This window comes from Physcomitrium patens, chromosome 8 (assembly GCF_059467195.1).
Source record: "Physcomitrium patens ecotype Gransden chromosome 8, ASM5946719v1, whole genome shotgun sequence".
In the NCBI taxonomy this organism is placed as follows: domain Eukaryota; kingdom Viridiplantae; phylum Streptophyta; class Bryopsida; order Funariales; family Funariaceae; genus Physcomitrium; species Physcomitrium patens.
The window spans coordinates 8,496,612-8,640,790 of record NC_143417.1 but is presented as its reverse complement, the minus strand read 5'-3'; the positions used below and the strand labels follow the sequence as shown (position 1 = coordinate 8,640,790).

General features: G+C 32.6%; 7 protein-coding genes and 1 long non-coding RNA gene across 23 annotated transcripts; 5 read left to right on the top strand and 3 right to left on the bottom strand.

Moving 5' to 3' along the window:
- Positions 1-50,460: 50,460 nt before the first annotated feature.
- On the top strand, positions 50,461-52,565 carry LOC141045710 (uncharacterized). 2 transcript variants are annotated; one of them, XM_073535914.2, is made up of 4 exons: positions 50,461-50,702; positions 51,582-51,731; positions 52,089-52,154; positions 52,346-52,565. In XM_073535914.2, the coding sequence occupies exons 1-4, from the start codon at positions 50,647-50,649 to the stop codon at positions 52,560-52,562; spliced, it is 489 nt and encodes a 162-aa protein (XP_073392015.1). In that variant the 5' UTR covers positions 50,461-50,646; the 3' UTR covers positions 52,563-52,565. The 2 variants fall into 2 exon arrangements, with proteins under 2 accessions (XP_073392015.1, XP_090108592.1); XM_090252466.1 differs by having other exon boundaries at positions 51,520-51,731.
- A 128-nt stretch (positions 52,566-52,693) lies between these two features.
- LOC112286012 (uncharacterized) lies at positions 52,694-55,898 on the top strand. The gene is made up of 7 exons (XM_024527502.2): positions 52,694-52,948; positions 53,204-53,360; positions 53,658-53,880; positions 54,340-54,431; positions 54,621-54,768; positions 55,138-55,469; positions 55,590-55,898. Exons 1-7 carry the CDS (start codon positions 52,694-52,696, stop codon positions 55,841-55,843), a joined length of 1,461 nt encoding a protein of 486 aa, XP_024383270.1. The 3' UTR covers positions 55,844-55,898.
- Positions 55,899-56,570: 672 nt separating this feature from the next.
- LOC112286013 (uncharacterized) lies at positions 56,571-57,502 on the top strand. The gene has a single exon (XM_024527503.3). It carries the CDS (start codon positions 56,933-56,935, stop codon positions 57,203-57,205), a length of 273 nt encoding a protein of 90 aa, XP_024383271.1. The 5' UTR covers positions 56,571-56,932; the 3' UTR covers positions 57,206-57,502.
- Positions 57,503-57,952: 450 nt separating this feature from the next.
- On the bottom strand, positions 57,953-60,514 carry LOC149988451 (uncharacterized). The gene is made up of 5 exons (XR_016504459.1): positions 60,021-60,514; positions 59,671-59,696; positions 59,422-59,503; positions 58,478-58,601; positions 57,953-58,299 (listed from the first exon to the last, which is right to left on the bottom strand). It is a non-coding gene; the product is annotated as an uncharacterized LOC149988451 (long non-coding RNA).
- Positions 60,515-64,786: 4,272 nt separating this feature from the next.
- LOC112286097 (uncharacterized) lies at positions 64,787-67,104 on the top strand. Of its 3 annotated transcripts, none has more exons than XM_024527673.3 (2): positions 64,787-65,482; positions 65,801-67,104. In XM_024527673.3, the coding sequence occupies exon 2, from the start codon at positions 65,804-65,806 to the stop codon at positions 67,037-67,039; it is 1,236 nt and encodes a 411-aa protein (XP_024383441.1). In that variant the 5' UTR covers positions 64,787-65,482; positions 65,801-65,803; the 3' UTR covers positions 67,040-67,104. The 3 variants fall into 3 exon arrangements, with proteins under 3 accessions (XP_024383441.1, XP_024383442.1, XP_024383443.1); XM_024527674.3 differs by having other exon boundaries at positions 64,794-65,482; positions 65,785-67,104; XM_024527675.2 differs by lacking the exon at positions 64,787-65,482 and adding an exon at positions 65,489-65,689.
- An 825-nt stretch (positions 67,105-67,929) lies between these two features.
- LOC112286099 (pathogenesis-related protein A) lies at positions 67,930-69,251 on the top strand. Its single transcript, XM_024527677.3, has 3 exons — positions 67,930-68,231; positions 68,455-68,641; positions 68,757-69,251. The coding sequence occupies exons 2-3, from the start codon at positions 68,464-68,466 to the stop codon at positions 69,041-69,043; spliced, it is 465 nt and encodes a 154-aa protein (XP_024383445.1). The 5' UTR covers positions 67,930-68,231; positions 68,455-68,463; the 3' UTR covers positions 69,044-69,251.
- A 31,042-nt stretch (positions 69,252-100,293) lies between these two features.
- Positions 100,294-102,304, bottom strand: LOC141045708 (uncharacterized). Of its 3 annotated transcripts, XM_073535908.2 has the most exons (3): positions 102,203-102,304; positions 101,473-102,054; positions 100,294-101,377 (listed from the first exon to the last, which is right to left on the bottom strand). In XM_073535908.2, exons 2-3 carry the CDS (start codon positions 102,014-102,016, stop codon positions 101,229-101,231), a joined length of 693 nt encoding a protein of 230 aa, XP_073392009.1. In that variant the 5' UTR covers positions 102,017-102,054; positions 102,203-102,304; the 3' UTR covers positions 100,294-101,228. The 3 variants fall into 3 exon arrangements, with proteins under 3 accessions (XP_073392009.1, XP_073392005.1, XP_073392008.2); XM_073535904.2 differs by having other exon boundaries at positions 100,294-102,054; XM_073535907.2 differs by lacking the exon at positions 102,203-102,304 and having other exon boundaries at positions 100,294-101,374; positions 101,473-102,148.
- On the bottom strand, positions 102,193-107,009 carry LOC112285711 (uncharacterized). Of its 11 annotated transcripts, XR_016504458.1 has the most exons (7): positions 106,825-107,009; positions 105,811-105,924; positions 104,881-104,993; positions 104,387-104,436; positions 102,957-103,969; positions 102,673-102,739; positions 102,193-102,304 (listed from the first exon to the last, which is right to left on the bottom strand). XR_016504458.1 is itself a non-coding variant. In XM_090252463.1 (5 exons), the coding sequence occupies exons 2-5, from the start codon at positions 105,844-105,846 to the stop codon at positions 103,020-103,022; spliced, it is 1,149 nt and encodes a 382-aa protein (XP_090108589.1). In that variant the 5' UTR covers positions 105,847-105,924; positions 106,496-107,009; the 3' UTR covers positions 102,811-103,019. The 11 variants fall into 11 exon arrangements, 4 of the variants coding, with proteins under 4 accessions (XP_090108589.1, XP_073392003.1, XP_090108590.1 ...); XR_002970794.3 differs by lacking the exon at positions 102,193-102,304 and having other exon boundaries at positions 102,518-102,739; positions 106,496-107,009; XR_002970793.3 differs by lacking the exon at positions 102,193-102,304 and having other exon boundaries at positions 102,518-102,739.
- Between the last annotated feature and the right edge of the window lie 37,170 nt (positions 107,010-144,179).

Sequence of the window (144,179 nt, the reverse complement as noted above, 5' to 3'; positions counted from 1 at the left end):
TTTCTAAGATAATTTGCTATAATATTTTGAACTAAGATCTTCTATAATATAATAATTTTTACACTCTTTCACCTATTAGCTATGTTATATTGTGACATCGCTTCCTCTAACCTTCATTAATTGGTAATAAAACCACCTTCTACTGTTCTATTTTAAAGAAGAAGAAACAATCTATTCTCTAATAATTCATCTAGAGCTTATAAAAATAACTTTGATTTCTTCACATCTAGAAGGTGCTTTTCAAATAATAGGAGTTGTCCAAATTGCTTTTCAAACTCTCTTAATAGCTTGTTTGGTATCATATATTTGCTTGGTTTTTGGTCCATCCAATCAAAGAAACATCTCTTATTCATCCTTTGATTTTCTTTATTAAATTATTTATTTCTTAATGTCTCTTTAAATCTAGTTTATATATTTGTATTGATGCTTATATGTAGTTATTTCATCCATTCTCTAATTTCTAAGACAACTACTAAATCAAAGGTCTCAATTATTCTATCTTATGGAACTTCATAGATTTCTATTTTATAAGTACAATTCCTAAAAAACTTAATGATATTCTTCCCATCAAACCTCTCTACCTTGCCAATAACCTCCTTCAATGCTTTGATAACTCTTTACAATGTTCTATTAGCAATTTGTTAATCCATAAATATTTACCTGGCCTTTAAAAATTCATTAGTAAGTTTTTGACTACCTCTATTATTTAAACCTCTTTCCCTTATAGCCTCCATCTTCACTTGTTGAGAAATTAGTGCCTTAAGACTCTCTCAATAGAAGCATCAAATGTCATAATAGAAAGAATTTGCTTCAAAAAAATGTTAGACCTTTGGTTGACACGAATTATTCAAATAAATTGTAAGTTTATAAAATACAAATATTATCTATAGCTTATCTATAAAAAGACAACTACATCAAATATACAAGTCTAGGATGCATAAAAGTACTCAAGATGTGATTAGATATCCTAAAATCACTCTTATTCCTATAGAGATTTCATGTGTATATATAACACTCAATAACTTCCAATCTAATTATTTAGTTGGATTCAAAATTCTCCACAACTTAACTTATCTTTAACTACCTCCATACAAAAATTCAACTATAAATTTTTTATATGACTTTGAATATTACCTAATTGCTAGTAGGTACTAAATATATCAAATTTTAGACACTTATATACTAATTCCATCATATTTCAAAAATCCAATGTTCAAATATCATGAATGTCTTATATAAAACTTCTTAATATAGTTATATATATTTTTAGAAATTTTGAGACAAAATTTCATCCAAAAATTCAAAATATGGCTTAAATCAATACCTCTCTTGAAAACAACTTATTTATAAATTCCTATTTTGAACACTAACTTCCAATAGATTTATTTAAAATTAGAATGTATTTATTTTTTAATATAAAATGTAGCTCTTTAGGTCAGCTTTCTATTTTCACTTTTTGATTCCTAAATGTTTTTTTATAGTTCTCTATATACTTAAAATAATAATAATAGATACCAAATTTATATCCTAACTTCAAACAACCATGTTTCCTTCATTACAACTCTAAATCACATATTTCTTTTATTCAAATTCTAAACCAAAAATTAAACTTTTCAAATCCAACCTTTAAACTTTGAATAGGTTTCCTTGCTTCAAATGGTCTACTTTGTCTTGAATGGATTGTTCTAAAGTAGTCCAAAATTCCAATGTGGTCCTAGATAACATCTTAAAGCTTATTAGGCATGACTTTCAATCAATAGAAATGAAGACCTCTATCACTCACCTTATCCATCTATATGGTTAAAATATTATATTTTTGATACCAAAGTCTATCTAAATTCCTTACCAATAAATCTTATAACTTCTATTTTTAATAACTAAACTTAATCTACAAACTTAAATAAGTTAGATAAATATATTATTTTATCTTTTTTATTTATTATTTTATTTTATTTTATTTTTAATTAAAATTTAAATTTTCATAATATTTTATATTATTTTTATATATTATATTATTTTTTAATACAACATCATCGCAATTCAATTGCCTCAAGATACCAAAGAACACATCAACCTAGCTACTAAGGAGCCAAGATTGAAGGAATCAAGAAGGATTAGTTATGAGTTTATGAAGGAGTTTTTGAGCAAGTTAAAAATTAAAAGGAATGACTTTTTGATCAAAGTGGAGACGAAGAAGTTTTTAGAGATGGTCTTCAAATGTGGTGAGGCTTTTGTCTTTGCATTAAAATAAATTAGTTGTATTGATCCTAACATAGTATCAATTATGGTTATTTTCACAATTTCACATGTATCTTGGGTCTTAAAGCCTATTCCAATATCCAATGCTTTGCTTCTGAAATTGGTGGATTTATTAATTAAAAAGATCAAGATGGGCATCCTTGAACCATCTATTGTACCTTACTTTAAGTAATGGTTCACAATACCAAAGAAGTTTAAAGTATTTAGATTCATTCAAGACATGCAACTAGCAAGAAGATGGATATTAAAGATTTATAAAGAAATATATTGAAGAAGTGGAATGCATTTTGAAGAGACTTAAAGAGATAAATATTAATTTATTCCTTAAAGAATCTACATTTGGATTTAAAGAAATTGTAGTAATTGGGCATTTGTGCAAAAACCAACTATGGAAAGAAACCAAACTTGAATAAAGTAGACACCATAACAAGGATGAAGGCATGTAGGAGCTTTATTGAAATAAGAAGATTTTTAGGAACTTGTATATTTTATCATCTATAGATTCTCTATTATGTTCATATTGTAGAGCCTTTGAATTGACTATTAAAAAAAAAATAGTTTGCATAGAATAAGGAATAAAAATTGGCTACAAAAATATTAAAGATGGTTTTAAAATCACTATTAGTATTAAAGTAAGTAGACTATAATTATAGAAGATTGATAATAGTGAAAATTGACTAAAGTTCTATAACTATTAAATAGGCTATTAAATAAAATGATAAAAAAAAAATAACCAATTTGCAATTAGGTTTGGAATAAAGATTCTTATTAAGATGCAAAGAACTTATTCACAAGTGAAAAGAGAGCTTTAGGGTGTATTTATTATATTAAAGGCTAATAGAAATTATTTAATAGGTACTCATGTAATATTGAAGATGAATTGCTTATTTTTATTTAGAATGATTTTTAATTCTTCTATATTTGATATTATTATTCCTAGGTAGATTAATTTGATTTAATTTTTAAATTTTATTTTGATGCATTTCATGGACAAAAAGGTGTTTTTAATAGATATATTGTTTAAATCTAGATATTCAAGAAAAAAAGAAATACTTGCATAAGAGGAAGATAAAAACTTGGCTCATGGCTTTGTATTTGGTACAAGTAAGAAAGACCAAGGTGATGAGATTCTATTCTTTAAAATTGATTTGTATGAAGGAAGGATAAAAGACATTGGTTTATATTTAATTACAATGAAGAAATAAGAGGGTTGGTTGAAGAAGAACTTTAAGGATATTAGGCATCAATCCTATAATTATCTTTTATATGACGGATTCTTATAAAAGTGGCCAAAGAAGAGAGATGGTGTGCCATTGAGAGTGGTAGATGATTTAGAGACCAAATACAAAATATTAAGTGAATTTCAAATTACATTGGGGGGTAGGCATAGAAGATTTTGGACTATCTACACTAAGTTCAAGAAATGCTATTGGTAAAAGGACTTATATAAGAATATAAAAGAATTTATGAATTCTTGTAAACAATGTCAATTATAATTTAAGATAAGATATAGAGATGGTTTATGCCTTACTTATCTAATAGCCATTCATTTTTAATGGATGATTGATTTAGTTTTTATACCAATGGATCTTTGAGACATGATATATTTAATTTTGGCAAATAAAGAATTCTCCAATTATGTGGAAGAAAGGACATTGAAATCAAAGTCCACTGAGGTGATATGTCAATTTATTTTAGAGGATATTATATATTACTATGAAAGCATTAAAAAAATAAAGCACACTAGAGTGAGCTTTATATAGCAAAGGCATGTAATTTCTTTACAAGATATGAAAATCCAATTAAAATTAATTATCTCCTATAATTCCAAAGCTAATTTTAAGAATGAAAGGAGGCACCCTCCAATCCTTTAAGCTTTGATCAAGATATACAAGGATCAACCAAGCTTGTAGCCTAAGCTTTTGCCATTTGCTTTATAGTCAAATAGAACTATTCATAGTAAAATTATTGGTTATATATTAGTGGAGTTGATATTGGAGCAAAAGCTCTTAATGCCTATAGATGAGTTTATTCTTCTTTGGTTATTTTTGACTTGAAAAGATGGCATTGATAGAAAGAGATTGTTATAACTTTGAATTTGTTAATTAGAGAGAGTGTCCATGGATCATTAAGTTGCTATTGAGAGGCTAGAAGTAGTAAGGTTGAACAACAAAGAGAGGTTTAATAAATCTCATCAATTGAGTCCTAAGCCAATTAAAAAAGGTGATTGGATTTTATTTTATGATAGTAGCTTGATACACTAATATTCTATTCTTTATAAGTTTTTACAACATTGATTTAGATCCTATGTGGTAGTTGAAGTATATGATAATGTAACTCATTTTCTTTAAAAATTAGATAAAAAACCATTGAATGCTAGGATTAAAAAAAAATTAATGAAAATCTTTAAATAGCAAGATGAAATAAATTTTATAGAGGATTTAGAAGCTTTAAAGCCTCAACATTTTTTTAACAGTTCAAAAGTGATATGACTCACAATGACTTTGATTTTAATGATGAAGGTATTGTGGTCTAATTTTTTTGGCACATACTAAAGTTCAAGTAGGTTTAAAGCAAGTAAATGTCTTCATGCACTTAATTTAAGTACATCAAAATTATTTGGAAGGTAAGTAGTTTTATTTATAAAGAGAGGAATATAATGTTAATATATTTATAAATTTAAATAAAATTTAAAGTAGGATTTTATTACTATAAATAGATTATTTAAATTTTAAGAATATTACTTTTTAGGATATATATCTAGCTCTATAGTAATTCAAAGCTGATATTAGAGGAAGGAAGGACTAAGGTTTTGGCATCAAGTGAGCTTCTTTGGACTAATGTAACAAAGAAAGGAGGATTGCTAGAAATCTAGGGCAATGAGATTCAAAATTGATTTGGATTTTTTCATGCCATTTATTATATTTTTATCTTTTTTTTTGAAATTTTAGAAGAAGCTAGATCATGTTATTAGCTTTATAATAAGTCTTTGTAAGTAAGAAAAAGAATTGTGATAAGATATATCCATGAAAATTTGTGTGAGGGAGGTCCTTGAAATTTTTGAGCAACAAGATTTAAGTTTGATTCGGGTTTTTTCATACCATTTATTTTATTTTCATCTTTTCATTTTAAAATTTTGATTGAATCTAGATTCTTTTGTTATTTTTTAAACAAGCTTTTACATAAAAAAGTAAGCTTTAATAAAGGAGATCCAAGGTATTTTGTAGATAGAAATTTTGAGGGCTGTAGCTATGTCAAGGTAACTTTTTCTTTGATTTTGTTTTTAATTTTTAAATTTTATTTATTTTTATCCATTTTATCCATAACTGAATAGATGGAGTAGAAGTAGCTTCTTTGATGCCTTTGACTATGAGGGCTCTAAGTAATTATATTTAAGTAGAAGATTTGGAGCATAGAAATAGAGGCTAAGGTACCACTTCATGGATGTACTTATGAAGTATTTTAATATATGAATTACTACTAACTATTGATTGCTAATTTTTATTTGATTCCTTATATTGAAATGCTAAATCTTAAAAATAAATTAATTTTTAGAATCCATCTTAAGAATCCTCATAAAGATCTTATTGTTAATCTCTATCTTGAGTAGCTTTGGAATGGATCAATTAGTTAATAAACTTTTATTATTAGCTAAAAGAAACAAGTATCATCTTCTTTGATAAAGATATAGTCCATAGTTTGCTAAAGAGTTGTTCAAATAATGACATTAATCTATATAATTAATTATCTTGGTAGTTGTTATATTTGAGATTGACTTGGCAAGTGCAAGAAAGGAAGACCCACTTGACCTAGAAATTCTCCATTTTATATTTGTAGGATATATAAGAGAAATTTATTCTTCTTTTCATGTACTATTATAATAATAGAATGAGCCACTAAAAGTAAATAAGAAAATTTACCATCTATTGCTTATATTTTCATGGCAAGTTGGTTAAGGAAGTCTAAGTTGATTACAATATAATTTGATACCTTGTATTCAATAAATTTAGACTTCATATAAACTTAGTCATATTGGCCTTTTATATGCTCATATTGATATTCCAAAATTGTGTTAACATGGTAAGTAGAAACTATTCCTTTGGTGCCATTTGTCAATTAGATGTAATAGAATAGAGATGTCTTTTGCTTCCATCCATTGTTATCAAGCCTTGTCAAAGTAAAGGCTATCATTTGTGCTTGTAATTTCTATAAAAATTAAGCCATGGTAGATGCAATAGCATCATCCAATTTCTTCTATTAATCTTTCTAGGTGATTTTTTTTCTTGTTCATTATATAAGATTTCTACTACACGGTGTCGTGTTGTAACATGAGTATACCGTGAAAATATAAAGAAAGGGGACTTTTATTAATGTTCAGTTACCTTGAATATTGGGAGCAACGACCAATTCTAGTACAAATACTGAGAGGCCAAGTTCAGTCACCCCGTTACAGACAGCCGGGACATACTGAAATGCTCCGTTCGATTCCAATAACGGGAGTCAGCAGAAAGAAAAAGGACCAATTCAACGACGGGTGAGCCTGGTTCGAAGAGCCAATTGGGTCCAATTTCAAGACATCCAATCCAGATCCTATTACAGGCCTCTTATCCAATATGAGACCTGACTTGGTCGGGCAACCTAATGCGGTCCAATTACGGGAACATCCAGGTCTTACTATGGGCCTCTTAGCCAATATGAGACCTGAATTAGTTGGGTGACTCAATGTGGTTCCGATTACGGGAGTTTCAATTCTGTTTCAGGCTGTCCTGTTCTCTGTGTCATTTGAGAGAACGTTGTTTCAAAAAAAAGAACCTTTTAAAAGGCAAAAAATAGAGGAGAAAGCTCTGAAGGCAGAGCCAATTCCGGATCTAAGACGGAAGATTGAAGAAATTCAGAGGCTAGGTTTTGAAAGAGGGGAGAATTAGGGTTAAAAGAGAGGATAGGTTAAGAAATGGAAGGGGAGAGAATAAGGGTTTTAAGGGTCGGGGAGCTAGCTTCATGCTTCGGGCAGAGAAAAAAGATAGAAAATTGGGATTTTTTTTTCTTCATAGGATTTTTGAAAGACTGAGACAATCGTTACTGAAGTCAGTGTTGTACTAGTGAATCGGGATTTTAATAAAGTGGATGTGATAACTCTTGACTGTTTTGTGAAATCAAAGTTACGTCTGTGATTGAAGGATTAAAAGGGTGTCTATAGGATTGAGTATGCGGAGTGAATGAAAATTTTTGGATTAATCTAACAAGACAGTCAGTGGATACAAGATCATGAGTATAAAGCGGTATCGAAGATTAGCAGATTGGGTTGTTCGGGATTCTCTGTAACATCTAGAGATCTACCGGCTGGGACAAAAAAGGATTTCGACGAGCAGTCGAAGGACATCCGTATAGATTTACGATATATTCTTGCAGTCGTTTATATCCCAACAATCAAAAACCGATAGACTGCTTGAATATTAGCGAATCTCCATACTACCTTCTAAAGCCAGACGCCCGGTGCGTTCTTGAGCAGAAAAGCACGTAATATGACAACGGGCCAAAGTTGAATAATATATCAACTTATAATTAGTCCTAGTATAATATAAAGAAATATTCAAAGTTAAATTTGGTATTAGTAGATAGCAAAACTTTAGTCTTTTATAAATTATCTAATAAGGTACTTATATATCTTATTTGTATTTTATTTTTAATAATATAAATTATAAGATACATCTATAGTTTTTTTTCTTCCTCTTTTAGGTTGTTTTGGAAATTCAAAGTATATTATATATGATTCTTTAGTGAATTGGAGACAATTGAGTATTTAATAGCTAAAAATTACTTCAAAATGTCATAGTTGGGAGATTTAGTTACTTTTCTATGTTTGCCCATAATTTGTCATTTGGTTTATTTTAGAAGGAGTTCAAAGTTTTTATAGCTATTGTATACTTTTTAGAGTCTATAAAGTTGGCTATTAATGGCTTCAAGTTCTAGACTTATTATCCAAGTAATATTAATCCTCTCCTTTATGTTTGAAGATTGATTGGAAATATTAATTAAATTTTTACAAAATATTTTGTTGCTTTTTTATAACTCAATTTTTTCTTGATTTTTGATTTTGATTTTTATATATATAATTTTATTATTATATCTTAATTCTAAATAGTAACTATATTGATAATAAATTCTTTTATATTCTAAGTTGATTTCAATTTCTTCTTAGCTATTAAATATCAAAAGTATAATCAATGATGAAATATTCTTTATATTTTTAAGAGGATAAGCCTCTTTAAGAAAATATGGAATCATTGATTGCAAGTAGATTGCAAGTAGATTGTAAGAAGCATAATGCCATCCAAATGAAGTCAATTATAAAAATGATAGTCCAAAAACTGAGTACAAATTTTAGATTAATTTCTTTCTTGTGCCAAGATGCATCCAATTTCTAGCTTTAATTTCAAACTTAAACCTCTTTTTACTAAATACCTATAATTCATTGATTCATTCGAAGTCAGATTTTGATAACTGCCTTGAACTGGAATCAACATAGCTCTCATAGTTAAAAACTGATCATAATGGCATTCCTCCCAAATCTTGGCTCTATTAAGGGATGCAGACACCGTAACGGGTTGAGCTTCCTTCACAAACATTTTTAACTCTGGTGGTTGCAAACCATTGATTAATATGGATAAGATAAATATCTGTGACATTTGGTGATTTGGCCACTTACTGAGTATATCAGCCACTCGGCCATAATACGATTCCACTGCCTCACCTAGGATCATTTTGCTGTTCATTAACCTCTCTCAAAGATGATCCTCAAAACCTATTGACCAAAAATGGATTAAAAATGCATTCTTCAATACTTTCCAATTCAGAAATTGACCCACTAGTTGGCGGTTGTATTATTCAAATGCCATGTCCTTTAAGGTTGCTAACAACCATCATAACCAAATATCTTTGTTTCTTCCATTATTGGCTACACATGCTGTCAGAAACTAAGACAAATATTGATCGGAATCCGTATCCAAAAAGCCTCTAAAAATAGGTAATGGAGCCATGCTTATTTTGCGATTGCTCACGTCACCTATTTGTACTGCTATTGGAATTGCTGGTCCACCTATTGCCATTGAAGAGGACAATGTGTTGCTTAATCTCTTATTAAAATTACCACTGCCTTTTCCAATTATCTTTTCGAGACTTTCCAACCTCCTCAATTTACTATTATTATTCCAAAATAAGTTTATTAGTTGAATTGGAGGTAAAAACAATGGATTTTGAAATACGTTGAATTGGCCCTTATTGGCAAATAATTTATGCCATTCTACAGAACTAATTTTTACAGAATTGGTAGTTTCTGCTATTGGAAAGGTACCCAATTGAGTACCTAATTCTTCTGTGTTTCTTCCACTTGCAGTTAACGAGCTCAAGAGATATACTGGATTGTTGACAAAATTTCTTGCAAGTGCTCTTGGCAATTTTCTTAACGATATATATATCTGAAATATTAAAAAACGGTCAACTTCTGGATATGCTCGGATATACCGACAAGCATGCAACCATGGCTTAATCTAACTTTGTCGATGCTTCCTTTTTAAGTTGCGTTCTTGCTCGTTTTGCAATGATTTTCTTTCTTGTGCTCTCTCTTGTTTTTCTTTCGACTGGCATGTTTTCTTTACTACAATGTTTTCATTCTTAATAACCATAATCTTTCATTATATACTACTGAATTTGCTTCTTATTTTCTATCTACTCATCTGATAGTTAATTCCTAATACTGAATGTTATTATCAATTCCCGGCAGTGGCGCCAAAAATGTGATTGTCGTTTTACTTATTCTACAATTCCTTCCAGAATAGACCTGTATGGGGGAATTCAAACACAGGAAAAGACTAAGTGCATGAATTTCACTTGTTAAGGTCACACAATTAACTGTATTCTGAACCACTAAAATACTAAGAAATACTACAATGCTTCCTCCCAATAACAATACTCCTTCATCAACTGATAACCACAATGTGTAATCCTACACTCTCAAAAGACCACTCAAAATTCAATAAATTCTATCTAATACCAGGAATAACAGACTTCACTCCAACCAATCTGAATTCATAGAATTCTTGTAATCACAGACTTCCTCTGTCGAAACACACACATATAAATCTCAATAAATAATAATCATAATCTTCCATCTATAATCTATCTTTCAATAACTTCTCATATAATTCAATCACTCAGTACTCCAATTACATAATCGATAACTCATAAATCAATCTCTGATTTATTCTACAGACTCACTTCTCAATATTCAAAAACTATCCATTATTCTTCTACAACAAAGAAAACAAAAGAAACAAAGAAGAAGCACCAAGCTTAACCTTGGCTCATGACTATCACAGTTTGGCCCTCCAACAAACTTCTACAACTCCTATATAATTGCTATTGATTTCTAGATTCTAACCATAATCCTATAATAACCGCTTTTAATAATTGAATCAATCATCCGTCCTTCTAAACTGACTATTCTATAGACTATTAATCTATTTTACTAATATCTTATAAAAACAAACTAATATCTATTCTACAATATATATTTGTGACATTATCTCTTTTTTTAGGGACGAGTTCTATGAGGAGTAATAATTATATATTAAAGAAGTCTAAGATACGACAAATTATATTTTTCATATATTTTGATCTTAGTTCTCTTTGAAGGTAGTTCATAAGTCCTCTCAACCATTGATAATATCTCATTTGAGGGTGGGAAGACCACCTTGTGATTTGATCATTATTGAAACCTTTGTAACTTCTTTCAAACAAAATATTCACAATACCATTAGGAGTTGTATCTACCTCCAATAAAATCACTAAATATTGAAAATCTATTTTTAGATTATAATGTCAAATGCATTGTATCTTGCCATGTATTGAAGAAAGAACATGTCATTCTTAATAGTCTTCATCCCTATTATCTTGTTTTGAAGGCAGTAATAATTATAATGTCTCAATTGATAAGTCAGCAAATAATGGCTCTTAAGTTGAATCCATTGATTATTGATTCTTCATCTCTTTGATGCCACAATTATATAAAAATTATAAATAAAGATAGAATATAGAATACAATCTTTTCTGAATTGTGTTTCATTTATAGCAAAGGTTTGCTATCCTTCATCTTAGTTTTGATGGATGTCATTGATAAAAAGCCTCCACCATCTTTGTAACATTTACAAGATTCTTTTTTGGCTCCCATATGCATTCACTAATATCATATCTATGCCAATGGAGAAGATATTCCAATTTATTTTGGCACCACATTGAGTCTAGAACTTCTTCTACTTTAAATTTTTTATTATTATTTATTTCTATAGAAGGAGGTGGGACTTGTCTTTTTCTTGATATGTTTGTAATCTTATATGATTCAAAAAAGAGACATGTGAAAGATAATATGGATCTTTATAGACTCTCATAGATGTAATCAATAAGCAACTGGATTGATTTGTCCACAAATAGGAAAAGATCAAAGCTTGTGGTAGTCCAACTTATCACAAGAATAAGTAGTCTTGATATTACAATGAAGTAACTATACCTTATCATCTACATTGAATTGTGGTTATTTCTTTTGATAACCATTTGCATTGATCTTTTGTTATTCTTTAGCTTCCTTTAATTGCACCTTCATTGTTGCATGTAGCTCAGATAAACAATTTACCAAATCTTTTGCTATAGGATTATCAATTTTTAAAAAGTCAAAAATATTAAGTTGTGGATAGTAACCGTAATTGGCAAAAAAAAGATGTTTGTTGCATAGAAGAATGTATTGTATTATTATAATTAAACTCTGTCAATGGCAAGATAGTTCTCTAATTGTCTTATTGAGAATTAATGATATATCTTAAGTATTGCTCCAAAACTTGATTTACGTGTTTTATCTGACTATTAGTTTGAGGATGAAAGGCCAAAAAAAGCTTTATGTCAATCTTTAAAATTTTAAAAAGAATTTTCTAAAATCTTGATATAAATTAAATCCTCCTATCCGATATAATATCTTTTGTCAATCCATGATACCAATAGATATTGTTGAAGAAAAGCTTGGGAGTTTCTTCACCTATGATAGATTTTGTGCATGATACAAAATGTGCCATTTTGATAAAAAAAATCTATTATCACAAATATAAAATCATACAAACTTGAGACTAAAAGATTTGTAATAAAATTTATTAAAATAAAAAGACCATAGTTATTTTAGAATAGATTATGGCTGAAGAAGTCCATAAGATTGATGACAAGGAGTTTTTGACCTTGAACAAATGTCACATGATTACACAAAGTTTGTTACAGCCTTCTATATTTGCGGCCACTAAAAATCTCTAGATATTAGTTCCAAAGTCTTATTGTATCCAAAATGTCTTGCCACTGAAAAGTCATGATGTACTTAAAGAACACGTAAACATGCTTCTTCTTTTGAAACATATAGGTGTCTTTTAAAATAAAGTAGGTTGTTCTTGAACTCAAACTTAGAATTATTATAAGATTTAAAAAAAGTATTCTTGATATCATAAATAAGAAGATCAAAAGATATATTTAATTATATTTGACTTAGAAAAATTGAATCAATAGTCAATGTTGATTTCACTTTTCAAAGATGAAATTATTTTGGATTCAATAAAATTACCATTTATTGATAAAAAGTTGTATGTACTTTTTTAAGTACAAGATTAGAATATTTTAGAAAAAACATTACATAAACCTTGTTTTTTTAGTCAATAAGTGATATTGAATTTGAGTCTTAATAATAACATGCTCTAATGAGTTTAGCCATGATTCAAAATATGTACTAATATGAAATAATTGAGGTCCTTGTGATCTATATATATGGTAATTAGACTAAAAGTGCCTTCTAGATAATGATGTCATTCTTAAAAAAAATCCACAATTGCAAGAAATTTTTTGTTGTTGATTTTATAGTTAATCTCAGCTATTGAGAATTTCTTGGAATAAAAAACTATTGAGTGAAGCTTATCATCTTTTCTTATTTTTAATAAAACATCATCAATAGCAAAATCTGATACATCTATTTTAATAAAAATTACTTCAAAAAAATTGATGCAATACAAGATTCGTGTAGAAATAAATGCCAAATTCAAGGTTTCAAAAGATGCTTTAGCTTCTTTGCTCCAATTAAGTTCATCTTTACATGTAAGATGTATAAGAGGAGCCGCAACTTGAAAAAAAATCTTAATGAAGATCTGATAGTAATTAGCAAAGCTCAAAAAGTATTATTTATCTCATACTATTTTTAAAATCTTTCAATCTATAAAAGTTTGAATCTTCTTTGGATCCATCATAAGTCCTTTGTTATAAATTATATAACCTAAGAAGTCAATTTAAATAATGTGAAATACATACTTTTCTAACTGAGCCTATAATCCTTCATTTCTAAGTTTTTATAATACATCACAAATATAAACTTCATACTCTTTTGTGTTTTTAGAATAGATTAAAATATTTTTTAAGTAATAGACAATAAAATCATCTAGAAACTCACAAAAAAAATCATTCATAAGATGTTGGAAAGCAACTAGTGCATTTATGAGTCCAAAAGAAATGACATTATATTCAAACTGTCCATACCTTGTTCAATATATAAACTTCTATTCATTTTTTTTTTAATGTGGACTAAGTTGTACACTCTTTGTAGATCTGTTTTTGTAAAGATCTTAGCTTGATTTAATTGATCAAGAAGTCTCGATATCAAAAATAATGGATACCTATTCTTGATGGTAATTTTGTTGATTCCTCGATAATCTATGCACATTCTCAATGAACTATCTTTTTTTTTTCATAAATAAGATAAGAGCTCTAGTGGAGGATTTGAAATAACATATGAAATTCTTGGCTAAGTTCTTGTCAATGTACTTCTTAAGTTCAACTAACTCATTTTATGTTAAACTGTAGATTGAACCAAATAATAGCTGACTTTCTTCTTTAAGGTCCATTAGGCAATCATATAGACACTGCTCTAAGAGAATATCTATCTTATTCTTCTTAAAAATAACTTAAAAATCTTGATAATGACTTGGAATGCCACATGAAGTCTTTCTATCATTTAAAAAGGATGTAGCATAAATAACAAAGGATAATCTTTTTTTTGTAGCATACAAGAAAGGTTTAGTCCCTACGAGTATGAATATGGCTACACTAGTTTCATGACTTTTTACAAAACTTTTAATAATGCTTTGAGGAAAGTCAAGTTTACAAGAACTCTAATCTATTAGAAGATTATATTTTTTTAATCACAATAAACTTAAAATAATTGAATTAAAGGAAGACCTAATTATAATAAAAATTATGTAACTATTATAACCATTTATTGCTACATCTATAGGAAGTATTTTATGAATAATATCTCTAGAAGATAATGGATGGCCATCTATGACTTCTACATGTACAAGTTTAGTTTTGTGTAGTAATAAGATTTTCTATGGCTTTTAATAAATTCTTCATCTAAGAAACAAGTTCAGGCTCCTGAATCTATTAAAGCAGAGGCTTTGTGATTATTAGGTCCTAAATGCACATCTATTATAAAATATAGAGAGGATTCTAAGGAAAAGATATGACCTTCATTTGTATAAGATTTCAGCCATATGGTCCCTATGATAACTAGACAAATTTATTTTTTGATATTTTTTCATCTTTGATAGTTGTACTCCTCATTTTTTAGTCGTGTCATTTCTTTGGATAATATTAAGCAATATACTTAGCTTTCCTATAATATAAACATAATTTATTTTTACACAATAAGTCTTTTCTTATTCAACAAGAAGTTTAAAATATACCACATTAATTTGTATATCTTTTATTTCTAGATATTTAGATTGAGAGGTCATTGGTATTATCATTGAATTATAATAGCACAAAGGTTCTCTTATGTGATTCTTAGATTGGAACTCAAAAAGCCAATTCTCACACTTCACAATAAAATCAATTGTTTGACTTAATGTCTAAAGATCAAGTAAGTTGAGCATCAATTTCTTTACTTCATATTATAATCCATAGAAAATTTGGATGATAAAGGTAGCATCATCTAACTTGACACCACTTACTAGTTGTGAAAATTATTAAGTATATGATGTCATTGATCAATTGTCTTATAGTAAGATATAAATTTTATTGGTTTCAATAAAAATTGTATCATATTTTCTATATATAGATAAAAAAATCTACTAAAAAATTCTTTATATTATCTAATATTAGATCTTATTATTCAAAAAAAGATGAAAATTATAAAAATATTGAATCTAAAAGAATTATATCAATAAATCTAACTTCTGATTTCATTGTTGGATAGCTTTGGGGATGAAGTTCAATCACAAGTTATACTTGATTATTGAATCCTTAAAACTTGAATCTTGTGCCATCAAACTTCTTGGATAAGGTAACTCTAGATTCTCTAATATTATAAAGATATTCTACTATAAAAAAAGGATATAATTTGATATAGATGTTGAAGCAGCTTCAATCATATTTGTATCTTCACTTCTTGCTATTTTTGTTGCTCCATATAGTAATTAATTGATTTGATATATTATAAGCATCAACTCCTTCAATTACTCTTGTATTTGTGTAATTGCATTCTTCATTTCAAGAAGCTCTACTATGATGACACTTAAAAAAAAATGTCTAATATTGCTCAAGATAAACAAAAGAAAGGACTTGAGAACAAAAAAAATACTAAGAATAATATCAATTTAGAAGAGGATAATCTATAATTTTTAATAAGCTTATGTTTTATTAAAAAAAGATGTAATTTATTCTTAATCAAGAGAAGATAAAACTCTAATATCATAAATATACTCTTATCAATTTGTTAAAAACATGAATTGAAAGAAGATACATAAATCTGATAAATTTGTATTAAAAGAAAAGTGACAAAATAAAAAAAAAGTAGTATATATATTAAAAAGAAACTAGAATGACTAATACTTAAAAACAAGAAAATTAGAGACTCTTGAATATATACTAAAAGTAAGAAAGGAATTGACTAGAGTGAAAAATGCTTCATTCTTGCCTCTATATATACTATCTACCTAGGATCTATGTGGTGATATTCTATAGGATCTCTAAAAACGTGTTGACTTTGCATGATACATATCTTGATTTACAAGGCAAGTTTTTTATATAGTCGCTACATAATTAACTTGTTTTGCAAGCTATCAAGTAGTACATGGATAGCTTGTTGATCAAGTTTCTAACTTATCAATCAACTACAAACATATGTAAGGTCAAAATAATGTCTAAAAAGCTTCTAGAAAACTTTTTTAGAATGTATTATGAAATTAGTCTATTATTATCTAATTCTACCAACTTAGGTAATAATTATAGTAGGTATATATTTGTGACACCTTGAACCATTATAGAACTGGATATCTATCCTAAAAGATAATACCTTCAAAGCTTAAATAATCCATTTAAACTAATAATTTCATATTCTAAATTTCAATTAAATTTATAAATATATTAGCATTATATTCATCTCTTTATACAAATAAAATTAATTACCTTTCAAATATTTTTGATATATTTAAATTAAGTGTATGAAGACACTCACCTCCTTTAATCCTATACATATTTTAGTATAGGCCAAAGAATTAGACCACAACATCTCTATCATCAAAATCATAGTCATTAAGAGCCATGTTACTTTTAAATCATTCATCAAAATATTGAAGTTCAAAAGCCTCTAAATCTTCAATGGTATCTAATCTAACTCTCAAAGAAAATAAATTGTATTAATCTGCATTTCAACCACCACATATGGTCCAAACCAATGCCATATAAACTTAAAAAGAATAGAATGTTGATACATCAAATTACTGTCATAAATCAAAATCCAATCATCTTCTTTAATTGGCTTAGGCTTCAATTAGGGAATTTTATTAAACTTCTCTTTATTGTTCTAGCTTACCATCTTAAGCCTCTCTATAGGAATTTAATGATCATTGAATAATCTCTCTAATTAGTAAATATAAGACTCCAAGAATCTTTCCATATTAATGCCATTACATTTAGAGAGCAACTCCAGAAACTTTTCTATTTTTATCTTAATCAAAAAATCATCCCCTCCAATCTTCAACTTACTTAAAGATACATTTATAAATTTATAATCAATCCTTCTCGACTCACTCAATCCTAGCTCCATAGTAGCTTGTTTGATGTGTTCTTTGGTATCTTGAGGCAATTGGGTTATTACAAACTTTACCTTCTTAACCATAGTCTTATATTTGAAATACACCATAGCTTTTTGTAATATCACATGACTATCAACTACTCCAAGTCTCCTTAAAAACTCCAAAATATCTTTATATAATTTCCTTAAGTGAAGCTCTATAATAACATTAGCTCCACTTCCATCCATATGGAAAGCCAATTCCTCTAAAATCTTCATATAATCATCTTAAAACTATTTTTTTTTAATAATATATAAAATGCTTTGACTACTTGAAATCACTTTTAATCTTTTAATTTTTTTTTTTTATATTTTTTCATCTAATTTTTATATATATAAGTCAAGTCTCTAATCCTTTAAAATTTCAAAATTCCTTAAATTATTAAATCTAAAAATCCACACTTAAAGCTATTTATATTAAATAATATATGAATAGAAGCCTCAATTACACCCTTGTATCTCCATGTTATACAAGTACTCTTTAGAAATCCAAAACCTCTTTATGTCATGGACATACATTGGAAGATTCTTTGAATATTCTTCTAGAATATTCTCTAAAGATTCTCTAAAGATTCCTTTAGAAGGTTCTAGAAGATTCTTAGAATATTCCCTAAAGATTCTCTTAGAAGGTTCTAGAATATTCTGATAGATTCTAAGAAGTTGCTCGAGAAGTTTCCTAATTAGTAGAAGTTATTGGAGAAGCATCCTAGTTAGCGGAAGTAGCTCGAGAAGCTTCCTATTCAGTAGTATATATAGGAGTCGAGGCTGAAGGGTTCTTCAGTCTCGACAACACATCTCTTGGAGTTCTAGCTCACCTTTCTGGTGTTGTTCTTGTACTCATCTGATTAATCCAGTTCTTCTTGAACTTCTTGTCTAGTTTTCTTGTCTGTATTTTGTATCCGTGACAGTTTGTCGAGACTACATTTTCACTGGTATCAGAGCTAGTTCCTTCTTGTTAGAGAGTGGATTACCCTTCTTCTTGAAGGTGTGCTATTGTTTTAGAGGTTGCGGATTACCCTCCTCTAAACTGATATCTCTTCTTTCTCAATATTGGAGCCTTATTCTTCTTGGAGAGAGTGGATTACCCCTCATCTTGGAGTCTTAAGGCGTTTTAGAGGTTGCGGAGTACCCTCCTCTGAACCAATATTGTCCTCTTGTCAAAATTCTTTTTTCTTCTTTCTGAAGGATTAGCCGAAGGTTAAGACGTTAAAATGGCTGAAAGTTTGGAATCCAAACTAGACGCCATCATAAATGCTCTTGCCTCGTTGTCACATAGGACAACAGAGATCGAAGGAGTCATGGTAGGACTCCATAACAATGGAGCATCTGGGATAGCGCCATCTAAAGCATATCAGCCTCAAACTTCTGCACCAGAAGAAGCAGTTCTACCTCCATTTCAACAAGATCGAGTAGTCCTACAACGAAAGGAGCCTCGAGTTAGTCTTCCAGATAAGTTTGATGGAACTCGTTCCAAGTTTCGAGGTTTTGTCAACCAAATCAGGTTGATAACAATTTTACAGCCCGAACGTTATCCGACGGAGGAAGCGCGTGTTGGACTTGTTGGAACCTTGCTTACAGCACAAGCTCTGTCTTGGTTTACTCCTTTGTTTGAGAAGCGATCGCCAATCCTGAGCAACTTTGAAACGTTCTTGGAGGCGTTTGCAGAAGCATTTGGCGAGCATGATAAAGTTCGATGGGCTACAATAAAGATCCGATCGCTATGACAAGGAACACGCTCTGCATCAGTCTATGCCTCGGATTTCAGACAATTGGCAAGTGACATTAATTGGGGTGAAGAGGCGTTGGTGAGTCAGTTTTATTGGTTCTTGAAGGATGATGTGAAGGACTTGCTGTTATCTCTTCCTGATCCTCAAACGCTCAACGAAGCTATTAGCCAAGCTGTAAAGTGTGACAACCGCCTATTCCAGCATCGCCAAGACCAACGTCTAAGACACCAAATGACTCGTTACGACGTGACTATGTCTGCAAATAGCTTAAACTCACATTCGGAGGCAACAGACATGCAAATCGACACGGCGCGTGTCCGATCTCTTACTCCAACAGAGAAGAAACGGCGTATGGAGGAAGGGTTATGTTTGTACTATGGAGAAGAAGGTCACAAGGTTGGAAATTGCCCAAAGAAGCAAAATTGGCACCCTGTCAAGACTAAAAGTGCGATGATTCCAGAAAACGACAATGCCCAGCCATAGTAGGAACCGTGCGGCTGGACAATCTAATATCACGACAACAATCAGGTTCCTCCTTCTCTGTCCAACCTGCCCGTTGTTTTACAATTCCTTTGTTTTTAGGCCCTCAAAAACAAAAAACTTTAGCTTTATTGGATTCGGGGGCATCTACTTGTTTTTTAGATGAAGAGTTTGCTAAACGCCACAAGATCCGTTTAGTACAGAAGTCCAAACCTGTTCACGTAGAGGTGATAGATGGACGACCCTTATTGTCAAGCAACGTTACCCACGAATCAGAACCTATAGAAGTGGTGTTTAAGGACCATAGTAGTCACGTTATTTTTAATATTATTAGAACCCCATCAAGCCCTGTTATCCTTGGTCTTTCTTGGTTAGAAGATCATAATCCGTCCATTGATTGGAGGCTACGAAGGATAACATTTCCTGAAAAAAATAATAATAAACCTGTTGGTAGAACCTACATGAAGAAATCCATGTTTATTGGAGCGAGAGCGTTCCTAAGATCGTCCAAGGAAGGCGCACCATTTGTCATTTATGCAGCTCCAACTAGCGGCAAGAATATCTCAACATCGAATATACCAGAGCAATATAGGGATTTTGAAGACGTGTTTCAGAAGAAAAACGCTGATATACTGCCGGAACATCGACCATATGATTGCGCCATAGACTTAGAGGAAGGAGCGCAACCACCTTTTGGTCCAATATACAACCTATCGCAGACGGAGTTGGCAGAATTGCGGAAGTACATCGATGAGAATCTAGCGAAGAATTTTATTCGACATTCAAAGTCGCCAGCTGGAGCACCAATCCTATTCGTGAAGAAAAAGGATGGCTCAGTGCGGATGTGCGTGGACTACCGAGGACTCAACAAGGTGACCAAGAAAAATCGCTATCCCTTACCTTTGATCTCCGGCCTCTTAGATCAACTTGGACGTGCAAGAATTTTTACAAAGATTGATTTAAGAGGAGCCTACAACCTTGTGCGAATCAAAGAAGGAGATGAATGGAAGACAGCCTTTCGTACAAGGTATGGCCATTTTGAGTACAATGTCATGCCTTTTGGTCTTACCAATGCTCCAGCGGTCTTTCAGCATATGATGAACGACATCTTTCGGGAGTACCTCGATGACTTTGTTGTCATCTATCTGGATGATATTTTGATATTTTTCAAGAATGAAGAAGAACATGAGAAGCACGTTTGTTTGGTTCTTGAAAAACTACGCGAACGAGGACTCTACGCCAAGTTGGAGAAGTGTCAATTTCACCAGAATGAGATGGAATTTTTGGGCTTCATTGCGACTACAGAGGGCTTGAAGATGGATCCAAAAAAGGTAGAAGCAATTATATCTTGGGAAGTTCCGAAGACGGTTAGAGATGTTCAGTGTTTTCTTGGATTTGCTAACTTCTATCGGATCTTCATCAAGAATTATTCTCAAGTTGCTGCACCACTCATGCGTCTAACAAGCAAAGACAAGCTCGAATGGGGATCACAAGCAGCGAGGTACGTACTGCGACCATTGAGGATTCTATAGCTCTTGACATCAAACAACGTGTCGATAATGACAAGTTTAAGGTGGAGGGAGATCTTCTGTATTTTGAGGAGCGGTTGTATATCCCAAAAGGACCAACTCGACTCCGAGTACTTCAATCTCGCCACGACTTTCCAGCTGCGGGACATTTTCGATTCAACAAGACTTTGGAGCTCATTTCACGAGATTTTTGGTGGCCCCAAATATGGAAGGATGTGAAGGAATTTGTCCTTTCTTGTGATGTTTGTTCAAGATCCAAGATCCCTCGACATCGTCCATATGGACTTCTCCAGCCATTGCCTATTCCGCACTGACCATGGTCTTCAGTTTCTATGGACTTCATTACGGACCTACTGCCATCGAATTCATTTGACAGCATCTTTGTTGTGGTGGATCGATTTACAAAGATGGCGCATTTCGTGCCTTGCAAGAAAACATCGTCAAGTGAAGACACCGCAAGACTCTTTCTTGATAACATATATCATTATCATGGCCTACCAGATGATATCGTGTCGGATTGAGGTACTCAGTTTGTATCCAAGTTTTGGAGGTCCCTCTTTGAGATATTGAAGGTGGATATTAAGCTCTCTTCGGCTTTTCATCCTCAAACTGACGGTCAAACGGAGCGGGTGAATCAAGTTTTGGAGTAATATTTACGATGCACCATCAACTATCAACAAGATGATTGGACTGCATATCTACCGCTTGCTGAGTTCGCATACAACAACACTCTTCATGCATCAACTCAACAAACACCATTCTTCTCCAACTACGGATACCACCCCAAGCTCGATTTATTGAGTTCTTCAGCAAATAACAACCCAGCAGCTGAAGGATTTGTGAAGCAACTATCGGAGCTTCAAGCGACGTTGAAGCTTCAATTGCAATCTGCCCAAGAGAGTTACAAGGCATCTGCAGATAAATATCGAAATGAGGCGCCTACTTTTAAAGTTGGAAGTAAAGTATGGCTTCTTCGACGGAATATCAAGACCAAGCGGCCATGTGACAAATTGGACTATCGGAGATTAGGGCCATTTGTTATCGGGAAGCAGATCAATCCGGTGGCATATCGTCTGGAGTTACCAGCTACTATGAAGGTACATCCAGTCTTTCATGTGTCTTTGTTGGAACCTTATCGAGAGTCAGCTTTTCTCCAAAGAGTACAAAGTCCGCCACCAAGTATCGAAATTAGAACCATGAGGAATACGAGGTGGAAAAGGTACTAGATTCACGGCGTAATAGAAGAAAATTGGAGTATTTAGTACATTGGAGTGGATACGACATCAATGAACGAACGTGGGAGCGTGCCGAAAATCTTGCCAATGCGCCAAAAAAGGTACAAGAATTTCATCAACGATATCCTCATAAATCTAAGCCGATTCAACGATAGCTTCTTGCTGAAGCTTGCTCATCAAGTAGCATAAAAAGGGAGGAGGGCACCTCCAAAACCCATGGTTCGATAGTGTAGAACTTTGTTAGCAACTATAGTTTGCTCTCATCATTTTAGCCTTTAGACATGGATAGTCAAGATACTACACTTGTTATGTCATCTCAAGCGACTAGCTCACGAAGACGACCGCGAGATGAAGAACCGCCTGCACCACGACGACGTCGGAGGATACCGAGCAACAGATCGCTAGTAATTGTATTTGAGGTCGAGCTTGCCTACGACGGTCAGCCAGAAGGTGTGTTTGGAGGACAGTTTCACAATGAAGACACAGAAGTCCACGCTTGGTCAGAGGTTGAAGGTGTTGGTCACTACCGTTGGCTCCAAGGACCGATGAATCATTTGCCTCGCGAACAACAATTGGAATTCATAGCGGATGTGATGCGACAGATTTTCATTTTCTTGCGTTGGTATTGACTGATAACAACATTGCTTCTCGGAGACCTCGAAGCTAGAAGAGGAGGTGATGTCATGGACATACATTGGAAGATTCTTTGAATATTCTTCTAGAATATTCTCTAAAGATTCTCTAAAGATTCCTTTAGAAGGTTCTAGAAGATTCTTAGAATATTCCCTAAAGATTCTCTTAGAAGGTTCTAGAATATTCTTAGAAGGTTCTAGAATATTCTGATAGATTCTAGGAAGTTGCTCGAGAAGTTTCCTAATTAGTAGAAGTTGTTGGAGAAGCGTCCTAGTTAGCGGAAGTAGCTCGAGAAGCTTCCTATTCAGTAGTATATATAGGAGTCGAGGCTGAAGGATTCTTCAGTCTCGACAACACATCTCTTGGAGTTCTAGCTCACCTTTCTGGTGTTGTTCTTGTACTCATCTGTTTAATCTAGTTTTGCCACTTCTTCTTGAACTTCTTGTTAGATTTCAAGTCTGTATTTTGTGTCCGTGATACTTTATTGATCCTCAAAAAAACATTCTTTTAATTGGTCTCTATTTTGTTCATGATCAAGTCATATTGCAATGAATTGCACTGACTTTTATCTATCCTAATTTGTAATCCTTGCATAGTAAGAGCCATCATTTAAAACCTTGGTCTCCATCCATATAGATTTGACATAAGGTTGCTTTAAAATCATTGGATAAGTAGAAAAATTTTACACTCTATGATCCTTGCCTCTACTATGGTATTGAGTAGTTACTTCTTTCTTTCTTTCAAGTAGCATCTCCTCAAATCTAGGTATACAAAGTTGAAAAAAAACTTATCCCTTGATCTTCTTTCTCCGTCAAATAGGAATTTAATACCTTCACCATAATTGACTCCTCCATTATTCACTTCATTTTCTCAATGACATTAATGATAAGCTCATAGAAGTTTTTTTTTGCTATGCCAAGTATCTCTCTCAAGGTAAACTCAATTTTTGCATCAAAAATCTTCTCAACTGAAATTTTCTTCATATCAATAGAATTTTTAATATTCAATTGAAGCTTATAGGAAGGACCATTATCTTTAGGCTTTTTTGAACCTTCTTTCTCTTTATCTTTTGCTCCACTCTCTTGAGTTCCAACTCTACTTATCGATTGAAATGAAGGCATTTTATGAGCTTGTAAATGTGAAGGCTCTTTTTTTCTTTGAATGGATTCTTTAATCCTTGGTAGCCTCTTCTTATTGGAAAGCTCTACCACATCTTTTTAAAAGAATCTAATCTTCTTCAATTCCATAATGGCATATTAATCTTCTAAATTCTTATTTCTATTAAAGAAGATTTTGGTACTAATAGCATCATAGGTCATCCCAACCTAATCCCTTCTAATAGATTTGCCTTTTTAACCATAGTCTCTTTCAATGGCCTTAAAGTAACCACTATTGTTGTATTACATGAAGTCTTCTTTGAGAATACACCAAACACCTAGCTATAGAAGGTAGAAAGGAAATTGCAATAATAAGATTCTAAGAACTCTAATAGAATCCTAAATGAAATCTAATTAAATCTTAATAATTCTAATCAAATTCTAATCAAATCCAAAAGAAATCTTAAAGAAATTTTAAAAAAAATATAAAGAAATCATAAAGAAATATTAAGTAGATCTTAAGAAAATCCATAAAAAATCCTAAAGAAATACTAAAAAAACCTTAAATAAATCTTGAAAAAATCCTAATAAATTCTTACTTTAATTCTAATTGAAATCCTAATAGAACTTAATTTAATTTTAGATCAAATTTTAATAAAACTTTAAATCTTAAACCAAATCTTATACAAATGCTAAATCCTAAATCCTAAATCAAACTTGAGACAAATCTTAACTCTTAAACAAATCTTAAATCTTAAAATAAACTCTAAAAAAACTTTAAATCCTAAACCAAGTCGTAGAAAAATCCTAAATCCTAAACTCTAAATTAAATCTTGGACAAATTTTAATCCTAAATTCTAAACCAAATTCTAGGTAAATCTTAAATCTTAAATCAAATCCTAAATAAATTCTTAATCTTAAATCAAATCTTAAACAAATCCTAAATCTTAAGTCAAATCCTTGACAAATCCTAAATCCTAAATCAAATCTCAATTATAACCTAAACGATTCAAATTAATCCTAAGATAGATTAGAATTCTAATATTTTTTTGATTAAATAGTTGATCTTGCTTAAAAATTTACACACCTCTTAACCTCTTTGTTAAAACAAATACAACAAATTTGAAGATAATTTCACTCACTAAATAGAAGAAAAATCTGAAAATTTGCTTGACTATTGATTGGCTTCGTATTCCATTCTGAATGTTGAACTTTCAACACCAATATCTACTTTTTGAACAATTGAATTTCTTCCAAAATTCACTTAAATTGTTGAAAATCAATTATAATCTTTATCTAAAAAAAATCATTTCAATCCAATTGAAAAATTACTAACAATCTTAAAATACTCATTGACCCTCAAACTCCAATTTCTAAGACCTCAACCTACAAAAAGTTTTACACACTTTGATCGAACCATCCAATTGATCTCAAAATTTGTACACATATTTACAATTAACATACTAACATTCTGTCCAAAATTTATCTATATACATACCATAGAATTCAAGAAACTCTCAAATGTGAAAATATAGTTTTATTTCTCAAAATCTAAGCCAATCAATAACATTACTAACTTTGAAAATCTCCCCAAAATTGAATATTAATTTGATTGACATAAAACCAATGTCTAAAAATCTCTTTGTAAGTTTTTTCTCAAATTCCATACTTTGACCTTCCAAAGAATCTCGGAGTCACCGAGGTGTGTTGTTTTATGACTTGGAGTCTGATTTTTACGTAGGTTGATAATTGGTCCTCTTCGGATATCAATTCTTAGTTTCTTGAAGTAAATTTTGCTAAAATCCACTCTTAGTTCTTTCCTACATATATCGTTATATTTTTTTTTTTTTTTTTTTTTTAACCTTATTTTGGTCCTATAAAGTAAATAGAAGCCTATTTCATATAAAGATAGTAATAATATCTTTTAATTTTACTTTCTTTTTGACTATTACTTTTTTTTTAAGATAATTTTTTATAATATTCTGTCATGGCCATAATCATGTAAGCTAATAATTACATATAGAAATAGGTAGAAGTAAGTAAAAGTAGATAAAAGTAAGTTAATTCTATAATATTTAATATAGAAGCTTCTTAGAAACTTCCTAGATGCTACTTTGACTTCATAGGTGTCTTTAATTGACTTTTTGGATTAAAAACGTGGTCAACAAGTTGGCCATGTGCCACACATGTTGTTAGCTTGAAGATCAAGCTAACTATGTGGCCCACACGTAGAAAAACTTGTCTTGTAAGTCAAGGAATGTGTCCTACAAAGTCAACACATATTGGAGGTCCTATAGAACGTCGCCACGTAGCCCCTAGTTAGATAGTATATATAGAGACAAGAGTGAAGGCTTCTTCACTCTTGTCAACTCCTTTCTTGCTTCTAGTCTAGTTTCAAGGGTCTCTAGTTTTCTTGTCTTTTGGCAATAGCCATTCTAGTTTCTCTTTTCAATATACATACTTATTATTCATATTTTGTTACTTTTCTTTGAGTGAAGGCTTACTTGTCTGAACTGTTTTTTCATCGAGTTCTTGTCCTTGACAGATTGACAAGAGTGTATTTACAATATCAGAGCTTTGTTTTTCTTGAGTAAGAGTGGATTATCCCTTTCTCTTGACAAGGCATAAGCGTATTAGAAGTTTGTGGATTACCCATTTCTAAACTGATATTGTTCTTAGTATCTTCTTTGTTATCAAGTCTTTCTTTTCTTTTGTCTTAAGCAGTATCAAACAAATTTTTCTTCTTAGTGTCATTATGGCAGAGCTTGTTGAAATGAAGAGTGCAATGGCACAAATGCAAGAGCAAATGAGGGAGTTAATGCTTGCGATGCATCAACTCAATTAACCAACACATGAAAGAACAAGAATAGCAGAAAGTGGGGATATAGAGATGATCGGAGCTGCTTCAACATCTACAACAAATCACGTTCCTTCTCCAATTGTACAACACCCTATAAGCACTAGAGAACCAAGAATTGCCTTACCCGAGAAATTTGATGGTACGAGATCAAAGTTTCGAGGATTCATCAATCAAGTACAATTAGCAATTGAACTTCAACCGCAAAGCTATCCAACTCCAGGATCACAAGTCAGGTTTATTGGCACTCTACTTTCTGGTTCTGCATTATCGTGGTTTTCGTCTTTTCTTGAACAACGAAATCCAATATTGGACAATTTGGAAGCTTTTTTGGTAGAGTTTCGATCTATGTATGGTGAACACGATGCAACTCATATTGCAACAAATAAGATCCGAATTCTGCAATAAGGAAATTGCTCAATAACAGTATATGCTTCACAATTTCGACAACTTGCAATTGACATCAAGTGAGATGATGCTGCACTCATCAGTCAATTTCTTTATGGATTGCAATACGAAGTAAAGAAATTGATGCTCAACTTACCTGATCCTCAAACTTTGAGTCAAGCAATTGATTTTGCGGTAAAATGTGATAATCGACTTTTCGAATTTCGATCCGAGAATCATTCATGGGAACCTCAACGTTATTACTCAATGGCAACATCAACATCTATGCCAAACGTACATTTGGAAGTAGAAGACATGCAAATTGACGCGGTACGTTTTAAACCCCTAACTGAGCAAGAAAAGATTCGTCGTCGTCAAGAAGGATTATGTTTATATTGCGGAGAACCTAAGCACACTGCTCAACATTGTCCAAAGAAACGACGCAACTATAAAATGAGGGGTACGACGGTCAAAGAAGATAACATGTCAGAAAACGGATTCGTCCAGCTACAATAGGGACCGTGCAGCTGGAACCTTGTACAATTCCTAATGAAGGTCCTATCCTCTCCTCAGAACCCTCTCCTTGTTTTATAATAGACTTATATTTAGGACCTAAGAATTACAAAGCCTCTGCTTTATTAGATTCGGGAGCCTCAGCATGTTTTTTAGATGAACAATTTGTTAAAAGTCGTAAAATACCCTTTGTACAAAAACCTAAACCAGTACATGTAGAAGTCATAGATGGTCGTCCCTTGTCTTCTGGAGATGTCACTCATGAAACTCATCCTATAAAAGTAACAATAGACGGTCATGATAGCTACATAGCTTTTAACATAATTAAATCCCCGTCCAATCTAGTTATTTTAGGTTTATCCTGGCTAGAAAAATATAACCCTCAAATAGATTGGAATTTGCGTAAACTTGACTTTTCCCAGAGCATTATTAATAGTTCTTCCAACCAAGTAAAAAATTATAAGTCTAGTATAATAAAACCCGTACTGATAGGTGCAAAAGTATTTATATACGCAGCAAAAGAAGGATCAACTTTTGCTATTTATGCTGCACCTATTTCTGAAAACATAAAGACTTCAAGTGGCATTCCAAGTCAATATCAGGAGTATCAAGACGTTTTTGAGAAAAAGAATGCAGATATTCTTCCTGAGCATCGCCCATATGATTGTTCAATCGACCTCAAGGAAGGAACTCAGCCACTATTTGGACCAATTTACAGTTTATCGCAAGATGAGATGGCTGAACTCAAGACATATATTGACGAGAATTTAGCGAAGAATTTCATACGCCATTCAAAATCTCCAGCAGGAGCTCCAATTCTATTCGTAAAGAAAAAAGATGGATCTTTACAAATGTGTGTTGATTATCGAGGACTCAACAAGATCACAATCAAGAACAGGTATCCATTACCTTTGATATCAGGACTCCTTGACCAGTTGAATCAAGCTAAGATCTATACAAAAATAGATCTAAGAAGAGCATATAATCTAGTACGGATCAAAGAAGGAGATGAATGGAAGACTGCGTTTCGAACCAGGTATGGACATTTCGAATATAATGTCATGCCCTTTGGACTCACGAATGCACCAGCTGCTTTTCAACATCTCATGAATGATGTATTTCGTGAATTCTTAGACAATTTTGTCGTCTGCTACCTAGACGATATCCTGATCTATTCTAAGAATGTTGAAGAACATGAAATACATGTTCGTCAAGTATTACAAAAACTTAGAGATGCAGGATTGTATGCCAAGATGGAAAAGTGTGTATTTCACACTACTCAAGTTGACTTTTTAGGATACATCATTTCAAATGATGGTCTCATGATGGATTCTAAGAAAGTCCAAACAATCATGGATTGGAAGATTCCAAGGACAGTAAGAGATGTCCAATGTTTCTTGGGATTTACCAATTACTATCGGATCTTCATCAAAGATTTCTCACGAGTTGCAGCTCCACTTACACGCTTGACTAGTAAAGATAAATTCCAATGGAATCAAGAAGCGGAAGCAGCATTTGAAGCCTTGAAGACATCGTTTGTCTCTGCACCAATCTTATATCGTGTTGACTTTTCCAAGGCATTTTTTATGGAAACAAATGCATCAGATTTTGCCTTGGGTGCAGTTTTATCACAAATGGGAACAGATGACAAACTTCATCTGATAGCTTTTCATTCAAGAAAATTCTCAGCAGTCGAGATCAATTATGAGATCCACGATAAAGAACTTCTTGCAATCGTGGATTCCTTTCAAGAATGGCGTCATTATCTAGAAGGCGCTTCTAGTCCAGTCACTGTGTATACAGATCACAAGAACTTCGAGTATTTCATGTCAACACGCGTGTTGAATCGTCGTCAAGCTCGTTGGAGTATGTCTTTGTCAAGATTCGAGTTCATTATCACTTATCGGCCAGGAAAACAACAAGGTTTGTCTGATGCCCTATCTAGACGTTCTTATTTTGCACCAAAAGAAGGAGATGCAGCTTTTGAGCAACAAAGAACGGTCCTCTTGAAACCGGAGCAAATTCATCTCCGAGCAGTGAAATCAACATTGACTGTTGATTCAACTTTTCTCAAGCAAATCCAGTCCAGTATGTCCTCAGACCCTCTTGTTTATGATATCGAGAATAATTCTTCCAAGTCTCATGATCCTTCTAAGTTTGAATTCAAGAATAATCTATTATATTTTGAAGGACGCCTATATGTTCCAGAAGGAGAAGCACGTTTATGTGTTCTTCAAGCACGTCATGACTTTCCAACAGCAGGGCACTTTGGATATAATAAGACTTTGGAACTCATATTAAGAGATTTTTGGTGGCCACAAATGTGGAAGTCAGTCAAAGACTTTGTACAATCATGTGATATTTGTTCAAGATCAAAAATTCCTCGTCATCGACCTTACGGACTTCTTCAGCCATTACCTATACCAGAACAACCATGGTCTTCTGTTTCTATGGATTTCATCACAAATCTTCCAAGCTCAAGATCTTATGATTCTATATTTGTGATAGTAGATCGTTTCACCAAGATGGCACATTTTGTGCCATATACAAAATCTATCACAGGTGAAGAAACAGCTAAGCTTTTCATTGATAATATCTATCGCTATCATGGATTACCTAAAGATATCATATCAGATAGGGGAACTCAATTTGTGTCAAGATTTTGGAGGACCCTTTTCAAGATTTTAAAAGTGGACATAAAACTATCTTCGACTTTCCATCCTCAAACTGATGGACAAACAGAGCGCGTAAACCAAGTCTTGGAGCAATATTTAAGGTGTACTATCAACTATCAATAAGATGATTGGACAACCCTTCTGCCATTGGCAGAGTTTGCTTATAATAATACGGTACATTCTTCCACGCAATAAACACCTTTCTTTGCCAATTATGGCTATCATCCACGACTCGATACTTTTGATTTTTCAAAAGTTGATAATCCTGCAGCAGAAGATATGGCAAATCGGTTGTCAGAGTTACATGCAATAATGAAGATGCAATTGAAGGAAGCTCAAGAACGACAAAAGATAAACACAGATCTATATCGTAAGGAGCAACCACAAGTCAACGTGGGTGATAAGGTATGGCTACTTCATCGCAATATCAAGACTACTCGACCTTGTGATAAGTTGGACTATCGTAGGCTTGGCCCCTTTTCTGTTTCTGAATAGATCAACCCAGTTGCATATCGGTTACATCTACCGGAGTCAATGAAGATCCATCCTGTATTCCACGTGTCTCTTCTTGAACCATATAAGACAGTGGATATACAAGGAAGAAGACAAATGCCACCGCCTCCTATAGAAGTAGATAATAATGAAGAATTTGAGGTGGAAGAGATATTAGACTCAAGGCGGCGCCAAAATAAGCTGGAATATCTTGTTCATTGGCGAGGATTTGATATTAGTGAACGCACATGGGAGCCATCCAGGAATCTAGCAAATGCATCAGCTAAAGTTCAAGTTTTTCATCAACGACATCCATCAAAACCAAGATGAAAATCTCTCTTATAAAAGAGACAAGATTGAGGCAAGATAACATTCAATTTCCTATCCTTGTTTGTAACTTCTTTGCATTTGTGACACTAATTAGATGGAGAGCCAACAACCAGCAGATTCAACTCAAGAACCTTCATTTGCTGACCTGCCGAACGAGACATTACGATTGTCACAATCTTCAAGACGATGCAATCGAGATGCAGATCTTCAAGAACGACATGTTCTTCCTCGAATAGATGGTGAGATACAACGCGTTTGGTATCACGATTTGGGAAGGAACTCTCAATGTTTGGTGATTTTACTAGAGGTAGGAACAACTCCTGATGGTATTCCGAATATTCTATTCGAAGGAAGTTACAAAGGCCTCAACAATGATCAAATAACTGGGTGGTCTTCCCGCCCTGGTATGGGACACTACCAATGGTTGAGAGGCCCTATCAATCATCTTCAAAGAAAACAGAGATCAGAGTATGTGGCGAATACAATTCGTCGCTTCATAGATTTCCTCAACATATGATGACCGCTCCTCGTGGAACTCGTCTCTAGAAAAGGGGGTAATGTCACGGCCATAATCATGTAAGCTAATAATTACATATAGAAATAGGTAGAAGTAAGTAAAAGTAGATAAAAGTAAGTTAATTCTATAATATTTAATATAGAAGCTTCCTAGAAACTTCCTAGACGCTGCTTTGACTTCATAGGTGTCTTTAATTGACTTTTTGGATTAGAAACGTGGTCAACAAGTTGGCCATGTGCCACACATGTTGTTAGTTTGAAGATCAAGCTAACTATGTGGCCCACACGTAGAAAAACTTGCCTTGTAAGTCAAGGCATGTGTCCTACAAAGTCAACACATATTGGAGGTCCTATAGAACGTCGCCACGTAGCCCCTAGTTAGATAGTATATATAGAGACAAGAGTGAAGGCTTCTTCACTCTTGTCAACTCCTTTCTTGCTTCTAGTCTAGTTTCAAGGGTCTCTAGTTTTCTTGTCTTTTGGCAATAGCCATTCTAGTTTCTCTTTTCAATATACATACTTATTATTCATATTTTGTTACTTTTCTTTGAGTGAAGGCTTACTTGTCTGAACTTTTTTTTCATCGAGTTCTTGTCCTTGACATATTCTAAAATAATATCTTCTATAATGTAATATTTTCTTTTCTCTTTTATTCATTAGCTGAGTTATGTCATGATACCATGCCCTTGGTCTTGACGTCAATGAGATAAGACTTGGCTTCTTTCTTATGCAATCCATTTAATCTTCCTACAAAGTCTTCTCCAAGCTTTTTCATACTTCTTCTTCTAAAATTGAGTTCCAAAGGTTCTTCCATATTAGTGAATCTAACTCTACTTTCTTTGAAGAAGATAACTCTATTTTTGAAGTCCTCATTATAATCAAAGAAATCATTTTTTTTATCTTCAAAACTATCACAATATATGTACTTCTTAATAAATCTCTTTGATCATTCCTCTATATGCAAAGAAACGTTTTTTTGGCTCTTCTTAAACTTTTTCATTTCTACTCATAATTCTTTCATACCTTTAATCAATTCTTCAAGAGTGTCATTGAAAAGAGTCTTATATGTCTCTTGGATTAGAATAGATGTCATCAAACTTGATGGAGTATTTGGCATCATAGGTGATAGAGTTTCACACCTTAAATTCTTTCTTCTTGCCTTCACCTGCTATTGCTTGGTCACCAATAGCTTTATTATCAAATTACGTGTATTCTTGCTTGAAAATGTATTAAGCACCTAGTTTTAGAAGGTAAGTAGAAATGCAACAAAAATCCTATCAAGACTAATAAATCTTTAATAAAATTTAAATACATCTTAATAATCTTAATTAAATTTAAATCAATCTAAAATAAATTTAAAAGAAGTTACAAAAAAAATACAAAGATGTTCTAAATTAATCTTAAAGAAAAATTAAAAATTAAAATCTTAAATAATTCTTAAATAAATCCTTAAAAAATCTTAATTTAATCCTAACTAAAATCCTAATGAATTTTAATTAAATCATATATAAAATATTAATTAAAATTTTAATTAAAATTCTAATGGATCTTAATTAAACTTTAAAAAAAAAACCTAATGAGATCTTAATGAAATCCTAAATCTTAAATCAACTCGAATGAATCCTAATAAAATCCTAAAAAAATCATAGATAAAATTTAGACAGATCCTAATCAAACTCTAATTAAATACTAATTAAATATTAACTAAATCCTAATTAAATCCTAGTCAAATCCAAATAAAATCTTAAATTCTAATTAAATCTTAGACTCTAAATCAATCCTAATCAATCTTTAATCAAATCCTAAATCTTAAACAAAATTCTTAATAATCTTATAGCATATCAAAAATTTAATAATAATTGATTGAACTGTTGATTTTGATTCAAAATTTTTATACCTTGAAATAAATAATTCAACCATAAGTACAAAAAAAGTAAAGAAGATTGTACATACCAAATAGATGATAAATCCTAAAATTTGCTAGGATATTCACTGGCCTCCTTCTCTAATCTTGATGCCCATCTTCCTAAGCCAAAATTTCTTAATTCTACCAATAATTATCTCTCAAAATTCACATATAAATTGAAAATAAAGTCTAATATCTATACACATAAATTTTACGTCAATCCAATTTGCAAATTGCTATAGATCTTAGAAATCCTTACTCACCATCAAAACTGTATTTTTAAAAGTCTAACCTACTTGAACTTTAATATCTTTTAATTTAATTATTTGATCATACTCAAATTCATAGCATGTAATAGGAGCAACTATAATTACAAAGCGACAAATATTTATTTATAAATCTAATACCAAACTCACAAATTTCTTTCAAATATAAACCTTTTTTTATTTTATAAAATCATATTTTTTAAAGACAATCCTAACTTTGCAAAGATTTTACAAAGTCATTTCAAACTCAAATTGCCCAAAATCAACATTTAAAAAAACCTTATAAAGTCTTTTTTCAAATTTCATTCTTTAATTTATAAAATAATCCTTCAATTATTGTAAGTGTATGGTTTTATTCTTTGAAATTGGATTTCAATCTAGATTGACAATTAATCCTCTCTAGATATCAGTTTTTAATAATATGAAGTAAGTTTTATTTTAACCTATTATTAGTTCTTTTTAAAATATATCTATATCAATTTTTTATCTCATTTACTTTGATTTGGCTCATTTATACCTCTACAAAGTAAATAAAAGTTTTTTTTATAAAATAAAATATTAAGACTAAACTTTTTACTACCTTTTTATAATTTATCATTATTTTTTTATCACATCTTTTTATTAGACTCTTCTATAATAACATCAATTTTTTTTCATCATATAGTTGTAATACTACATGACATCTATTTCCTCTAAACATGTGAATCCTCTAATATACACCAAATAATTCAAATCTTCTTTGATTCATATTATATTCTCTTTCTTTTCATTCAATTTTTCTTTATTATTTTTATTATTCAAATCAAAGTCATTTTTTGTCTTAAGAGATTTATTTCGTTAACAAGGTCTTTTATGTTTATTTCTATCTATCTTTGTTTGAATATCTTTACTTGCTTCTTTGCAACTAGTATTTTTAACTTTGTTCCATCTATCTCTTGTAATGAATAAGTTATATCATTGTGAATAGCTGTTATCATATATGATTCAAACTATTATTAAAAAAAAAATCTTAAAGTGTTATGTTGATTTTCCAAGCTATTATCATAGACAAAAATCCAATCATCTTCTTCAATTGCTTTAGATCTTAATCAATGTTGCTTATAAAAGCATACCTTACTTTTTAATATTATCTTTTTAAACCTTTTTAATGTTATTTATACATATACTAGTCTTTGCTCAAGTTATTGACTTCTAATAGCTAAAAGTTCTTCTCTTATTAATTCATCTTTTCGTCGTAGCACACTCCAAGTAAGTACTTTTTCTTCAATTGGCAAAATAGATTTTTGACTTGTCGTGAACTTAATAGGTATATATCCTATTACTAAACTATGAGTTGTTTGATTAGTCCACAATGCAAATGGCAAAAATCAAGGCCATTTTCTAATCTTTCTATTATAAGCTTTAATTAATGCTTTTACAATTAGTAGATGATCATGTTTACTTTTTGTATTTCCTTTAGAATTACAAGAAATAGTCAATAATAACTTAATTCTATATTTTTCAAGGAATTCTTGAGCTTCTTGTACATTTAATTCTTCATGATTTTTAATAATTTTTCCTACATATCTATAGCAATAAATAACATCTTTAAGAAAAACCTTCAAATTTCTTCTATTAACTTTATTTTCAATGCTCTATTTTCTACTTAATTTGATAAATCTTCATGAAATAAGACCAAATATCTCATTTTTTATAATTCAATTGATATAATAATCAAAAAAATCCATTTGAAATGAATAGCCAAAGAATATATTGGATGTAAATCACCTCAATTTTATATATTAGAATATACTTAATAAGTTTCATATGATTCTACAAATAAAAGCATATCTCAATATATATTATTCTACCAATATTGTTCTTTAATTTTAGCAAAAGTAGTTCAAATTTTCTTATGTCTTGCTTATATACTATCATGAAATTCTTTTAATAATTTTTGTTGTTCTTCTTTATTGCCAATCACTCATTATGGCATTCCAATATCTTTCTTTGGTCTCTTCCACTAAAACCCTTCTTGAAGCAAAAATCCATATATTTTTTTTTCTTATTTATTTAAATTTTTTCATAAATCAATTTTCATGTTTGATCAAGGTATTCAAATAATAATTAATATCCAATAATTTTCCTTCATAAAGACCTTCAAAAAATAACTTGTATTCTTTATTAAGATTTGATATTAAATAGAATTTTGATCCTATATTATTAATGTCTTCAACCATATCATTTTCTCTTTTATATCTTACTTAAAATAATATATTTGCTACCAAATTATCCTTTCCAATAATATGCCTAAATTTTGGATTTAATAATTTGATATAAGAAATCCATCTTAACATTGTAATATCTAATATTGAACAATTAGTAATCAATCTAAGCCATGGCAAGCAATCTATTTCAATTATTACTACTACACCAATCAAATAATCTTTTTTAGCTTTCATAGCCAAAACAACCTCCTATAGTTTTTTTTTTACTTACAATATGTACATTGTTAAGTACTTAAAACTTTAATTTTAAATTTATTTCTAAATTTCTTTCTATTTGAATCATTTTGATCCATAGCCCATCTAATAATAATAGGATAAGTATCTAAAATAAGTATTACTTATCTATTACATTCATAATAAATTATTCTTAAAATTAGAGGCATTAATAATAAAACCTTTAATTTTTGTATTATTTAATTTTTTTATTTATATCAATAATTCTTATATTTTTTTAATATAATATAGCTAATAAATGAAAGAAAGAAGAAAAAATCATATTATAAAATATCTAATTTTCAAATATTGTAGCAAATTATCTTAAAAATATAAAAAATATTAGAAAAGTTTATAAAATTAAAAGGTGCTAATGCTACCAATTTGTAAAAGAGGCTTCTATTTTCTTTGTAGGACCATAATTAAGGAAATATAAAGTGGATTAAAAAATTAAATGATATAAGCATGTATAGGAAGGAATAAAGAGTAGATTTTAGTAAAATTTACATCAAAAAATCAAGAATTGACATCTAAAGAGGACCAATTGTGAATCTATGTCAAAATTAGACCTTGAGGTACAAAACTGTATACCTATAGTGGCATTGGATTTTTTAGTACATTAGAGGGCAAGATATAAGAACAAACTTAAGAAAAGATTTTTTGACATTGGTTTTATATCGATTGAATCAATATTAAATTTTTGAAGAATTTTTAAAGTCAATAATATTCTTGATTGGCTAAGATTTTGAAAAATAAAAATATGTTTACAAATTTGAAGATTTCTTAAAATTTTAATCCTAATAAAATTCTAAATCAAATCTTAAATCGAATCCTAATCAAATCCATGATCTTAAACAAATTCTTAACAAATCGTATAGTAAAATAGAATTTCAATAACTAATGATCAAACTATTGATATCAATTCAAAATTTTCATATTTTTTAATTTCTTAGTTAGAAATAAGTACAAAAAAGATGAAATCAGTTGCACTTACTAATTGAGAGAAATACAAGATAATCCAAGAATTAAATAAGATTTTAATTAAGATTAAATTAATTTTTTATTTTTAGTATTTTTTTAGGATTCTTTATATTTCTTTTGTAATTTTTTTAAAATTTATTTTGATAGATTAAAGTTTGATTAGATTATCAAAGATTCGTTAAAGTTTATTCAAGGCTTTATTAAACTTCTTAGAATTTGTTACATTATTACTTAACTTCCATAACTACAAGCTCAATACATTCTCAAATAAGAATATATATAATATAACAACACAATAATTCATACAATGAATTCGTTATATAAGCATAATGAAGAATTTATATACAATAAAATGCACAAGCTCCTAAAATCCTACATATGTCTATTAAAGAGTCACATATATCTTTCATCCTTTTAATTGCATCAACTTTGTTTGGATCCAATTTTCTTCTATAAAATCTATAAAAATTTCTAATTATGATAACTTCTTATACTCCATATATAGATTTTCTTTCTAAAAATATAAAATAAACTTCTTCAAGTTGAAATAAAATTATTTCACAATCTTATATATGATCAACAACATACTTACAACATCCCCTCTTATCTAAAGTCTCATTTTTTTTCTTTATTATATTTTTTTTTCTTTATTACATATTTTAATAGGAATATCATCTAAAAAAGGCATAGTATTTTTAAGAATGAAGTCCCTTAATACCTTTTTTATCCCATTTATCATATATTCAATTGAGTTTGTCGTACTTTATAGAAAAGTATACATTTTAAGCAATCTAAGTGGCATTTTTATCGTTATTAGATTTCTACTCATATGTGCAAGTTGAAATTGATTATAGTTCAAATATAAATTATTTATTTAATAAATTATCCTTCTTGCAAATGCTTTAGCAAACTCATCTACAAAAGGTCCTATACTTGTATTTTTAATAGTTACTGTATTGATTGGGTATATATCTAAAATTAAATATAACAATGTATTTTTCTTAGGCATTGTAAATCAACAACTAGAATATAAAGCAAAAAGAAAAGCTCCAAAATCTTTATTTTCATCCTTTCTTTGAATGATTCTACCAATTTAGATAAGTGTGCTATTAGCATAGAAATCAGCTTTAAGTTACAAGATACATATGGTATTGTGAAGATAACCATAAAAGCAATAATATTAGGATCCATATATCCTATCTCATGAGATCCAAAGGCAAGTGATTTATCACATTTTGAAAGCATTTCTTTAAAATATTCAATTTCTGCTAGTAACAAAGAACCATCACATCCAATCTTTAATTCTTCAAAAGTTTCTTTTATAAATTGATATCCAATATTCTTTAGATTTCTTAAATTTTTTTAATTTGATGTTTTTTTTTTATTCTATAGAATCTTTTGATAAAGGTCTAGCAATAGGTTTTACTTTCTTATTTATTATTTTATATTTTATCTTGATAACAAATTTTGGTGCTTAAAAAGATTCAAGTATTGAATAAATCTTCCTTAAATGAATTTCTACAATCTTATTATCATCTCTTAATCCAATAGATGTAATTAATTCTAAAGAATCTTCTAATCTATTTTCTTTAAAAATACCTAAAATCTTCTAATCATCTTCTAATGTCTTTAACCTACATAATTATTTTTTAATATACATATATATTAAAATCCTCTAATCATCTTCTAATGTCTTTAACCTACATAATTATTTTTTAATATATATATATAGTTTTTAAATCCTCAACTTTTTTATATATAATACTTATGTTTTCAAAAATGCTAATAAAACTTGCATCAAAGACATCTATATCTTACAAGAGTACTTTTCTTTTTGTACCTCCATAATTTTGCTTTACAATGGTATTTCTCTAAAAACTTTAAATTCTTCAACAACTCTTAGCAATAGCTTCTTCCTCAATCTATGACGACTTTGTTCATGATTACGAGGCATAGTTAGAAATTGTACCACTTTTCTTCCATCTTCACTACATATCTATGCATAGGTTGAACCATCATCAAGTACTTTTTTTTTCATCTGTATTGCCATAATATGTGATTGTCTTGAAATCATTGGATAAGATATTATATCTTGAACAAAGAAATGTTGCTTTGGTGCAACATCTCCAATTGAGATTTTAACATTTGAAATTTTTTATATAATTCACCTTGTGTGTTATTAGCTGCTTGTATTGCCCATTTATGCTCCATATCAATTTACCACCTACGATTTTTATAAAGATTTTTAGGCATAAGATTTATCTTGGAATCATGGTTAATTAAAGCAATAACTAATTCTTCTATATCTTCTACCTTCACTAGTACTTCTATGGTTGCTTTTGCTTAATATTTTTGAATATAATGGTTTGAAGCTTCTATTTTCTTGTCATTATAATCTTCAAAGCGCAATCATTAATTATAACCATTTCTTTCACTTGGTGATTTTTTGTAACAATTATCAACCTCTTCTTCATCCTTGTATATCTTTGCATCAATTGCATGATTCATTTCAGCTTCACTTATTAATTATTTCTTTTTTTTAATGCTCTCAAAAATAACATCATAAAATTCCTTCTTTACAACTCTTATATTCTCTTTCAATATGAATACCATTTTAACATTTAATATATGTTCTTCCAATACCTTTTTTAAATTTGTTGCTCCTTCAATCTTAAAGAATAGTTTATAAGCTATTGATTTACTTTTATCTTTTTTTTTCTTTGTTTTTTCTTCTAATATTGTTGAAATATTCTTGGTAGATAAATTTTGTGAAACTGCCTCATAAGCCTTGTTTCTTTAAGTTTGCCTCTTAAAAGATTTTTTTTTTCTTATATCATCAAAATTTTCTTGTCTCTTTTCTTTTATCAAGGCTTCATATTAGCTTTTAGCAATATATGCATGAATTGAAAGAACTTCTATAAGATCTTTTCAACCTATTGCACCACATATTGTTGTAATAATTCTTAATAATACTTCTTAAGGCGTTTTTTTTTTTTTGTATTATAGAAATAGAAAAAATATAAAATCTATTTGTCTCTATAATTCTATTAAGTCATCATCTATTCTAGTACCATAACTTGTATTTTTTCATGTTGCTACTCCATATGCTAGTAAATAATCTTGAATCAATTCTCTCATATTTTCCTTTTTAAAATTGGTTTAAAGAATGTCCTCTATATTTTTTAATGCCGCCTTTCTATCTTTTCAAAAAATAACTCCCTATTGTACCATATCATTAATTTCATTACAATCCTTCTTAGTATAAAAAACGTCGTTACACCAAATGCTTCTTTTTATATATCTTTGTATAAAAATAACTTTCAAATTATTTGTAGAATTATTTTCTTTGAGTCTTATCAATTTGATTTGAAGATCTTACATAACACATATAATCACTTCAACTTCCATATTCTCTTTCTTTCTTGTAGATGCTAGAGATTGAATAATAAGCATAATTGATTGTGTTGTATGCACTTTTATTAAACTTAGAATATTAATCCTATTCTTCCTTCTTTTTTTATTTTATAAGCAAATCCATAGCATTTTTAATATTTTTCCACTTTATTGTCAATCCTTCATTTTCTTCTTTGTCTTTAAGAAGCAACTGCAATTTTTCTTATAATTCTTTGTCAACAACTTGAAGAAATAATTCAACCTTGTTTGGATCCAATGTTAAATTTTCCACTTTTGATAATTGAAAATATTACTTTTCAAACTTCTTTAATAGCTCTATTTCTTATAAATTCTTATAAGGTTGCTCAATCCATTTTAGAAATAATCTCTTAATAATACAATTAATGTCTTTTAAGAAATATTTGTCTTTTAATGCATATAAAAATGTCTCCTATGAACTCCCATAATGCTTCATAATTGATATAACATGTTTTCTTATCTTTGATATTATGGCAAGTCTAAAAAGCTGAATCATTATATTCTTAGAAATTTGATATAATTATATTTCCTGCATATAACATCTTAAATACTTTGAAATTTCTCTTCCATCAAATTGGTCAACTTTGTTATTTATTGCTTGCAATGATTTCGTTGCAAAAACTTCCTTGCAATCACTGCTTTGTTGTTGTTCCATACACAATGTAAAAGCTTGAAACATACTTACAATGGTTGGATCCATATACATACCTTATTGGTTAATGAAAACTCTACTAGAAATTCTACTTGAAGCTCTTTCCATACTTCCTTCAAAATTCTTACTCTTGTTTTCTATTGAATAAAAAAAAAACAAAAAAAAAAAAAAACAAAATCCAAGACCTCTCACCTCAAGCTTTTATATTGAATTCACCACTTATGTCATATTATATATATTCTTGTTTGAAAATATACCAAGTATCTAACTATAAAAGATAAGTAGAAATACAACAACAACCTTACCAAGTCTAAAAAATCTTAAATAAACTTTAAATAAACTTTAATGATTCTAATCAAATTTTAATTAATTCAAAATAATTTTAAAAGAAATTACAAAAAAAATGCAAAAAATCTTTAATTAATTTCAAAGAAAAATAACAATAAATCTTAAAAAAACGTCAAATTAATCTTTAAAAAAATAATTATAATCTTAAAGAAATATTAGAAATAAAAAATTTTAAAGAAATAATAAAGAATTTTTTTAAATACTAAAAATAGAAAATTTAAATAATTCTTAAATAAATCATAAATAAATCTTAATAAAAACTTAATTAAAATTTTAATAAAATTTAACCAAATCTTAGTTCATACCTTAATTGAAATCTTAATTGAAATCTTAATGGATCTTAAGCAAATCCTAAGTCAAATCCTAATTAAAGTCCTAATTGAAAGCTTAATTTTAACTTAATTTTTATAAGGAATAAAAAAATTGAATCAAAATCAATAATTCAATCATTATTTATTGAATTTTTAATTTGCTATAGGATTATTAAGAATTTTTTTTGATATTTAGGATTTTATTAAGATTTATTAGGATTGATTTATAATTTAGGATTTGATTAGAATTTAAGATTTTGTTTAAATTTAATTATTATTCAATTAGAGGTACAAAAAAATAGGTACAAAAAAATTGAAGAAGATTGCATATACCAAATAGATTATAAATCCTAAAACCTACTCAAGTGTTAGTCGGTCTCCTTGTCTAGTCTTAACATTGGTCTTTTTAAGCCAAAATATCTTAATTATTTCAATAAATATCTCTCAAAATTCACATATATGTTAGAAATCAAGTCTATTCTCTCTCTCTCTCTCTCTCTCTTGCTATATATATATATATATATATATATATATATATTTCAATTGAACTAACAAATTATTAAAGATCTTAGAAATCTTCACTGACCATCAAAATTCCATTTTTAAGATTCCAACCATCATAAAACTTCAATATCCTTAAATCTAACTATTTGATCATATTAAAATTTATAGCATGCAATAAGAACAACTATGATTACAAAGCTACAAATTTTTACTGATAGATCTAATACCAAACTCACAAATTTCTTCCAAATATAAATCTTTTTTTTTATTATACAAAATCAGATTCACCAAAAACAACCTTCACTTTGAAAAAATCTTACAAAGTTATTACAATCTCAAATTGTCCAAAATCAATGTTTAAAGAAATCTAATGAAGTCTTCTTTGAAATCCGACTCTTTGATTTACAAAAAAACCTTTGAGTTGTCATAAGTGCATGGATTTATTTCTTGAGGTCTAATTTCAATCCAAGCTGACAATCAATCCTCTTCGGATATCAATTTTTGATAATTTGAAGTAAATTTTACTTTAATCTATTATTAAATCTCTTTTAGATATATTAATATCAATTTCTAATTTCATTTAATTTGATTTGGCTCATTTATACCTCTACAAAGTTAATAGAAGTTCTTTCTATAAAAAATAATATTAAGATTCTATTTTTTATTATATTTTTTTAATATATTATTATTTTTCTATTGCATCTTTTTATTAGATTCTTTTATAATAACATCTATTTTTAATTTTTTCTACCATATAGTCATGTTATCACATAATACCACATCCTCCATTCTTTCTTAATCATTAGTTAAACCTTCCTTAATAGAATTGTCAACCAAGAGTATGAAAAGCATATCTTCTAGTGTTGCATCCACTGCTTGCAAGAAGAACTCGATCTTCCTTACACCTAATAAAAATATCTTTGAAAATGAAAGTTGAGAGAATTTTTTCTTAAACTCCTTAAAAAACTTGTTGGAGATCCTAGACCTCTCAAATGTCATAATGTAATACAACTATATAGTAAAAATATAATCAAAAATAAAATTTTAATTAATATTTAATTATCTTGATTTAATAATAATTCAAGATATTTAAACATGGCTTTTATAAAAGCCTCTTATTTTATTTTCTTGTCTTAATAGTTAGAAGGTTAAAGGTTAATTAGTAATTTTATCTTCTAGGCTATAGAGACTCTTTTACTGCCTTAGAAAGACCATAAATTAGTAAAATCAAGTTAAAAGAGATAAATAATTAGCATGGTTGATACTAAAGTTAAGTTGAAGATAGGGTTGGACTAAAAAATCCCTAGGATAGGTTAGATTGATACTTGAAGGTTGGCTATTTATAAGATAGGATCAAAATCAAATCTCTAGGTACTAAAATAATGACCTAGGACAAAATAGAAATCATTTCAAAGATCAAAGATTAAAATTTGAGAGCTAGCTTAGAGCTTCTTTCAAAGACATAAGGCTTATTTTGTAAGATTTTTTTGGACTTAGAAATTATTGTTCAAAGTCAAGGTTTGTATTGGCAACTTGGAATTTATGCAATACAATCAAGGCTAGCACTCTCGGCTAGTTTGTGAAATTGATATCACATCTATAGTTCAAAATTTAATACTACTTGGTAAACTAGGTGTACTAAGTATATGTAAAAATTTGTAAGAATCTAATAGTACAATTGAATGATATGTAGGTTTTGGTACAAGAATGTATGAGAAGTTGGGAGTTTGAGGTTGGATAAGATTTCTATGATATTTAAAGATATTTTAATTGGATCAAGGTGAAATTTGGCATGATGTTAGAGGACTTAAAGATCAAGCTACATATGAATTTTGAGTTGAAGTTAACAATTAGAGAAGGAAAAATCATTGCTAGAACATTTGCATCAACTTTTAAGTTGGCGGCCAAATAACATTAGTGTGGTTTTTAGGAATTTTTTTATGATTTTTAAGTTGGATTAGAAAGAATTCTTATTGAACACATAGAAGACTTGTAGTGGCATTTTTGTGTAAAATTTTGTTCTAAATAGAAGGTTAAATTAAGAGCTATAACTTGCTAAAACTTATTTATTAAGATTAAGGATTAAAAAAAAAAAATCAAAATTGCCTAATTATAAAAGTAATAAGGCAATTGGAATTTATGTATAGTTAAAATTTGTAAGAAGAGTGTTTTTGAATACTTTGTATTGAATTTAAGCACTTTTGAATTAAAATTCAAATTGTATTCTTCTTATAAGGGTGAAACATATAAAGATTCTTACATATATGTAAAACACAATTTCACCTTCCACAATAAAATATCTAGTGCATTTCCAAACAAAACAATATGTAATATAACACTAGTTGTTATTTAGCTTACTCCAAAAATGATCTTTTCGTGACTTTATCAGAATCTTCATCAACAAATTCATCTCTCAACTTATCTTTAAAGTCACTTCAAGTCTTTGAATCATCTCTATACATATCCTTCACCCTCTATTTAATTTCAGAAATGTATGCCAATTCAAAATTAAGATTACAACGAGACTTAAGAATTTAATATATCTATGTCTTTCATACATATGTATAGAGAAACTTAGTGATGTTCCTCCTATTAAACCTCCTATGGTTGTTGATCATACCTTATAATATATTGGTCACCTTTTTCTTACTTGCTTGTACTTTTTATTGTCTCTTAATGAACATATTCAAAGCCAAGAACAAATTATTGGTACTTATTTCTTTAGTGCTACTTGTATCAGCCCTTCTAAAATCACCTATTATCTTCAAATGTCAAAAATCTCTCACTTCTTCCTTTTATTCTTAAATTCCTCTTCATGCTCTAAACTTATACTTTAGCTCTATAATTCCATTTTGCTCCACTTGTACTACCAATTGCTTCAAGGATTCTCTCAAAAAAAACCAAATTTATGTCAAGAGGGCAAGCTTCCTTAAAAGAATATGAAGTCTTTGCAAGTAAGTTGTAACAAATACAATGTTGTCAAATTGAACTTAATCATAAAAATAATAGTCCAAAGGTTGAATACAAATTTTTGATTAATTTCTTTCTTATACTAAGATGTATCTAATTCCTAACTCTAATTCCAAATTCAAACTTTGTTTTCATTAAAATATCTATAATTTATTTATTACTAATTCAATGTAGATAAAGTTTAGCTTATTTAACTTAACTCAAGTTACAAATTTTGAATTATCAAAGTCACTAAAAAATAATTTTAGAAAATGAGAGCCAAACTTAGAAAAAAAAATTGGCTGCTTATTGTAGCTGCTAACTTCAAAACCCTCGTCTATAAATTAGCTTGGATCTCCTTCGTCACAACATTTTTTTTTTGCATGCTAAGACTTATTGAAAAGGTAAAATTAAGATCCATCTTTTTTTAAAATTTAAAACCAAAAAGAAGGAAAAGCACAAAATAACACAAAAAATCTTGAATCAGTCTTAGATCATACAACAACTCAAAAAATTATTTCAATATTGACATATTTTAGGAAGAATGGTATATTATAGATGAATTGTAGTGAATAATGACATGTGGTTTATATAGAAAATAAATTACTCTTTTATAGCCATAAAATGAACCCAAGTTAAAAAGAATCCATTAAATAATAGTGAAGCTATGATCAATCTAATTTAAAATAATATTGATATAATTTTTTGAATGTAGTGTCTAATTTTTGGATTCTTTGAATTACTCAATATTATAACATTCTATCATTATCAAATTTACTATAATAATATTATCACTAATCTAATGATATTATTAATACTTACTAGTAATTATAAAAGCACCATTCTTAATCACAATTCCTAGCATGGACATATTCCATATTATCACATTCTAAGACCTTCTAAAATCTTCTATAAATTTCTAAAATCTTCTAAATACTTGTAGAATCTTCTACAATCTTTTAGAAAGTTCCATAGGCTTCTAAAAGTCTCTTTAGACTTCTAAACGCTTCTTTAGACTTTTGAAAACTTTTATAGAAAGTACCATAAATTTTTGTAACCTTTATTATAGTATAAATAAGAGTCTTTCGAACCACTTTTGCTATCAATCTCATTCTTTGTGTTTAATCTTTATATGTTTCTTTATGAGATTCTTGTGTCCTTGACAATTCCTTGAACAACTATGAAACTCATTCCCCTCTCTCTCTAAGACAACATCACCTCTGCTCTTCTTCATTTCAAAAATCTTATAGCCAAATTGTTTTTGAACTTAGCTATAGTAAAGTTATTATCTCTAGACTAATAAAATAGATCACTTTTAAAAGGAAGAAATTTAAATTAAGCAGACCAAAGAAGCTCACTGTAATAGATAAAAGAAAAATCATTTGCCAAATCAACATTGAGAAGGCTGAAAATGTTGTTGAGGTTGCAAAAAACCTTAAAGATATTATTAATAATCCTTTTTCAACTCAAACCATTTGAAATTTTTTAAAGAAATAGAATATGAAAGCCATGGTGAAAAAAAAAAAAAAACCACTACTATCTACTTGCTATCAAAAATAATACTTGAATTTTGCTTTGAAGTATAAAGAATAGACTATGGAGGATTAGAAGAGGGTTATTTGATCAAATGAAATAAAAAATCAACAGATTTGGTTCATATGGCAAAAAGTGGGTGTAAAAACAAAAGGGTCAATCTTTGATTGACAAAAAGATCCAAGAAATAATTAAACATGGAAATAAAAATATAATAATATGGGATTATATAAAATGGAATGGGATTAGGAAGATGGCAGAGATTGAGGGAAAGATGGATGCCAAGCAATTTGTAGAAATTCTTGAAAAAAAATTACTTCCTAGCATTAAAGAATCTAACATTTCTAAGGAAGAGGTGATTTTTTTAGCAAGATAATGATTCCAAGTATAATTCAAAATTAACGTGGAAGTGGTTTGATCATCATAGGATTAAAGTAAAAAATTGGCTTACCTAATCTTCTAATCTTAATTCCATTAAACATCTTTGGGAGCACCTCAAGTGTTAGCTCAACACCTAGAAGATAAAACCAAAAGGAGTTTGGAAATTATGAAAAAGAATAGTTGTGGAATAAAATAATATTGAAGCAGTTTTGTGCCAAAAGTTAATAAAAAGTATATTTAAGAGATTAAAAGCAATTATTAAGGCCAAAAAAGGTCCTACAAAGTATTAATATATAGTTGGATACCACACTCGAAAAAATATTTCAATATTATTCTAAATTGGATTGGTCATAGCTCTACAATTACTCAATAGATTCATTTCAACTTAAGCTCATTTGGTAGCTGTAAAAGAATACTTTATTTGCTATATAAACCACATGTTATTATTCACTATAATTTATTTGTAATATACCATTCTTTCCAAAATATGTCAATATTAAAATAGTTTTTTGAGTCATTGTACTCTTCTAAAAACTCTAGTGACCTCTCTTTTGGCCCAACTTTTCTTTTTGTATGCTAAGGCTTGTTGAAAAGCTAACAATAAGATCTAACTTTTTTCTAAATTATAATAAAAAAAGATGAAAATTTAGTAAGTAGCATTAAAAATTCCAAACTAATCTTAAAACTTGCCACCTTGAAAACTCTAGCCACTACCGACTCACAAACTCCTACCTAAGCAAAAAGAAAAAAGAATTTTCAATTGATGCCAAAATTCATGTCCTAATTTTCTCCCAATATCTGCCTTGAATCACTATAGAGTTGAATATCTATCTTAAAAGATAATATGTTTAAAGCTTAAATAATTCATTTAAGCCAAAAATCTCCTATTTTAAATTCCATTCAAATTTATAAATATATTAGCATTATATTCTTTTCTTCCTATAAATAAAATTAATTACCTTCTAAATATTTTTGATGCACTTAAATTGAGTGCATCATGACAACATCTAAAATAAAGATGAAAATACAAAGAGTCTTATTTTTTTATCCATATTACTTTAATGAGTTTGGAATAGATAACTGGTAAGGCTCCATCTGGAATAGATATCATCTAATTTAAAGAAGTGCATCTAAAGAAGGATATGAATCCATTGTATTAAGCTTGGTTTGAATTATGGTCATTAAAAATGGAAATAAGTCTTGTATGCTATAAACTAGAGGGGACTCAGTTATAAAAGTTCTTTAGCTTGTTATTTGTTGTCAAAATTTAAGACAAAGTAACCCTTTTGTAGCATAGAAATTCTAACAATTTCTATTGGAAATTCAACTAAATTCATTTGTATCTAATTTCACAACTTTTTTCTATAAGAATGTCTAGTGGAAGCAAATCCTAGCAAGGAAATTCTAGAAAAAGTTTTTGCATCTTTCTAAATAAGTACAAAGATATTTAAAGAAAGATTTGGTACAATTTGGAGCCAAAAGAACAAAATGTAGCAAAGACTACTTTAGAAGAGGATTTCTAAAGCAAGAATTTTATAAATGCAATGATATCTACCATATATGTATCTCTAATTTTTTAATATAGAAAATATTAAATATTATAATAAAATATATGAATAAATAATACTTACAATTTAAAGATTTAAAAATCAAGATAAATTTTTAAGATTTTGTAATACTTGATTATTGTATGGAAGTATGTTCCTATCAATGGTTCTTGCTCCTTTATTGTGTGAGTCCATGCACTTGTGAATGATGGCACCTTCTATGATCTTCTTACCAACGTGCTCATCATTGGGTCCAACATAAGAGACAAGGAGATTGGCATAGGAGAAGCTAACTTTAATCATTACTTCTAATAATTCATAGTTCCAATGGTTAAGTCCTTTCTATCATTAGCAAAAAATTTAAAGCCCTTATAGATTGAATTCCAACTCTTGTAGATTCACTAAAAAACTTATTAACTATCTCTTTGAAATAGGTGTAAAAATAAAATTCTATATAAAGCCAACTTAAAGAAGTTTCTTAATTTCAAATATATATATTTTTTTTAAAGTGAAGCTACTTATGTTTTCTTCTAAATACAAATTATCCTTAAGTATGTATCTTTTATAAAAACTTCATATCTTTAATGTATAAATTTGAAATTTCATTGTAATAATTTGATTTTTATTGAGATGATATTTTTAAATTAAAAAGTAAGAAAAAATATATGTATTATATTATTAATATTTTTTTATTTATTAAATATACTTATATGATACAAAACCAAATAATATTGATTGTATAGTAGCTGATCAAACACAAAAGTTTTGATTTCTTCAATAATAGACTTAAATATTTAAAAATAATTAAGACCAAAAACATATAAAGTAAGAAGATAAATTGAGCATGATATCCAATTTACTAAAACTACAACACTTAACAAGTACCTAACACAAATTCTTCACAAAAATAAGAATGTATTGGCAGTGGCTTTATAGCACAAGTTGATAGTTTTTTCAATGAAAATAAAATTCATGTTAGAAAAACGCTCTAATACTATACAAGATTGAGATAGTTTTGGATTTTCTTCCAATAAAATGTAACCATAAATATGAACAAGATCATAGCGTTGCTAAACTTTTTCAAGTTGCAATTTATGAATATACGCAAGGGAAGAAGCCCAATACATGGTTGGGGACATAGGGAACATGTGAGAACATGTTCACACATGTGGGAACTTCGTCTCTCCCGTCTGGCTAAAACCTTAAATCCTGGCTCAGCTCCCCGGCGAGGTTGCAATTGCTGTGCTCGATCGGTTGCCGTCGTCGACCAGCACGAGCACCTCGAAAATCGATCCGAGAGAAACCAGAGGACGGTGACGAATACCCTGCATTTTGGAACCTTCAGCTGGATTACGTAGCAGGAAGAAAGAATTTGAGGAGCACATCACTAGGATTGTGTGAATTGGTGATCTTGTGTGTGTGCCATGGCGAGGGCACTGTTGTGCTGCTTCAAGCCATCGTCCTTCGTCGTGTCTCAGAGGTACAAACCTTGTTGTTCGCTTCTAGTTTTTATCTTCTGAATTCGGATTGTGAAAGTTCTGAGAATCGTGGTTCAGGAGGCATTGGAATAAGGCTCAGTGGGGTCTTGTTTTCTTTGTGAAGTCCGTGTCGACATTTCTGGTTTTGACAAAGAAATTAATCAGAGGGGAAAACTGGCATAAATTTAATTGCTACAAGTTTTCTTGTTTGATTTTTTACGGGTTTTTTGACGATTGAGTTTTCGCTGTCATTTCTTTTTTCAAACGCGATGAGACGGCAGGAAGTCTCGGTTCAGATATGGTCGCATAATTCAGGATTATTTTCACAATTTTACAGTTCATACACACACACACACAGACACACATATGTATCTATGTATGTATATATATATATATATATATATACATATATGTCTGTATGTGTGTGTGTGTTTGTGTCTGTGTCTTAAAAGTTAAAACTTCCAGTTCGATTATTGCTATACACTGCAAGTAGGACGCATGTTTCTTAGAACTGCTATTTTGAATTACCTCCTATTTTGATGACATGAAGTTGGCAAGGTAGTGATTGAAATTTAACACTCTCTTCATACTGGTGACGTCTAAATACTTTATATGATGATACACAAGATGCATGTTTCAGTTGAAGCTATACTTTAATTAATAACTTTATGTTCAGCTTTCATCGCTTTTGCAATCTCTAGGTTTACACTGTAGCTGGACTTGCACTTACGCATTCACGTGATTTCTAGTTTTTCCCTGAACATTCTGATGATATTCTCATATCCCGATTACGCGCATTGCTATCATGAACTGGCGAAGTGGGGTGAGGAGAATCACAAATGGTAGCGTGGTGATAAAGTAAAGATGCTTCTGATTTGCAGAGGGGAGCATGGAGCTAATTTTTGGAATCAGCGTGCCTCAATATGTGACTGTACACTACAAGTTTCATCCACAGCTTGCTGGAACAGATTGGTGATATCAAATCGTCTTCAAGTGGAAAAGGTGACAGACTTCAAGGTTTCAGGGAGCAGGTCAGTCGCATTTTTCCTAAGTGCAGATAGTTTTGGAATCGACCATGTGAGATAATCCGAGTTAAGACATTCTGGTTCGCTATGGTGGTCCTATTATTATATTAGTTATTACTAGGCATGGCAAGTCTGATAAATTTTCCTTGAACCATTTGCTTCGCTGAATTGTGCATCTTTGGATTTAACTGGACGATAATCTTTACATTGTGATGAAGCCTGTCGATTCTTTATGGTTTGTCTAACACATCTTTGTGGTCAAGCGGTTTCTCATGAATCTAATTGTGGTGGAAATTGGCGGGTGATTCGCCTTATTTAGTTCTACGGTTTGGTAATACCCGAATTACAATGAATGTTCTTCAGGCTCGGGAATATTCATAGGAGATTTGCGCATTCTGGACATGGGTCAACTGCTGACAATCAGATCATGTAAGATCTCCTACTTTTCTTGTATGCTGCCAGTATGCGGGGTGTAGGAGCAGGTGGGTTGAGTAATATTCTAGATAATCAAGTGTTAACAAGTTATTTTAAAAACTACTATTGTTATTATTATTATTATTATTATTATTATTATCCTTTCTAGCGTATTGATTATTGTCGTGAAACCTGGGCTTTTGAAGCGACATAGAAGCAAAGATAAGGGAGGTGGAGACCTACGAGGACGACGAAGAAATCAAGGGCCAGCGTGTGGAGAAAGTCTTCAAGAGCCAATTCGAGCGACTTGCAAAGGCTATGGCTACGAATGATGATGAGTCAGCGGAGCGAATCCTTCAAGAGCTTGCGTTAGACTCGATATTGTCTCACAGTTCTGCAAACAATCGGTCGAGACATTGCTAGATTCGCCATAGCTGGAACTTTCATATAGCTGGTGTATTACTGATGAAAGAACCTCTCTTTCAGTAAAATTTCAGGACTATCTAACATTTCACACGTTTCGATGGTTTAGAAATCCTTTGAAGGTGAGTGGGATGAAGGTAATGATGGACGGTGCAAACAAAATGGAAGATGAACTTCAAAAGCTCTACTCTGAAGTGAACAGGATAATAGAGGAAGGAGATTTAGAAACTGCACGAAGAATAGTCGAAGAGAATTATGATGCTCTTGTTGATTCTCTTGGAGATGTAGTGCCTCCCGGTGTAGAGCAGGCTGCCATGCTGGACATATTGGCCCAGCTTCGCTTAAGCTTGGGTGACACTAACGAGGCTGAGAAGCTCCTTGAGCAGGTTTGTGAAGCATGCTTAGTTAGATTTATTTCTTTATCTTTGTTTGATTATTTATTTTTATATATTTTGTATTTGTTTACATCACGATTTACGTATGGCACATACCCAAGTATATCATGAAACTGTTTAGTTGTTATGAACTTTGGTGTTCTGTGCTTCTTCCGGCAACCAAATTCTTGGTGTTTTTTCTTAGAAGTTTGTATTGAAGCAATGAGTATGTTCCAACTACTAAATGTGGATTGGTGGCCACTTCAGATAGAGAGAATATTGGAAACTTCAGGAACAGAAACAAACGTGGCTATGTTGGAGAATATTCTGAGTCATGTGGGAAACATGTACAAAGCCCTAGGTCAATCTGGTAAAGCAGTTCCTGCGTTTGAAAGCAGTCTACAAATTCAAGAGAATACCTTAGGTAATTTATGCACACTTCAATTAAGGCTTGATGTTTTTAACTTAGATCAAGCGTGGATATTTGATCGCTTTTGAATTTTATCATTTAGAAAAATTGGTTGTAATCTATGCAGCAAAAGAAAATTTATTCTCATCCTCTTGTGACTTTTTATGCCCAAGTGTAAGCCTTTAACGATTTTATGCCCACTTTGAAGCAGAAGGATCGGTAATATTATAGTAACTTGCTCGAAAGGCTTGGATCCTCACTTTTTGAGCTTTTCTTTATTGGCCAATACTGAAGTATGTATTTTGTGGATAGGTGAAGACAGTCCTTTGATTGTTCGGCTGTTGATGGGACTGGCCGCCACCTATCTTGAGAATGACGAGGAGGAAAAGGCAATTGAGACATTTCAACGAGTAGTGGCAACTATTGAGAGAACTTCAGGCCCCAATGACGAGCAGTTGGCACTACCTCTTGCTGAAATGGGACATATACTCTTGGAGGTTGAAAGGTTTGATGAAGCGGAGGCCGCTTTACTCAGGTACGTGGTTCTGCACTCTAATTGTCTGGTGGTTTACCCTGGATCAATTTAGTCACTGTACTTTAATAACGTGGAGTTTGAGAATTAGATCCTTGAGCTTAAAAATCCAGAAACTCAGCCAAGAAGCCTGCAGTAGAAATTGTAGGAAGGACACTCAAAACAATACTACGACACTTGGGAGGGTTCTGTTTGGCCATTAATGTCAGTGTTTCATCTTATTCATTGCATAACACGAAAAATGGATAAAGGAATGTTGGGAAGGAAAATACAAAAAGGTATTTTTCACTGCTATAAAACAAGACTTTTTCTCAGAATAGCTAGTTTAAGCTGCCTTTTTTGTGGATTAGGATCAAAGAATGTCTTAAAAATATTTGGACAATACCAGGTATATAGTAATGGTTTCAATACAATACATTCGTCTTCAAGTAGTCATGCTCTGAGAGTAACCTTACCTTGCAGATCCTTGCAAATTACAGAGCAGGTGTACGGACCAGAACACTGGCAAACTGGATGTGCAACATGCTCAGTGGCTCGAGTGAAGACGGCGAAAGGTAATTCCATGTGCTCATTGTCCTTGGCTACCTTCAAGGTCATAATGGCTGTTAATGTCGCTGTTTTATGTACTAACTATTCCTACGACTGTAATGCTCAGATGCTGGACAATCTGCTTCTTGATTCTTGAGAATTTCGTTTGTGCTTTTGATTAGCTCACGCAATTTAGTGGAGTGTTTTTTTTGCAGGTGAATTCCTTGAGGCTGAATCTCTGTATCGTAAAGGACTTCAGTATGTGGAGAGCTCCACTGACTTCCCCGAGAATGAAGACGAGATATTGATGTCAAAGGCAAACATTCGTGGGGATTTAGCAGAGCTTCTTGATGCTTTGCAGAGGTCAGTTGTCTTTAACTTTTGGCTTATCTCCACACAGAACTAGGTTTTTCTGCATGAGCTTTTCTCAAGTACGCCATTGTTTCATCTTTTCTCCCTCCGTTCAGTCAAATTTACGTAGCTTACAACTTAAGGGCTGCAATGTTCAATGTCGTTTTGATGTTAAAGAGAAAAATTTAGAGAACTTGCAGATGTGCTAAGGATCCTTCACGAAGGTTTCCGTAGGTTCAGGAATAATGTTGTGTTTACGAGTTGGCAGTCCAGAACGCTGGGAATGTAACCCTACTGTAGTGTCAGGGGACTGCGATAATTTACCATTTATTTTATTTTTTTTCCTGACGTGGAGAGAGTTTGGTTGGTTTGCTGTTGTAGATACGATGAAGCTCAAGAGCTTTGGAAAAAAAATTTGGAAGAGAAAGAGAAAGAATTAGGTAAGGATGATGTCGAATTAACACCCACGTTGCTAGGGTTAGCCTCGTCTTTTCAAGACGCTGAGAAGTATGACCAAGCTGAACCTCTTCTTCGTCGAAGTCGCAAGCTTTTGACAAACCAGTTTGGACCAATGGGACTGGAAACATGCGAGGCCATGATAAGACTCGCTACTGTATTGCATTATCTGAAAAAAGATGATGAGTCAGAGGTTCTTGCCAGGCAAGCTTTGCGCATTCGAGAGTCGACTTATGGTCCATCCCATCCCTCAACAGGTGAGTGGGTTCATTTTCTTGTTCTTTTAAAGAGCTTATTGTCAAACGTTTGGTAGTGGTCCGATTCAGAGCCTTCAGTCGATTATACCTTCTAACCTTTACTCTGTGATTCCATTGCAGCCGAGGCATGTAATACCTTGGCGTCTATTTTGAACGCGTTGAACCAGTGTGAGGAGTCTTTGACACTAATGCAGAGAGTGCTCAGAATTCACGAAACCGAGTATGGAGCTGATAGTCTAGAGCTCGCAGTAACTTTAGAGTTGATAATTATACTTCTAGATAAATTAGATAGGAAGTCCGAGATCTTACCATTATTGCTCCGTTTAGAAAAGCTTATGGAATCTGAGGCTTCTGGTTTAGATTTCCAATCTTAGGGTGGTTTACCATTTTGCAAATTGAAGCATAATGAAATGGATTATTTGTGACCAAGTGCCTGAACATGTGTGTCTAACAAGTAGAAAACTAGAATAGTCACAAATTTATAATTTTTGTGCTATTTTTTTAACTCGCCCTTGGATTCTTATGGTCAACCCTCGTTGTTTGACTCCATATATTAATTGGGTGGGCCCTGAGAAGCAAACCAAAAACGGGGTACCCATATTCTGTGCATATATTCTCTAAATGGGTATTCGCTCTGTGCTGAACAATGAATTTCACATTGCTATTCTTTAAGTCGTTGGCTGTTGTGTGAAGGCGAGTTTAAGACTTGCTGTGTAGTATGTGATGTTCATTTTGTCGTCTCTGCTGGAGTACGAGATCAAGGCGACAATTTTGTTCTTATGTGCAATGAATGCATATTCTGAGGCACATTCTGACGCACTGCTCTTGAAGCTGATTCCGAACTCTGATATATAAGATATGAAAACTGTGTGTGAAGTAGTGGACTTCTCAGATCATTTTACACAGCTACACGTAGGCTACTACAGCTCTTTCTAGGAAGACGAGAGAATGCATAGCTAGAAATATGGTTACGGAATCAGGGTGACTTGGTCCCGGAAAGTGACACGTCGGGTACTTGCTGTGGCGGAAACAAGAGAAGTATACCTTATCAGCTACTCATGAATTAACTTACAAGCCGCAATTGTGGCCATTGTCTGATATGGTTTACATCTGCCAGTCAAACTTTTATTCGATGTATATTATTGGATATCGAGAATAATTCAGATCGTCTCAGGCTTCTCCACCTGGAAATTCCGTTGCTGCATCCCTCTATCTGTTGCTAATATTATACTACACCATGTTACTGGCATGGCACTCAGAGAGCGAAAGTCGCTCGTGTTTGTGGCATACATAATTTCGTTCGACTGATCGACGTTGCACCTTTCATCGCTTTCTGACAATCAGGACCTTGCACCTTTTAGCTGTACCTCGAGTTCAGTCTTGTGAATAAACTTATCTCAGCTTCTTACCCTTCAGCTCTAGCTACTAGCTCATCCTAGTTTACTTCTTGTTGTTGTATCAGTATGAATACCGTCACAGCTCAGGCAGCTGGCGCAGCAGATCCGCCATGCTGCCCATTTGTCCCCCTTTGTTTCGAGTGCGGGACTCGCCGCAATCCCTGCCACTGCCGAATTCTAGACCCAACTCTTGGGTTTGTTGCCTTCGCTGTGGCTGCAGCTTTTGAGTGGCCTGTTGGTGCATTTGTTTACTGCTTCCGCCACCTCAAGGGAAGAAGAATAATGGCGCATCCGGCCGCGGTTGTCTACCCCCGTGTATCTGCTTGCCTTCCCATCTAAATCCAATTTCTTCTCTGGAAGTTGGAGAAATCCATGGACTGCATTGTATACTTTTTTGTTTGAAGACGGGAGGGTTGGGTTTCATCAAGGGGTTTTTTCTTTTTTCTTTTTTTGGTTTCATCGAGTTTTGGCTTTAGAGTTGAAAGCAATCCTCGAGATCGATTCGTTGGAGAATATCTGGTGTGGACATCATTTTGTATAGTTTGGAGGCTCACTGTTGCCTGATTCCATTCGGCTCACTTATGTACAATAAACCGAGTCAAAACACTAGTTTTGACTTCATTACTCTCTTTTGCATTCTCCATGAGTCCAAGTGGAATGAGGATCGATTTACAGGCTTGAGATTCACTGTTGCTTGTCTGCGTGTCTGCAGCAGAATGTGTACTCATGAGCTGTCAGGACTTGGATCAGGTCCTTTTGTTATTAGATGTTGTTTAATTTACCTTGTGAGGATTACTGACCTTGCTGTAAAAATCGGCATCGATAGAGTATTCGAATCCACACTAAGACGTTGACATCAGCACATGCCTGGGTTGAAGAAAGTTGATTTGTCCCGAAGATCGTCGAGAAAGTTAAATTTAAAAAGTATAAGATTCTGAAATTACAGATTTCATATTATCTTTGCTCCGATCAGAGAATGGTTGACACAATTGTTACAGAACTGATCAGATCGACTTTCATAAATGCAGAGCTTGCATAATGTCGAGGTTTACGAGTCAGATCAAACTGCAAATGCAAACATGAAAATACAAAGAAACTGTGTCGATTGAGCCCTTAATCAACAGTATGAGCATCGCAAAACTGCCGCTTAAAGAAATCTGAGACAAATTCCATAGTCGAAAATGAACACGAGAAAAACGTGACTAAAGAGTTGCAAGCAGTGTCAAGGTTTGACTGCTTGACATTGTAAGTTACTCCGTTTGACCAACATTTACCATCCATGATTATAATCCAATACGACATAGTGAGCTACACATGAGGGACAAAGACTCACAAGAATCTCAATAATATAAATCTCAAGCGTAAGAAGCTTCGCATCGTTTTATCTTTGAGCAACTTGACTTTGTTCAACTGAGGCACGTATTTGCCAATACCTGTTCCAATCCACAACTGAAACAACGTGAAATACTGGTCCTCATTACGCACAAACCAATCGATTGAAGAGATTCGCATCCACCTCTGTAACAGAAAATGAAACTTAACCGAAAAAACTCAGGTTAATTGTCCATAAATTTAGCTTCTAGATGTAAGGGCTACCTTCTACATGCCTACCTCACATGAATGACGATTCTTTTCCATTACAGCTGGTTTGCAAGTTGCTTGCTTCTTTGGTTGCGATGACAAACTGTTAAAATAGTCGCAATGCACAAATATCTGCTAGACACCTATTTGAACGCTGCACAAGTGAAAGTGAACTTAATAAGTGCTTTCATTGCAACGACAACCATGTTCGTAAATAGACGTTAAAAAATTGGAGGAACAGCAACGATCATGAAAAAGAGCCTCCCATTATGCAATGAAAATGTTAGACTAATGAAGCTTTAAGCACGAAGCTAATAAATAGAAATTCCGATGCACACCAACAGAACACCACCGTGTCAAGCTTCTCAGAGTGGCGGTTATCAAAATGGGTGTCCAAGAATTCTCGACTTCGAAAAACTATCTTGCAACATCGACACTGCCATTCCGTGAGTCCCAATTCATCCATGCTTTTCTCTTGCTCGCGGGAGAAGTCATTGTCAAAATGAAAATGACAGTTCTTAGGCAGAGTATACTTTTGAGAGTGGACATATAGCATTAAATACTGTCACAAATTCCATTCTATGCAAGTTTCAAGTAAGAGCCAAGGCGCGCTCGTTTACGTTCTTTTCCTCTTGAAAGGCTCAGCCTTTGATAATGCAAAAAAAGAAATTAAGAACTACAATTAATTCACGCAGGAATCGCAGAAATTAATCAACAGGGCTATTTAGTTCAAATGTTCCAATAGTAGCATGAATTTAACTAACGACAATCTCATCCTGTTTGCTAGTTACTCATTGTACTAAACATCCACTTTGCAAAAAATAATCAATGTTGGTCAATTCACGACTAAATTATAACTAACCACACGATTACCCATACTCGTTCAACAACCTATCCATCTAGAAATCAACATATGCACTGTACATTTAATAATGACGAAACAAACAAACAATTAGTAGACCCAAGAGTAATACCTCGAAAATAGTTGTTCGGGCTGTCCTACTTCGTGACCTGGAACAATGCACACTACACTTTTCTTCCTGCGATTGCCGCTGCCTGCAATACCACGAACCTCATCAATTACTTAACCAAAGCAAACCATTAAGACATTGAAATTATCGCTCCCACGTCCTTTCAACGTCCTGAGAATAGCGCGCTCTACTCTTCATCACCACAACAACTTGATTGCAAAGAAGTGCTGATTGAATGCACTCGAAACGCACCTTTCCTCTGTAACCCTGCATTTTTCCTGCAACGCCAATAAAAGAATTTGTAAAACCTTCAGGCATGTATATTCTTGGTCCACTGAACAGAGGGCTGGTTCGACATTGGGACATCTAAAAGTAAAAACTGCTGGATTTTAACCATCTCTGACATGATCACAGTACAGGAAAATGTTGTCTGATAACAATCATTAACATTCCAGTATGCTAACATCTTGGAAAACAAGCCAAAATGCCACTCATTTTAATACGAGAGAACATCCTGGTGTACGTGAGGCAAATCATGACAGATTTTTATGACTTCAAAATTGTGACTAGTTTATATGGAGTACATACTGAAACCACCCCACCTGAGTCATGTGAGTACGTTAGAATCATATTTATAGAAATATGATGGGCTGCGAAAAGCTCTGACAACTCTAGATCTCCATGTCTACCAAAAGGCGATCATCATCACGGATGAAATATGGGTGTGTAAGGTAAAAGATAGACCAGCCCTCGCCGGCTCCAACATCTCCTCATTATCGTTAGCCTTCTCGCCTAAATCCTCCCCCTCTGCCATGATCTTATCGCGATGAGAAGGAGGCACTGCCAGCGTACATTTCCAAATGCAACCCACGCCCCAGTACAATACTTTGGGGTTCCCTCTGCAGCTCCACCATCCTTGCATTTACCACTGTTCACACTTGCAGAAAATATGTCAACACGAAATCTCGATTAACAGACAATCTAGTGCGTAGTGTAATCCTGCGGCCATTTCAGTTTCTGGCCCTGATACTCACATCCTCGACGCCCTCATTCACTATACTTTCTCCTCGCACTCCTTCCAAAAACACCGCAAATAAACCCTAATCCCAGCTAACTCTCTCAATCACTTCAAAATATGCTTCGCCGATGTTTCATCCATTTCTAACTAGAATGGCGATCATCCACCTCAAAGCAATCCCAAGAATCCTGCTACTAAACCAAAATGTCAGTCGAGCTTCAAGTGGGTGAGTATTGATTTAGATGGCAGTTCTTAACTAGTTGGGGTGGAATTCAAGTTCAGCAGGAGCTGGTTGAACTCTGATTTCCTCATCCACACATTAACATTTGTAGGTAGCACAAAATTAAGTTAACCTTGATAACATAATTAGGTGCCACACTTCTTGATTATGGGAAAGGAGGATTCTCAATTTTGTAATCCACTATTGATTATAATTAGGTATGCCTATATGTCAAATTTGAATCAAAAGAATCTTCAACTAAAACATTTAAATAAATCCTGTTTTCAGATCAAATTGTGTCAAAACACCTGAGATATTTTTCTTTCATTTTAACCATTACTACATTTATGCTGAAATACTTAAGTTATCAGAAATGGGTTGGCTACCTTAACTCATCCTTTTTACTATCCACTGATGAGCTTGAATGCCCACTTTGTGCAAACTTCATCATTCTGAGAGAGCCTTTGAGGATAAAAGTATGTTTGAAGTCTTTGTTGGCTCAAGTTGTCAACTAGTGAATTGCTTTATGAAACAAAAGTCTGCAGAGCTATGCAGTAGACTGCAGCTTTCATGTCATGTGCCAAGCTCCAGTGAAGAGAGGTCTTGCATGTGAACCAAAACCCACATGAACAAGAAGAGGATTGGAGAACTAGAGATCATAAGAGACATAAAACATATATTGTATGCAGGATATCATGTATAGAAAAGCCTTCTGAGATAGGCCTTGTTTTTTTTTAATGTTTTCCACCCAATGTGAGTGACCATTGTATGCAGTGAAAGTCAGATGGTTCCATGGCTAGTGTTGAAATCTGGTCCATACTCTTCTTGAACAATGGGGTAAGTGTCTTTCCAAATTTACAGTATTTTTCTTGAGACTCAATCAACAAAACATATTGCCAACAAAACATAAGAATGTCTTTGTGTTTTCTACCTTGGCAGAATGGGTGCCCAACTGGTACTTGGTAATGGATGAACAAAAAAATTTAATGGCTTCTTGCATCGAAACATTTTAATAAACTTTAAATTTATAATCCTGCCAAATTGCTCATATATGATTTTGTGTGTTTTCTTTTAAAAATCCCAGGTCTTTAATCTTGCACCTCTCTTACCAATGTTTCAGAGACTTGTTACAATGCAAATTAGATGCTTGTTTTGCAAAATTGTTGTTTAATTATGAACATGGAAGTGATTATGAAAAGTTAAGAGATTGTTGCAAGTGATGAATCTTGAATCTATAAAATGTGATTAAATAAGAAACTAAATAGGAACCACATTTTATAATTATAATATTGTGAAAGTCTATTGAATTCATTATAAAATTATATTTGAAATAACATTAATAAATCCTATGAGATCAATATGAAACAAAAATATTCATCAATTAGGGGATTTCTATTTGTATTTTAGCTGACATTTGTAAATAAATACAATATGCAATTATTGCTACTACTATTATGGTTGTATAAATAAATATCAATAAATCTAATAAAACTAAATATAAGTATATAAAATAAAAAATGTATAAAGAAAAAAACCAAAAAAAATGGTTGCCTTTTATTGTTGTTAGTGCACAAAATAATTTTAAGAATCCATACATAAATTTTAAAAATTATTAAAAAAAAATAAAAATAAAATTTCACAAAAGCATATTGGTAAAATTTTCTTCCAATTAATTATTAATTTTTGCATCTATACTATCCAAGCTTAGTATTTTATAAGTTTAAATATTTTTAATTTAAATAAGAATGTTTTAAAGCTTAAAGTCTTTACAAATAAGCATCAATTTGAGATTTTAAAAAAATCTAAAATAATAAAAATATTAAAAAAACAATTAATAAAATATCCTCTAATATACACATTTTATATACTAAAATATACTTTACTTCTAAAAAAAATACTTTATATAAAATCAAGAGTTTTATTTATTTTATTTAATAAATAACTAATAATTAAAACAATCAATGTGATGTTTTATACAACAACCTTTAAAATTTGATATTTCTACTTGTACATTTTATTTACATATAAAGATTTATATATTTTTATTAGTTTTTATGAAAAGTAAAAACACAAATCTTATTTAGTAGATTCTTTAAGGAACAAATAAATAAATAATTGATAATTTAATAGTGAAGTCCTATTAGAAAAAAAAAAGAAAGAAAGAAAAAAGAATATACATATATATATATTAGTAGCTTAGTTGAAAATTCTTTACAAAAAACACTTCTAAGACTTCTATTGGCTTATGTAGTAAGATATTAGAAACTTATACCACAAGGCTATAACCTTGCAAGCAATATATATGAAGGGAAGACTAAAGTTACTTAGCCATAATCTTCTTGTTATTGTAATAAAATTTATTTTATTTCTTACTTCTTCTTTCTTACTTTGTGTAATTTTTTTTTTTTTTTATCTATAGTTGAAGTTTTAAATATTTTATTATTTTTATTTTGATATAAGCATTATAAAATAGAATCAAGAAGTTAATTTAATAATTGAAGATGTAGCAAACTAAGCAATATATTTTTCATATTTTTTTGTAGTACATATAAACTTACTTAATAAGTACTTTGAAAAAATGACAACTTATGGCTTTTGAACAATTGCAACAATATAGTTGAAGTAAAAATATTACTTGAGGTAATAAAGATCTTAAAAGAATTTTTTATTATTAAATACTTAATTTTATAGTTATAATAAAAAAAATTCTTATGTATCACAAGCATCAATTTTTTTTATTAATTTATATATTTTTTTTAAATAAATTTTAATATATTCAAGATTTTTATATAAAAAAAATTATAAAATAATAGAATAATTTTATATATTTATCTTAAAAATAATCTAAAAAAGAAAATTTTAAATTTTTGATGTCTATATTATTTAAAATTTATATTTGTATTTTTTAAAATAATATAATTTTAGATTTTTAAATGTAAAATAATTTCTATTGTAGAAGAAGATAATCTATAACTTTGATATTTTTTTAATAATTCATTGTATATATCTATATTTATATTTTTATATATTATAAAATTATATATTTTTATTTTTTATTTGCTAGTGTTGTTAAATTTTTGGAAATATAAATTTACATAATATTTTCAAAGTAACAAAAATAATATATATATATATATATATATATATACATCTTACAATAAAATAAGACGAATAAAGAAGATAATTAGTCCTATGATAGTAGAAAATTAGAATAGTCATTGTAAAATATAAAAAAAATAGAGAATTTAGAATCAAGCATAGAATATAAGTACTATTCATAATGTTAATAATAATGTTTGTCTTGCTTTTGTATATTAGCTGACACAAAAGCCATGTCAAAAAAAAGTCCAAGTTGTACAATATCTCAGTAATAATTTTTTAGTTCTAAAAAATATTAAAAGAAGATTTAATAGCTATACAATGAATTTTATGGCACTCATAGATTTAGCTTATGTCTAAAAAAGCTTTGGAAATATTTGATAAGAAAGACATTATTTACCTACTGAATTTCTGTGTCAAATTCCAGATATACACGACGAAGTCAGCAGTGTGAGGTGTTTGCTACGAGTCAAGTTACGAAGATATAGTGCTAGTCAAGCAACATGGAATCTGAATGAAGCATCATTCCAAGAGATTCCGCAGCGTTTGTAGACATAACTGGCGTCGTGTTGTGCTGCAATTCCGGTGCTCAGGACCCATAATCAGGTGGGAACTTGAGGGAATCTATTCTTGACGATGATTGTGGCGGAAGATGGAACTTGTTGAATTGGAGTATTTTGGAATTTGAATATAGTATCGTAGAGCTTCCGATCTCGAAGCCCCAAGAATAGCAAATGGATCAGTCTCTAAGTAATGACATGGATCAGTCACAGGCTAGAAACATGTAACGTTAGTTGGTTGTGTGACAACTTCAAGTGTAGTAAAGGGCGGTGTGTAATCTGCTGCTTTGACTAGATTGCTCAGATCCTCCAGAAGTTACACGAATCTGTTGCATTTGGAAAACAAACAAAAGCTCTTTCATGGGTAGACTCATCACCGAGCAGTTCTTGAAGCGTTTAACTAAACCGTTTTGAACTTGTAGCGGGTTTTAGAACTGGACTTCTCGGGACTCAGGTTGCGTAGTAAAACTGCTGGAATGCAACAGCAGCTCAGTCTGTTGCAATGTTGTAATTTTATTGTCCGTTGACTCGGTCCAAGTAGATCGGTATCGTTGAAAGTTCGAAGTATATGCAGTAACTGCGATTTGGATTTGAACAGTAGCTTCTGAGTAACACGATCAAGAATGCTGTAATAGAACTGGTTATATTGGTATAATCTAGGTGCGACAGAGCACGAAAGGGTTGTACACTTCGGAGGCGCACGCGCGAGGCTCAGGATCCGCAGAATTCTCAGGGACGCGTTTCCAATGATTTCATGGTGAGACAAATTTGTACTGAGACACCAACAAGGAGCCCAATGTGTGTAGAATGAATTGGCAATCTCAGCTGTGAAATGTACTCAACAGAGATCGACGACGACCGCGATGGGTTACATTGTGTTCTCTAAGGCACTGTGGAAGACTGGCAATTTAGATTTGGCACGAAAGTCATCTCCCGTTCTATAGTAAACACTTCGTCAAATCACAAGCTATTTCGGGGGAGTCGCCTCCTCACTAGGTCCAACAAATGGCATAGCCGAAAGTACAAGGAAGATTAATTAACAGGCTGATGACGCAGAGTCGTTGACACAAGTATCCTCAATCGATCCGGACGATTTTGCGAGTTGCTAAGATCAAGGCAAGTGCGACGAGCTGCTCTTTCACTTTGACGACCTTTCTAGCCTGCAAGGTATAAAATCTCCGGCAATACTGTTGGTGAATAGCACCCTCCGCATGTTATCGGAGATCGGAAGATTGATGGCTGCGTAATTCACTGCTACGATTGAGAAGCCGCTGATGTTGTAGATCGATATTAGAATCAATTAGCATTTGCAGCCGAGGATTATGCACTACACATTCTATTGGCGTTCATCTGGCAGTGAGCGTTTGTTTCAAGGTCCGACGTCTAGCTTGGGAATCATGTCGTGGTTTGCAAAGCAGTTGCAATATATTTTGACGACTAGTTAGAGAGTTTAACTTTGTGTATTGAAGTCGATCACCATTTCAGGAGATGATTAAATCAGGGGCGCTGGAAATGAGGTCAACATGTGGATCATTCGTAACGATGGCGGTTCTGGTGCTGATATTGTGCCTGGGATCGTTGCTGCCCGTGACGTCGTTCGAGGCGGACATCGATAAGGAGCAATCCTTGACACTAGCGGAGAGAATGGCTAAAACGTCCATGAGCCTTTGGGCTGTTACCGGACCTGCTAAAGACAGGTTTCAGTACGAGCTAGGCGTATTTTTGCGAGGAATAGAACTTGTCTGGGAAGCAACAGACGACAAAAAGTACTTTGAATACATTAAGTTCAAGGTGGACCGGTTCGTGGCAAACAACGGCACCATCAACTATAATTTCACGGAATTTACTTTGGACAATATTCTCACAGGAAGGCTAGTGCTCAGTCTCTACGAGAGGACGAAAGACAATAAATACAAGAAAGCGGCACAGATTTTGCGGGAGCAGCTCCGCCAGCAACCTCGCACGCACGAGGGCGGCTTTTGGCACAAGCTCACTTACCCTTACCAGATGTGGTTGGATGGCCTCTACATGGCGGAGCCTTTTTACGCCGAGTTTGCGAAGCTGTTTCACGAATACAATGCGTTTGGTGACATTGCCAAGCAGTTCATCATCATGGAGCTGCGGTCTCGCGATTCAAAGACCGGGTTGCTCTATCACGGCTATGACGAATCACGTGTGCAAAACTGGTCGGATCCGAAGACGGGCCGGTCACCGTCGTTCTGGGGAAGGGCTGTGGGGTGGTACTTCATGGCAATCGTCGATACGCTTGATTTTTTCCCCATGTACCACCCCAAGCGAGTACAGCTCCTCGCGATTGTGAACCGCCTCGCCATAGCCGTGAAGAAGGTGCAAGATCAAAAAACTGGTCTATGGTGGCAGGTGCTAGACAAACCAAACAAGAAAGGGAACTACCTCGAGTCCTCAGCGTCCTCCATGTTCGTGTACTCGTACGCGAAAGGCGCGCGAAAGGGCTACATATCTCCAGTGTACATAGCCACCGCCAAGAAAGGTTATGAGGGCATCGTAAAGAACTTCGCTGTGAAACTATCTGACGGAGGGTTGAATTACACAAGAATTGCAAGTGTGGGAGGGCTTGGCGGGACTCATTACCGGAATGGAACCTTCGAGTATTACATCAGTGAGCCCATTGTGACGAACGATCCTAAAGGAGTGGGTCCCTTCATGATGGCCAGTGTCGAAATCTCTAGATCCACACCAGTTTAGAGCACTCGCTGTAATTCGTCCGTCGTTTTCGCAAAGTGAATGAAGTTCCGAGATTTTGATTTTGATTTTGATTTTTGATTTTTTGATTTTTTGATTTTTTTTTTTTTTGATGATTGCCATTGTGCCCGTCGATTTTCTGACGTCTCAGCAACCTTTGTCTGAACTGTTACCAATTTGTGATCTTTCAACTGATCGATTTGCATTCTGATGTCGTGAAAGTCTTTCGGAAACTATTTTTAATCCTGCTTTTGTCGAGATTCATGTGACATGTAAACCAACAAGCAGAGAAAGATCCTCGAAAAGCTGGCATCGAAGTAAGTTGGACGTACATGCTAGCAAGGGCACTCCAGTGAGAGTCTGAGTAGATACAATGAATGTCTAGATCGGTCGAGCGGCTTCACAACACGATGCACAATTACTTCAGAGCTTAAATCTGCGAACAGAAAGCAATCCAGTCTTTGTGGCCCCACAACAATGGTTTTAGCCCACTAAGTCGTGTTTGCAATAGAATTCGGACACGAGGCTTGTAACCTTGCAATACTGTTTGGGTTTCCAGCCTTTGTGCAGCATCCACAACCGAACTTCCAATCGTGAAAGATGCCAGTCCTGAATTCGTGAACAATGCCAGTGAGGTTGTTTTTCGAGTTTAATCCCTCCCAGAGATGACTATTTGCTTGTAGATGATCCAAGTATCCGCCATTAAGTTGTTTACAGTATTCGATTGACCCTGTAGAACAAAAGTTTCGAGCATTTCCAAGCTCCGATAACAATCCGAGCACTACGTACACCAGGGTGGGACGGAACCACAAAAAAATGGTCATCATGCTCTTGGGACGGTAACTTTCATGACACGACAGAGCTCCCAGGTACGACACGAAGGTTCTGACTCCATGCACAGTATACAAGTCGCATCTTGTAGGACTCAAAGATCCTTGAGAAACGTCAGCTTGTGGCCGTATTCACGTACCATTTGAACGAGTCCACACTTTGTAGCTACGTATCAAGCACAGTGAGACTGTTTGAGGTCTAGACCACATCTTCCTTCTGCCGCAGATCCACACGAGTGCGATGAAATTACAGTGGCGGGTCATTACAAGTAACAACTCAGAGATTTGTTCAAGGCAATTGGCGTCGATCACCCCATGTTCCAGCCCTGAATTGGAACGACACGTCGTCGAGTTTTGTACTTCAAGTGAGCCAACTGCAATTCCTTCTAGAGCTTCGTCCTTCACTCCTTGCAACTCTGTCAGTATTTTAGGAATCTGAGATGGTGATTGTCAACGAGTGGCATTTGTTTCGGAAAAAGCCAATTACTTTCCTTCTTAAGTCATCCTGCGAGTGTCGACCATTCTGTTATCTGTGCATCTGTGAAAGTCACGTATGCAATCATGAAGTGGATCTCTTGGTTTTGGCAGTAATCCGAGATGGGGAAACTCGAATTTGAGTGGACTGCGAAAGACTGCGCCCCAGAGCGATGCATGAGAATCGCATCAAACATGGACTTGATCTTCCCCAGCCTGCTACCTCAATTCTTTGTAAAAACGGAGCGCTTGGAGGGCGATGGTGGTCCTGGCACAATCAGACTCATCACCCTCGGCCCCGGTAATGGATAATCTCTCCAGTTAAACTTTCGTGAGCTGTGCGTCAATATCCCTCAACACCAAATACCTTCCCCGCATGCTTCCAATTCCCTGTGTGTTATGTCGTCATGTGATAGCCATAACTGGCGGCGAGGAGCGACAAAATAAGGAACGAGTGACAGTTGTCGACGAGGGCACCGGCACCATAGGATGGGAACTGGTGGACGATCACAGATACAGCAAGCTCAAGACCACGTTCAAGATAATCCCGTGCTCAAACGGAAAAGATTCCATCCTCCACTGGGAGATAGACTTCGAGCCCATCGACGGCTCCACGCCACCTCCAGAAAACTTCAAGGACAGCAAGATCCACGTCATCGAAGCAGTGCAGAAGTACGCCAACACACATCCGGAATGGCCTTGAAAGGGGTTGTTCCACCTCACTCAATGATCTTCATCTCAAGGTCCCGAATCTGCATACATCCTTACATCATCCAATAACATTTCCATTCTCCGATGCTAGTCTCCAACCCTCTGAAAATAGTTGCCAAAAACTCCTCCGAGGTTTACCTCCAAATGTTTACATATTCCTTAATACAAACCTGGATGTCATTTCCAGAGTGTCTAGAAAACTTGCAAGTCACGAGGTAGTAGTCTATTGTTGTGGTTTCAAACTGGGGACCTAAGCGATGACGCATCCCGGAATTCGGAATTCCGAAGCTCCGAAATCGAGACACCGCTTCACGATAGGGTGGGGTGGGGGCAGTTGTTGTTACTAGGGACCTACTACTACAGTCCTAGACCTAATACTACAGTGTCCTCATCCTGCTCTTGCTACAGCGTTGCACCGCAACTGAGAGGAAGCCGAATGCACTACACTTGGCTTCACTGTGGGTTTTAGCATGTCATGGTGCTCAAATGGCACGGCACTTGGCTTTTTTCCCTCTGGGCCCAATAACAACCTCACTGTGGCATGAGAGAGAGGGAGAGGCGTGTTACTTCACAACACTGGGATATATTACAATTGTCATTCAACTATTAAAAGAAACACACACACAACCTTCGACTATCTACAGAACTGTATATTCCATACAGATTACAAAAGCGCTTACAGTGGGTCTCTCGATTAATGCGGTTTCGAATCGCTTTTTTGCAGTGTGTGACTGTTCAATCTTGTGTAGATAATATGAAGATAGTTTTAGGACGTTATTTTGTTTTATTTTATTTTATTGTTGTTAAGTATGGTTCAACCTTTTTGTTTTATTCGGATGCAAAGTTTACCGTTTGGTGGAAAGTTCAGTAGAATACTGCTACAGATTTGGTTTATTGCTGAAGCAGTCATCTCACTTTTTAAAGTAAATATGAGTGTAGGATCAAATTTTATGTTGACTTTAATTTTTTAATCCGTGATTTATTTATTAATTTATCTTTTTTTTTTTTTCTTTTTTTTTTGCATTGTTAGGTCTGTGATGTGTGTGTGTGTATATATAGTAATTCCCTTTCTTTTTAAAGTTTATATTATAAATGTTTATTTATTTTTTTCATTTAATTTGACATATTTTGTAAACATAGTTAGTAGATATAATTCACATTATTGTTTCAAGAATATTGATATAATTATTATTATCTAAATTTAAAATTTTGATTTAAATTATTCAATTTTTTTAAAAAAATGGTATAAGTTTATAATTCTTATATTCCTTTTACTATATTCATCTACTATGTATAATTTACTTGAATCATGTTTTAATCCTTTTGGATGTTACACAGTAAACAGTTACATTTTGTCCTTCATCAAATGATATTTTGTTCCAAAAATCGTTTACTTATGGATAGTGATTCAATATAGATGTACATAATGCCATCAAACTGTTTAGATGGATGTAATGGAAAAAGATTTTCTTATAATAATAATAATAATAATAATAAACTTAAAAACATAAAAATTAAAATATTTCAAAATATCTGTAACAGATTCATATGGATAAGGGATATATATAAATATATACATATACATAATATGTGTCAATTTATAATTAAAAAAATCTATTTTAAATATCAATATAGGATATGATGGTATTTCAATATTTCTTTGTTGTCATGGATATTTTTAGAAAAGAAATGAAAATATAAGATAAATGGAATAAAAAATTTAGATTTTTTGAGTTTCAATCACTTCAATTTTACTTTTGTATAGACTCTAGTAGTATCTTATCCATTTCTTTTCCTTTACTGAAGTTTGACAAGTCACTAGCATTACTTTGAGGTCCCACTTGTCCTCTCAACTTCATGAACAATTTTTGAAAAGCGATGGACAACACTTCCTTTAGCAGTTCTTTGGCATAATTTTTCTGTATGCTTGTAAAGGTCTGTATACACTTATTTTTGGTCCATGATTAGTAAATCAAATTATACATTGCATCTATATATTAAGAATGTTCAAGGAGACAAGTAGTGGTTCTCAATTGTTGCATGGATGGGTCTTTATTTTCATCAAAAAAGTTCACCTTCTCTAGAGTTCAGAGGTTGTTTTACAGAGTTCACATTCACAAGAAGTTTACAAAGTTTTACAAAGTTCACAGGTTGTGCTTCGCATTTGTTGCATGGATTGGTCTTTGTTTTCATCGAAAAAGTTTATGTTCTATGGAGTTCACAACCAGTTTCACGATTCATTGGTCTTTGTTTTCATCAAAAAAACTTAACGTTGTCTAGAGTCCACAAGGCATTTTACTGCTAATCACAAGGCAATCACAGTTAAACACATCAAAGGTTGAATAGGTTGGATTTTTTTATTTGTTTGCAATGGCAGTTTGTGATACAGCAAGAACATCTCCTTTGCATTTTTGTGTTGCTTTTTGTCCCATGATGCGAGCCCCAATCCATGTGTCGGGCTTTTTACACATGGATTGCTACGAGTGGTACTACTCTTGCTAATTCATCTATTTATTTATTTTTATTTATTTATTTTTTCTAAATTGCGCAATAGGGCCTTTCCCTTGCTACGTGAGTATTCATCCACTCTACCACCCATTGTACTGTCCTGCAATTATTTTATAGTTTTGGTGTTGGTTTCGTATAGATCGTAGCTAAGTCCGTTTTTTCTTTCATATTTTTCATAAAGTTCACTTGTGAAGTTTTAACCATCAAACAATTTAATTCACTTGTGGACTAATCAACATTATAGCTCATGCATTGCATGGGATTCATAATTTGGGCAGATTACAAAGGATCACTATATCAAGTATATCTGTATGTAATAAATAATGTTTTTTAGTTACATTTTCTAATCTTTTCCTACCTACAAGTTTACATAACCAAACTTACTCAACATCTTTTTCATCTTAACATACTTGGGCAGAATGTGGTGAGTGTTGCCAATTACCATAATTTCTTTTTTATCAATTTGCATAATAGAAGGCTTTGGTCTGAGTCAGGTTTAATGTTTACTTGTTGAATTCAGCATCTCAAAATCATGCGATTACTTAAAAATGACTTGGATTGTTTTTTGAATTACAGACCTTGAAGTGCTTGAGTCTTCTACAACTTCTTTGATACTTAAGCACCAATGAAAAAGATACTTCTTATAATACTTTATACAATGAAAAAGATTCTTCTTATAATACTTTATACAATGGCTTACAATCCTTGATCTAAACCACATATATCTTTTCAATTATTCTTTTCCTCAAGGGATTGGTAAGGGTTTGAGACTAAACTTCCTTAATAACTTGGATCAAGTTGCAAAGTGAAGAATTGGGTGAATTCTTACAAGAGTTTGCTAGTTATTTGTATGTAAAATCCTATTGAATAACTTTAAAATACTTTATATCATATATATGATTAAATTTATACCTTCTTAATATAAAAATAATTATTTGATTATTAATTTTAGATTCAAAATTATATATTTTTATAACAAAAAAATTCTATATTATGATTTAATATTTTTTTTAATCCACTAGTTTTTAATACATGCAATAATTATAAATTATAAAAATTTACAAGGCTTTAATGATTATATTTTAAGATTTGATTTAGTTTCATTAAAAGATCCAAAGATCGTTTTTTCATTTGGTGGATTTTTTTACACCTATATGTTTTTATTAACATCCACCTATAAATTTAAAAACTTTCTTTTAAAACAGAAAATATTTCAAGAAATATGGTGGTAAATATTCTTCTCACAAAATAGCTATAAATTTATAAGATTTATATTTTAGTGATATATTTTTATTTAACAATATTATTTAATATAGTTTCCTAACAATTATTAATATTCATAAATACACAAAAAAAATTCTATAACAAAATATGCTAAGGTTTTTATACCTAAAAATACTTCTTTAAATTTTTTTTAATTGTTATGCTATGACATGCCTAGAGATATATACAAATGTGTAGGACTTATAAGTATTTTTATTATAAAAATCTAATAGAGCTAAGAATCTGAATTTTAAATTATCTAAAATTATTCTAATTATAAAAAGCTTTTATACTTCTTGGTGTGATTCATACTAAGATTCTAATTAATTTATATTAACAATCTTGCATGTTATGATTTAATTTTTTAAATATATATATATATATATATATATATATATATATATATATATATATATATATATATATATTAATATGTATTTATTTTTTTAATTTTTAAATTATAATATTATTTCTTAAAATTTAGTAATATTATTTCATATTAATTTAAGTTTTTAAATTTAATATTTTTATTAAAAAATAATAATTAAATTAGTGAGACTACTTTAGATTTTTTAATTCTAAAAATTATTTTTGGTATCTTTTAGTTATTCAAATATTAAAAAAAATAATAATAAAGTTGTAATTCTAAACTTAATTTATTTCTGATATTGTAATAGATTTATTTAAGTCAAATTTATAAGTGCACTATTATTTTAAAGTAATTTCTTTTAGTTTGTGTCTTTCATGGAAAATAATTCATGACTCCTCTATGATTTAAATTTATTTTTATAAGTATTTACGACCATATTTTGAAAAAGCAATCAAGAAAAGATGGAAAAGACCAAATTCCTATCTTTACAATAAGAATGACTTTGTCTTATCATAGTTTAATCTATTAAATTTAATATATATATATATATATATATATATATATATATATTTTAAAAGAACTTAATTTAAAATATTATAGAAAATTTCCTTAAAAATATAGATAATAGTCAAAGATGTAGTAAAATTAGTAAATGCTAATATTACCTTTTTACAAAATGAGCTTCTATTTATTTTGTACATTGTCATATTATGTGAAGTCTTGCTTGAAAATGCAACGGGCACCTGGCTTAAGAAGATTGAAGAGAAATTGTAAGAACAAGATCCTAAAAACTCTAATAGAATCCTAAACAAACTCTTATTAAACCTTAATAATGCTAGTTAAGCTTTAATCAAATCCAAAAGTAATCTTAAAGAAATTACAAAAGAAACATGAAAAGATCTTAAAGAAATTGTAAAGAAATTATAAAGAAATTATAAAGAAATCATAAAGAAATAATAAGTAGACCTTATAGAATCTCTAAAGAAATCCAAAAGAAATCCTAAAGAAATAATAGAGAAACCTTAAATAAATCTTAAATAAATTTGAACCAAATCTTACTTTAATTCTAATTTAATAGACCTTAATTAAATCTTAGGTCAATCCTAACTAAATTTTAAATCAAATCCTAATAGAACTTAACTAAATCCTAGGTTGATTCAAACTAAATCCTAAACCAAATCCTAGACAAATCTTAAATCCTAAATTAAATCCTAAATAAATTAATCTAACTCTAGGTCAGTTTAGAACCTCAATATTTATCAATTATACCATTGATCTTGCTTAAGATTTTACACACCTCTCAAAAATTAAGTTGGCAATAAAAATACAAAATTTGAAGAAGATCAATCCTAAATTCCACTCACGTGTTGGCTCGCCTCCTACTTCAATCTGAATGTTGGACTTCCAGCACTAATATCTCCTTCTTGAATCATTGAATTACTTCCAAAATTTACCCAAACTATTGGAAATCAAGTCTAGTCTCCACATAAAAAGAACTTCACTTTGATCAACAAATTACTAAAGATCTTAAACTTTATGAGCCTCAAACTCAAAAACCTTCATACACTTTGATCTAACCATTTAATTGACCTCAAAATTTGCACACATATTCACAACTAGCACACCAATACTCTACTTAAAATTTATCCATAAACATACCACAAAACTCAAGAAATCTTTAATTTTTTAAATATAAATTTAATTTTTAAAATATAATCCAACTAAGAACATCACTAATTTTGAAAATTCTTCAAAAATTGAATATTAACTTGATTGATATAAAACCAATGCTCAAAGATCTCTTTGCAATTCTGCTCTCAAAATCTACTCTTTGATCTCCAAAAAAACCCTAGAATTGCTATAAATGCATGGTTTTTCTTCTTATGATCTCATTTCAACCAAAGTTGACAACCGGTCCTTTCCGGATATCAATATTTGGTAATTTGAGGTAATTTTTATTTAAAACTTTTGGTAACTCCTTTCTAAAAATGTCTATATCAATTACTTATCTTATTTAATTTTATTTGAGGCGTTTATGTTCCTACAAAGCAAATAGAAGCCTCTTCTCTAAAAGGCAGCATTAAGATTAAAACTTTTATTACCTTTTTATCATTTATCCTTATTTTTCTACTACATCTTTCTATTAGGTTTTATAATAACAACATCCATGTCTTTATTTTTGACCATTTATTTGTGTTACTACATGACAACTACTACAAATGAGGCAATATAAAATAGATAAGAAAAATAATTGATATAAGCATCTTTGGAAAGAAGCTAAGAGTAGTTTATAGCAAAGATTATTTTAAGAAATCAATAATTGATATTTGAAGAGGACCAATTATAAAATAGAGTTGAAATTAGATCTCAAGGGACAAATCCATGTTGCCATGGCAATTCTTGGATTCTTTGGTAGATTAAAAAAAGGAGCTTAAGAAAAAATTGGAGGAAAGTTCTTTAGATATTAGTTTTGATTGATTCAAATATGTTATGACTTTGTAAAGGCTTTGCAAAGTTAGAGTTTTTTTGAGATGACTTTGTTTTTTGAAAAATATAAAAGATTTATAATTTAAAAACCAATTGGAGATTTATTATGGATTTATATATAAAATTTTGTAATTGATTGATTATAGTTATATCAAAAGTAAATTTGTAAGTTGAAATTTGATCATACACTTTATTTGAAAGAAATTAAAATTAAGATGTATTTAAGTCTCAAAAATTAGATTTTAAAATATTAGTGGTGATTTCTAAAGCTTACAACAATCCATCAATTGGATTGAGAAAAAATTTGGTACAATGAAAAAAATCTTAATTTTTTATAATCGTACAAATTTTGAAAGTAATTAAATAATGGAATCAAGTATTAGTGGCATTAAAAAATTATTATCAAGGTTAGAAAATGAAGCTAACTAATATCTAGCAAATCATAAGGGTTATCTCTCATGTGGTATGTTTGATAGTCTTTAAAAAATTTGTGTTTTTTTAAATTGACATATTGAATGATATTCAAAATTTTAGTTAATATAAAAAAATAAATTATCAATTATTAAGTTTTTATTTTTCTTTAAGATTTAAAAAGGATTTAGTTAAGATTTCTTTTTGAATTTGATTAGGATTTAGGATTTGACTACAGTTTAGGATTTAAAATTTGGTTAGAAATTTGAATAGGATTTTTTTCAAATTTGTTTATGGTTTCATTAGGATTTTTTAAAGATTATTATAGGATTTCATTAAAATTTTATTGGATTTAGTTAGAATTTACTTAGGATTTATTTGTAGTTTTATTAAGATTAGTTTAGGATTAAATTAGGATTTTGAATTTTTTATTCTTCAAGATTTTTATTTTTAATATTTCTTTAGGATTTCTTAATTATTTCTTTAGAGATATTTTAAAAAATTATTATAATTTCTTTAAAAAAAATTAGTTTTTTCTTATGTTTCTTTCATTATTTTTTTAAGTTTTTATTTATCTTTGATTAAAATTTGATTGAGATTATAAAGATTTAATTGGAATTTATTTAGGATTCTATTAGAATTATTAAGACCTTATTAAAATTTTAAATTTATATTCTATAGTCAAGTATCTAGTACATTCTTAAGTAAGTCTTCATGTAATAAAAAAACATTCAACCACCATATATATTACATAATGCCAAAACCTTGCTTATGACGTAGATTAAAATGACAAATTTTTTAATCAATTTTGATATAAATTAAAAAATAATATCAAAGAATTATTATTAATAATTCTATAATAGATTTATTATAATAATTTATTTATTAAGCCATTACATATAAAAATTAATTTTTTCAAAGATTCCAAGAATAAAAATTTAGTTGAAGTAGAATAAGTCAAGTCAAGACAATAACTTCTAAGTTTTTTGAAAATTATTTAATAAGTTTATAACCTATGTAAATTGATATAATATGTTTCAAATCTCTCATTCAATTAAAAGAGACTCAAAATTGTTAAGAAGAATTTTGCTTATATTTTGTAAGATTTAAGCTTATTGTTTAGCATTGTCTAAAGAAACAAAACAATAACAAAAAAAAGAGCATCGTTGCTAAAAAGAATATTGTATTAAAAAATAATTTTTTCTAGTTACAATAAAGAGTGTGCAATTGGTATCTTATATAATACCTTATAAAGTCTCTAGCCTCTTTACAAATCATTCATCTTACTTTAGAGTATATATTTGTTTAGAATCGAAAAATTACAAAATCTTTGCTTCATTACATTTGGAAGGCTCGGTTTTCTTTTATAGACAAAGATTTTGTTAAAAAAAATATATCTTTAATTAAGAAAACTAATCTTGTGTACGTAAAAGTTATAAATAATTATTTATTATCTTTTAGAGATGTTATATATGAAACTATCTTTTAGATGTAACAACTAATAGACATTATATTTAATTATATTTAATATTATTACATCTCTCTCAAATCCAATTATTTTAAGTTTATTATGGCTAAAAAAAATATAATCCTTAAATAGACTAGATTTCTTGTAACCTTGTTTTTTTCTATAGCATATTTCAGATTTTGACTATCAAAATAAAAGTTAGAAGTCTAAATCCATATTAATATGAGCAAGAGCCTTCATGTATGTTGCAATTTTTTTATTTATTTATACCATATCTATTTTTGATAATAGAAAGACTTTGAAGGGCATTCCAAGTCAATATTAAGATTATTAAGTTATTTTTTAGAAGAAAAATATAAATATTTTTTTAGAAAATTATCCTTATGATTTCTCAATTGATCTTCAAGAAAGAGCTCAATAATTATTTGGACTTATCTATAGCTTATCACAAAATAAGTAGATTGCATTTAACGAATACATTAACAAAAATTTGGCTAAAAACTTCATACACTATTTGAAATCTCAAGCAAGAGCTTTCACCTTCTTTGTGAGGAAAAAAGATAGATCATTATAAATATATGTAGGTTATTAATAACTCAATAATATTGCCAAAAAAAAAACAGTTCTCTCTCTCTATGCTATTGAAATTTCTTAATCAATTTCATATATAGATATATATAGATATATAATTTATACTACTCAAGTTGACTTTTTAGAATACATTATTTTAAATGAGAACCTAAAAATTTTAAACTATCATGGATTAAAAGATTTTAAAAATAATAAGAGATATAAAATATATTTTTGGAATTTATCAATTATTATTAGTTCTTAAGAATTTTTTAAAGTTATAATCTCTCTTATATATTTGACTTGTGAAGATAAATTTAAGCGGGATTAAGAAGCAAAAGTATCTTTTAAGTTTTAAAGTTTTCAAAACAACTATTACTTTTTTAGTAATTTTATAGAGCGACAACTTTTCTAAGAATTTTTTTTATAAAAATAAATGCATCAAACTTTGCTTTGAGTGAGTATAGTCACAAATAGTAGCTTTTTATTTGAAAAAGTTTCTAATAATTGAGATTAACTACAAGATTCAAAATATAAAACTTCTTACAATTATGGATTTATTTTAAGAATAGAATCATTATCTAGTAGGCATTTTAAGTTCCATAATTACTTATACAAATTATAAGAACCTCAAGTTTTTTATGTCAATACATTTTTTAAATTATTGCCAAGCTTATTAGAGCATATCTTTGTCAAGTTTTGTATTAAAGATTACTTATCAGCTAAAAAAATAAGGAGGTTTGTCAAATGTCTTTTCTAATTTTCTTATCTTAGTCAGAAAGAAAGAAATGTAATTTTTGATTAATAAAAAATAATTCTTTTAAAGCTAGAGAAATTTCATATTTGAGCTATAAAATTAAAATTAATTATTTATTTTATTTTTTAAAAGTAAATTTATTCAAATATTTCTTTTAATCTTCTTATTTATGATTTTAAAAAGAATCCTTTTAAAACCTATAAAACTTCTAAGTTTGAGTTCAATAACAATCTACTTTGGATGTTGATATGTTCTAAAAGATGAAGCATGATTACATGCTTTTTAAGCTTATTATGATTTTCAATTGGATGATAATTTAGACAAAATAAGACCTTAGAATTTATATTAAGAGATTTTAGACGCCTTGAATGTGAAAGATAATTAAAGTTTTTGTTCAATTGTATGTCACGGACACAGAAATACAAGCTTGAGATCTAACAAGAAGTTCAAGAAGAACTGACAAGAACTAGATTAATCAAATGAATACAAGAACAACACTAGAGAGATGAACTAGAGCTCCAAGAGATGTATTGTCGAGACTGAAGAACTCTTCAGCCTCGATTCCAATATATACTCCTATTTAGGAAGCTTCTCAAGAAGCTTCTACCAACTAGGAAGCTTTTAGAAGGTTCTAGAGACTTGCTTCTAAAAGGTTTTAGAAACTTGTCTCTAGAAGGTTCTAAGGACTATGTCCCTAATATCACCCCCTCCTTTAGCTTCGAGGTCTTTGAGAGGCAATGTTGTTTTTAATCAATACCAATGCAAGAAAATGAAGATCTGTTGCATAACGTCTGCTAGTCTGAAGAATGAACTTTCGTATCCTCATTGTGAAATTATCTTGCAAACACGCCTTCTGGCTGACCATCGTAAGCAAGTTCAATCTCAAATACAATCACCAGTGATCGGTTACTCAGTATCCTCCGTTGTCGTCGTCGTGTAGGCCGTCCTTCATCTCGAGGTCACCTTCGTGAGCTAGTCGGTTGAGATAATCTGACTGGCATAGTATCTATCTCTTAGCTATCCATATCAGAAGACCAAACTATGGCTACTGAAAAAATTCTACTTTATCTTGGAAAAAATAACTACATCAACTACGAATTTTGGTGGTGCTCTCCCCCTTCTTATATTCTTAGATGAGCAAGCTTTAGAAGGAAGCTATCATCAAACCGGCTTAGGTTTATGAGGATGTTGTTGATGAAACTCTTGTACCTTTTGTGGCGCATTGGCGAGATTTTCAGCTGGCTCCCATATTCGCTCATTAATGTCGTAGCCGCACCAATGAATAAGATACTCCAACTTGCCCCACCTTCGCCATGAATCTAGCATCCTTTCGACCTCATATTCTTCGTGGTTCTCGATCTCAATACTAGGTGGCGGACATTGCACTCTTCCAGAAAAAGACGACTCTCGATAAGGCTCCAACAGAGAAACATGAAAGATTGGATATACCTTCATAGAAGCCGATAATTCCACACGGTACGCCACTGGATTGATTTGCTTCTGGATGATAAATGGTCCCAATCTTTGATAGTCCAACTTATCACATGGTCGCTTGGTCTTGATATTCCATCAAAGAAGCCATGCTTTATCTCTAATTTTGAAAGTAGGTGCTTGATTCCGAAATCTATATGTAGACACCTTGTAGGATTCTTGAGCGGATTGTAATTAAAGCTTTAACGTAGTTTGAAGCTCTAATAGTTGCTTCGCAAATCCTTCAGCTGCTAGATTATTATTTGTTGACAGACTCAATAAATCAAGCTTCGGATGATATCCATAGTTAGAAAAGAATGGTGTGTATTGAGTCGGCGCATGGAGGATGTTGTTATATGCAAACTTGGCTAGCAGCAGATATGTAGTCCAATCGTCTTGCTGATAGTTGATGCTGCATCGTAAGTATTGTTCCAAGACTTGGTTCACCCATTCCGTTTGGACGTCAGTTTGAGGATGAAAAGTCGAAGAAAGCTTGATATCTACCTTCAGTATCTCAAAGAGAGATCTCCAAAACTTTGACACAAACTGGGTTCCTCGATCTGATACGATATCATTTGGTAGTCCATGATATCGATACACATTATCGAGAAAGAGCCTTGCTGTGACTTCATTGGACGATGTCTTCTTACAAACGACAAAGTGCGCCATCTTTGTAAGCCAATCTACCACGACAAAGATGCTGTCAAATGACTTTGATGATGGCAGATCCATGATGAAGTCCATGGAAACTGAAGACCATCGTCGACGTGGAATCGGCAATGGTTGTAGAAGTCTATAAGGACGATGTCGAGGATTCTTGGATCTTGAATAGATGTCACAAGAGAGGACAAAATCTTTCACATCCTTCCACATTTAAGGCCACCAAAAATCTCGAGAAATAAGCTCCAAGGTCTTGTTGAATCCAAAATGTCCCGAAGTTGGAAAATCGTGGCGAGATTGAAGAACTTGGAGTCGTGTTGGTCCTTTTGGAATATACAACCGCTCCTCAAAGTATAAAAGATCTCTCTCCACCTTGAACTTGTTGTCATTGGCAGATTACTTGATATCAATGGCTACTGAATCTTCAATAGTCACGACACGTACTTGGTTCATGAAGTCAGCATCAATTGGCAGAATAGTAGCGCAAAGCCAAAATTGCTCTGGCTTCAACAACGTCGTATATTGTTGATCAAACTTTGCTTCTCCAACCTTTGGTATAAGATACGATCTCCTCGATAAGGCATCGGATAGTCCTTGCTGCTTTTCAGGTCGATAAGTGATAACAAAATCGAACCTAGATAGCGTCATACTCCATCGAGCTTGATGTCGATTTAGAACTCAAGCCGACATGAAATACTCCAAATTCTTGTGATCTGCGTATACGGTCACTGGGTGTGCAGCTCCTTCAAGAAAGTGACGCCATTCTTGGAAAGAATCTCCCATAGCAAGAAGTTCCTTATCATGGATTTCATAATTGATTTTAGCAGCAAAGAACTTTCAAGAATAGAATGCAACTAGATAGAGCTTCTTGTCTTCTTCCATTTATGAAAGTACAGCTCCCAAAGCAAAATTCGAAGCATCAGTTTCTAAATAGAAGGCCTTTATAAAGTCTGGATGTACCAAGATTAGAGCCGTAGTAAATGCCGTCTTCAAGTCTTGAAACGTTGTTGTACTGTAAATGCTTACAGAATGTAAAAATTAGCTAAAACATATTATATGTTGATAAATCTAGATGTATGTTAGAGTGGCTAGTAGATTAAATTAAAAAGATTTGGTATAAGAAATTTTACTTTGTTTCTTTACCTCTTTTGATTTTGATATTAAAATATATATATATATATATATATATATATATATATAGGACCTAAATGTTTAGTATGAAGCCTTGGGAGAAGGTGGAAACCTAAGGATAAAAATCTAAACTAGTAGGAGGCTAATTGAAAGGGATGAAAGCTAGGCATGGTCGGATGAAGGCAAGGAATGTAGAACTTCATCCCTATTAGTCGAATACCATGCCCAATAGGCTTCAAAGAGGCTGCACGAGGCCTTATTAGAGATTAGGGTTCCTCTTTCGAGGGAATTCGGAGATTAAAAGCTAGGATTGTAAAGTTTAGGATTTGGAGAACAATTTGTGTACAAAAATTAGAGGATTTTGGAGTCAGGGTGAAAAAGTTATAACCGTTTGAAGTTAAGGTGTTTATTTAAGACATATTGTTACTCTTTTGAGAGTATGAGGAGTTTTACAGCAGCTTTTGAAGATCGGAAGGTGCGATTGGAACGGAAATATTAAGACTTACATCTTTCACGAAAGAATTATTACTTTTGGAGTTCATATGAAGGAGATGTAAGGAGTTGAAGGCGACGCTTCCAAATCAAAAGCAGTAAGTAAGCGGGTTTGTTTGTAGTATTGGTTGGAGCCATAACTTGTGTTTTTGGACGAATTTTTGGCTCAAACTTTTTTGAGAATGTAAATTTTTGTGTTAAAAAGCTATAAATCCAAATTTCGTGGCATTTGAGCTTATCTTTTGTGAGATATGAAGAAAATTGCACGCTGATGTATAAAGACAAAGGTTTAAAGCGGCTGTTAGGGATTTCAAGATATTTCAAGATTTGCAATGAACTTGCGGTTGAAAATTGTTGTAGAAGTTAATAAGAATACATCAGTACCTCATGTAAAATTTGAGTTTGTTTGGACGGTCGGATTAAGAGATATGAGGTGTTGAAGTTCGAAAAAATCTCCACATAAGAATAAACAAGGATTTAGAAGATTTTATCATATTTTGGAAGTTGTGGGTTACTTGAGGATTGTGTATTTGGTGTAATTACTCAAAAAAAGAAAAATTATATATAAACTTAGGGCTTCCCTTATTTTCAAGCTTAATTGAATAATTAGTGACATCCAGAAGTCCAGCATTTTCTTGAGGCAAACTCTCTCTACCCAAACAATGTCTTCTCCGCTAGAGGTCTCCATTCCAGCTTATCCTTGCATGTCAACCGAATGAGAGGAGCAGCAACTTGAGAGTAATTCTTGATGAAGATTCCATAGAAGTTAGCAAAACAAAGAAAGCATTGTACGTCTCTAACCGTCTTCAGAACCTCCCAGGACACGATTGCTTCCACCTTCTTCGGGTCCATCTTCAAGCCTTCTGTAGTCGCAACGAACTCCAAAAACTCCATCTCTATTTAGTAAAATAAATACTTCTCCAACTTGGCATATAGTCCTCGCTTGTATAGTTTCTCCAAGACCAAACGAACATGCTTTTCATGCTCTTCCTCGTTTTTGGAGAATATCAAAATATCATCCAAATAGATGACAACAAAATTGTCAAGGTGCTCCCGAAAAATGTCATTCATCATATGTTGGAAGACCGTTGGAGCATTGATAAGACCAAAGGGCATGACATTATACTCAAAATGGCCATACCTTATACAGAACGTTGTCTTCTACTCGTCTCCTTCCTTGATTCGTACGAGGTTGTAAGCTCTCCTTAGATCAATTTTTGTAAAGATCCTTGCATGTCCAAGTTATTCTAAGAGACCAAAAATCAAGAGTAATGGGTAATAATTCTTCTTTGTTACCTTGTTGAGGCCTCGATAGTCCATGCACATCCACAACGAGCCATCTTTCTTCTTCACAAGTAAGATGGGTGCCCCAGCTGACAATTTTAAATGACGGATGAAGTTCTTCGGTAGATTCTCATCGATGTACTTTTGCAACTCCACCAACTTTGTCTGCGATAGATTGTAGATTGGGCCAAAAGGTGGTTGTGCTCCTTTCTACAAGTCTATGGCGCAATCATATGGTTGGTGTTTTGATAGCATGTCAGCATTCTTCTTTTGAAACATATCTTTAAAATCCTTATATTGCTCTAGTATTCTTACTATCGAGATCTTCTCCCCTGTAATTGGAACCGCATAAATGACAAATGGTGTGCCTTCCTTGGATGATCTTACAAACGTTCTTGCTCCAATGAATAAGGATTTTTCTATTCGGGGTTTTCTATTAGGCTTGCTCTTGGGTGATTTTGTGGGAAAGGTCATCTTCCGCAACCTCCAATCTATGGATGGGTTATGCTTTTCCAACTAGGAAAGACCAAGAATAATAGGATTTGATAGGGTTCTAATAATATTGAAAATAATATGACTACTATGGCCCTTAAACGTCACTTCTATAGGTTCTGATTCATGGATGATACTACTAGACAATAAAGGTCGTCCATCTATGACCTCAATGTGAACAAGTTTGGATTTTTGTACTAAAGGGATCTTATGACGCTTCGCAAATTCTTTGTTTAAAAAAAAAGCAGATGCTCCTGAATCTAATAATGCTAAGGTTCTCAATTTTTGAGGGCCAATCAATAAAAAGATTGTAAAAAAAAGGGCAGGTTGAGCGAAAAGAAAGGAACCTGGTTGTTGTTGTAATATTGCACTATCCAGCCGCACGATTCCTATTGTGGCTGGGCATCCTCGTTTTTCTGAACAAACTTGCCCCTAGTCCTGACAATGCATTGATTTTGCTTCTTGGGACAATTTCCAACTTTGTGGCCTTCTTCATCGGAATACAAGCATAGACCTTCCTCCATACGCTGCTTTTTTTCTTTTAGAATAAGGAATTTGACACGTACCACATCAATTTACATGTCTTCTACCTCTGAGTGTGAATTCACGCTGCTTGCCGACATAGTTGAGGCGTGGCAAACCGTATGTTGTCTTGAGCGTTGGTCTTGGTGACGTTGGAATAGGTGATTATCGCACTTCAGAACTTGGCTAATAGCTTCGTTGAGCGTTTGTGGATCAGAAAGAGTTTACAGTAAATCCTTCACATCGTCCCTTAAACCCCAATAGAATTGACTCATCAATGCTTCTTCATCCCAATTGATGTTGCATGCTAATTGCCTGAAATCTGATGCATAGACTGATATAGAGCGCATCCCTTCTCGTAGTGACAAGATCTTTGTTGTAGTCCATCGAACCTTGTGATGTTCACCAAATGCTTCCACAAACGCCTCCAAAAAGGTTTCAAAGTTGTTTAGTATGGATGATCATTTCTCAAAAAAAAGAGCAAACTATGATAGAGCTTGCCTTGTAAGTAAGGTTCCAACAAGTTCAACACATGACTCCTTCGTTGGATAGCGTTCGGGCTGTAAAATTGTTATCAACCTGATTTGATTGACGAATCCTCAAAACTTGGAACGCGTACCATTGAACTTGTCCTGAAGGCTAACTCAGGGCTCCTTATGTTGTAGAACGAACGGTGCTTGTCGAACCTGAGACAAAGTTGCTTCTTCAAGTGCAGAAGTTTGAGGCTGGTGCAACCTAGATTGTGCCATCCCAAATGTTCCATCATTATGAAGCCTTGCCACGACTCCTTCAATCTCTGCAGTTCTTTGTGATAACGTAGCGAAGGCATTCATGATAGCATCCAACACCGACTCTAAACTTTTTGTCATACTAATGTCTTGGCCTTCAGCCATTCTAAGAGAAGGACAGAAATGACTCTACAAGAAGATAATATTGGTTTAGAGGAGGATACTCCGCAACCTCTAAAATGCCTTAAGAGTTTCAAAAAAAAGGGTAATCTACTCTCTCCAAGAAGAATAAGACTCCAATATTGTAACAAAAGAAGTATTAGTTTAGAGGAGGGTAATCTGCAACCTCTAAAACACTAGTACACCTTCAAGCAGAGGGATAATCCACACTATAACAAAGAAAAAACTAGCTCTGATATTTGAGGTGAGTATAATCTTGACAAACTGTCACAGATACAGAAATACAGACTCGAGATCTAAGAAGAAGTTCAAGAAGAACTGACAAGAACTAGATTAATAACATGAATACAAGAATTACACTAGAGAGGTGAGTTAGAACTCCAAGAGATGTATTGTCGAGACTGAAGAACTCTTCAACCTCGATTCCAATATATACTCCTATTTAGGAAGCTTCTCAAGTAGCTTCTATCAACTAGGAAGCTTCTAGAAGATTTCAGAGACTTGCTTCTAGAAGGTTCTAGAAACTTGTCTCTAGAAGGTTTTAAGGACTATGTCCCTAATATTGTATCATATTTTATCAAGATCAAAAACTCCTTACCATTGATCTTATATACTTTTTTAATTATTATCAATACCAAAACAACCAAGATCTTCAACTTATATGGATTTTATCACAAGATTTCTAAAAGATATTATATTAAATATAAGAATTAAATTTTTATTTACATTTAAAAGTATTTTTTTAAATATTGAAGATAGATATAAAACTATCTTTAATTTTTCAACCTCAAATTAATGAATAAAAAAAATGAGTGATTCAAGTGATAAAGTCATATTTGAAATGTGCCATCAATTATTATTAAGATGATTAACCAATTCTTTTACCAATTAAAAAGTTTATCTATAATAATCTATATATATATATATATATATATATATATATATATATTCTACAAATATCTTACTATACTAATTATGATTATTATCCATAATTTGATGCTTTTGATTTCACAAAAGTTGATAATATTATAAAGAAAGATTTTGTAAATTATTTATTAGAGCTAAATACATTAATCAAGGCAAAATTAAAAAAAAAAATCTCAAGAACAACAAAAGATCAATGCAAATGGCTATAATAAAAGTAAATTTTAATTTTACATGGCAACAAGGTATAGTTACTTTGTTGTAATATCAAAATTGTTTGCTCGTGTAATTAGTTTGAATTACCGTTTATTTGAACCATTTTTCTATTTTTGAATAAATCAATCTACTTGCTTATTGCTTATATCTTCCAGAGTCTTTGAAGATCCATATGTTTCAAGTGTTTTTTTTGAATCAATCAAGATAATAGATATTTTGAAAAAAAAGACAAATGTCATTTCTTTCTATAAAAATTGACAATAATCATGAATTTGAGATTATAGAAATCTTAAACTTAAGTTGATACCAAAATAAGTTCAAATATTTTGTACATTGGTGCAGATTTGATATTTTATGAATGTACATAAGAACCAAGATTCTTCCAAATACAACAAAGAAGGTTAATTCTTTTCATCAAAAACATCTATCAAAACCAAGATGAAAAGTTTTAAAATATTTTTTTGTAAAAAAAATAATATTTAGTAAATATTGTATTCTATTTTTTATTTTTGTTTGTAGTTTCTATGTAATTGTGGTACTCAAAAGATGGAGAACTAAAAATAAGACTATGCAACTTAAAAGCTATCATTTTTTGAATTATAAGAAGATACATCAAGATTATCACATCCTTCAAGATGATACAATAGAAATAAAGATTGTCAATAATAACATGTTTCTCCTCAAATAGATGGTGAAATATAATGTATTTGATATCACAACCTTATAAAAAAATCTTGATGTTTTTTGATGTTATTAGAGACAAAAATCTTTCTTAATAGTATTCCAAATGTTATATTTGAAGAAAGTTACAAAGGCCTCAAAATTATAATTTATCATATCTTAGACTTTCTGAATATGTAATTATCAATTCTTATGAGACTTGTTCTTAGAAGAGATAGTAATATCACAAACCTCTATTATTATCTAACTAAAAATAATTATATAGAAAATAAATATAAGTATATTTGATAATATCTTATAAAAAAGCTTTTTAAAAGTTTTATAGATACATATCTAACTTTATATGTATTTATAAGTAATTTATAAGTTAAAAACTTTATCAACAAGTTGGCCAAGTGTTACACATACAGGCGACTTGTAGTATAAATTAGCTACATTGTACATATATAAAAACTTGTCCTATAAATCAAATATGTATCTTGCAAGTTGAACATATGATGGAGGTGTTATAGAACTTTGCCATATATGTTCTTGTTACTTAAGCTCTTAAAACAATAAACAAGCATAAGATAAAACTTTATAAAGTGTCTAATTAGTAATACATATATCAAATAGGTAATTAACTTTATTTATTGTATACACTTTTAAAAAAATATAGTCTTTAACTTAACACTATTCTATTTTGAGATTGATTGTAATAGCTAATGTCATACTTTTTACAGTAGTTTATAACTACCTAACATAGTGATTACTTGATCTTTAAGTAGTTTACTTTTATGGCCTAAATACTAACTTTGCTTTAGGATTTAATAGTGACATCATAAGTATCTTTCTTATCTATTCATGGTTATTACTCTTCAATCTTCAGTTGACATTGTGTTGTTGAACTTGCTTCTTTAATCCCTTGAAATAACTTACATTAAATTTTTAAGATGTTGACAAAGACAAAACTTATTAAAGAAAAATAAAAAAAAGTGAGACTTCTCTCAAAGAAAGATGAAAAAATCGATATAACTCAATATGTATATTAAGAAACAAACTAGAATGGCTATTGCCAAAAGACAAGAAAACTAAAGACCCTTGAAACTAAACCAGAAGCAAGAAAAGATTTGACAAGAGTGAAGAAGACTTCACTCTTGTCTCTATATATACTATCTAACTACGGACTATGTGGCGATATTTTATAGGACTTCCAATATGTATTGACTTTGTAGGACACATGCCTTAACTTACAAGGCAAATTTTTCTACGTGTGGGCCACATAGTTAACTTGGTCTTCAAGCTAACAACATGTGTAGCACATGGCCAACTTGTTGACGACGTTTCTAATCCAAAAAGTCAATTAAAGATACCTATAAAGTCAAAGCAGTATCTATGAAGCTTCTATGAAGCTTTTGTAATAAATATAATATAATTAACTTACTTTTACCTATTTTTACTTACTTCTACTTATTTATATATGTAGATACCGGCTTATATGCATATGTTTCTAACATTATCTCCTCTTCTAGGGGCAAGTTCCATAAGAAGTGGTCATCATATGTTGAAGAAATCTATGATGCGACCAATTGTATTCGCCACATACTCTGATCTTTGTTCTCTTTGAAGATGATTGATAGGACCTCTAAAGCATTGATAATGTCCCATACCAGGGTGGAAAGTCCACCCAATTATTTGATCGTTGTTGAAGCCTTCATAACTTCCTTCAAATAAGATATTAAGAACTCCACCAAGAATTGTTCCTACCTCTAGTAAAATCACCAAACATCGAGAGTCCCTTCCAAGGTCGTGATACCAAACACGTTGTATCTTGCCATCTATTCGAGGAAGAACATGTTGCTCTTGAAGATCTTCATCTCGATTGCATTATCTTGAAGGTTGTGACAATCGTAATGTCCCATCCGACAGGTCAACAAACAAAGGCTCTTCACTCAAATCTACTGGTTGTTGATTTTTCATCTCCTCAACGTCATAAATACAAAGAAGCTACAAAGAAGGATTAAAAGTAAAATGTTATCTTGCCTAGATCTTGTTTCTTTTATAAGAAAGGTTTTCATCTTGATTTTTATGGATGTACTTAATGAAAAGCCTCCATCGCCTTTACTGCATTTATAAGATTCTTTACTAGCTCCCATGTGCATTTACTAATGTCATATCCACGCTAATAGATAAGATATTTCAATTGATTTTGGTACCGCCTTGAATCTAAGACTTCTTCCAATTCGAACTCTTCATTATTGTCCACTTCTATATGATGAGGTGGAGCTTCTCTTCTTCTTGGTATGTCCATTATTTTGTATAATTCAAGAAGAGACACATTGAATACTGGATGGATTTTTATTGACTCCAGTAGATGTAAACGATATGCAACTGGATTGATTTGTGCGAAAATAGAAAATGGTACAGGCCTTCGATAGTCCAACTTGTCACAAAAATGAGTGGTTTAGATATTGTGACAAACTAACCATACTTTGTCACCTATGTGGAATGGTAGTTGTTCCTTTCGATAGACATCTACATTGACTTTTTGTTGTTCTTGAGCTTCTTTTAATTGCACCTTCATCATTGCATATAGCTCTGACAAATGAATAGCTAAATCTTTTGCCGTAGGATTATCAACTTTTGAAAAGTCAAAAGTATCAAGTTGTGGTTGATAACCATAATTGGCAAAGAAAGGTATTTGTTTTGTAGAAGAATGTACCCTGTTATTGTAAGCAAACTCTGCCAATGATAAAAGAGTTGTCCAATCATCTTATTGGTAGTTGATGGTACATCTTAAATACAATTCCAAAACTTGATTCATACGCTCCATTTGTCCATCAGTTTGACAATGGAATGCCGAAGATAGTTTTATATCCACTTTTAAAATCTTGAAAAGAGTCTGCCAAAATATTGATACAAACTGAGTTCTCCTATCTGATATAATATCCTTAGATAATCCATGATAGCGATAGATTGTCAAGAAAGAGCTTAGCTATTTTTTCACCTGTGATGGATTTTGTACATAGTATAAAATGTGCCATCTTGGTAAAACAATCTACTATCACAAATATAGAGTCATAAGAATCTGAGATTGAAAGATCCATGATGAAATCCATAGAAACAAAAGACCATGGTTCTTCTAAAATAAGTAATGGCTAAAGAAGTCCGTAAAGTTGATGACAAGGAGTTTTTGATCTTGAGAAAACATCTCAAGATTGTACAAAATCTTTGACTGCTTTCGACATTTGTGGCCACCAAAAGTTCTTAGATATTAATTCCAAAGTTTTATTGTACCCAAAATATCCTATTGCTAGAAAGTCATGGCGAGCTTAAAGAACACATAATCAAGCTTCACCTTCTCGAACATACACGCGTTCCTTGAAATATAGTAGATTTTTCTTGAATTCAAACTTGGATATATCATAAGACTTTGAAAAAAAATTCTTAATATCACAAATAAGAGGATCAGAAGATATACTTGACTGAACTTGCTTAATGAAAGTTGAATCAATAGTTAATATTCATTCCATTACTCGAAGATGAAGATGATTTGGATTCAAGAGAATTATTTGTTATTAATCGAAAGCAACATCTCCTTCCTTTGATGCAAGGTAAGATTGATTAGAGAGTGCATCTGACAAATCTTATTGTTTTTTTGATCAATAAGTGATCTTGAATTCAAATCTTGACAAAGACATACTTCGATGGGCTTGGCGACGATTCAAAACACATGTTGACATAAAATATTCAAGATTCTTGTGATCTATGTATACAGCAACTAAGCTAGAAGCGCCTTCTAGATAATGGCAATATTTTTGAAAAAAATTCACAATTGTAAGAAGTTCTTTGTCATAGATATCGTAGTTGATCTCGGCTCTTGAAAAGTTTTTGGAAGGAAAAGCTATTGGATGAAGTATATCATCTGTTCCCATTTGTCACAATATGACAGCCAAAGCAAAGTTTGATACGTCTATTTTCATAAAAAATGGCTTAGAAAAATCAACGCGATACAAAATTGGTGTAGAAACAAAGGTTGTTTTTAAAGCTTCAAATGCTACTTCCGCTTATTGATTCGATTGAAGTTTTTCTTTACAAGTCAAACATGTAAATGGAGTTATAACTTGAGAGAAGTCTTTGATGAAGATCCGGAAGTAGTTGGCAAATCCCAAAAAAGCATTGGACATCTCTTACCATTTTTGAGATCTTCCAATCCATAATAGTTTGAACTTTCTTAGGATCCATCATAAGTCCATCATTTGAAATGATGTATCCTAAGAAGTTGACTTGAGTAGTGTGAAATATATACTTTTTAATCTTGGGATAGAGTCTCGCATCTCTTAATTTTGGTAACACATGATGAACATGAAGTTCATATTTTTCTGGGTTCTTAGAATAGATTAAGATGTTGTCTAGGTAACAGACAACAAAATTATCTAAAAACTCCCAAAAGACATCATTCATTACATGTTGGAATATTATTGGTGCATTTGTAAGTCCAAAAGGCATGACGTTATATTCAAAATATCCATACCTTATTCAAAACGCAATCTTCCATTCATCTCCTTCTTTCATGCATACTAAATTATATGTTCCTCATAGATCTATTTTTGTATAGATCTTAGATTGATTCAATTGATCAAGGAGTCCAAATATCAAAGATAGCGGATACCTATTCTTGATGGTGATTTTGTTGAGTCCTCGATAATCGATACACATCTGCAATGATCCATCTTTTTTCTTTATAAATAAAATTGAAGCTCCTGTTGGAGATTTGGAATGGCATATGAAGTTCTTCACCGGATTCTCTTCAATATACTCCTTGAGTTCAATCAACTCATTTTGTGATAAATTATAGATTGGTCCAGATAGCAGTTGTGCTCCTTCTTGAAGGTCAATTCAGCAATCATAGCAACAATATTCAAGAAGAGTATCTGCATTTTTCTTCTCAAATTCATCTTAAAAATCTTGATTTTAGCTTGGAATGCCACTTAAAGTCTTTCCACGAGTAGAAATAGGTGTGGCATAAATGACATAAGGTGATCCTTCTTTTACAGCATGTAAGAAAGCTCTTGCACCTACAAATGTATATTTAATTATACTAGACTTTTGACTTTTTACTTGATTAATTATGCTCTTAATTATACATTAAGAAAAGTCAAGACTACGAGAAGTCCAATCTATTTCAGGATTATATTTTTTTAGCCATAATAAACCTAAAATATCTAGATTAGAGGGAGATCTAATGATATTAAATATTACAAAGCTACTATGACCATTAGTTGCTACTTCTATAGGAAGGGTTTCATGGGTAACATCTCTTGAAGACAACGGACGACCATCTATGATTTCTACATGAACATGTATAGTTTTCTTTAATAAAAGTATGCTATGTCTTTTAGCAAATTCTTCATCTAAAAAACATAGTGAGGCTCGTAAATCTTGCAAGGCAAAGGCTTTGTGATGTTTAGGTCCTAGAATTATATTTATCATAAAATATAGAGAGGGTTCTGAGGAGATAATAGGACCTTCATTAGATGTTGTATAAGGTTCCAACCGCACGATTCTTATTGTAGCTAGACAAATTTATTTTTTGACATGCTATCTTCTTTGATCGTCGTACTCTTTTTTTTATGGTTGTATTATTTCTTTGGGCAATGTTGAGCAATGTGTTTAGATTCTCAACAATATGAGCACAATCCTTCCTAATGATGACGAGTCTTTTCTTGCTCAGTAAAAGGTTTGAAACGTACTGCATCAATTTACATATCTTCTACTTTCAAATGAATGTGTTGAAGAGATGTTGGTATTGCCATTGAATTATAGTAATGTTGAGGTTCACTTGTACGGTTCTCAGATCAAAATTCAAAAAGACAATTGTCGCACTTCACAGCAAAGTCAATTGCTTGACTCAATATTTGAGGATCAAGTAAGTTGATCATTAATTTTTTTACCTCATATTGTAAATCATAGAAAAATTCGCTAACAAGTGCAGCATCATCCCATTTGATATCAGTTACAAGTTGTCAAAACTATGAAGCATACAATATTATTGATTGATTACTTTGTCTCCAAATATGGAACTTGTTGGTTGGAACACAAATTGCATCATGTTCTCCATACATGGATCAGAACTCTACCAAAAAAGCCTCCAGATTATCCAATATTGGATCTCGTCGTTCAAGAAAAGATGAAAACTATGATAATGTTGAACTTGAAAGAAGCGTATCAATGAATCTAACTTGTGATCTTGGAGTTGGATAACTTTGGGGTTGAAATTCAATCACAAGTTGTACTTGATTGATAAATCCTCTAAATTTTGATCTAATGCCATCAAACTTCTCGGATATAAGAATTCTAGGTTCTCTAATACTGGAAGGGCGTTCCACCATAAGAGAAGGGATATGATTTGGTGCAGATATTGAAGCATCTCTAATCATTTCTATATCTTCACTTCCTGCCAATCTTGTTGCTCCTTGTCGTGGTAAATTGAGTTGATCCATCGCAAGTATTAACTTCTTCAATTGCTCTTGTATTTGTGCCATTATACTCTTTATTTCAGCAAGTTATGCTATGATAACACTTAGAAAAAAAAGATGTCTAATATCGCTCAAGATAAATAAAAGACATGACTTGAAAACAAAGAAAATACTAAGGACAATATCAATTTAAAAGAGGGTAATCCACAACTTTTAATACGCTTATGTCTTATCAAGAGAAAGGGATAAACTACTCTTAATCAAGATTAGACGAAGCTTTGATATTGTAAGTGTACACTTATCAATCTGTCAAGGACAAGAACTTGATATAGACAAATAAACAAGTGAGACTTCTCTGAAAGAAAGATAAAAAAGTCGAAATAACTCAATATGTATATTAAGAGAGAAACTAGAATGGCTATTGCTAGAGACCCTTGAAACCAGACTAGAAGCAAGAAAAAAGTTGATAAGAGTGAAGAAGGCTTCACTCTTGTCTCTATATATACTATCTAACTACGGACTATATGGCGATGTTCTATAGGACCTCCAATATGTGTTGACTTTGTAGGATTCATGCCTTAACTTACAAGGTAATTTTTTCTATGTGTGGGCCACATAGTTAGCTTGGTCTTCAAGCTAACAACATGTGTGGCACATGGCCAACTTGTTGACCATGTTTCTAATCCAAAAATTCAATTAAAGATACATATAAAGTCAAAGCAGTATCTATGAAGCTTCTAGGAAGCTTTTGTAATAAATATAATATAATTAACTTAATTTTACCTACTTTTACTTACTTTTATCTATTTATACATGTAATTACTAGCTTACATGCATATGTCTATGACAGATGTTTGGATGTATAGAAATCCTTGAGGTGGTTTTATAAGATGATATATGAATGTAGTAAAGAAGGTCTTTATTGTGATACAAATTTTGTAGGGTAGTATTATTGTATTTTTCAAAGTTTACTTGAATATGCACCAAGCATCTAGTTGTAGAAGATAAAATAAAAATTGCAACAACAAGGTCCTAATAACTCTAATATAATCCTAAAAAAATTCAATTAAATCTTAATAATAGAAAATCAGACTTTTATTAAATCTTAAATTCAAATTTCAATCAAATTCTAATCAAAAATTAAATCTTAAAGTAAATTCTAATCAAAATTAAAATCTTAAATAAATTATAATTAAGCTTTAATTAAATTTTAAATTCTAAATTAATTTCTAATCAAATTCAAATTTAATCTTAAAACTTTAAAAAAAGTTAATTGATTAATCCTACAAAAAATTATAAATTTAATATTTTTCATGTATTATAAAAACTAAAAGATATAGGATTATATGCTAATATAGAAAAGTTTGTATTTTACACAGCTCAAATTGACTTCTTAGCATACATCATTTCAAATGATATCCTTATGATGGATCCTATAAAGATTTAAACTATTATGGGTTGAAAGATTTCAAAAAAAATAAAAAATATATAATATTTTTTGAAATTTGTCAATTATTATCAAATCTTTATTAAGAAATTTTTTTCATGTTGCGGCTCTTCTTACTCATTTGACATGTAAATACAAACTTAAGTAGAATAAAGAAGTTGAAGTATTTTTTGAAGCCTTAAAGATAGTATTTATTTTTGTATCAATCTTATATTGTATTGACTTTATTCAAGCATTCTTTACGAAAAAAAATGCATCAAATTTTATTATTGGTGTAGTTTTGTTACAAATGGGAGTAGATGACATACTCCATCTAATAGGTTTTATTTCCAAAAATATTACAGTAGCCAAAATTAATATAAGATCTATAATAAAGAGTTTTTTTTAATTATAGATTCATTTCAAGAATAGCGTCATTATCTAGAAAGCACTTTTAGTCCAGTCAACATATATATGGATCACAAGAACCTTAAGTATTTCATGTCAACACATGTTTTGAATTGTTGTTAAGGCCCCTAGAGCATGTTTTTATCAAGATTTGATTTCGAGATTACTTAATGTTCCAAAAAATAACAAAATTTGTTAGATGTCTTTTCTAGACATTTTTATCTTATAACAAAAGAAAAAGATGCATCTTTTAATCAACAAAGAATAATTTTCTTGACAACAAAGCATTTCCATCTTTGAACAATGAAATCAACATTAACTATTGATTTAAGCATTCTCAAGCAAATTCAACCAATTATGTCCTTTGATCTTCTTATTCATGATATTAAGAATAATTCTTTTAAGTCTTTGAATACTTTTAAGTTTGAATTCAAGAAAAATCTACTATATTATAAGAGACAATTATACATTCTAAAAGGCAAAGCATAATTATACATTCTTCAAGCTTGTCACAATTTTTTAGCAATAAAATATTTTTGATACAATAAAATTTTGAACCTAATATTTAATGATTTTTAGTGGCCTCAAATGTAGAATATAGTTAAAGAATTTGTATAATTATGTGTCATTTGTTTAAGATCAAATATTTCTCCTCATCAATGTTATGGATTTCTTCAATCATTACCTATATCAGAATAACAATGGTCTTCTGTTTCTATGGATTTTATCATAGATCTTTCAAGCTTAGGTTCTTATGACTTTATATTCATGATAGTAGAATGATTCATCAAGATGGCACATTTTGTACTATATACAAAATCTATTATAGGTAAAGAAATAGTTAATTTTTTTTTTAACATCCATTACTATTATGGATTACAAAGAGATATTAAATCAAATAGAAAGATGTAATTTTTATCAAGATTTTAGAAAATTCTTTTTAAGATATTAAAGATAGATATAAAGCAATCATTGGCTTTTTATCTTCAAACTAATGGCCAAATAGAGCAAATGAATCAAATTTTGGAGTAATATTTGAGATGTATCATCAATAAGATAATTGAATAATTCTTTTAATAGTCACAGAGTTTTCTTATAATAATATGGTATATTTTTCTATTCAACAAATAACTTTCTTAGCCAATTATGGTTATTATCTATGACTTAATATATTTGACTTTTTAAAAGTTGATAATCTTGAGGTGGAAGATTTGGCAAATCTTTTGTCATTCGTGAACTTCTTTTAGTTGTGCCTTTATTATTAAATGCAACAATAAAGGCATTGTCATGTAATAATACAATTATATGGTGAAAAATTTTAAGTAGGTTAGGATCACAAAAATAGTATTTTGAGGGTCAATAAGGGTTTTCAAGATCTTTAGCAATCTACTAATTAGATTGAGATGAAATTTGTGTATATGGATAATAAAATTTATTTCCAATATATATGCGAATTTTGAGAGGTATTTAATAATAGAATTAAGATATTTTAGCTTGGAGAGATTGATATCAAGATTGAAAAAAGAGATTAGCCAATATCTGAGTACATTTTAGGATTTATCATCTATTTGGTATGTGAAATATTGTTCAAAATATTGGTGCTTATTGTTAACTATATTATTATAAGGTATAAAAAGTTTGAGTCAAAATCAATGATTTAATTATTTTTTATTGAATTATTAATCTACTATAAGGATGTTAAGAGTTTTATTTAAGATTTAGGATTTTATTAAAGATTCATTAAGATTGATTTAGGATTTAGGATTTGATTAAAGATTCATTAGAATTGATTTAGGATTTAGGATTTGATTAAAGATTCATTAGAATTGATTTAGGATTTAGGATTTAATTAGGATTTAGGATTTTATTTGGATTTGATTAGAATTTAATTAGGATTTGATTAGGATTCATTAAAATTAGTTTAGGATTTAGAATTTTTATTAGAATTTTATTAAGATTTGATCTAATATTTAATTAATATTCAATTATGATTTTAATTAAGATTTGACTAAGGATTTGATTAAGGTTTATTAAGATTTTATTTAAAATTATTTGATTAGGATTTAAAATTATTTTGAGTATTTTAAAGATTTTTATTATTTTTAAATTTTTTATTTATAATATTTTTTTAAAATTATTATTATTTATTTAAAGATTTATATTTATATTTCTTTAAGATTTCTTATTATTTTTTATTGAGGTTAATTTAGGATTTCTTTGTGTTTCTTTGTAACTTCAATTAAATTTATTTTGAATTACTTAAAGTTTAATTATGATTATTAAGGTTTATTTAAAGTTTATTCAAGATTCTATTTGACTTAGTAGGATTGTTATTATATTTTTACTTACCTTCTAGATTTAACTACCCAATGCATTTTCAAGCAAGAATATATGTTATATGACAATGCAAGTAAAAGAAGCTTAAGAATGACAAAAGTTTAATGCAGATGCTTATTGTGAGGAATAACTTCAATTCCATGTTGGTGATAAGGTATGGTTATTTTTTCATAATATCAAGATTATCCACCCTTATAATAAGTTGGATTACGATAGACTTCAATCATTTCCTATATGTGAACAGATTAATCCAATTGCTTATTAATTGTATCTATTGGAGTCTATTAAGATCCATCTTATATTCCATGTATCTCTTCTTAGGCCATACAAGACAATAGATATATTAAGAAGACAACAAATACCACCTCCTCTTATAGAAGTGGATAATAATCAAAAATATGAGATTAAAGAAGTCTTAGATTCAAGGCAATGCTAAATTAGATTAAAATATCTTATTTATTGGTATAGATATGATATTAGTAAATACACATGAAAGCCAATCAAGAATCTTGCAAAAAAAAAAAAAAAAAAAAAAAAAAAAATGATACTTTTTTATTGACAACATCCATCAAAAATAAGATGAAGGATAACAAATCTTTGTTATAAAAAGAAATATAGTTCAAGAAAGACTACATTCAACCTTCTATCCTTGTTTTTAGTTTATGTGTATTTGTGGCATTAAGGATATGGAGAATCAATAGCCAGCAGATTCAACATAGGAGCCATTGTTTGTTGACTTATTAGATGAGATATTAAAATTATTACAATTTTAAAGACCACATAGTCAAGATAAATGGCCAGATATAATATATTTGGCATCATGACCTTAGAAGAGACTCCCAATATTTGATGGTTTTATTAGAAGTAGGACTAATATTTAATGGTGTTATTAATATTTTGTTTGAAAAAAATTATTAATGCTTTAATAATCATCAAATAACTTGGTGGTCTTTTTACCTTGAAATAAGACATTATTGGTGGCTAAAAAGACCTATCAACTACTTTAGAACAAAACAAAGATAAAAATATGTAACAAATACAATTCATCTCATTTTAAACTTCCTCAATATGTGATCACCACTCCTCATGGAATTTGTCTCTAAAAATGAAGTAATGTCATGGATATACATATTTATTCTAATAGTTATATAGATATTATGAATATATAAAATTAGGTTAATTTGATAATATCTTATAAGAAGGCTTCTTAGAAGCTTTATAAACAAAATTTTATCTTTATACATATCTATAGGTGATTAGTAGATTAGAAACTTGGCCAACAAATTAGCCATGTATCACTTGTATTAGTAACTTATGGTATAAGTTAACAATGTAGCATTCATATAAAAAACTTGCTCTGTAAGTTAAGATATGTGCCTTGAAAATTAAACACATGTCAGAGGTCTTTTTGAATATCAGTATATAGTTTGTAGTTAGATAGTATATGTGGAGGCAAGGATAAAACCTTCTTCACTCTTATCAATGCCTTTTTAGTCCCTAGTCTTGTTTCAAGATTTTTTAGTTTTCTTGTCTTTGATAATAGCCATTCTAATTTAATATTGTACCATCATTGAGTATTTTTTTAGCCGTTTCGAATGACACAAGTGTGTATTGATCTTTTAGTTCTTTGAAATTCATGTCTTTGATAGTATATCCATTTTATTTTTTGAAAAAAAAATAAGATGGATATTAAAAATTTCTCAAAGAAGACAAAATTTTCTATTTTGATGAAGTATAGGATCTTTAAGAAAATATTGTAATATTATTTAAAAGTTCTTTAGAAATTATATTAATGTCTAAAAATTGTATTAAAATTATATTATTTCTTAAAAGTAAATATTAGAAATCTTAGTTTTCTTAAATTTGAAATGTATAATTATGCATTTGCATATATTAATTTTAATAATTTATCATTGGTGCTATTTGCATGTAAAATATTTAAAATGGGAAAACTTTAGAAGGTATATGGATAAACCATTCTATTGGTAGAACAAACCAATTTCAAAATCATGTAGTGGTGTTTGTATTCGATTGTAAAGTTAAATTTTTACAAACCAAACTTGTATTTGGTTAATACAAACTCAAAAAAAATACCAATTTCAAAATCCCTATCTCATTAGTAATAAAATACAACGAATATAATATCTCAAATCTTCATATTTCCGCATCTAGAAAAATAATAACACAACCCCAACTCTTAAACGACATTCCAACTGCAGACACACATGTCCTTGAAAGCAAATCCGCAGCTCACAAAGATTACGAAAGTGTAAACCCCAAAAGTAGAGTCATCCAGAATCATCCAGAGAAGGAGATTCTGGATACCTGATGAGGCGAATACGACTAAGAATGACGAAGAATGACTGAGAATGACATTATCTAACAGCGACGTTAATATAGTAAAGGTAGGAAATGGTTTTTACGAGAATAGGAAGAGAGTAGGGGTAGGGACATGGGACTCACTTTATGGAGGAAAAGCGATCGGATGGCAATCTCAATGAACGGATTGGAACGCTTTAGGGAGGAGGTGGGGAGGGGGCGGGGGGGTGGGGGCAGAATCTACATGCAGGGAAAAGCGAATGAGGCACAGTAACCGACACTGAAGTGGAAGGGAAGGGGAAGAAGAAGGGTAAATATGGGGAAAGGGAAAGATGGCCCTGCCCTGCTCTTCTCTTCTTTTGGATGAGGGAGGAAAAGGAAGGCGCCAGAATCTGAGCTGGGTCTATCAGTATATCAGTACTTTGTCCCGTTCACTGGTTGAATGCTGTTCGGCAAATCGCGTGTGGGGCTCTGCAGCGCATCAATCTGCGGCGCGGATCAACCGAATCGCTGGCATAAAGAAGAATACACTGCGGCTTACACTGGAATACGACCCGATCGATGCTAGTGGACCCTGCCTGCTGCTGTTGATGCTGCTGCTGCTGTTCTTTCATCCTAAGCCTCGTCAATCAGTGGCATGCAACTGATAGCATTGCATGGTCTGGATTCCCTAGCACTGGGTTCGACTGCCAGTTCCCACCCGGCGTCTTGCCTTCGTTCTGGAAAGGGGACCCGACCCTCTGCCTGCTGATTCCAGATACCTGCTGCCAAATCGAGCCAGTCAGTCGGTCGCTTGCTCTCGCTTGCGATTGAGCCCTGATCGAATGAGAGAGTGAAATTATTCGGAAAGGTTTCTCACCCGGGGATGCAATTGGATCCTGGAGGTGGTCGATCTGCTTTCGTCGATCAGTAGGGCCTACAGAGCACGATACCCGACGAAGTCCAGACTGGACCTGGAGGAACCCGGGCTCGTCGGACTTTTGGGTTTGGAGGTGTGGAGCTGTAGTAATACGGACATTTTTGGTAAAATTCTGGGGTTCTGTGCTCATTAACGTCTCGCTCGCCGTGATCAAGCCACTTTGACCCACCTTGCATGAGAATTTCTGTTCAAGGTCCGGCAGAGAGCTTGTCGCCAGATTGCGAGGCGCATGTACTCCTAGAGGAATCATATCTGGACTGGTATCAGGGGAGGCCCACAATTTCCTTAGATCGCCCGAATTTTTATCTCTGCTTTCACAGGCTGTGAACACTGGAGTTGGGCCATGCGATTGAGGACAAAATATATTGATGTGAGCGCCCTTTGCAATCTTTGGAAATTGATTCCAGCCGAAAACACAAGTCGCATTCTTGGAGGACAGCACTAGGTTTCTGTACGGAGTACTATTTCGAAGACGCTGTTGCATGCAACCTCATCATTCGAGTGTTTGGAAAACCTGATGGACTTCCAACCAAACGTAGAAATGTAACAAAACAAAAGCATACGATCGGAAGCGTAATGACATCGATCGAAGATATAACGCCGTCATTAGAAGACATTAGTGATGGAGTGAACCTAATCAATCCACAAAAAAATGGTTCTGCGTACTTACAAGAACTTCAACCCGACACAGCATGAATGGTAATTACTCAGCTTGAGATAATTACAACATGTAACCAATCCATTCATGCACTTGCAGCTAAAGGCTGGTAATCTACGAACATCAGCAAACAACAATATCGTCAATCAACAACTTCCCACAGGTAAATGCAGGGATCTGACTTCCGGAGTCCCTACCTCTGAGTCAATGAACAGCACACCATTCGTAAAACAACTGGCAATAGAACTAAAAACTGGAAGACAACATGTCTCATAAGAAATATATGCCCAACAATGGTAAGAAGCTGGTACTCTTAGCAAAAAGAGATGGAAATGAAAGGCTTTTGAATTCAAGCATGCAGGCACAGGATATCCAACGTTTGGCTAGGCATTTCCAGGCATAAACGTGCATAAAAATTAGCATCTCCATGAGCACCAAGAAGTGGCAAACCCATCTATTACAAGTCAGCTTCCGATTTAAACCTCATATGCTTTCTTACAGCCATAATTTCAGTGAAGTTTCGGCGAGTGCATGTCCTCTTCTGATAGTCTGCAAAGAAAGAAATGGTCAAAGGAAAGCGAAGACCTGGTAAATCATGCATGCCAATTCACTGTTACAACTTTCTCGGAAAAATTCGAGAGGTCTCAATATATTATTGCTGAAAGACACAAACACAGGCATAAACACACCGCACACAAGTATAGGATTGAAGCATTGCACTGTGCCCAACAAAGCGTTTAAAACCACGAAGACTAGGCAGCATTACCGATTGACTATAGATAGATTAGAATTTTCTTGGCCGCCTTTAGCTGTCTCGTCCTTCGTTGGATCATTTAATAGATTTCAACGATCGGGCTTTAATTCCTCTACGCCGTTGATTGTGCTCAGGATTCTCTATATCAGCCTTGTCCGTAGGAACCTGATTGTAATTTTCACTGGAGCCTTCGATCGCCACTTTCGAGTGTAATTCTGGATTCAAGTTCACATCTACATCAGCAGCACCCGTTTTCTTCGTTTTAGCCAAGTTCAGACGAAGAGTACGCTTGTTCATTAGAGCTTGATGGTGTTCACAGAAAGAAAAACCTTCTTCGGTCTCCCGTGTGCACTGCCAGCCCCTGCCATCATATCGCTTACACTGCCTGGGTCCAATTGCGAGCTCATGCTGGGAAGAGGGTGGCCGTCTCCTGCGTTTCTTGAATTCCACTTTCTCGGCCAAAGGTAAATCAATCCCTAATATATGACAATTTGAAGACTTATCCTTAGTACCTTTCGAACCAACTGCCGTTTTCAAACGTGTCTGCACTGAGCCAGCAACTCGCTTCCTTCTACCACTATCAAAACTTGGAGAATTGCCACTCATGTCCTCCCTGGGTTGTTGAGAGGACTCGGATGATGTTTCTGCAACAACAGCATGTGGCACGCTATGTGTGGTATTGTAGATATAGTATTTTCCATCTTCGAGATGAATAAAGTCCTGAGTGCGTAAGACCTTGACAACTTGCACGCTTGATCTCTCGTGGATTCCTTCTTGCAACCCCGGCAGATTGTACTCCACAAGCTTAGCCACTGCCTCTCGAGCAGTCAACCCACTATTTCCTGTTCGCTCAAATACCATCAGTAATGACCTCATCAGCAGCTCTGCACCTGCGTTGTCTTCGTGCTTAATGCTTCCATTAATAATCCTTTTATCCTCTTCAGCAGGCTCGGAGTTCTGGTGTCTATCTGCGACTTGTTCTTCTTGCACATCCTTATGATAAGTTTTCTCCGTCACAAACCTCTCTGCCAGAAGTAGAGCCACGCCAAAGCATCAGCAGAGCCAAGCATACCTCATCATTCATACAGCAGCGGGTACCACTTGCGTGCTTGAACTCAGAGCTAAACCTGGTCAGTAATAGAATATAGCACAATGTTCTATAGTGTACTACACTGTTCTTCCAATAATTCACCAACACATTCTCCATGTGTCAACCCCCTAGAGATAAAGCCCATGCAAATAAAGCAGCAGCTCTAGCTTTTTCTGTTCATTTATCACCTGTAGAAAGGTTCATCCAAGAACCACTGAAATACTGCATCCACAAAGCCAAAAGCGAATATCCATCGCGAACCATTCAAAGATGAAAATAGATATGCTATTCTCATGAAGTGCTGTCACAGCTTAGCTTATCAGGAAAGAGTTTTTGATAATTTGATGCATACCTCCTTCAAATATCGTAACTTGTGAACTTTCGAGGTGACCACCTGTCATTCTGCAGACACAACCCAACAGCAAGGTAAATTGTCGCTCTCATCAGGCTCAACTATCAGACCTCATTCAACTAGCAAGCTCTTCAGGCGACAAAGATCTTTAGGTTTCCAGGTAAAATACTTCAAAAGTCTATCTTGTTACAATTGAACGTCCTATGCGCAGCAACCCATGACTGTCACTATAAAAATAAAAATAAAAATAAATAAATGAATAAATAAAAATCCAGCGAAATGTTAGTCGTCTGTGTGTGTCAGACTTAGATTGAGAAGGGTAATACATGATGGGAATTGAAAACATCATGACCTGATTTTTGCAGACGTAATGAACCTTCAGATACGTCTAAAATACGTAAAGTCGCTATGACCGAAGAATTACACCATAGTCTGAGCCTAGGTTTCACTGGCATATGCATACATGAACTTCTAAGGAATTTGGTGATTTATACCTTTCCATAGGATTAGAGGAGACTCCTGAGAATCCACGGCATTCTGAGGCTCCTGATACTCCTGGAGTGCTAGAGGATGACTTTTCATTCGAGGCTGGAGGGGCCCTGGCCGCCTGCTTCACATTCCCACATTGATAAAAACTCAGTTACAGAAAACATGCACGTTGGCACCGATGTAAAGTCTCATTTAGGATCACAAATGAAACTAAAGTGTACAAAAATCAACGCCATCCGTTGATCACAGTGGATCATGTTGAGGATTTTACGAACGACCTAACCATCATCGTCGCCGCCACCAACCATTGTAAGATTGAACCTCACATGCTTTCAAAGTCAGCACTGCTGAAAATGTATATATATATAATTTCACAGACCGAGCAGCCCGACCACACTCTCCAAAACCCTTACTTAAGATCACTACACCCTCAGCAGCCCGTTACTTTGAAAAGCATGCTATTGTAGCGTCTCAGCTCCAATTTAATTTCATGAGAATTATTCGGGCTTCAACATTATTAGTTCCAGTCATGTACATCTAAGCTATCCACGGTCTTAACCACTCGGAATGGATGCCCCAAACCTACATGCAAACCGGCATGCTTAGTGATATTCTGGAAGCCTATTGTCTTGCCTACTGTCCACATGAAGAGAATCGCCACATCTTGGAGCATTAATTCAGTGCATTCAACCACTGATTCTAACAATCCGTGTTCCTTCTCAGAACCCCAACAAGTACCTCACTTTATGTATGCACATGTTAAGTTAGTCCAGCTGGTCCAGCTTGTTTTTAGAGGTTTCGCTATACTGTGGCCAAGGATTAATAAAGCCAGTCATTGCATTGAGTCGGTTGCAAGACGTGTGTTACTGGTCTGAGCAGTAGTAGTAATCGTGCTGTGGACAGCAGGCACAAGTTCGTAACGGGATAAACATCACCTCAACAGACGCTGGGGGCCGCTTCCGAATACGCATGGTGGCCTGCTGGCGGCCCCAGACGTGACGGAGGAATCAAAGCAACTTGCGAAAGGTCGGAATTTTGTATAACTCCGGCTGCACCACCACACTTCCAATGCATTAGCCGATACCAGCCTTAGTCCGTAATTAATCAACAATCAAGGTCGACCCGCCACCAGTCGCACCAGGCCCCACGCGCTCTACCACAGCTACTGTCTGTCGTTGTCCTCACCCGATCTTACGCTCCCACAGAATCAACTTGAACCTCCCTCCAAATACCTCTACATTCCTCCCCACTCGCGCATCCACCTCCCTGCACCCCTACTCTTGCTGCGACCCTCCTTCTCACACCACTCACCTTACAAGGAAATATATATATACACACACATATTATATATATATATATATAGAGAGAGAGAGAGAGAGAGAGAGAGAGAGATGTATACACTTTTTAAATAAGGGAAAAAGGGGGAGAAAAGAACCAGAAACAAAAGAATAGGAGGGGGAAAAAAAAAAAAAAAAAAAAGTCTGTATCCTCCCATCATCGACATCAGCATCCCATCACCACACATACACACACACACGCACACACTCACTCACGGCGCTCGCGGTCTCTCTCCATGGAGCCCCTCTCTCTCATCGCAGGCGACAGCCTAACGGTGTCTACCTTCGGAGCTAGCGTTCATCAATCCAACTGTTGTACTCGCCCCCGTACAGAAGAGAGCTCGAAAGGCAGCAGCTAGCATCTCTCTTTCGCTCGCTCGCTCCCTCACTCACTCACTCTCTCAGTCACTCTCACTCACCACCACTTTATGGCACTTAAACACCCACCAGCGTGGGCCGACACTCAATTCTTTCCCTCACACCATATCAGCAGCAGCAGCAGCAGCAGCATCCCCGCAAATCCCATCTCACCCCATTCAACAGGCACCCCCTAGGCTTCCGACGCTCTCATTTTCCCAGCTCTTCCCCTCTCTCTCTCACACACCCACTTACCGTGAATCGATTATATTACTTACATCCACCTCAAGGGCCTCTAATTACTGCAAACGCCACCCCTCGCTTGACACTAAGCTCATACATCCTCCTTCCTCCTCCTCCTCCCCCCCACGGTATGGCCTTGCGTGCTCCAAGCCCTGCGCTTCCTCGCAGCAGCAGCTGGATCCCACCAGCAGAGGAGAGAGGAGGACGAGGAGAAGGATTGCTAAACCTTTCCCTTGCCTTGTCTTCGCCGTTGCGAAAAAAAAACCCCTTGGTGGGTGATGAGCACAGGAAAAAGCGCAGGGAGAAAGTGGAAGGCGCCGGTGGGTAAGTTCCCCTTCCAGCGTGTTCCAAAAAGGCGCCCCTGGCACGGGTCCAGGACGGGTCGCGAACGGGGGCAGGGAGAGGGGGGCCCGGTCTACACGACAAGGGCAGGGGGAGCTGGGTGCCAACGTGGCCTTGCATGCTGCACCCGACTTGTCACTGGCTGCAAAGCCAGATCGGTGCCATACACTCCTTCTCTTTCTTACTTGCATGCCTTACTTGCCCCCACTTACACACCAATCCCCCCACCCCCCCCCCGTTCTGCATACACAGGCAGGTACGGAAAGCTACAGGAAGACACCTCCACTTTCATAAATATATATATATATATATCATCTATTTTACTACTCACTCACTGTTGTATACTACTCTTTATTCCACATGATTTTACACTGTATTTCTTTAATGTGTTTTTATTTTTTTGGTTCAATTTTAAATTTCCAATTTTTAAATTTTTTGTAATTGTGATTTTTAATTTCCAAAATATCATTAATTTATTTTTTATTCTATTTTAATATGATTTTCCAAGGTATTTTTTTGTTTGTTTTTTTTTTTTTTTGAGAATATAATACTTGTTTTATTTCTTAATGTTACTTCTAAAATTAAGGTATTTAAATATATATATATATATATATATATATATAAGAGTATGGTGTGTGTCCTTCGTACTCTGTGTATTAACTTATTTAATGTAAGTTACTTTTTTGCAAAATTTTATGACAGGTGATTGTTGTATTAAATTTTTGTGAAGTGAAAACAGTAATACTGTTTGTGAGTAATGTAGTATTCTTGTTCTGATTCTAAATATTTAAGCAATATTTATCTACAAATGTCTTGTTCTAATAGCAACCAAATTTTCATGATACAATAATCAAGTGGAATTTTCATGGACCTTTGATTGATATATATATATATATATATATATATTAAAATGATTTACATAAAAATATTTGATATTTATAATAAGAAGAATATACTTATTTAATGACTTACATATTATGAGAACTTCTTTTGAAAAAATACAAAAATAATATTTCCTAAAATAATTCGTTTATATTTGACTAATTTGTAAGTTTTTTATTTAAATGTCTTATTTTATATTGCATTAGTCAATGCCCTAAAAGCTTTGATCACAATAAAAGAATAAGATATGATTTGATTATTAAAGATTTATTTTCTTGGTATAGTAAAATAATTTAGTAAATTAGCCGACATAAATATTTTATCAAATAGGCCATGAGGCTTACTATGTACAAACCTCTAAATATAAAAAGTTACTTAAAGGATGATGTTAAAAAGATAATCACATTATTTAGAAATTTGAATCTAAGTCTAATATACAATTTATTAACATAAAGCCAAATATGCTAATATTACATTAAAGTTTTGACAATAATACACATTGTGGCATTAAATTTGTCTAATGCAATTGTTCTTTTAATCCTAAAATAATGTTGACATATTGTTACAAGTCTTTTCTTTGAATCCAACGTCTTCTATCCATTCTCATTAATGTTTTATTTTCAATTCAATTTTGTCATAACATGAAACTACTCTTACTATTTATTTATTTAAAGCCTTTGTTGGCTATTTAGATAATATTTATGTATTTTTCTCTATTTTATATTTTATAAATTGAATTCATGTTGTTGTCACAAAAAATATATTGTTTTGTAATTCAATTGTCCAAGTTACAAAACTCTTCAAAATCTCTTCAAACTACATATCTAAACATTATCCTTCTTATTGATTTTTGATTTTTGTCCTTTGCAAAAAAAAATCTAAAAATAAATAATTAAAATTCCAAACTATAATAAATAATAATAATAATAATAATAATAGTAATAATAATAAATAATAATAAATAATAAATAATAATAAAATAAAACTTCATGGGTAATCTCAAATGGATGTTACTTGATTAAAAAAATAATGAAATTCTTCATAGTCCACTCACAAAGAAAGAATCCCAATTATCCTAGCCAACGACCATAGCTCCCATCTACACCCAAAATCAAATATTTAAAAATTTTCAATCTCACACTCATCATCTCTCCATATGCCTCAATAAAAGAATGCTAAATCAACATATAAAAGAAAGAAAGAAAGAAAAAAACAAAAACAAAAAAGAAACAATGCTAATTCTAAAAGAGCAACACCCCTTGCAAACATTGTAACACCAAAACACTTTTTTTTGTGGTAGAAGTAAATCATATGTGATGTTAAGGCCTTGTAAATTTATAATCATGGTTCTGTTAAAGCCATATGAATTGCCGCATAATTTAACTTTTATTTTACTTTTGCTTCACTTTTAATGAAAACAATAAAAAATATGGGCAATCAAAGATCAAATTTGTCTCCTCTAGTTTATTCTATTGTTTTATTCCCTTCTGATGTGACTTATATAAGAGATTCTACTATATCAAATATAAACATCATTTTAGTATTTATATTGGCCATCAATTTTATCTTCTTGTGATTAGATTTATTTTTTAGATTTATATCACTTACATTCTATTATAAATAAAATTGAAAATTATATTTTTTTAGTCAGAGATTCTTTAAACATATCTTCTAAATAACACATATTATATTTAATTATATTTTTTAATAAATAATTGCACACATACAAATAATTTTATCAAAGTTGTTCTTTGTTGACGATATCTAATTTCACATTAGATGGTTCATCCAACTATGTTGTGTATCTACTCCATCACCAAAACCAAAATAAGTCCATTTCTTGTAGTTGTACACACTTCCACTATTGCATAATGATATTATTTCAATAAAATGTGAAATCAAGAAATTATTAAAATACCAATAAATTCCATCTTATGCTATATAATTATGATTTTATAAATTTGATAATACAACTTAGATAGCTCATGTTAAATATTATTGTTTAGAAAAATAAATAAATAAATAAATAAACTTAATCAATAATCTTATATTAGATTAGACATATTTTAGATTTAAAGTTACAACTAATCTTCTTAATGTGACTGAATTTGATAGAAGAAGATAATAAGTAATATAATAATATATACTAAAACAAATTTAAAAAATTTAATATGGTAGGTAATATTAGCTATATCATTTTATTTTATAATGGTATAGCTAGAAGTGTCAAAGTAGAATAACTAATAATACAAAAAAGATTACATTCTTATAGTTTTAGTATTAGATGTGAATCAGGCATAAGTACTGAGCCATACCTATAATCTAAAGATAGATAGTGCAATTTTATTATGTTATTTATTTTAAAATAGGAAAATACACAAATATAATCAGTTAATCTAAATAATTATTTATTTTAATTTATTTGAATTTTAAATAATAGAATTCAAAATATAAATAAATTATATATATATATACTATAAATGGTATAAAATACATATTTATGGTCTCAAAATATCTAAAATATTTTACAATATAAAAGACATACAAATAACATCTCTCTTCTTCTTCTTTTTTTCATTCTCTCATTTTTTTTCCTTTTATATTATTTTTATATTTTAGAGGTAGTAGAAGGAATGACATATAAATGTAGAAGATATGCTGAAAATAAGTAGTGGTCTATCTAAGATTAAGAAGACAAAGAAATCCTCTCTTCTGTTTTTTTTTTTTTGTTTTTTTTTTTTGTTTTTTGGACGTCTAAATCATTATGTTATAATTATGATATTTGTTTTATATATTTTGTTAGTAAAATAGATTTCATGGACTAAATTTTTATTTTTCTTTATCGTTTTCTATATTATTTATATATATATATATATATATATACACACACATATATACATATATAAAAATAAGTTAGAAATAGTTCTATTGAAAAATTATAGATAGTGGACTTTACTTGAAAAGCTCTGATCTTCTTGCTCTATATTTTTGTTATATTAAATGTTACTACAATCTGGCTTGTTTCTAAACTTTGTTCATTTTCTACTTTTCTTCTTTTTGACTGTTTAATTTATTTTAATCATTGATACAAATTCATAAATAGTTAATTATTTATTATAATCATAGGAATATTTATTAAATTACTATATTGATTTCTTTATTAGATTCTATTTTTTTATTGATATAATATTTTTTCTTATTTTCTTATTTTACTTCTTAGTTATAATTATACTTTAAATGAAATAGTGTTTTTATTTTTTATTTGGATCTTTTTTAATTTATTGATTATGGTCATTAAGAATTTAAAATTTTGAATTATTGATATAATTAAATAAAATATAAAATTTTATGTAATATATTTTATATTAATATTTACATAAATATATTATAAAAAATATTATATTTTATATTATTATTTACCTTATTTATAACAAAACTTGAACTTATTTTTGACAAAAATAAAGTTGACATATAAAAGACTTTGAAGTTTTAAAGTAAAAAAATTTAAGAAAATAAGTTTAATAAGAATAATAGTTTTCTTTTATAAAAATTGAAAGTAAAAGATTTGCTTTTACAAATAGCAGAAAAATTGCAAAAAAAATATCACAATTTGTAAAAAAAAAAAAATTAAGACTCATACATGAGATGCTATATAATGTTATGTTACTTGAGCTTTTGAGGTTATTGAGAAGCATGAGTCACAACTTCATAAGACTAGACTTAATAGACATGATGGTCAAAAAAAGATAAAGACTAATTTATTGCTCAATTGGAATTATACAACCTCCCTACAACAATAGCTTGATTTATAGTGCTATTATATGAGACATGGTATATATTGTCTTACTTCTTGAATATTTGCTAAGTGCTTTCTCCTACCTTTAATTACCCCTCTACCTTATCACATTATCTATTAATTTTTGACAATCTTATAATGGCACCTTATAGCATATTTCTCCTCTGATACCATGTTGTTTGAGTACTTTGGCAGATATCATTTGTGATAGGTACATGCTCCTTAGACAAATAACATTGTCACAATTGGCTATAGTTATTTTGGATAGGTAACATGTTATAAATAAGACTTGGTATCAAATCTATAGACTAAATTAGAAATCTTGTATGCCATAATTGAAGCACTAACTAAATACTTTATTCATGAAAGAGAATATAAGTATGCTATATCAATTAAATACCTTTAGAATTTTCATCTATGACTTAATAAGTAATATATAATTTTAGAAGATGAAGATATTCTTTTTGCTACTATTGACTTTGTTACTTTCATCATTTGAGCATTTGATCATTGTGGTATATAAAATTAATATAATAAATTGAAAAGATGATATTTCTATTTTTTATATAATAAAATAAGAAGATATCTAAATAATGAGGCTTTATATTCTAAAGATTTAATTAAAAAATAAAAATATCTAAATAAAATTTAAAGTATTAATTTAATATATTAAAAATTAAATATTATAAATGTATAAATAATGGAAATTTAAAAGAAAATATAGAAATCAAAACAAAGATCATAGTTTGAATAAAGTCTAGTTATTTTAATAAATAAATATCATTACTCTTTGTATCAAAGATATGTTACTCTATATACATCTAGATGTAAAGAGACCTATATTAATTACTTCAAAAATTATAATATTATATAATATTTCTTATATAAATGATTATTTAAATATATATAGATATATATATACCATATATCAAAGATATAAATTAATGAAGAAGGAAAAGGAAAAATATTTAATATTTAAAATTCAAAAATAGAAAAAAATTAAAAAATTAAAAAATTGATTTTGAAAATATATTTAAATTTCTTTCTAAATTTAAACTTTTCAAAAACAATAGACTAGAAAAAAGACATGCTAGTATATTATTAGAAGAAATACAGTAGATTATATTAAGAAAATTATTTTGAAGCTATCAATATTATTAGTATTTTAATATTTTAATAAATATCTCTTTATTTATTGCTATTTAATGAAAGAAATTGAAGAAATATGAAATAGTAAAATTTTTGATTGCTCAAAATCTATAAAATTTGGATGCCAACATATGTTTATATACAATAAGAAAAAAAAATCAAGGTTAGAGTCTAAAATTTTTAAAATACTACTATTATTATTTTTATTTTTTTAATTATATAAAATATACAAAAATTATATTTATTTTTAATTTTTTTAAAATTCAAGGAAATTTTTATATATAAAGATTATGGTCTATATTTTATATATATTTTATATTGATATCTTTAAATCTTTATATAGCTTTAAAAAGATCTTAAATTTTACTATACTTGAGATAATTAAAATTTTTAATGGCAAAGATATACTAAATCAAAAAAATTTAAGATTCTAATAAAGAAAGAAATTCTAATTAGATGTAGTTATTCATGTTTAGTAGCTTTTATCTTGATTATTGAAGATGATGCATCTTTTACAACTTAATTAGCTATAGATGATAAATTTCAAAATTATTTAAAGAAAGCAATGAATAAAGAGGTTAATTATTTTTAGGATAATTATATGGGATATTTCATTTAATTTCCTACATAAAATATAGAAAATTGGTTTGAAATACATGCATAATATAGATTAGGGACTTCATAAAATAAGTGGAGTAAGATAGGAAAAGTTTTACAAAAAATTAGACTAATAAAAAAATTATATCTGAAGAAAAATGTATAGATTGCGACAAAATCTTATTTTTGTAGTCATAACTACTTATATTTCATAATGTTGATAATAATTATACAACACGATATGAAATTGAGGTAATTAGATATTATTATTATTTTTTATATATAAAATAAGATGAAGAAATACTCATACATCAAACTAAAGGATTCAAGAGACTAAAAAAAGATGCCTTTATATACAGGTTGAAAACATCACTATATAAATTAAAACAATGTCTTAAGCACTATTACAAATAATTTGATGCTTTTATGATATAGCAAAGATATATTTATATTTTATATATATAAGTGCAATAGATAGTTTTATCTATACAATGGCATCTATTAGACAAAAAATCTTAGATATTATAAGCAAAAACATAAGATATATAGAAATCAAAAATAAAAACTTTGAAAAGAAATAAAATAGATACTTTGGTATTTGAAAGATAAATGCTACTAAACATGAATAATTACATCTATTTATATTTTTATAACTTCAAATAAAATGTGCTTCATAAAAATAAAAAATAATAAAAATCAATTTATAGAAATTATTTCAATAATCAATACAAATGAAAACTAATTTATAACTGCAAATAAAATGTGATTCATAGAATATCATCTAATACTATGTGATATAAAACATATTAATATTTGGTGACGTTTATTTAGACAAAATTTAAGTAATGTTAGAAAATTCTTATCATTTTTTAGTTATGTATATGAATAGAAAATTTGCTTTCTATTTAAACAAACACCACAATCGAGGTTCCAAAAGACATCAAAAAGAATGTCCATACAATATTGTATACATCCTATTTTGTAGACACTTGTGATATTATTCTAATCACTATCAAATAATCTTAGTAGTTGTGGAGCTTAACTTTGTAGAGTCACAATTATGTTTAAATTTCAATGAAAAAAACTTTATTATATATTTATTCTTTTACACTAGAAACAATAAAATTAAACCTTACAATTGTGTAAATAATTGATCTTTTTAAATATAAGACTTGTAACACCTTTACAATCCTCTACTATGTGTATATATAAATATATATATATATATATATATACAAACATTTACATGCACATACATTTGCATATCTATGTATATAGAAAAATCATCAAAAAAAAAAAAAAAGTTTTTTTACCAAAAAGTTTTATCCTTCATTTTTAAAAGACACAATTTTTTTTTGTAATACTTCTAAGAATATTAATAATTTTTTTAATTTAAAAAAATATAAATATATTATTTAAAAAATTATTTAAATAATTAAATTATGGTAAATTATATAATATATAATATATTTATAATTTAAATTTCATAAAAATTGAAAAGGATTATAAAAGAAAATAATTTTAACAAAGAAAGAATATTTGAAATATATTTTTATGCCCATAGAATTGAAAAATACTTTAGTTAATTTTTATTCTTATAAATAAAATATTTCTAAATAATAATATAATAATCACACTTAAACTTATAAAATATAAGTTTATATACTGTAGAATAAGTAGTTATTTTCAAAATATTGATACCTAGTGTATAGTGTAAATAGGAATAGATAACTGTTGAAAATGTGGTTCAGTAGGTAGAATGGATGAATAGTCAGGAAAGTAGTTATCATCCATAGTATATGAGTTGGTATCTCGAGATAGTATAAGGAGGATGGGAGAGAGGAAGAAAATGCCAGACTACGATAGTACTCAGCCGGGAATAAGCTTGGTGCTATCTCTTCTTCTTAATTTTCTTGTTTCTTTTGTATTAGTGTTGATTCTAGTAAAGAGAATCAATTTAATGAATCAATATTTGATTTATGAAGTTGTTTATGGATAACTATTTATCAATTGTTGTGAAAGATTGATGATGTATGGAAGTTTTCAGTCACTGTTTATCGCAAGGTTGCAAGTTCAGTGGAGAAGAATTGTAATCAAAGGAATTGTTTCGATCAGATTTTGTGGATTGGAAGTTGTTCGTTCCAGGTTTTGGATTATGCTTGTGTGTTTGTGAATTACACACGATACTGAAATCAATGTCGTGGTTGTTATCATAATGATATGAGAGAGTGGACAGTAGGAGAAAAAGTTAGGTGTTCTTCGGTATGGTAAGCATTCAGCAGTAGTGATTAATTGTGTGACACTAATAATTGGAGCTCATATACATGGTCTTTTCCTGTGTTCGAATTCCCCTATATGGGTTTATTTTAGGAGGTTTCTTTTGGAATAAGTAAAACGACAATCACATTTTGGCGCCACTACCGGAGATTGACAACATTATTGAGTATTAGGAATTAACTACTGAAGTAGTAAAGGAGATTGGGAAGCAAACTCAGTAGAAATAATGAAAGAATATGGTTATTAAGAATGAGAATTTAACAACGAAGAGAATAAAGTAATCAAAGGAAAGAACAGAGAGATCGAAAGCAAGAAATTTGTTGCGTAACGAGCGAGATTGTAAATTAAAAAAGAAGCATCAATAAAGTTGGATTAAGCTTTGGTTGCATGCTTGTCGGCATATTCGATCATATCCAAAAGACGACCAATCTCTAGTATTTCAGAAACACATATTGTTAAAGAAATTTCTAAGAGAACTCGCAGGGAGCGCTGCTAATAGTCCAGCATATCTCTCAAAGTTGTTAACAGAAAGCGAGGAAGGCATAGAGGAATTAGGTACCCCATTGGGTATTTTTTTAATTTGAAATACGTCCAATTCTAACAAGACTGGTTCTAAAGATCGGCATAAATCACTTGCCAATAAAGACTAATTCAGAGTATATCAAAACTCATCATTTTTACCTCATATTCAACCAGTAAAATTATTTGGGAATAATAATAGTCAATTGGGAAGGCCTAGAAGTCCAAAAAAGACTTTTGCGAGAGACAATTTTTATTTTAATAAAGAATTGAGTGGAACATCGGCAACTTTAATGGAGTCTGGAGGACCAGCAGTTCCGATTGCAATTCAAATGGGTGTAGTAGGCAATCGAACAACTAGCGTTGCACCATTATTTACTTTTTGGGGTTTGCTAGATGCAGATCCAGATCAACATTTGTCTCAATTCTTGACGACGTGTGTAGCCAATAATGGCAAAACTGAAGATATTTGATTAAGATGGCTATCAGCAATATTAAAAGACATAGTGTTTGAGTGATATAATCGCCAACCTGTGGGACAATTTATCAATTGGGAGGCATTGAAAAATATATTTTTAGGCCATTTTGGACCAATTGGTTTTGAAGAACGTCTTAGAAAAAAACTAATGAACAACAAAATGGTACCAAGGGAAGCGATACAGTCATATTATGGTCGTATAGCAGATATACTTCGAAAATGGCCAAATAACCAAAAGCCAGAATCGTTTGTGTTGTCCATATTGGTTAATGGACTACATCCACCAGAATTGAAGATGTTTGTAAAGGAGGCCTAATCAGCCACCATTGCATAATATCTTTAGCGAGCAAAAGTATGGGAGGAATGTCACTATGACTAGAACTTAATAGTTGGAGCCACGATGATTCCATCTCAAGGAGGTTATCAAATGACAAATTGGAATGACGCATTGGAAAGTTATCTGAGAAGGAATGATTATGATACAATTTCATAGGGATTGTGGATGCCGTTCCATTGCAGGCTATACCACCATCATTATCACACCCGTATATGCTTTATTCCGCATATCAAAAACCAATACCTACGAAGGAATTGCCAAATGCATTGGTATCAAGGGATCTCAATGAGTCATTGTTGTTAATATTGACAAAAAAAATGGATGAATTGGTTGTGAATCTAGCCAAGGATAAAGAATAGAGGTATAAACCAACCAATATGCATCCCAATATCTAGTGCAGCAATTGTAAGGGGCAAGGTCATTTAATAATAGAATATCCTTCACCACCTCAAATGACTGTACAATGTATCTTTTGCGGGGGCAAGCATATTACCACCAACTGTTGGAATTTATGGAAGCAACAACAACTCAATAACCAGATAATGACTCAACCAACTTCGTGGAATGTCAATCAAGTATAAACAAATAATAGGTTTGGCTAGAATGGAAATCGAGCAAATAAATAAAACAAGAATTATTCCAATTTTCTAAACTCTGAATTTCACCAAGAAAGTGTATCCAATACTCACGAATTGGTGATGAACCAACCAAGATACCATCAATATCCACCCATGACGAAGTCAATGCTAGAGTCTACAGTAACAATGGGTCAAACAAGATCCTTTACTCATTCGATATAGAACAGACCTAGCCGTTATATACTAGTAGAGATACCCAATATCCCTAAAGGAGTTGGCAAGAGACCACTTTGTTGTTACTGTTGCAGACAAATCAGACATTATGCGAGTGAATGTCGTAATCCAAGGGCTAGTGATGACTATGCTCCGATATATGGAAATTATAAGCAATCTGATCACACTTATTAGGAGTGCAATACGCCCTTTAATTATAATAACTAGGACCAGCAAATGTAAACAAGCCAACCGACGGAGGACAAAGGTCCTGTTCATCGAGACTCACTAGTACATCGTGTCGAGGTGGTGAACACAGTGCTTACCAAAGGCCAACAAAAAGACAAGAATCTAATTTAGGACCTGGATGAACCAATCGTAGGAGAGCAAGTAGCGCCGTCCACGAGGCTAAACAAACCAATATCAATATTGAGACATATCTCAATATTGAGACCTCAACAGACTGAAGAACCCAATTCGGTTCCACGTGCCAATTTTCCGACACTATCAAGATCGATTCCAACTGACCAAGTACCAATACCTGTATAGTCCAACAAAAGATCTTATGCATTAAAAGAACCTGTAGTGATAGAAAAATTGACAAAGTTACTAGCGACAATCTCAATCGCCAGGAAGGAATTGCTACCGAATGGAGTAAAATCAAAACGAATGAAACGTAAAAGAGCATTGGGAATTACTTTCAATATGGAATCCTACGACATTCTGAAAGATTTGGATGTTATTCAACCTTCAATTACAATGAAACAACTTTTGGCTGTAACACTAGAATGTCGATCTACATTGAATTTAGCGTTAATACGACGAAGATCTTGCACTAAAGAAATTCATGAAATTAGCTTAAACCTAGATCCGAGAGCACCAACAATTGATGTATCAATCGATGGCGTTTTAATTCCAGGGGTACAAGTCGATGGTGGCTCCAGTGTGAATTTAATGAATGCGGATACAATAGAGGACTTGGATCTAAAGCAATTGCTACCTACGACATTGGTCTTGCGAATGGCAGATCATAGTCGGGTAAAACTATTGGGAATCTTACACAATATTGCCACTGTAATCACGGGATTGACATACAAAATTGATTATATTGTATTCTGATTACAAAGTTCTACGTTATTATATCCCATTTTATTGGACACATCTTGGCTTTATCAAACCAAAGCTAAGAATGATTGAGGTCAAGGCACATTGACAATTGGAAAAGGCCGGGACTAGATTGTTCTACAGATGTACTCGATATAATATCATGGAGAATCTCAATTGCCAAAATCAAAATTTACATCGGACAACGAGAATCAATCGATTGAAGAAGATGACGATGCTATAAGTTCACTGTAATTTGGGGTAGGACAAAACACTTCAACAGCAAAGGCAGGACTCTATTAATGAAGAGGTCCCGGCAAATATTTACTACATGAGGAGGATGCAACTAACTCGGATCATACTATTATTGAATGGATGAACAATCTTGCAGTCAATAGAGTCAATACATTAGAACGAGAATTGGGTAGTTTTCATATGTCAGATAATACAAGATATTTAGATCAGGAGAAGTCAATTAAATCAGAGTCTATTGAAGATCCTATGTGTCATTCTATTAACCTGGGTACCAACAAAATGCCACAGCTAATTAAAATATATGTCGATATTATAGGTACAGAATTGGATGTTTGGAAACAATTTTTTGTTCATCACAAATCTACGTTTGTGTGGTCATATGGGGATTTGAAAGGAATTCTAGCCGATGTGTGTGAGCACTAGATTATTTTGGAGGAGGGTGTTTCACTAATTCGTCAAAGATAACACCGGCTTAACCCAAAATATTTCCTTTTAGTAAAAGAAGAATTGGATAAACTTCTCGACATGGGTTTTATTTATCTTGTTCCGCATAGTGCATGGGTTTCACCAATAGTGATGGTACCGAAGAAGAATGGAAAAATCAGGATATGTCAAGATTTTCAAAAGTTAAATGTGGCTACTAAGAAGGACTTTTTCCATTACCATTTATAAACAATATTTTGGATGCAGTGGCCGGACATAATGTTACTCATTTTTGGACGGATTTTTGGGGTATAATCAAATTAAAATTACAAAAGAGGACTAGTTGAAGACTACATTTATCACAGATTGAGGTACATTCGCCTATAAAGTAATGCCATTTGGGTTATGTAATACCCCGATTACTTTTCAACGAGTAATGGCACAAGTGTTTCAAGATTACATACGTATATCAATGGAGATATTTCTGGACAATTTTTGCACCTTTAGCACAACGGCTGAACATCTTGTATGTCTGGATAACTGTTTGAATCAATGCAACAAATATAGGATATCTCTAAATTTGGAGAAGTGTTAATTTGGCATACCATCGGGGAAGCTATTGGGACACATTGTCTCTGTTGAAGGTATCGCTATAGACCTTGATAAAGTTACTCGTATATTGAGTTTACCAAAGCCAGATACGATGTCAGGCATGTGTAATTTCATCGACCATGTCAGCTACTATCAACGTTTTATTGAATCCTTTGCAGTTATTTGTCAACCGTTAACACACTTGTTAAAGAAACCTCTGTCAGATAGATCTAGCTCCATATGGACTTAAGACTGTACTTTTACATTTGACGAATTGAAATGGAAATTGGTATCTTCTCTAATTCTTGTAATATCTTATTGGACAAAACCATTTCATATCTGTGTGGACGCATTCAATGTTGCTATTGGATCCATTCTTAGTCAAAAGGATGAAAAAGGATTAGATCATCCTATATATTATGCGAGCCAATAATTCGTTGTTGCAGAACAAAATTATAATACTATCGAGTAAGAAGCCCTTGGAATGATCTACTTTGTATAGAAATTCTGCCATTATTTACTTGGATATCCATTTGTGTTCCACGTTGATCATGATGCGCTTAAGTACATGATAAATAAACCTCAATTAAGTAGACAAATTGTTCAATGGGTGTTACTTCTCTAGGAATTCAACTTTACAATGTTGTAATGTAACACAGATAATAAGTGAAAGGGTGAAGAAAATATCATGTTTTGAGGATCTCACTTTAAAAATATTATAGCAAATTATCTTGGAAAAATAGATATTAGTCAAATGGTAGAAAAATTAAAGGTGCTAATGGTACCTATTTATAAATTATGCTTCTATTTACTTTGTAAGGCCATAAATAAGGCAAATAAGGTAGATTAGAAAAATAAAAGATATAGGCATATGTAGGAAGGAGTTAGGAGTGCGAATTAGTAAAAATTACCTCAAGAAGATGAATATTGATATCTGGAGAGGGCCGGTTATGAACCAGGGTCGAAATCAGACCCTGAGGTACAAAACTGAGTCTCGACGACGACTCTAGGATTCTTTGGTAGATTGGAGGGTGGGATTTGATAGAAGATTGAATAAGGTTTCTATGGGTGTTGATTTTGGGTGATTTAAATTTGTATTGACTTGGTAATAGCTTTGCAAATTCAAGGTTTGTTTCGGATGACTTGGGTTTTATAAAATAAAATAGGATTTATATTTTCGGTGATTTCAAGAGTTTTGTTATAGATCTACGGATGAAATTTTGTGGATTTATGTTTATAGTTGTATTCAATATGTGTAGTAAATTTGAGCTTGATCTAACGGTTAAATTAAAGGATATTGAGGTTTAAGTGGATCAAGGTCTGAGAAAGTAGAATTTTAGGTCCAGTGAGGTTTTTTAAGATTTCTTGAAATCTACTAGTTGGATTGGAATGAAACTTACATGAGAGGATATAGACTTCTTTTTCTATGCGTATGATAATTTTGAAATCAATTGAACTGTGCAAAGGAGAGATATTGACTCTGGAAGATTGGCATCAAGATTGGAGAAGGAGGCTGGCCAATATCTGAGCACATTTTTGAGGATATCGTCAGTTTGGTAATTGCGATCCTTATCAATTTTTTTTGTACTTGTTTCTAACTTATTTTTTTAGAAGTGTGTAAATTTTGAGTTAAGATCAACGGTTTATTCATTAGTTATTGGAGTTTAAATCTATTATAGGAATTACTAGGATTTGAATTAGGATTTGGTTAGGATTTGATTTGGGGTTTAGGATTTGGATTAGGGTTTGATTTAGGGTTTAGGATTTGGATTAGGATTTGATTTAGGGTTTAGGATTTGGTTTAAGATTTAGCGTTTGAATTAGGATTTAGTTTAGGGTTTAAGATTTGGATAGGATTTGATTTAGGGTTTAGGATTTGGATTAGGGTTTAGTTAGGAATTAAGATTTGATTAAGATTTGGTTTAGGATTTAGGGTTTATCTAGGATTTGATTAAGATTGGATTAGGATTAGGATTTGGTTAGAATTTAAGGTTCTATTAGATTTTTGTTAGGGTTTGACTAAGTTTTTTTTAATATTCTTTTATATTTCTTTAGGATTTCTTTGTGTTTCTTTTATAACTTCAATAAAATTTAATTGAGCTTACTTAATATTTGATTATGATTTTTAACGTTTAATTTTAAATTCTCTATAATCCTATTGGATTGTTAGGACCTTTTGTTGCAATTTTCTTTTACCTTCCACAACCAGGTGCTCAGTGCATTCTCAAGCAAGACTTCATGTAATACGACAACGATTAACGTTCGACCCGACAAGAAACATGCTAATGCGGATCACTTATCCTGTTTATCTAATATACTGGATAATGAGCCAATAAATGATGCTCTTTCGAACGCACAACTATTTGTTGTGGATGTCATTATACCCGAATGTGGTGAATTGATCCAATATCTAACGTTTCAGACTTTTCCAATTTCTTATAATGAAAAATTAAAGAAGCGTCTGATTTTAAAAAGTGTGTCGTATACCATGATTGGAGATGCCTTGTACAAACAAGGGCAGGATGGAATTTTATGCCGTTGCATCTTGCAAATTGAAGTTTGTAAAATTTTGGAAGCATGTAGTTTGGACAGTTGTGGAGGACATTTTGCGGATGATAGCACTGCACGTAAGGCTTTAATGGTTGGATATTGGTGGCCAACAATGTTTTCGGATGCACATCAATATGTTCGTCATTGTGATCCTTGTCAACGAATTGGTCGCCCTACTAGAACTTTTGCAATGCCATTGGTACCAATTTTGGCACAAGTACCATTCAAAAAATGAAGTATTGACTTTGTCGGACCAATTGCACCTGCCTCTCGAAATGGACATAAATGTTATATTCTAGTAGCCACTCATTATGTCACCAAATGGGCGAAGGCCATGGCAACGAAAACTAATAATGTCAATACTATAGCAATACTTTTATATGAGAGCACTATCACTCGTTTTGGCTGTCCGAAGGAATTGATTAGTGATCGTGGAACACATTTTATTGATGCAACAATTGAAGCATTAACAGCAAAGTATGAGATCAAGTACCGCAAAACTACACCTTATCATCCACGAGCCAATAGACAGACAGAAAAGACCAACGGTATCCTATATAAGATATTAACAAAGACTATTTCAAAAGGGGGAACCGATTGGAACACTAAATTGTTTGCAACTTTATGGGCGTACCATACTGCATATAAAGTAACTACCAATTCTACCCCATTTCAATTGGTATATGGTCAGGAGGTAATTCTACCAATTGAATTGGAGGTCGAAAGTTTACGAATTGCGTTAGATGAACGTATGGAAGATAGAGAATCTCTTCAATATAGGTTAATCCAATTGGAGAAATTGGATGAAACTAGGGCTATGGTTCTCTTGATGATGGAAGCTACACAGTGCCACCAAAAGAATTATTACAACAGTAAGTTACGGTCAAAATATTTTATGCCCAATGATCTGGTGCTACTTTATGATAGCCACTTTAACAACTTTTCTAGTAATTTTCAAGTACGATAGCATGGGCCATATCGAGTGGTAGAATATTTTTCTAATGGTTCCGTTCAATTGGAAGATTTTTTGGGAACCCACTTCACAACATGCATTAATGGGAACCGGTTACATCCGTATTATACGTAAACTCGGGACGGGTTTACGCAGTGGAGGAAGAGAGTCTTCGTAATAATGATTATCGATAGGATTGAAAAGATTGTGATAGTTAAGAAACGATTGATGGTTAGTTTTGGGTATTGAAACTAACTAGTCATGAAATTAGACATTCTTGATTAGACGTGAGATTAAGGTACACTGGATTAGATGTTCTTGATTCGGATTCCAAATAAGGAGTTAGAAGCGGGGCACTCATAATAGATTTCATTGTTACAAATTTCAGACATTGTGCTTTGAACTGTAAGCTTTACGACAGTAATCAGCAATAGTGTTAGTGCGAGGAAGTATTGAGAGTTTGATTTTCATAATGTGTATGAAAAGAGCAAAGAGAGTACTAAAACGATCGCAAAGTTGTCGCAATGTGAGGTCTAAGTACGATCTGGGATCGTCGTCTCTTATACTTATCACCAACATGGAATCGATGGAGTTAGATATGTGTTGATCATTGAAAAGGCAAAAATATTTTAGAAATACACAATTATTTACATTTTTGTGAAGATCGGATAAACTACCACCAATTGATGTAGAACGAGTGGCGGAATATATAGAAAATTATGATCTAGAGGATGATTTAACTGTTGTAAGAAGAGTCCTTATTGAAATAGATGAGAATATCTTATACAAGGTCTTGCATTTACCAACCGGAGAGCTTAAGGTGCGAGGAGACGCATCAAATGACTTCAAGTAAGGAAGCTACTTTAAAGGAGGAATGTCGTCTCTCGAGCAAAATCAAGGATGAAAGGTACAAGAGACACTTACACCCGAACTTATGGAATGGATGTAGTTCGTTCAAAAGTGGTTAGCATTGAATCGGCATACTTTCACGGATATAGAAATACAGACTTGAGATCTAACAAGAAGTTCAAGAAGAACTGGCAAGAACTAGATTAATCAAATGAATACAAGAATAACACCAGAGAGGTGAACTAGAGCTCCAAGAGATGTGTTGTCGAGACTAAAGAACTCTTCAGCCTCGATTCCACTATATACTCCTATTTAGGAAGCTTCTCAAGAAACTTCTACCAACTAGGAAGCTTCTAGAAGGTTCCAGAGACTTGCTTCTAGAAGGTTCTAGAAACTTATCTCTAGAAGGTTCTAAGGACTATGTCCCTAACATCTTCTACCAACTAAGAAGCTTCTAGAAGGTTCCAGAGACTTGTTTCTAGAAGGTTCTAGAAGCTTGTTTCTAGAAGGTTCTAGAAGCTTGTTTCTAGAAGGTTCTAGAAACTTGTCTCTAGAAGGTTCTAAGGACTATGTCCCTAACATCACCCCCTCCTTTAGCTTCGAGGTCTCTGAGAAGCGATGTTGTTGTCAATCAGTACCAATGCAAGAAAATGAAGATCTGTCGCATAACGTCTGCTATGAACTCCAACTGTTGTTCACGAGGTAAGTGGTTCATCCGCCCTTGAAGCCAACAGTAGTGGCCCACTTCTTCAGCTTCTGACCATGCATGAACTTCCGTATCTTCATTGTGAAATTGTCCTGCAAATATGCCTTCTGGCTGACCATTGTAAGCAGGCTCGGACTCAAATACAATCACCAGTGATCGGTTACTTGGTATCCTCCGTCGTTGTCGTGGTGCACGTGGTTCTTCATCTCGGGGTCGCCTTCATGAGCTAGTTGGTTGAGATAATCAGACTGGCATAGTATCTATCTCTTGGCTATCCATATCAGAAGACCAAACTATGGCTACTAAAAAAATTCTACTTTATCTTGGAAAAAATAACTACATCAACTACGAATTTTGGTGGTGCTCTCCCCCTTCTTATATTCTTGGATGAGCAAGCTTTAGAAGGAAGCTATCATCAAACCGGCTTAGGTTTATGAGGATGTTATTGATGAAACTCTTGTACCTTTTGTGGCACATTGGCGAGATTTTCAGCTGGCTCTCTTATTCGCTCATTAATGTCGTAGCCGCACCAATGAATAAGATACTCCAACTTGCCCCACCTTCGCCATGAATCTAGCACCCTTTCGACCTCATGTTCTTCGTGGTTCTCGATCTCAATACTAGGTGGCGGACATTGCACTCTTCCAGAAAAAGACGACTCTCGATAAGGCTCCAACAGAGAAACATGAAAGATTGGATATACCTTCATAGAAGCCGATAATTCCACACGGTACGCCACTGGATTGATTTGCTTCTGGATGATAAATGGTCCCAATCTTCGATAATCCAACTTATCACATGGTCGCTTGGTCTTGATATTCCATCAAAGAAGCCATGCTTTATCTCTAATTTTGAAAGTAGGTGCTTGATTCCGAAATCTATATGTAGACACCTTGTAGGATTCTTGAGCGGATTGTAATTAAAGCTTTAACGTAGTTTGAAGCTCTAATAGTTGCTTCGTAAATCCTTCAGCTGCTAGATTGTTATTTGTTGACAGACTCAATAAATCAAGCTTCGGATGATATCCATAGTTAGAAAAGAATGGTGTGTATTGAGTTGGCGCATGGAGGATGTTGTTATATGCAAACTTGGCTAGCAGCAGATATGTGGTCCAATCATCTTGCTGATAGTTGATGCTGCATCGTAAGTATTGTTTCAAGACTTGGTTCACCCATTCCGTTTGGATGTCAGTTTGAGGATGAAAAGTCGAAGAAAGCTTGGTATCCACATTCAGTATCTCAAAGAGAGATCTCCAAAACTTTGACACAAACTGGATTCCTCGATCTGATATGATATCATTTGATAGTCCATGATATCGATACACATTATCAAGAAAGAGCCTTGCTGTGACTTCATTGGACGATGTCTTCTTGCAAGGGACAAAGTGTGCCTTTTTTGTAAGCCGATCTACCACGACAAAGATGCTGTCAAATGAGTTTGATGATGGCAGGTCCATGATGAAGTCCATGGAAATTGAAGACCATGGTCGACGTGGAATTGGCAATGGCTGTAGGAGTCCTTAGAAGCGATGCCGAAGATTCTTGGATCTTGAACAGATGTCATAAGAGAGGATAAAATCTTTCACATCCTTCCACATTTGAGGCCTCCAAAAATCTCGAGAAATAAGCTCCAAGGTCTTATTGAATCCAAAATTTCCCGCAGCTGGAAAATCATGGCGAGATTGAAGAACTTGGAGTCGTGCTGGTCCTTTTGGAATATATAATCGCTCCTCAAAGTATAAAAGATCTCCCTCCATCTTGAACTTGTCGTCATTGTCACGCTGCTTAATATCAATGGCTACTAAATCTTCAATGGTCACGGCACGTACCTGATTCAGGAAGTCAGCATCAATTGGCAAAATAGTAGTACAAAGCTGAAATTACTCTGGCTTCAACAATGTCATACATTGTTGATCAAACGCTACTTCTCCAGCCTTTGGTACAAGATACGATCTCCTCGATAAGGCATCAGATAGGCCTTGCTGCTTTCCAGGTCGATAAGTGATAACAAAATCGAACCTAGATAGCAACATACTCCACCGAGCTTGACGTCGATTTAGAACTCGAGCCGCCATGAAATACTTCAAATTCTTTTGATCTGTGTATACGGTTACTGGATGTGTAACTCCTTCAAAAAAGTGACGCCATTCTTGGAAAGAATCCACTATAGCAAGAAGTTCCTTATCGTGGATCTCATAATTGATTTCAGCAGCAGAGAACTTTTGAGAATAGAATATAACCAGATGGAACTTCTTGTCTTCTCCCATTTGTGAAAGTACAGCTCCCAAAGCAAAATCTGAAGCATTAGTTTCTAAATAAAAGGCCTTTGTAAAGTCTAGATGTACCAAGATTGGAGCCGTAGTAAATGCGGTCTTTAGGTCTTGAAACGCCTTCTCTGCTAGAGGTCCCCATTCCAGCTTATTCTTGCATGTCAATCGAGTGAGAGGAGCAGTAACTTGAGAGTAGTTTTTGATAAAGATCCGATAGAAGTTAGCAAAACCAAGAAAACATTGTACGTCTCTAACCGTCTTCGGTCCAATTACGGGAATATCCAGGTTACTACGGGCATCTTATCCAATATGAGACTTGAATTGGTCAGGCGATTCAATGTGGTCCGATTATGGGATTTTGATTTTGTTTCGGGCTTTCATGTGCTCTGTGCCGTTTCAGTGAATGTTGTTTTCGGTAAAAGGATCTCTTAAAGGTAAAAACGGAGGAGAAAGCTCTGACGACGGAGCCAATTCCAGATCCAAGACGGAAGATTGAAGAAATTCAGAGGCTAGGATTTGAAAGAGGGGAGAATTAGGGTTAAGGGGGATGATAGGTTAAGAAATGGGAGGGAAGGGAGAGAAGAAGTTGGGAAGTTTTGAAAAGGATCAGAGATGGAGCTTCATGCTTCGGAGCGGGGAAAAAAAATAGAGAATTGGGTTTTTTTTCTTCATAGGGTTTTGAGAAGACTGAAACAATTGTTGCTGAAGTCAGTGTTGTACCGGTGAATTATGGTTTTAATGAAGCGAGTGTGATTACTCTTCACTGTTTTGTGAAATCGAGGTTACGTCTGTGATTGAAGGATTAAAAGGGTGTCTATAGGATTGAGTATGCGGAGTGAATGAAATTTATTGGGTTAATCTAACAAGACAGTCAGTGGATACAAGATCGTGAGTATAAAGCGGCATCATAGATTAGCAGTTTGGATTGTTCGGGGTTCTCTATAACGTCTAGAGACACACCGGCTGAGGCAAAAAGGATTCCGGTGAGGAGTCGAAGGACATCCGTATGGATTTACGGTGTATTCTTGTAGTTGTTTATATTCCAACAGTCGAAAACCGATAGACTGCTTGAATATTGGCGAATCTCCATACTACCTTCTACAGCTAGACGCCCGACGCATTCTCGAGCAGGAAAGCACGTTGTCGTGTTGTAACACGATTATATAGTGAAAATAAAAAGAAAGGGGAATTTTATTAATATTCAGTTACCTCGAATATTGGGAGCATCGACCAACTCCAGAACAAATACTGAGTGGTCAGGTTCAATCACTCCGTTACAGTCAGCCGGGGCATACTGAAATGCTCCATTCGATTCCAATAACGGGAGTCAGCAGGAAGAGAAGGACCAATTCACACGACGGGTTCGAAGAGCCAATTGGATCCAATTTCGATAATCCAATCCGGGTCCTCTTATCCAATACGAGACCTGAATTGGCCGGTCAACCCAATGTGGTCTAATTACGGGAAATCCAGGTCTTACTACGGGTCTTAGCCAATCTGACGCGAGGACCAATTTGTTCCAATTACGGGAACATCCAGGTTACTATGGGCATCTTTCCCAATATAGGACCTGAATTGGTCGGGCGACTCAATGTGGTCCCGATTATGGGGTTCGATTCTGTTTCAAGCTGTCCTATTCTCTGTGCCGTTTCAGGGAACGTTATTTTCGGTAAATGGATTTCTTAAAGGTAAAAACAGAGGAGAAAGCTTGACGGCGAGAGCCAATTTCGGATCCAAGCTTGAGGTGGGAGCCAATTCCAGATCTAAGATGGAAGATTGAAGAAATTCAGAGGATAAGGTTAGGGGGGATATAATTTTGAGGGAGGAGGTTTTTTTTTTCGGGGAATCGGGGGGGGGGGGGGGGGAGCGAGTTTTCAAGCTTTTGCAAGGTTATCAGTTCGGTTTTCATTGGAGGTTTTTTGAAGATCAAGGAAATTAGAGAGAGGAGCTTCATGCTTCGGGTCGGGGAAGGAAAGACATAGAATTTGGATTTTTCTTCTTCGTAGAGTTTTGGGAAGACTGAGGCAATCGCTGCTGAAGTCAGTGTTGTAATGGTGAATCGGGATTTTTAAATGAAGTGGGTTTGAATACTCTTGACTGTTTTGTAAAATCGAGTTACGTCTGTGATTGAAGGATTAAAGGGGTGTCTATAGGATTGAGTATGCGGAGTGAATGAAATTTATTGGGTTAATCTACCAGGACAGTCAGTGGATACAAGATCGTAAGTACAAAGGGGTATTGAAGATTAACAGTTTGGGTTGTTCGGGGTTCTCTATAACGTCTAGAGACCTATCGACTGGAAAAAAAAAAAAAAGACTTCGACAAGCAGTTGAAGAGCACCCGTATAGATTTACGGTACATTGTTGCAGTCGTTTATATTCCAGCAGTCAAAAACTGATAGACTGCTTGACTATCGGCGAATCTCCATACTACCTTCTACAACCAGACGCCCAGCGCATTCTCGAGCAGGAAAGCACGTAATACGACAACGTAATACGACAACGTCATTAAAATCCTTATATTGCTCCGGTATACTTGCTGTTGAGATCTTCCCTCCGGTAGTTGGAGTCGCATGAATGACAAACGATGTGCCTTCCTTGGACGACCTTATAAACGCTCTTGCTCTAATAAATAAGGATTTCTCTATTCGGGGTTTTCTACTAGGCTTGCTTTTGGGTGGTTTTGTGGGAAACGTTATCTTTTGCAACTTCCAATCTATGGATGGGTTATGCTTTTCCAACCAGGAAAGACCAAGAATAACAGGATTCGATGAGGTTCTAATAATATTAAAAATAATATGACTACTATGGCCCTTAAACGTCACTTCTATAGGTTCTGATTCATGGGTGACACTACCAGACACTAAAGGTCGTCCATCTATGACCTCAATGTGAATAGGTTTAGATTTTTGTACCTAAGGGATCTTAGGACGCTTCGTAACTTCTTCGTTTAAGAAACAAGCAGATGCTCCTGAATCTAATAATGCTAAGGTTCTCAGTTTCTGAGGGCCAATAAGCAAAGGGATTGTAAAACAAAGGGCAGGTTGAACGGAAAGAAAGGAACCTAGTTGTTGTTGCGATATTTCACTATCCAGCCGCACGATTCCTATTGTGGCTGGGCATCCTCTTTTTTCTGAATAAACGTGTTGCTAGTCTTGATAATACGTCAATTTTGCTTCTTAGGACAGTTTCTAACTTTGTGGCCTTCTTCACCGTAATACAAGCATAGACCTTACTCCATACGCTACTTTTTTTTCTTCTAGAGTAAGAGATTTGACACGTACCGCATCAATTTGCATATCTTCTACCTCTGAATTTAAATTCAAGCTGCTTGTCAACATAGTTGGGATGTGGCAAACCGTATGTTGTCTTGAACGTTGGTCTTTGCGACGTTAGAATAGGCAGTTATTGCACTTCACAGCTTGGCTAATAGCTTCATTGAGCATTTGCAGATCAGGAAGAGTTAATAGCAAATCCTTCACATCGTCCCTTAAACCCCAATAGAATTGACTCATCAGCGCTTCTTCGTCCCAATTGATGTCGCATGCTAATTGCCTGAAGTCTGATGCATAGATTGATGTAGAACGCATCCCTTGTCGTAGTGACTGGATCTTTGTTGTAGTCCATCGAACCTTGTCGTATTCACCAAATGCTTCCGCAAATGCCTCCAAAAAGGTTTCAAAGTTGTTTAGTATGGGCGATCGTTTCTCAAACAAAGGAGCAAACCATGATAGAGCTTGTCCTGTAAGTAAGGTTCCAACAAGCCCAACACTTGACTCCTCCATTGGATAGCGTTCGGGCTGTAAAACTGTTATCAACCTAATTTGATTGACGAATCCTCAGAACTTGGAACGCGTACCATTGAACTTGTTCGGAAGGCTAACTTGAGGCTCCTTATGTTGTAGAACCAGTGGTGCTTGTCAAACCTGAGGCAAAGTTGCTTCTCCAAGTACAGAAGTTTGAGGCTGGTGCAACCTAGATTGTACCGTGCTAGATGCTCCATCATTTTGAAGCCTTGCCACGACTCCTTCAATCTCTGCAGTTCTTTGTGATAACGCTGTCGTATTACGTGCTTTCTTGCTCGAGAACGCGCCGGGCGTCTGGCAGTAGAAGGTAGTGAGGAGATTTGCCGATAGTCAAGCAGTCTATCAATTTTTTGATTGCTGGAATATAAACGACTGCAACAATGTACCGTAAATCTATACAGATGCTCTTCGACTGCTTGTCGAAGTCTTTTTTTTGTTTTTTTTCTAGCCGATAGGTCTCTAGACATTACAGAGAACCCCGAACAACCCAAACTGTTAATCTTCAATATCCCTTTGTACTTACGATCTTGTATCTACTGACTGTCCTGGTAGATTAACCCAATAAATTTCATTCACTCCGCATACTCAATCCTATAGACACCCCTTTAATCCTTCAATCACAGACGTAACTCGATTTTACAAAACAGTCAAGAGTATTCAAACCCACTTCATTTAAAAATCCCGATTCACCATTACAACACTGACTTCAGCAGCGATTGCCTCAGTCTTCCCAAAACTCTACGAAGAAGAAAAATCCAAATTCTATATCTTTCTTTCCCCGACCCGAAGCATGAAGCTCCTCTCTCTAATTTCCTTGATCTTCAAAAAACCTCCAATGAAAACCGAACTGGTAACCTTGCAAAAGCTTAAAAACTTGCTCCCCCCCCCCCCCCGATTCCTCGAAAAAAAAAACCTCCCCTCTCAAAACTATATCCCCCCTAACCTTATCCTCTAAATTTCTTCAATCTTCTGTCTTAGATCTGGAATTGGCTCCCACCTCAAGCTTAGATCCGAAATTGGCTCTCGCCGTCAAGCTTTCTCCTCCGTTTTTACCTTTAAGAAATCTATTTACCGAAAACAACGTTCCCTGAAACGGCACAGAGAACAGGACAGCCTGAAACAGAATCGAACCCCGTAATCGGGACCACATTGAGTCGCCCGACCAATTCAGGTCCTATATTGGGAAAGATGCCCGTAGTAACCTGGATGTTCCCGTAATTGGGTCAAATTGGTCCTCGCGTCAGATTGGCTAAGACCCGTAGTAAGACCTGGATTTCCCGTACTTAGACCACATTGGGTTGACCGGCCAATTCAGGTCTCGTATTGGATAAGAGGACCCGGATTGGATTATCGAAATCGGATCCAATTGGCTCTTCGAACTTGTCGTGTGAATTGGTCCTTCTCTTCCTGCTGACTCCTGTTATTGGAATCGAATGGAGCATTTCCGTATGCCCCGGCTGACTGTAACGGAGTGACTGAACCTGACCACTCAGTATTTGTTCTGGAGTTGGTCGATGCTCCCAATATTCGAGGTAACTCAATATTAATAAATTTCCCATTCCTTTTTATTTTTACTGTATACTTGTGTTACAACACGACATCTACCCTCTCTGAACCTGTGCATCGTCCGGTATGCACCAATTTACCCAATTGCTGTTTGATTCAGAATATATCCTCTACGTCTTTGTCCAGTTCGTCTTCGTCACCTTCATTATCCATATCACTTTCATCTTCTTGCTGCGGAATCTCTGTACCTTCATTAAGGTCTTCCATATTCATCTCTGCATGTCGTCGTTTAAATATTTTTACTCGCTTCCCTGCAATTGGTATTTTCAATTTTGTACCATCTAACTCCCGTAATGAGTAAGTCGCATTATCATGAACAGTTGTTACAACATATGGTCTAAACCAACGTTTTGAAAATTTCCGCAAAGTACTATGTTGATTATCCAGACTATTGTCATAAACAAGTACCCAGTCACCTTCCTCGATTGCTTTTGGTCTCAATCGATGTTGCTTATCGAATCGCGCCTTGTTTTGTAACCTTGCTCTTTTTAACCTTTCCAATGCGATCTAGACATCTTCCGTTTTTTGCTCCAATTGTCGAATTCTAATAGCCAGAAGTTCTTCTCTTGTCAATCCATCTTCCCATGGTAGCATACTCCAAGTAAGTACCTTTTCTTCAATCGGCATAATTGGTTTTTGACCTGTCATAAGTTCTACTGGCATATATCCTGTCACCGAACTATGTGTTGTTCGATCAGCCCATAATGCAAATGACAAAAGTCGTGGCCACTCTTTAACTTTCCCATTACAAGCTTTAACCAATGCTTTCACAATCGGCGGGTGACCGGGTTCGCTTTTCGCATTCCCTTCCGGATTATAAGCAGTAGTCAGTGATAGTTAAACTCCACATTTTTCAAAGAACTTACGAGCTTGTTGTGCATTTAATTCTCCACGATCTGCAGTGATTTTTCCTATGCACCCGTAACGGCAAATGACATCTTCAAGCAAAAACCTACAAATCCCCTCTGTAGATTTTGTCCTCAATGCTCTTCCTTCTACTTGATTTGATAAATCTTCACGAGCTAAAACCAAATATTTCTTTTGCCATAACCCAACCGGCATAATAATCAAATCAACAACCCATTTAAAATGAATAGCTAGAGGATACGTAGGATGAAGACCATCTCGATGTCGGATATTAGAATACGATTGACAGATTTCACATGACTCTACAAATGAGAGCACATCTCGATACATATTTTTCCACCAATATCGTTCCTTGAGTTTAGCAAAAGTAGCCCAGATTCCTCTATGCCCTGCCCATAAACTATCATGAACCTCCTTTAATAATTTTAGTTTTTCTTCCTTTTTGCCTATCACTCGTCGTGGCATCCCAATTCCTTTCTTCGGTCTCTTCCATAAGAATCCATCTCAAAGTAAAAATCCATATGCTTTTTTTCTTATTTGTTTGAATTTTTCTGTAGACCAATTCCCGTGCTTAGTCAAGGTATTCAAGTAATGACCAATATCCAATAATTCTCCTTCATAAGATTCTTCAAGAAATAGCTTGTCTTCTCTGTTGAGATTTGATATTGAATAGAATTTCAATCCGATGTCATCAATGTCTTCAATCATTTCGTCCTCCCTCTCGTATCTTGCTCGAGATAGCATGTTTGCTACTAAATTGTCCTTCCCATTAATATGCTTAAATTCTGGATTTAGTGACTTAATATAAGCAATCTATCTCAACATTGCAATATCTGGCGTTGAACAGTTAATAATCATTCCAAGCAATGGCAAGCAATCTGTTTCAATTACTACTATTTCCCCAATCAAATAGTCCTTTTCAGCTTTCATAGCCGAAACGACTCCCCAAAGTTCTCTTTTGACTTGCAAATATGCATGCTGACGAATACTTAAAACTTTAGCCCCAAATCAAACTGCAAATCTACTCCCATTCGAATCATCTTGATCCACAGCCCATCCAATGGCAATTGAACTAGCGTCTACAGTAAGAATCACTGGTCTATTGCACTTATAATCAACCTTCCTCAATATTGGAGGTGACATCAATAATTTCTTCAATCTTTGCATTGCCTGAATATGCCTTTCTTTCCATTCAAATCAGTAACCCTTGCGTAACAGTTCATATAATGGATCCGCTATGTGAGCAAAATGAGGGATCCAGATTCGATAAAATACACATGCACCCAAAAACCTGCCAACCTCTGTTAAAGAACCACAATCCTCTTTCATCCTTCCAATTGCATCAACTTTAGTCGGATTTGGTTTTCTTTCGTAAGATCCGCATAAATGTCCAACAATTACAACCTCTCACACTCCAAATATGGACTTCATACCCGATAATGTAAGATGAACTTCTCCAAGCCGAGTTAAAATCTTTTCACAATCTTGTATATGATCAACAACATATCTGCGACACCCCCTCGTATCTAAAGTTTCATCCTTGTCTCCTTCTTTGCACCCTTTTATAGGAACATCATCCAGAAAAGGCATAGTCTTTTCCGGAATAAAATCTCTCAATACCTTATTCATCCCATTCATCATATGCGCAACTGAGTTGGTCGCGCCTTGAGGAAGAGTGCACATTCTAACCAATCCAAGCGGTGTCCTCATCGTTGTCATATCTCTACTTCCTTCGGCAAGTTGAAATTGATCATAACCTGAATACAAATCACCCATTGAATAGATCGCCCTTCCAGCAAACGCCTCAGTAAATTCATCCACAATAGGTCCAATTCCTGCATTCCTAATAGTTACTGCATTCACCGGTTGCATATCTTGAATAAACCGTAGTGACCCATTCTTCTTAGGTATCGTAAATCATCGACTAGAATACGGTGCAAATGAAGGTTCCAATATTTTCATCTTTATCTTTTCTTTTAATAGTTCAACCAATTTAGGTAAATGTGTCCTCGGTACTAGAATCGGTCTTAGATTCCAAGGTACATGTGGTACAGTGAAGATAACCATAGGTGTTATAATATTTGGATCCACACACCCAATTTCATGAGATTTGAAGGCAAACGATCTACCTTGTTTAGCCAACATCTTTTTGAAGCAACTAATTTCATCCGATAATAAAGAACCATCAGAACCAATCTTCAATTCTTCAAAAGTCTCTTTAGTAAACTGATGTCCAATACTCATTGGATCTCTTAAACTTGCTTCTTTTGATGCTTCTTTCATTTGTTCTTTAGAATCTTCTGGTAATGGTCCGGCAACAGGCTTTACCTTCTTATCTGCCGTTTTATATCTCATCTCTACAGTGACTTCTGGTGCTTGAAAAGATTCAAGCATGGTATAAACCTCTCTTGAATGAATCTCAACAATCTTATCATTATCCCCTAACCCAATAGATGTAATCAATTCCAATGAATCTTCCAGTCCATTTTCTTCATAAACACCTAAAATCCTCTCATTATCTTGCAATGTACCTAACTTGCATAAATATCCTTCAATATCATATAATCTTTTTTTTTCTTTTCTTTTAAAATCATCAACTTTCTTATACATAATATTTCCATTCTCCAATATACCAATAAAACTTGCATCAAAGGCACCTTCATCTCGCGAGAGTACCTCCTCCTTTGTACCTCCATAATCTCGCTTTACAGTGGTACCTCCCCAAAATCCTTAAATCCTTCAACAATCTTTGGCAATGGTTTCTCCCTCAACCTATCTCGATTCCGTTCATGGTTAGGAGGTACTGTTAGAAATTGTACAGCTTTCCTCCCATCTTCGCTCCGTACCCTTGCATAAGCAAAACCATCGTCAAGTACTTTTGTTTCCATCCGTGTTGCCGTAATATAAGGTTGTCCTAAAATCAATGGATAAGACGTTGTATCTTGAAAAAGAAATGTTGCTCCGTCGCAACATCTCCAATCCAAATTTTGACATCTGGACAAGCTCCATATAATTCGCCCCGTGAGTTATTAGCTGCTCGAATTGCCCATCCATGTTCCATATCAATTGGCCATTTTTGCTTCTTATAAAGATCTTTAGACATGAGATTTATTTCAGAACCATGGTCGACTAAAGTAACTATTGGTTCTTCTATATCTCCTACTTTCACCAATACCTCAGTAGTTGCCATTTCCAATGCTTTCGAGTATAATGGCTAAAAGTTTCCATTTCCTTGTCACTAGAATCTTCAAAACGTACTCATTGATTATACCCATTCTTTTCATTTGTTGGTTGCTTGTAACTAATATCAACCTCTTCTTCATCTTTATATATTCTTGCATCAATTGCATGACTCATTCCAGTTTCACCCATTAATTGCCTCTTTCGCTTAATGCTGTCAATGATAACATCATGAAACTCCTTCTTTGCAATTCCCAAGACTTCTTTCAATGTGAATTCCACCTTAGCGTTTAATATACGTTCTTCTTACACCCCTTTCAAATTTGTTGCCACTTCAATGTCAGAAAGTAGCTTATAAGCAATTGATTTGCCCTTATCTTTTGTCTCCTTTGTTTTTTCTTCCAATGATGCTGAGGTATCTTTTACAGGCAATTCTTGTGAAGCTGCCTCCCGAGCCTTGTCTCCTCGAGTTTGCCTCTTAGAAGAATTTCCTTCTCTAGTATCATCAAAATTTCCTCCTCTTTTTTCTTCCATCAAAGCTTCATGTTGGCTCTTAGCAATATATGCATGAACTGAAAGAGACTCAACAGGATTCTCTCAACCTGTTCTTCCTCGTATTGTAGCTACAGTTCTCAATAACGCTTCTCGAAGTAATTTCCCTTCTTGCATTGTAGAAACGGCAGAAGCCCAAAACTCACTAATTTTCGTACTTCCACCAATTTCATCATCTACTCTAGCACCATAACTTGCACTTTCTCGTACTACTGTTTCATGCTCTTTTAAGTAATCTTGAACCAATGCTCTCATTCCTCCCTTGCCAAAATTGGTTTGAAGAAGATCCTCCCTATCTTTCAATGCTATCTTCCCATCTTTCCAGCAAATAATTCCCTGCCGTATCATATTATTAAATTCATTGCAATCTTTTCTAGTGTGTGAAGCATCATCACACCAAATGCATCTTTGTACATATCCTTGTTTTGAAACATTCTTCGAATTGTTTATAGAAATATTCTCTTCAAGTCTTGCCAATTTGATTTGAAGATCTCGCATTCCTCGTATAATTTCTTCCATACCCATATCTGCTTTCTTTGACAAAGATGTCGAAGGTTGAACTGTAGGCATTGTCGGTGGTGTTGTACGTACTGGAGCTTTGGGTGCTTGTATTGTTTTCGGAATATTGCTCCTATCCTTCCTCCTTTCTTTTTTTGTAAGCAACCCCACCGCATCTTCAACGTTCTTCCACTTCGTTGTCAATCCTTCATCTTCTTCTTTGTCTTCAAGAAGGGGTTCTAATTTCTCTTGCAATTCTCCATCAGCAGCTTGAAGAAATAGATCAACTTTGTTCGGCTCCAATGTCAATTTTTCTACCTTCGATAATTGAGAGTACTGCCTCTCAAATTCCCTTAGTAGCTCTGTTGCTTGCAAATTCTTATTGGGCCGTTCAATCCATCCCCGAAACAGCTTCTTAGTAACGCGATCAGCATCTTCCAAGAAATATTCATCTTTCAATGCATTTGAAAAATCCTCCCATGAATTCCCACAACGATCCATAATCGATGTAATGTGGTCCCTTATCTCCGGTATCGTGGCAAGTCTAAATAGTGCAACCATTTTCTTCTCAGAAACCCGATTTAATTCCATTTCACGAACATAACATCTTAAATACCTTGAAATATTCCTCCCATCAAATTGATCAATTTTATTGACCACTGCTTGTAATGCTTTGGTTGCCAAAGCTTCCTTTCGATCATTGCTTTGCTGTTGCTGCATTGACAATGAGAAGGCTTGAAACAAACTAGCAATAGACGGATCCATGTGCATACCTTGTCCTTTAGAAGACTCCCCACCAGAAACTTCTCCCAAAAATCCTTCAAAATTTTTATTTTCGTTTTCCATAAAAATAAAGATAAAATCAACCGAAATCCAATACCTTCTACCTGAAGCTTTCATGTCGGGTTCACCACTTATGTCGTATTACGTGCTTTCCTGCTCGAGAACGCACCGGGCGTCTGGCTGTAGAAGGTAGTATAGAGATTTGCCGATAGTCAAACAGTCTATCAGTTTTTTGACTGCTGGAATATAAACGACTGCAACAATGTACCGTAAATCTATACGGATGCTCTTCGACTGCTTGTCGAAGTCTTTTTTTTTTTTTTTTTCCAGTCGATAGGTCTCTAGACGTTACAGAGAACCCCAAACAACCCAAACTGTTAATCTTCAATACCCCTTTGTACTTACGATCTTGTATCCACTGACTGTCCTGGTAGATTAACCCAATAAATTTCATTCACTCCGCATACTCAATCCTATAGACACCCCTTTAATCCTTCAATCACAGACGTAACTCGATTTTACAAAACAGTCAAGAGTATTCAAACCCACTTCATTTAAAAATCCCGATTCACCATTACAACACTGACTTCAGCAGCGATTGCCTCAGTCTTCCCAAAACTCTACGAAGAAGAAAAATCCAAATTCTATGTCTTTCCTTCCCCGACCCGAAGCATGAAGCTCCTCTCTCTAATTTCCTTGATCTTCAAAAAACCTCCAATGAAAACCAAATTGATAACCTTGCAAAAGCTTGAAAACTCGCTCCCCCCCCCCCCCCGATTCCCTGAAAAAAAAAACCTCCTCGTTCAAAATTATATCCCCCGTAACCTTATCTTCTGAATTTCTTCAATCTTCCATCTTAGATCTGGAATTGGCTCCCACCTCAAGCTTGGATCCGAAATTGGCTCTCGCCGTCAAGCTTTCTCCTCTGTTTTTACCTTTAAGAAATCCATTTACCGAAAATAACGTTCCCTGAAACGGCACAGAGAACAGGACAGCCTGAAACAGAATCGAACCCCGTAATCGGGACCACATTGAGTCGCCCGACCAATTCAGGTCCTATATTGGGAAAGATGCCCGTAGTAACCTGGATGTTCCCGTAATTGGATCAAATTGGTCCTCGCGTCAGATTGGCTAAGACCCGTAGTAAGACCTGGATTTCCCGTAATTAGACCACATTGGGTTGACCGGCCAATTCAGGTCTCGTATTGGATAAAAGGACCCAGATTGGATTATCGAAATTGGATCCAATTGGCTCCTCGAACCCGTCGTGTGAATTGGTCCTTCTCTTCCTGCTGACTCCCGTTATTGGAATCGAACGGAGCATTTCAGTATGCCCCGGCTGACTATAACGGAGTGACTGAACTTGACCACTCAGTATTTGTTCTGGAGTTGGTCGATGCTCCCAATATTCGAGGTAACTGAATATTAATAAAATTTCCCTTTCTTTTTATTTTCACTGTATACTCGTGTTACAACACGACAACGTAGCGAGGGCATTCATAATAGCATCTAACTTGGACTCTAAACTTTCCGTCATACTAATGTCTTGGCCCCCGGCCATTTTAAGAGAACGACAGAAATAACTCTACAAGAAGATAATATTGGTTTAGAGAAGGGTACTCCGCAACCTCTAAAATGCCTTAAGAGTTTCAAAAAAAAGGGTAATCTACTCTCTCCAAGAAGAATAAGACTCCAATATTGTAACAAAAGAAGTATCAGTTTAGAGGAGGGTAATCCGCAACCTCTAAAATGCTAGTAACTTCCAAGCAGAGGGATAATCCACACTCTAACAAAGAAGAAATTAGCTCTGATATTTGAGGTGAGTGCAGTCTCGACAAATTGTCACGGACACAGAAATACAGACTTGAGATTTAACAAGAAGTTCAAGAAGAACTGGCAAGAACTAGATTAATCAGATGAATACAAGAACAACACTAGAGAGGTGAGCTAGAGCTCCAAAAGATGTGTTGTCGAGACTGAAGAACTCTTCAGCCTCGATTCCAATATATACTCCTATTTAGGAAGCTTCTCAACAACTTCTACCAACTAGGAAGCTTCTAGAAGGTTCGAAAGACTTGCTTCTAGAAGGTTCTAGAAACTTATCTTTAGAAGGTTCTAAGGACTATGTCCCTAACATCTTCTAGCAACTAAAAAGCTTCTAGAAGGTTCCAGAGGCTTGCTTCTAGAAGGTTCTAGAAGCTTCTCTCTAGAAGGTTTTAGAAGCTTGTCTCTAAAAGGTTCTAGAAACTTGTCTCTAGAAGGTTCTAAGGACTATGTCCCTAACACATACTATCTATATGGCAAAGCGATTATTGTTTTCCGTGATAGGAATACTGGAAGGTATGGTATTCAATTAGGCAGCTTATGTGGCCACAAGGGTACATACAGAAATGGGAGCTAAACGAAAGACAGGGAAATTTGCTTCATTGTTATGTTCCAATTATGTAAACTTAGTGATTGAGTATACATTGAAACAGGGATCTCAACCAGTAGTTCGAAGTTTACAAACAAGAGTAGTTAGTCCAAGGGTAATGGTATATGAAGTAGGAGAATCCAACAGAGTGGCAGAACGAAAAGTAAGACCAATATCTACACCAGAGCGAGTTTTAATTTGGTCGACAATAGAGATGATGACACCAATATCAGTTCCAAGGGAAAGCAATCAATTAGGATTTCAACGTGGTGTAACAGAAGGGTCGAATCTTAAGGAAGTTATATTGGGTCAAATTTTTCAGCTACAATTTATGATGAATAAGCTCGAAGATGATGGTAGCTTCAAAAAGTAAGTAGAAGCCAGCAAGAAAAGAATATTGAAGAAAAATTACAAAATCAGGGAACAAGAACAAGTCATCAAGGTAGAATCAAAATCCAAGATGCAAGTGAAGCGTGAATTGGATGAGAGAGTGGAAAACTGGTCAAAGAAGAAACAGAGGATTCAACATATCTTAGAAAATCAAAGACAAGAATTACTACAAACTTGCAAATCATATAGATTAGAACAAGAGAAGATTAACGTTTAGTTGAAGATGGAAAGAGAGAAGAAGGAGGCATTGGAGCTTGAAAAGAAACAATTGGGTGACTAATATCGAAACAAAACGGATGAGCTACAAGTAGAAATTGTTGTATTGAAGGCAACAGTAATGAAATTGGAGAGTGATTTGGTCAGTCACAAACATTCGATCAACAGGAGTAAGAATTGGAAAATTGGAGGAGAAATTGCAATAGTAGCAGCAACAACTAGAAGCTAAAGATGCCAGAATCATCCAATTGGAAGCTCAGGTTCGAGAATTGGAAGTGTATAATGAAGATTTAACAACTCAATTAAAGGTAGAGATTTAGGACGAGTCGAAGGAAGAAGATATAGTGTTGGAACAAGACCAAATGGAGCCATCGCCAGAAATTGAAGAGATTGAACAATCCAGTTTAAAAAAAAAAAAAAAAAAAAAAAAAAAAAAAAAAAAAAAAAAGATTGATTTTTATTTATCAATATTGTGTTTGCGGGGACGCTGCATAATTAAGAGTGGGGCTATGTAGAATAAGTAGTTATTTTCATAATATAGATACTTAGTATATAGTGTAAATATGGATAGATAACTGCTGAAAAGGTGGTTCAACAGGTAGAATGTATGAATAGTCAAGAAAAGTAGTTATCATCCATAGTATAGGAGTTGGTATCTCAAGATAGTATAAGGAGGATGGGAGAGAGGAAGAAAATGCTTGACTGTGATAGTACTGAGCTGGAAATAAGCTTGGTGCTATTTCTTCTTCTTAATTTTTTTTGTTTCTTTTGTGTTAGTGTTGATTCTAGTGAAGAGAATTGATTTAATGAATCAATGTTTGATTTATGAAGTTATTTATGGATCACTGTTTATCAATTATTGTGAAAGATTGATGATGTATGGAAGTTTCCAGTCACTGTTTATTGCAAGGTTGAAAGTTCAGTAGAGAGAAATTGTAATCCAAGGATTTGTCTTGATCAAATTCTGTGGATTGGAAGTTTTTCATTTCAGGGTTTGGATTATGCTTGTGTGTTTGTGAATTACATAGGATACTGAAATTGATGTCGTGGTTGTTATCGTATTGATATGAGAGAGTGGACAATAGGAGGAAAAGTTAAGTGTTCTTCGGTATGGTAAGCATTCAGCAGTAGCGATTAATTGTGTGACCCTAACAATTGGAGCTCATATACATGGTCTTTCCCTGTATTTGAATTCCCCTATATGGATTTATTCTAGAAGGTTTCTTCCAGAATAAGTAAAACGACAATCACATATACTGATAAAATATGAATTTTAAATAAACAACAATATTGTTAAAATTTAGATTTGTCAATAGATAAAATTTTAATACATTGTACATATTTTTAGTTTCTTTAAGTATAGTATTAAATTGATGATAATTTGGTGTTGATACCTTTATTTTTTAATGTTTTTATTTTATGCTATAATTTATATAATAATTAACAGTTTTATTTAAATAAGATTGAAGAGATTAAGAAGCGATTAGTCTAAAAAGATGTGAAGTAATCAATAGCAACAACAATTGCCAAATTCTAGGTGCTAAAGATTTCTATAAAGCTTATTTTAAAGTATTTTATATAAGCCAACAGATAAAAATAAATAAAAATAATAAATAAAATAAAATTACAAAAGATAGACACATCAGTTTATTTTAGGATCAAGCAATAAAAACAACAAGCTATAATTACTTTTAACACTAAAAGTATTTTTAAGTTTTTTATATAATATAAAATAAAGTATTTTATTTTTAAGGTTTTAAAACTTAGAGGTAGTAATTTATGCTCAAAAATAGAATAAGAATAGAAAGCAATGAAATTCATCTATATTAATTTAAGTTATAGTTGATTGTAAACAAAATTTAGCTTAGATGATCTTAAAACGTAATATAAAAGAATTAAGTATTGATTAAAAATATATAATGTTTTATTTAAATTACATGGTTTTTTAAATTCATTAAGAAGAAATTAATTTACATATGATGAGAGAAAAAAATAAATGTTCTTTACTTAGAGGTGATATACTTTGAAGAAAGAATTTATAAATCTTTAAATAGATACAAACAACATGAAGATTGGATCTTACAAAAAACTAAGATATAAAAGATTAGATATAAAGAAGAATCCAAAAAAAAATATAAACCACTAATAAAAATCATGAGTAAACTACCTTAAATAATAATCTATCAATAAATCCTAAATATATATATATATATATATATACTATAAATTA

Bases quoted from the DNA above. Each gene is read 5' to 3' on its own strand.
- LOC141045710 (XM_073535914.2), top strand. From the start codon at position 50,647: ATGGCGAGGGCACTGTTGTGCTGCTTCAAGCCATCGTCCTTCGTCGTG. The intron at 50,703-51,581 runs GTACAAACCTTG...TCTGATTTGCAG, and splicing joins TCCTTCGTCGTGTCTCAGAG to AGGGGAGCATGGAGCTAATT. The intron at 52,155-52,345 runs GTAAGATCTCCT...GGGCTTTTGAAG, and splicing joins ACTGCTGACAATCAGATCAT to CGACATAGAAGCAAAGATAA.
- LOC112286012 (XM_024527502.2), top strand. From the start codon at position 52,694: ATGAAGGTAATGATGGACGGTGCAAACAAAATGGAAGATGAACTTCAA. The intron at 53,881-54,339 runs GTACGTGGTTCT...CTTACCTTGCAG, and splicing joins GCGGAGGCCGCTTTACTCAG to ATCCTTGCAAATTACAGAGC. The intron at 55,470-55,589 runs GTGAGTGGGTTC...ATTCCATTGCAG, and splicing joins TCCATCCCATCCCTCAACAG to CCGAGGCATGTAATACCTTG.
- LOC112285711 (XM_090252463.1), bottom strand. From the start codon at position 105,846: ATGCGTATTCGGAAGCGGCCCCCAGCGTCTGTTGAG. The intron at 104,437-104,880 runs GTATAAATCACC...TTGTGTCTGCAG, and splicing joins TCCTCTAATCCTATGGAAAG to AATGACAGGTGGTCACCTCG. The intron at 103,970-104,386 runs GTATGCATCAAA...TACTTCTGGCAG, and splicing joins AGTTACGATATTTGAAGGAG to AGAGGTTTGTGACGGAGAAA.
- LOC112286097 (XM_024527673.3), top strand. From the start codon at position 65,804: ATGATTAAATCAGGGGCGCTGGAAATGAGGTCAACATGTGGATCATTC.
- LOC112286013 (XM_024527503.3), top strand. From the start codon at position 56,933: ATGAATACCGTCACAGCTCAGGCAGCTGGCGCAGCAGATCCGCCATGC.
- LOC141045708 (XM_073535904.2), bottom strand. From the start codon at position 102,016: ATGCAACAGCGTCTTCGAAATAGTACTCCGTACAGAAACCTAGTGCTG.
- LOC112286099 (XM_024527677.3), top strand. From the start codon at position 68,464: ATGGGGAAACTCGAATTTGAGTGGACTGCGAAAGACTGCGCCCCAGAG. The intron at 68,642-68,756 runs GTAATGGATAAT...GTCATGTGATAG, and splicing joins ACTCATCACCCTCGGCCCCG to CCATAACTGGCGGCGAGGAG.